The sequence below is a fragment of the Eublepharis macularius genome, chromosome 4 (genome assembly GCF_028583425.1).
Source record: "Eublepharis macularius isolate TG4126 chromosome 4, MPM_Emac_v1.0, whole genome shotgun sequence".
Taxonomy (NCBI): domain Eukaryota; kingdom Metazoa; phylum Chordata; class Lepidosauria; order Squamata; family Eublepharidae; genus Eublepharis; species Eublepharis macularius.
Window position 1 is genome coordinate 159,602,126 of NC_072793.1, and position 143,394 is coordinate 159,745,519.

General features: G+C 45.7%; 4 protein-coding genes and 1 long non-coding RNA gene across 5 annotated transcripts; 2 read left to right on the top strand and 3 right to left on the bottom strand.

Annotated features, from left to right (window-relative positions):
• Positions 1–5,935: 5,935 nt before the first annotated feature.
• CCHCR1 (coiled-coil alpha-helical rod protein 1) lies at positions 5,936–34,323 on the top strand. The gene is made up of 18 exons (XM_054977326.1): positions 5,936–6,218; positions 6,724–6,810; positions 8,941–9,154; positions 9,573–10,083; positions 10,223–10,365; positions 10,467–10,587; positions 10,671–10,781; positions 12,137–12,286; positions 12,514–12,624; positions 13,169–13,275; positions 14,118–14,230; positions 23,383–23,464; positions 24,010–24,140; positions 24,562–24,771; positions 26,178–26,279; positions 33,472–33,623; positions 33,776–33,887; positions 34,135–34,323. The coding sequence occupies exons 2-18, from the start codon at positions 6,741–6,743 to the stop codon at positions 34,245–34,247; spliced, it is 2,553 nt and encodes an 850-aa protein (XP_054833301.1). The 5' UTR covers positions 5,936–6,218; positions 6,724–6,740; the 3' UTR covers positions 34,248–34,323.
• A 3,359-nt stretch (positions 34,324–37,682) lies between these two features.
• TCF19 (transcription factor 19) lies at positions 37,683–43,707 on the top strand. The gene is made up of 3 exons (XM_054978801.1): positions 37,683–37,956; positions 40,655–41,288; positions 43,411–43,707. Exons 1-3 carry the CDS (start codon positions 37,683–37,685, stop codon positions 43,643–43,645), a joined length of 1,143 nt encoding a protein of 380 aa, XP_054834776.1. The 3' UTR covers positions 43,646–43,707.
• A 4,805-nt stretch (positions 43,708–48,512) lies between these two features.
• On the bottom strand, positions 48,513–66,864 carry POU5F1 (POU class 5 homeobox 1). Its single transcript, XM_054977025.1, has 5 exons — positions 66,250–66,864; positions 52,919–53,030; positions 51,549–51,679; positions 50,930–51,091; positions 48,513–48,809 (listed from the first exon to the last, which is right to left on the bottom strand). The coding sequence occupies exons 1-5, from the start codon at positions 66,862–66,864 to the stop codon at positions 48,513–48,515; spliced, it is 1,317 nt and encodes a 438-aa protein (XP_054833000.1).
• Positions 66,865–87,398: 20,534 nt separating this feature from the next.
• LOC129327044 (neural proliferation differentiation and control protein 1-like) lies at positions 87,399–98,118 on the bottom strand. The gene is made up of 9 exons (XM_054975467.1): positions 98,046–98,118; positions 95,112–95,264; positions 94,175–94,288; positions 93,450–93,665; positions 93,250–93,316; positions 92,070–92,154; positions 91,896–91,972; positions 89,322–89,415; positions 87,399–87,464 (listed from the first exon to the last, which is right to left on the bottom strand). Exons 1-9 carry the CDS (start codon positions 98,116–98,118, stop codon positions 87,399–87,401), a joined length of 945 nt encoding a protein of 314 aa, XP_054831442.1.
• A 5,309-nt stretch (positions 98,119–103,427) lies between these two features.
• LOC129328878 (uncharacterized) lies at positions 103,428–109,148 on the bottom strand. Its single transcript, XR_008596903.1, has 3 exons — positions 109,043–109,148; positions 106,223–106,331; positions 103,428–103,614 (listed from the first exon to the last, which is right to left on the bottom strand). It is a non-coding gene; the product is annotated as an uncharacterized LOC129328878 (long non-coding RNA).
• Positions 109,149–143,394: the final 34,246 nt, after the last annotated feature.

Here is a 143,394-nt window from a genome sequence, read left to right on the forward strand (position 1 = left end):
TTCCCACCATTTTTCTGCAGCAGAGCTGAAGCTGGAATCCCGCTTGCTAATGGTTGATCCTGAGTTGGAGGCCCTGGTTGCTGTGAAGAAACTTTTGCAAGATGAACTTCAGGAGAAGGAAGTGAACTTGGCTGACTTGAGGAGCCGGATCACTGCTCTTAAGGAAGCCGAGCAGAAGTCTCAGGAAATGCTGCTAGCGGCTGAACTGCATCTACAAAAATCGAGGGAACAGCTGAGAATGGCTCTTGAAGCAGTGGCAAAGAACCAAGCAGGAAGAGAAATTGGCATCCAGTTGATGATTCTGCCTGGTCTTGGGTCACTCGTTGGTAGGTTATTTTCTGTACTGGCAAGGCCTGATTCACAAGTTATGTCTATTAGAAAACAGAACACAACAGCAGTGGACTTTAACTCATAGGTCAGGACCCTCGAATGGGTCACAGAGCCTTGCTGGCCAATTTGTGAGCCCTTTTAGAGTTTTACAGTGACCACAATGCTATTAAGTTCAGCATTCACATCAATGGAAAGTTACCTCTAATGTCCAAAACAGTAACATCTGATTTCAGAAAAGGGAACCTTATTAAAATGAGAGGAACGGTTAAAAGGAAGCTGAAAGGGAAACACAGAAGTCAAATCCCTAGGAGACACTTGGAAGGCACTTCCACACTAAAACAGGAGCTTAGCCTGTTCTTTGCTACAGGTTGTCTGTCCCCTGGCTGTCTTGGTCCAATGCCCACAGTCCTAGTTTTGATGACAATATGGTCACATTCTGCTGTTCCTCTTGTGGTCACACAATTCTGATGTCATATGACTTCCTATCATATGACTAATAACAACTTCCTGTCATGTGCTTGCAGCTCAGTGGGTCCCATGCTACAGCCTGCACATTAAAAAATTAGTCCCAATTTCGGAAAGTTTGCAAATCATAGCACTACAGAGCACATTACTGCCCTCCCACACTTCATTCTCTCAATAAGATTAATTCATCACTTCATCTGCCTTTGCTTGCAGGAGCCGGCATGGTTGTTGGTTACCAAGCAGCCCTGAGCTCAGCTGAGAATCTAGTAACTGAAGCCCAAAAGGCAGTGGATTTGTGCATAGCAGAAATGGCTGGCTGCAGTGGGGAAATTGCACACATCTCCAAACAAGAGGAGGAGATGCAAGCCGGCATCAACACTCTGGAACAGAGGATCCCCCAGATCCAAGCCCAGTGTAGTGAATTTCTCATTCTTCAAAGGGAAGTAACGACACTGCAGTCCCGGATCAGAAAATGCCTTTCGCTGTTGGATCTGGCGGCAGGCAAGATTCATGCGGTTGCAGTCCTGGCTAGCCATGCCTGTGTTATCGAATCTGTGGTGGATGTCATAGAAGAAGTTGCAGACATGCTGGGAGGAAAAGACGGGTTTAAATTCCATGGGGATAAAGAAATCCAGGCTTTGGCTCTGGAAATAAACAAAGCAGTGCAGTCTCTGAGAGCGGGAGAGAAAAGCATACTCATTGAGTAACAATTTCTCCACAGATCCAGAGGAGTTAGCCGTGTTAGTCTGTAGTAGCAAAATCAAAGAGTCCAGTAGCACCTTTAAGACTAACCAATTTTATTGTAGCATAAGCTGTCGATGCATCTGGCGGGGAGGACTGTAGTTATCGAAGGCTTGTGCTGCAATGGAATTGGATAGTCTAGGTGCTGCTGCTGAACTCTTTTTTGATTTTGCTACTACAGACTAACATGGCAAACTCCTTTGAACCTTTACACAAGCAAACTGATCCCCACACCAAAAGGAGCTGTCTGCATCTCCATATCAAAGGAGTTGTTTACATCCCCCCTCTTCTCCTCCCCCCTCCCCCCTCTCCTCCTCTATATTTGACCAGTTTCCTTCTGCCCTCCATGCATCTGACGAAGAGAACGTGATTCTCGAAAGCTTACGCTACAATAAAATTCGTTAGTCTTAAAGGTGCTACTGGACTCTTTTTAATTTCTCCACAGCTTCTCCGACCAAACTGTGCTAAATGATACATTATGGGGGAGATCTATGACTAGATCGGGCAATGTATCCTGCTTCTACAGCAGAAATTAGTTCACCTGAGCTGGTATTATCTCTGGTAGGGGCTAATATGGGTGCCTGTATTTTTCTCCCTTAACAGGGATAATGGTAATTGGGAGACACAGTTTCTGTAAGAAAAAGTGCTGGGGGGGAGGGGGCTTGTGTTGCCACCTCAGCTCAAATTACTCACATTCAGCGTCTTAGGAGATTGTTACAAATCTTCCACCTAATGTATAGTTTAGCTGTGCTGCTGTTATTCTTTTTCTCATGTACATGGTATATTTTGAATGTGGACCTATATACTACAGCTTATCTGACCATGCTGTTTTGAAAAGCGGCTCTCAGAACTGCACTGCCGTACTGTACTTTGGAATCTGGAACGTTCAGAATTTTTCAGAATATCAATAGACAAGGGTGCCACGTCTGAGCATTACTTTTGTAACTACCTAAATTGTAAAGTATGTGTAGGTTCAAAACATTGTCTCATTCTTTTCATCCTGTTCATATTATAAAGAGCCACATCTTTTTCATTCCTTTCATTTATTCTTGAGACTTATATCTCGCCCTCTCCACAAGAAGGCTCAGGGCGGGTCACAACAACACTAAAAATACAGATGTAATTTACATCAAAACAATATATATTAAACAATATAACTGTCAATATCAACCGTCACAAAATAAAGATGTGTTTAAGGCTTCTATATACAGGATTATGATCCAGAGTTACCAGATCACTGAAGGGGGGTTTATTTTTGAAAGCTGTAACACACACACACACATGCATGCTTGAGTTGAAAAAAGAACCCATGTGTGTGTGGGGGGGGTTCAGTCGTCTAGTGATAGCAGTTGGCCTGGCTTACATTACCTTAAGCAGAAAAGGCTTGAGTCTGCAAAATCTCATGCTGCAATAACATGTAGTTTAGTTGAGGTAGGGTTCTTGTTATCGTTGACACAGATTTAACATGGCTATCCCACTGAAACCCATTACTCAGGCCCTGTTTTCCATTCCGTTGAATCAAATAGTTTTTATTAAACAAAACAGTCAATGGGCATGATTGCTTTACAGAGCACAAGAAGGCACGTCTCTGCCCCAAGGAGCTTACAATCTAAAATCTGAGACAAGGAAGGAGACAACCCAAACTGAGCTTTTCCCTTGCTTGACTAGACTTGTGTAATCTGTACGCAGGTCTGCCCAGAAATGAGTTATGTACCTGTTTTCTCCCCTGATATGGAGCAAATCGTAATAGTTGTAGCCAATGTTGTTCAATAAAGGGTAATACCCTACTTATAATGATTTTTGCCTAGCTGGGAAAAATGTCTTCTTTTGCAGTTGATGACTTGATTGCCAGTGCAATTCTAAGCAGGTTTCCTCAGAAGCCTATTAAAGCCTACTTATCTGGCCTTATTCCCAGGAAAGCAGTTTTAGGATTACACCGTTAGCTATGAATTTGTAACTTCAGAACTATAGAGCTTGAGTCGTGTGGATAATTTTGAGGAGAGTCAGAAATGGATTAGAATGCTGTTTTATACTTCCTTTGATATCCCTGGAACTTTGTTGTTATGTTGTTGCTGAAATAAATCTTACTTTGGGTAACAAAAGAGCAACATCCTTGCCATCCATGATGATGCACCTAAGCACTACACCTCATGTTAAAAGAACATTTAGCAAAAACCACCAGCAACTATAAACAGCTAGAAAGGTCTGCAGAGACACCTATCTGCAAATCCCTGACTGGCTTATCCATTTTGGCTGCACAAAAAGAGGACGGATGGTGGCAGTGGCCAAATATGGACCTCGTAGTCCAATCTGGTTGACGTAGAGTGCAAACCTATGCTCATTTACTGCACTCTCTTCTTGACGGCCTTGTGACATTCTACAAGGTTCCCAAATACACATCAAGCATCAAGAGATATAAGAGACTTTGCAGGTCTACTGCTTGCCCTTCTTTATGTTTATGAACTTATGGTAAAGGAGGAGTTCAGAGAAACAACTTAATTTGTTTTGCAGAGCAGTTTCAGATATGGGGGGGCTTGGTCTTTGGATACTGGCTGTAACATAGATTTAACAATAGAAGCAACGTCTGGGTAAGGTAAATCTAATTAGGCCCAGACAACCTGAAGGACTGCCGCATCCCCAAAATTTACTGTCCACAGTCTTGAGGTTGTCAAAGAATTCTGTGTTACAGGAATCCATAATGGCATGGCTAATTTTGGTTGATAACCACTTGCAGGCCTTCTCAGCTGCCACAACTCAGTTTAGAATCCCCACCCTGCCATAGAAGCTCACTAGGTGGCCTTGCCCTGACCTGGATGGCCCAAGCTAGCCTGATCTTGTCAGATCTCCTAAGTCTAAGCAGGGTTGGATAGCATTTGGATGGGATACCATCAAGGAAGTCCAGGGTTGCTACAGAGGCAGTCAATGGCAAGCCACCTCTGTTAGTCTCGTGGGTCACCATAAGTCAGCCATGACTTGATGTCACTTTACACAGAGATGACTATGTACTACCATCACCCTCAGACTAATCTACCTCACAAGGTGGTTGTGAGGACAAGACAAGCTATGATGGGGAGAAAAGCAAGGTATAAATATCTAAATTTTAAAAGCTCTGCTTCCCCCCCCTTTTTATTATTGAAGGGTTTTTACAATTAAATTCCTACCTTGATTTTAAATGATTGGATGTTACTAATATAACCAGTGCTCAGTTTCTTTATTTTTATGGTCTTGGTGTTACAGCTGTGTTCTGCACCAAGTATAAGCTGCCTTGAATGGCAGCATGTGAATAGCTTAAATAAATAACTTGGAGGGGGGGGGGGGGGAATGGTCATATTATTACCAAGATCACCTAGTGAACTTCAATGACCAAGCAGGATTTGAACTCAGGTCTCTTCAGCACTTTAACCACCACTCCACATCATGGTCATATATGCCACCAGATAATTGCAAACAAAACTTGTTGAAACTACAGGAGTATAAGGAACCCATTTCTGATGAGTGACCCAAACATGGATTTGGAACAAGACATATTCAGAAGACCCCCCCCCCCCCATATCTTTTGACAGCGGCATTACAAAGTAGACAATCTGGACTTTTCGCAGCCCAGAAATAAAACAAAATGAAATAAGCTTCGCCTGACGTTTTTAACTATTGAAAGCACAGGAAAAAAATTAAGAGCCCTAATCCAAAACGATAGCAGGAAGAGATTCCAAGATTTGATTAGGATACATTCCCTGAAGAGGTTTCCCCACTTCTACAGGGTTGCCAAAAAAATGAACATCCTTCGGTCGAAGGTCAGTAAAAGGGAGAGGCAGAAAACTGGCCAACCCCGAGATTGCGACATTCTCTTTAAAGACACAAAAGGGCTTCGCCTGAGAAAGAAAAACCGCATCACGCGAGTGTTCTCTACCAATGCCTGATTCGCTACTTTCGAAAAGCGCGCCCTTATAACCCATCTTTCCTATCCGGGCTATTAGCCGTATCGTTGGAAACGGCGAGGAGCGTCTCGCGTCACTTGGGGAAGCTATCCGATTGGTTGAGGGGCGGACCGCGCCGCTTTCCTTTCTCTCCAGATATCTTAATCGATGCAGTTTAAGTTCCTCCTCAATGCTATTCGGATTTGTCCAGTGTTCCAATGTAGGCGTTACCGTTTCCTCAAAGACTCGGTAAACTTGGGGGGGGGGGGTCATGGTATGCGCATGAGCAGTGTGACAGATCGGTTGATGGAAGGTTAGCAGCCGTTAGTAGGAGGTGGGGGGCTGTAAGCCGGCGGTAGTCTACAGTGATAGCCAATGAGGGCAAGGCGGGTTTCAGAAGGCAACCAATGAGAAGAAAGGGGCAGAGGAAACTGGGGAGCAGCTAATGGGGGGAAATGGAGACCTAGTAGGCAACCAATGAAGTGAAAGCTGAGATCTGGGGAGCAGTTTATGACGAGGAAGCAGACGTTATACTGAGAAATTGGAAGAGCGGGATTGTCAGCTTCTTTTCTTGTCAGGGCTCCTGTGCATTTACCAACTGTGTGAAAATCAGATATTTCTCTCATGACCGCAGCCGCATGCTGGGAACGGATTAAAACTTTCATCTGTCAAGTAGCTGTTAAAAGGCAAAGGAGCTGCTTACCATGGCATTGACTAGTGAGGAGCTAGGGTTGCTGGTGAATGGCAAATGAGAAAGGAGATTCTGAGGTAAAAAAGAATAGAGTGATCCACAGAAGGCAATATATATGTTATTGAACGGGTTGTTCAATAATAAGAAGGGAGAGTTAAAAGAACAATGGATATTTCAAGGCAGTCTGTTGGAAATGCATGAGGCCTTCCAGGATTTGCCCATGTGGAAGCTTGAATGATCAAATAATGTACTTTACTTCCTGCATTTTGCCTGGTGCAGAAAATGGAACTATTCCTTGGACCAGCCACAGCCGCTAGAGGAGGAGTGAGCCACATCTTGACAATCAGTATATGAATGGCTTCTAGAAGAACGTGATTCTGTGAAGTAACCAAAAGTGTAGTGTATGCACTTTCTCCCATTTCTCAAAAGCTGTTTCACATACTGGCATATTTCCCTGCAGTGCAGTGTAGTGCAGTGCAGTGCTGTTTTTACAATGACTTGCGCCTTGTATTTCAAAACAAAGTGATATGAACTTGTGTGTATATGGCTCAATTATACAAGTTTTTCCTGTGTCTTTCTCAGAACTGGCACTTGTAACCATGGATGGAAGAAAAGATTTGGCTAAACAGCTGGAGCCTCCTGCTACCTTCGGAGCTTCAAGACCCACTGGTAAAAGAACAAGTTTGTTATTTCCATGTATAGTGATTTGTTCATATTTATAGCCTTCTCTGCTCAGAGTGCTTAAAGGGTATGTTGCATGAATATGAACATTTATTTATTTATTTAATGTAATTTATGGCCTGCCTTTCTCACTGAGACTCAAGCCGGATTACACAGTGTGAGATTAGTACAATAAGTATCAAGGACAATTTCATAAACAATGCCATAGGGTATATAAACATAAATTTACAAAGATATAGCATTAACAAGAATCCAATACAGAGTTGAAGAAATGCTGAAACAGAACAGGCCTGAGGGACATCTGGCTGGCCTCCACCAGGGCCAGGGCTTTTTCTGCCCTGACCCCAGCCTGGTGGAACACACTCCCGCTGGAGATCCGGGCCCTGCGGGACCTATTACAGTTCTGCAGGGCTTGCAAAATGGAGATGTTCCGCCAGGTCTTTGGCTGAGGACCAGCGGGTGGCCCCTGTTATCCTATCTAAGATCGCTACCTCTTCTATGACTGCCCGCGGCTATGCGTTTTACCCACAGCTATGACCTATGCAGCTCTTTTATTAGTATCCAAAGTAGCCTATATATAAGGGCACCAGAGTATTTTAATATAAGTTTTTAAATCTGTTTTTAAAGTTGACTATTAATTTATGTGTTTTAATTATGATGTGAGCTGCCCTGAGCCCATTCGTGGGGAGTGTGGGATATAAGTCAAATAAAATAAGTCAAATAAAATAAAAAAAATAAATAATAAGCAATTCTAGGGCTGACACAGGAGCACATATTTAAAGCAACATATAGTATGTAAGCCAACATAGTGATGAAGTTTATGGTCCCTAACTCATTAGTGGAGCATCTAAGACCCCCTTCCTACAATACAAAAGCCTTTTTGAATAATTTGGTTTTGCATTGTTTGCGGAATGCTAGGAGAATGGGTGCTTTTCCTAACCTCAGGTAGGCTGTTTCACAGGGTAGGGGCTACCACAAAGAAAGCCTGTGTACAGGCTGCTGTTGATTTCTCCCATGTGCAAGATGGCACCTGCAGGAGACCCTGTTCAGATGGTGAAGTTGCCACAGAGGAACATAGGGAGGGAGGTGGTCCCGTAGGTATGCCGGACCAAGGCCATGAAGAGCTTTGTATGTGATAACCAATACCTTGAACTGAGCACAGTAACTGATAGGTAGTCAATGGAGTGACTGAAAAATGGGGGTGATGTTCATGCTCCTGCTTGCGCCCCATGTCCTTCAAGACTCTGCATGGGATTATTTAGCCATTAAGTACTAGTGAAACTTGTTAGTTACTTTTATCGTGAACAGTCCTTTCACTGATTAAATTTTAAGCAATTACATTTCACTGCATTGTGTGGCCTTTTGATCCTGCTGTTTATATTTTTCTCTTCCTAAGCATATATATGTTGCCTAATGAGAACCTACTACATACATTTGACAAAGTCAGCTGTAGTCCATGAAAGTTGATGCTGGAATAAAATCCAATCTTTTAAAATAATAACAACAACATTTGATTTATATACTGCCCTTCAGGACAACTTAATATCCACTCAGAGTGGTTTACAAAGTATGTTATTATTATCTCCACAACAATAATCACCCTGTGAGGTGGGTGGAGTGAGAGCTCATAGAAGCTGTGACTGACGCAAGGTCACCCAGCTGGCTTCAAGTGGAGGAGTGGGGAATCAAACCCGGTTCTCCAGATTAGAGTCTCGTGCTCTTAACCACTACACCAAACTGGCATTACACCAAGATGCCACAAGACTCCTGTACATTTTTGCACCAACAGACTTGACATGGCTAACCTTCTGGAATGATTGCTTTGTTTGGATTCTAAAGAATTAGTTGGGGTTTATTAACTTTTACTACAGTAATGCTGACTTTCTGACATCAGTCTTGCACCTGTCTTCTGAACGAGTTCTCACCCATAATAGTGTGAATGCCACTTATCTGTAGCAGCTCCCTTCTCTTCATCCACTGGGAAGAAACCTCTCAAATCAGAAACAGAGATCTTACATATATGTGGTTTTCATACTGTCGTGCATTCCAGTTTTCCATATTTCCTGTACTTATGTGCCATGCCGTGTGTCTAGTTACCTGTTTATGCTTTTCTTACAGGTCTCAAGGGACTGATCCCACCATCGCATTTCCAGAGCAGGTCAGCACCTCCCCTAATGGGGAGTGCTACTGCTTTACCTAATTGGGAGGCAGTGGAACTCAGGCGAGAAAACCAGCGACTAAAGGATGAACTTCATAGATGGGCTGCAACAGAAGATGTGGCCAGCGGGGGCAGGGTGACAGACAAAACAGAAGATGCAGGAACAAGAACCAGGTGAAAAGCCCTGTGTCTCATTTATTGTTGCGTGATCTGGTGGATCCTGAATTAGAACGTGACATAGAATTTTTTAAAGTCTATAGCTGATGCACTACTCTGAACTTCTGATTCTCAGATGAAAGCTGCCATTTGGAAAGATACAGTTCAGCGTAGCTAGGGAGAGCTGTTCTAGCTCTACCATCTCAGTGGCTTTCATCTGTGTTTGCCTAGTGATCACCCAGGATATGGTAAAATTCAGTTGATGACCATCTTGAAGCATTGAAGCTTCTCTGATGTGTGAATCTTCAGTCAGGGGCCTTTAAGGGGGGAAATACATTGAAATCTATTTCCTGTACTCCCAGACTAGTAGGTTCTAGAAAGATGCCCCCTGGGGGAGGGAGGACTTTCTGACATGCTTTTCTTCCCTACCTCACAGATCCCTCGATAGAGAAGCTGATCCCTCAAGTATGCGTCACACTCTGGCCATGTCCCAACAGGCGGAGATCATTTCTCACCAACTTCACGAGATCCAGAGGCTGGAGGCTGAACTTGCTGCCCTGCGAGTTGCATCAGCCCGGCAGGAGGCAACAGCTGCCAGTCGGGAAAATACTCTCGCTCACCTCCAGGGGGAGCTGGCAGATCTCAGAAGCCAGAGCCAGGTGGAGTCAACTGCCTTGAAGGCAGAACTGGAGGAAATCAAGGGGAGTAGGAAACGGGAGCTTGAGACTGTGAAGGAAGAACTAGAGCAACTGAGGAGCCAGGCTTGCCTGGAAGCAGATTGCTTGAGAGAGGAACTCAAGTCAGCCAAGGAAAGACACAGCTGTGAAATTGGATTGGCACAGGAAGCGCTGCAGAGGGCGCTTGAAGAGGCAGAAGCTGAACGGAAAAGGCAGGAGGAGAGAGCACAAGAGCGCCTACAGGCTGCACTCAGGGAGCACCAGGCTGAGGTATGTGCTGAGAGAAGAGCATTTTGGGAGATGAGAATGGTGCCAAGTGAAAACAGCCTGCGATAGGGCTTGTGTGGTTCATTATACAGGAACTGGAGAGGCTGAGTGTCAGGATTCTAGAGTCTCTTTCTTCCCACAGATTTCTAGACTCTCTGAAGCCCACAGAGCTGAAGTTTCTTCCTTGAAGCATCAAGCACAAGTCCTCCAAAAGGATCTGGAAGCTCAGCAAAAGGAAGCTGCCCAACTGCAGGAAGAGAGGGATGTTGTCCGGAATCAGCTCCGGTATGATCTGTTCCTCTAGACTACTGTTATCCTCCCCTCGGGGCACACCCGGGTTTCTCATCAGGTTGTCTTGAAGGCAACTTCATGTTTTTCTCCTCCAGAGCAGCTGAGGCAGAGCTGACTTCCCAGAATGCTTTGCTGATGCAGCTGAAGACATACGTTGGAGAGCAGGAGTCAAGACAGCCCAGTTTGGAGCAAGAACAGCTGATCAGTAGAGTGCAGGTTAGTTCTCAAAAAGGATGCCCACGTGCTTCAAAGGACAGAGCTCGTGCTCTTCACTTGACACCCTTTCTCTCTTGCCTCAGCACCTGGAAGAGGAAAAGGATGCCTTGAAGACAACAGTCGAGCTCCTGCAGGTTCGTTTGACTTCGCTCAGTGATATCCTGACCCTACAGGAGATGGAGCTCGCCAGGAAGGTAGTTATATGCGGGCACACTGAAGGGCACTGTTCCTTTCCATGCAAATTAATGGGAAGTAGTTGATCTGACTGTTCACAGAGGTTAGGGGGAAATCCTGCCTCCCCCCCCAATTCAAGTATTTTTCTTTGGTTCAGTCTATGCTGTAGTTCTATGACTAGCGAAGTCTTTTGACTTTAAATGTGTCTGGGGAGGGGTGAGAACAGGGGTGGGGGAAAGGATTGGTTATTTATCCCACCCACTGCCTCCATGATCAAACATGTACCCCACTCCTGTTTTAAGATCCAGCAGAGAGAACACAATATGGGTTGGTGTCTTTTTTCCCCCTACCAGAGACTGGTAGGGAAACAACATGGTAAAGGAGTTGGGCCTGAATAACTTTCAAAAAGTTCCAGTCATCGAACTCCAGTACTGCATGTATGTTGTCTCTTAGTAAATGTAAGGACTACTAAGTAGGAGTAAATCTTACTCAGTTCAATGAGATTTACTCCCAGGTAAGTGTGCATAAGATTGCAGCCGCGGTCTCCCTGTCACTCTGCTCATTTTTAAGCTTGTTGCAGTACGGCAGTGTACGTCCAGCAGTTTCCGAACTGTATTTGGGAGGTTAATTCCAGTATTTAACAATGACAAGAAGCTTCTTTTTTGCAGTTCCTATACTGTGAGAACTGGAGCAGACAGTGGATCCAAGGATGTGACTATACTACAAACCAGAACATTTTTTAACCCCCGTGTCTTTCCTTGTCGTCAGGGCCCTTTAACAGAACTACAATTCCCAGAGCATTATGGGGTATAGCAATGTCCGTTCCAACAGGTGTAACATTGTGTTTTATTCTGGGGCCTCATTCTCAGGAATAACAGATGAGGTAGTAAATCTGTGTCTGGACTGTACCACTTCAGAACAAGCTCTCATGATAGATCGAACCTTTAGCAATTAAATCTTTCATGCATACAGAACTATGTCGGTGGAGGAGGGGAAGGTTGCATGCCTAGGCTTGTCCTGACATGCTATTTTTCTGTGTATTTTTTTTTAATTTGCTGTTGGTGGGAGAGATAAGGCATCCAGTTGCACCTTCGCACTAGCCTATGGGAGCCCCTTCCCAGCCAGTTTTTCACAGGGAGCCCCGAAATTACATTTCCAGAGAGCCCAAAGGAGCATCTTCAGCACCCCTTATGTAGAACTCGGGAATCTTGATTTTCAACTCCGCTCTCTGTCCACAGATCCCCTACTGTGTTCAGAAAAAATAGATACTTGTATTCTGAAATGGGAACAGTTTGGATAAGGTTTAAAGCTCCAGCTTAATGTTTTTAAGAGTGCTAGGCATCATGATGAAATTGTTGTGTTTGTGAACCCTCAGGTCCACCTCAAAGATCCTCTCCAGTCGGAGTCATCTCAGAAACTTCAATGCCTGCTGAGCCGGTGGCGGGAGAAAGTCTTTTCTCTTTTGGTGCAGCTGAAATCTCAGGAGCTTTGCCATATGGACACCACTAAACTGCTGCAGAGGAAGGTAATGTGGACTGATAGAAAGATGGAGCTCTTAAAACACATTGAAAGCTGCAGACTTGGTTTTTCTTAAGACCGAGTGAGAGTTGTTGGGAACCAGAAGTCCTGAGTTGTATAGGAAGGAGGCTGAAGCAGCTTTTGGGAAATTGGCGATTCCCATGAAAGGTTGGATGAGAAGGGCCGTGGGCACAGGTAAGACTGGAAATCAGTATTTCACCTCCATTTCTATAGGTAAAAGAACTTGAAGAAGAAGTCGAGTCCAAAGACCAGAAGGTGACAGTGTTGCTTCACAGCCTTGAGGACAAGACGGCAGAAGCTGATATGGAAAGAGTGAGGAACAAGGTAATGTTCTCTTAAGTGCCTAACCGTGCGACCTGGAGTCCTATCATGGAGTTGAAGCTAAGCCTTGTGATATGGGGCTGGAGAGTGCCTCACCACCACCACTTCAATCGTTGCACATCCAGAAATCCTCCAGTTTAAACGTACAGCTAGACTAAGAAGGCCCTGGCCTGGATGGCCCAGGCTAGCTTGATCTCATCAGAAGCTAAGTAAGGTCAGCCCTGGTTAGTATTTGGATGGGAGACCACCAGTGAAGTCCAGGGTTGCTACACAGAAGCAGGCAATGGAAAACTACCTCTGAAGTCGCTTTCTTTGAAAATCCTACAGGGTCACCATAAACTGCCTGTAACTTGATGGTGCTTTTACATACACAGACTAAGAAGAGGTGCTTCATGCCTGCTGCTTAAAATGGGCTTTTGCTGTGGAAAAAAGAGCCCTTATGTGATATTTGACTCTGAAAAGTGGGCTGAACCACTGGCAAGTGTGTTTAGGCTCCATCTCATTCAGGAAGTCACATTGCTCCTTACCACTTTATCCTTTCTTTCAGACTCTTAAGATGGAAGTGTCACACTCTAAAGAATTGGCACAGAAACTCCACCAGAGGGTAGAGGCTGGTGAAAATGCCCTTCAGGGACTTGTGGAGTCAGTCAGCAGGTAATGAGGAGGGAGAAAGCAAGAAAGGTGGGACCCGCAGAATCACCTTTTCATTCCGTAATTCATTAATCATCATTACATTGGTCACATTGGCCTTTGGTCATAACATTCTGATATACAGGGCAGCTTTTTTAAAAAGGTCTCACAAACCATTTTTTCTTCAAAAGAGCTAGTACTGTACAGTGGTTAGATCAGACTAGGATCTGGGAGACCCAGGTTCAAATCCCACTTCGGCTTCAGAAGTTTGCTGGATGACCTTGGGCCAGTCCCAAACACCTACCTCACAGGGTCATTGTGAATAAAAAGTGGTGGAGAGGAGAATGATGTAAGCGGCTTTGGGTCCCCAGTGGGGAGAAAGATGGAGTATAAATGAAGCAGATAGATAAAATCTTTGTCACAAATCACCGTAGCTTCACTTTTCAGAGTAATCCTAAACAGAGTCACTCCAGTCTAAGCCGATTGAAATCAATGGGCTCAAACTGGCGGAACTCTATTTAGGATTGCACGGATCTTTTTTTTCTTTCACTGTAAAAGTCAGTTCTTCAAGGCTGACTTACTGCAAGTATTGCCTTGAAGAATGTGGGGTGATTTCTAAATGGCAAGCTGGGGGCGCATTTCAGCCTGCTATGTCTGACTTTTTTCCCCTGAAAATTACTGAATAATGTGGAGAGTTGGTGGGATGGGGGAGAACCTTGTAATGGTCTGGGTCTTTATCCCAATTTATTTTAATCTTTGCGTCCCCTGGCTTTTTAATTAGCCTTTTTCTTGTTTGGCCCTCATGTAGAGTTCTTTGACTGTCCATTTTAATGTTCCACTGAGACACTGTGTTTTTGGCTACACAGGCTACACCACCAACTGATGGACCAGGAAGAGACGTGGAAAGCGGCGTTGTCACGCCTGTTGGGACTGGGAAACAGAATTTCCTTTGCAACCAAGAGAGTTGACACCGTCCAAGGTGACAGAGTGCGGTAATGCAATCCTAAGGAGAGTTAAATCCTTCTAAGACTGTTGAAATTGGTGATAAGCTTAGAACAGTGTTGTAACTGCTTAGGATGGTACTGTTAGGCTGGGATTTTTTCCATCATACTCACATAACACTCCTACCTGGCATTTCTTATCCCAAACCAGATGCATTTCCTCTATGTCATGACTTAAATTAATTTCTGCAGTGTTAACGGTATATTGGCTCTTAGTGCAGTGTTTTGCTCTCAACGTGTGAATGTATGCTGGCATTGCCAATCAACAGTTGTAAAGTCTAGGGATTCTAGCTTTCTTTCATTTATATACAAATTACATATAGAATTTTACAGTTACACTGCACATGTAGTATATTTAGACATTTGAAAACAACTTGGTCCGCTTCACATTCCCAGTAAGGTTAGGATTTTGACAACAGTTAAAAACAAATTCCTTTTCACGACCACAAAATGTTCTCTTCAGCATAGCAGGCATTCTTCAGATTATTCCTAGAATTCTACAGACCGACCCCACCTCTTGGAGGACATATCTTTATCACGAACTAATGTACAAAACCTGTCTGTATTCAGTGGGCTTGTTTCTAAGTAAGCACGCGTAGGACTGATATTTTTCCCTATCATGCTGCTTGCGGTCCTGTGCTTATGGGAGAAATCCCCATGGAACTGGGTAGGGCTCAGAGTAAACACGCCTAGTATTGGGCTGTTAAGCCACTTCAAAACAGTTATGTTCTTTCTCCCCTGGGATCTATAATCCCGTGAAAAATCCTAGGGATCTCTAACAGAGTTCTTATCCACTTTAGCAAACTAAAAAGTCCCAGGAAACTTGGAGGGAAGCCATGTTATTTATTATTTATTTTTATTTTATTTATTATTTATTCAAGGCAGATTACAAAATGTATTCAAAACAATAAGACAACAGATAAGCAAAGTATTAGGACTAGATGGTTGTTGTGGGTTTTCCGGGCTGTATTGCCGTGGTCTTGGCATAGGAACTACAATGCCAAGACCACGGCAATACAGCCCGGAAAACCCGCAACAACCATCGTTCTCCGGCCGTGAAAGCCTTCGACAATATTAGGACTAGGATTACAGAAATGTGAAGCAAGGCATAAGTGTTAGACATGGTATGTTAACAATGCCCAAAAATGGAATAGTAGAAAACTAAGGTAATACATATGGCAAACAGTATATACAAGGGGGGAAGCATTTCATTTTCCTCCCACCCACCCCCACCCCACTATTTTTCCCTTCCCTGAAAACCCCTATAGCCTCTTCTCTTTCTTCCTTCTCTCCTTCCCACCAATCAGCCTATATCTACCCTCCCCCCCTCTCCCTGGTAGCTCTTTCCTTGGGAAACCTCTGGCCAAATTGTGCAGTTCCAGCTGAATTGGCCCTACTTGTGTGGTGGGGAGCCTGCAAAGACTTGCAGAGGGTACCCCGCTTTTTATCCCCCTGTCCACACTATTTCCTCTTTCTTTCCTCTTGGCAGCCCCCATAGTATCACCCCTTTCCTGGTTTCCTTCTCTCCTTCACACCCACACACCAACCTACCTTTTACATGCCTCCTCATCTTCAGCTATATTATTTACTTACTTTATTTATAACCTGCCTTTCTCCACAATTAAGACCCAAAGCAGCTTCCATCATTCTGCTCCCCTTTATTTTATCCTCACCCGGGAGGATAAGTTAGGCTAAGTATGTGCAATTGGCTCAGAAGTCATCTAGTGAGCTTCCGCAGCAGAGTGGCGGTTCAAACCTGGGTCTCCCAGATCATAATCTGAAACTGTAACCACTACACCACACTGTCTATGGTGCTGAACAGTGGCAAGCAGCTGGACCCGGGTGGGTGATGGAAGTTGCGTGGTAGTAAGTCACTTGGAGGTTGCTGCTGAGTGACCCCCGTGATTCTTCTGTTAAAGGCCAAAACAGCCCCGGAAAGGGCCCTGGCTCCTCAGCTTGCCTTTCCCTGTCAGAAACTGAAAATTGAAGGCTAGCAATAGTGTCATGGTTGCTTAGAAATTATCACAATGACCTGTGAGAAGGCATTCCTCAGCTACAGGCACTGCATCTATTATTTTAGAGTTTTTAACACACACACCCATGTATGTGTTTTGTTTTTAAATTTCTGATTTGTCTGCAAGCCTGGTGCTTTTTTTACAGGTTTGTATACAGACTCGTGTCTGTTCATGGCGCCAGTCTCTGGATTTAGGCATCAACAGATTTATCCACATTGAGAATTAGATACATTGGTTCATCTTCGTTCTTCTGTGCCTCCACACATGGGGACTGCGCAGGCGCAGGCCAGCCGCCGGAGAATTTTCTAGAGCTTCCATGGCTCCGAAGGGGCCGTTTGTCGCGCGCCTCAGCGACCGTTTTCCCGCCCAAACGGTCACGTGATCCTCCAGCGACCAACGGCCCCTTCCCTCAGTTCTCTTCTTGCCGCCGCTTGGAGAGAACGTGAGCTTCGTTGCTCTGTGTTTTTTGTGCTTCGTGCTTTATTCTGACTGATTGCTTGGCTTTTGACTTCGGACTTCGTGACCTCGACTATTCTTCGGATCTCGTTTTGGACGTTGTTGTGGACTCGGTAATTTGACTCGGACTGTTTTTGACCTTCCTTTCGCGTGCCCCTGAAGATGGCCTCAAAGGCTCTCTTCAAGCATTGCCTCCAATGCCACACGAAAATGGCCAAAACCGATGGCCATGAACTGTGCCTGTTCTGTTTGGGGGAGACCCATAATGTGACGGCCTGTAAAATTTGCCAGGGCTTCACCAGCAAGGCCCGACAGGAGCGCAAGGCCCGACTGAATTCCTCCCTGTGGCAGAAGGTCATGTCCGGAGGCGCTCCGTTGCCCTCCTCCAAGGCCGGCCCAAGCCCCTCTGCCGAACGGCATTCCAGAGCTGGCTCAGTGGCCTCCGCGAGGTCGGGGTCGAAACCGCATCCCCCGAGTGCCTCGGCGTCGAGAGCGGCCTCTCCAGCGCAGGGACCGGTGCGGCCGCCCCGTAGCGCGTCATCTACCAGGTCGGATCCGAGACCAGCTTCGGAACCGAGGATCCTGGTACCGAGTCCCCGGTCGGAACCGACGGTCGGATCGGTTCCGATGAAGTCTAAGAGGTCGAAGCCGAGGTCCCCTTCGAAGGCGAGGAGCGCGTCGGTTCCGAGGTCTTCTTCGGAACCAGCGAAGAAGAAAAAGAAGACCAAGCATCATCGGTCGCCGCGTCCCGCTCCTCAGGAGGAGGTCATTGTGCTTCCTCACACGCCTTCCCCTCATCTGGGCTCCCCGGAGCCAGAAGACATCTCCGTGCCGGTGCCGGATCCGATGGCCTTCGAGACGGTGCCCGCAGAATTCTCTTCGGGACCGGAGCCGAGCCCGCACCGTCGGAGCCGACCATCGCTTGCCCTTCGGTCGCCGAGGCTGGAACCGAGCCCGTCTCCTCGTCGGAGCCGTCCGTCGCCTGTCCGTCCGTCTCCACCTCTGGTCGGTCGTGAGCGGCATGGTTCCGGGAATAGTGTCCGATCAGTCCGGTCCACTGCGTCCCGGCATCGGCAGGCTTCCTACCTCCCCTCGCCATACCGTTGCCAATGGGAGGGGGCACCTGCGGGCTTCTCCGTGTCGGAACCGAGGCCTTCGACATCGAGGTCGGCGTGGGCTCCCCCTCCGCTCCAGGTTCCGGAATCCCAGCTCGGTTCCGATGAGGAGGATGGGGAGAGCTTTGGCGGCTACCAGTCGGAGTCCTGGTCCGAACCATCGCCAGCTGAGGAACTAGTGCCATCTGCGGACTCGCCATTCGAGGACCTCCGCATCTACGCCGATCAGATGGCAAGGATGGCCAAGGCTCTCGAGATGGACATCTCTTCGGCACTTCCCCAGACCAAGGACAAGCTCCTCAAACGTATCTATGGAGATAATCCTGCGTACGTTGGCTTTCCCATGCTCGAGGGCATTGAGGAGATTGTGGAGAAGGTGTGGCAGGTGCCCTGTGATCAACCTCCAACGTCCAAGCGCATCGAGCAGCTTTACAAGATCAAGCAGGGCACCTGGCCGGCGTTGGTGAAACACCCTCCACCTTCCTCCTTGGTCACAGAGGAATTCAACCCTCGACGATCGGGTCACTCCTCGGTGCCTGCCGATAAAGAAGGCAAGAAGCTTGATGCCATGGGCAGGCGCCAGTACATCGTCGCTTCGCTGGGTCTGAGGATTGCCAACTACCAGACCATCATGGCAGGGTACCAACTGTACCTCTGGGAGAAGTTGGCATCCTATACCCGGGACCTCCCACCTGAGCAGAAGGCTGTGGTGTCCCTGCTGCAAACAGAGGCTGTCCGGCTGTCTAAACAGCAAATGAACGCTGGGAGCCACGCTGCTGACACTGCTGCTAGGGGGATGGCGTCGGCGGTGGTCCTCAGGCGCCACTCCTGGTTGCGGTCTACGGCCCTGTCCCAGGAGGTGCGTTCCAGGGTGGAGAGCATGCCCTTTGAAGGGGACTCGCTGTTCTCCAAATCGACCGACGAGACCCTGAAAAAGAAAAAAGAGGACAGGCAGACGGCGCGGTCCTTGGGTCTGGCTCCAGCGGACAAGCCCTCCTCCAGGTCACGGTACACTCCCCGGTCCGGCCCTTACCACTACCAGGGCAGATACCAACAGCAGCGGCCGGGCTACCATCAGTATCCTGCTTACCAGCAGCGGCCCTACCCTCCCGCACAACAGCAGAGGAGGCGTCGGCCCTTCAAGCCTCGTCAGGCACAGCAACTGGCCCAGCAGAAAGACCAGCAGGGCGCCGGGAGGCAGTACTGACGGGTCGCGCCAGCCGTACCCCCGAACTTTTCGGACAGACTTAGTCCACTCCTCTCTGAGTGGGAGTCAATAACATCTGACTCATGGGTCTTAACTATTGTTGAACTGGGGTACGGGCTGGAGTTTGTTGAGCTGCCTAGATGCAGTTCACCCCTGACAGCTGTCAATAACACTATGGCCGAGCTGGATGCGGAGATCGTGTCGCTCTTAGCCAAGGGTGCTGTGGAAGAATTGCCTTATGAGGACTCTGTAAAGGGTTTCTTCTCTAGGTTCTTCCTGGTCCCTAAGAAGGATGGGGGCTTACGTCCCATCTTAGATCTGAGGGGCCTTAATGCCTTCCTCAAGGTGACCAAGTTCAAAATGGTAACGTTGGCGGCTGTGATCGCCTTGCTGAGGCAAGGGGATTGGTTTGCGGTTCTTGACTTAAAGGACGCATACTTTCACGTGGGCATACGGAAGGAGCACAGGAAGTACCTGAGTTTTGTTTACTGGCAAAGGGTTTTCCGGTATAAGGTGCTCCCCTTTGGCCTGTCCACTGCCCCACGAGTGTTCACTAAATGTGTGGCCCCTGTGGTTTCCTTCCTACGGGAAGAAGGCTGTACCATCTTTCCGTACCTCGATGACTGGCTCATCGTGGCTGAATCGGAGTCTAGGCTGGTGCAGGACATTGGCTTGGTACTTAGTACTTGCCAACGCCTGGGGCTCCTGGTGAACTTGGAGAAATCCAAACTGGTGCCCAACTGCAAGGTGTCCTACATTGGTGCACTTTTGGACTCTGTAGAGGGTAAGGCCCTGCTCCCCTTGGAGAGGGCTCGGTCCCTAAGGGGTCTAGTGTCCATGTTTAAAAGGAACCGGTTCCAGTCTGTGCGCACTATCCAGTGCTTACTAGGGCATATGGCAGCGGCCACCTCTGTGGTGCCTTTCGCAAGGCTGCGTATGCGCCCTCTCCAGAACTGGTTTGTGCGGAGGTACGATGCTCTACTGCACCCTCCGTCCCTCAAATTCTCTATCCCGAGGGTCATCCTCTCCTCCTTGGACTGGTGGCTGTCTGATGACAACTTGTTAAGAGGGACCCCTTTTGGGTATCAACACCATGACATCACGGTTACCACTGATGCCTCTCTGTTGGGATGGGGGGCTTACTGTGGTGATGTGTCTGTGCAAGATGTCTGGTCTGACAGGGAAAAGACCCTCCATATTAATGTGCTTGAACTAAGGGCCATTCGTTTCGCACTTGTGTCTCTTACAGCACTGCTGAGAAATCGTCAGGTGTTGGTGCAGACGGACAACACGACTGCCATGTACTACGTGAATCAGCAGGGGGGCACAGTGTCCATGGCCCTGTGCCGGGAAGCCACACTCACTTGGCAGTGGGCTATCAAGAACGGCGTGTCGCTCCGTGCTATACACGTGGCTGGGTCAGACAATGCCCGGGCAGATGCCCTCAGCAGGGTCCCTTTACTGGAACACGAGTGGGAACTGAACGTAGAGTGCGTTGGGCCGATCTTCCAGATGTGGGGTCATCCAGTGATAGACGTGTTCGCCACTGCGGCGACCACCAAGGCCCACACGTTCTGTTCCAGGGCAGGGAGCGACCCCCTCTCTATTGGGGATGCCTTCCAGTTTACGTGGACGCAGGGCTTGCACTACATGTTTCCTCCGTTCCCCTTGATACCCAGGGTCCTGTGCAAGATAGAGGAGGACGGGACGGACTGCATCCTAGTGGCCTCCTTCTGGCCACGGCAGGTTTGGTTCCCGAAGCTCCTGCGGATGTCCCAACGGACGTATGTGAGTCTGCCCCCTCGGCAAGACCTTCTCCTAAACAGGAGCCTAGTCCACCACGATCCCAAGAAGCTGCACCTAACGGCTTGGCGGATCGTTCCTCCCCGATAGGCTTTACTGATGAGGTGCAGAGGGTCCTCCTGAATGCTCGTCGGCCATCTACTAGGCGCGCTTATGCGGCCAAGTGGCGCAGGTTTGAGCTCTGGGCACTTGCCAGAGGGGTGGTGCCTGACAGCAGTCCCTTGGGGGTTGTGTTCGAGTATTTATGCCACTTGCGTGGCCTGGGCTTGAAGGTGTCCTCCCTCAAGGTCCACCTGGCAGCGATATCAGCTGCTCACACCCGAGTTGAGGGTGCTACGGTGTTTTCTCACCCACAATCCCGCCAGTTCCTTAAGGGCATGTACAATCTTTACCCACCTGTGTCTGCGCCAGTGCCTCAGTGGTCACTGTCCTTGGTGCTCTCACGTCTCATGTTGCCTCCATTTGAACCTATGGCTTCATGCCCCTTGGATATGCTATCCTACAAGGTAGCATTCTTGGTGGCCGTCACGTCGGCCAGAAGGGTCAGTGAACTGTCTGCACTGCGGTCTGACCCCCCCTTTCTTGTGTTTCATCCCAACAAGGTGGTCCTGCGTCCCTGCCTCGGGTTCCTGCCCAAGGTGGTGTCCGCCTTCCACCTCTCGCAGGATATCTCACTGCCTGCATTCTTTCCTCAACCTTCCTCTAAAGGCGAAAAGGCCCTTCATTCCCTAGACTTGAAGAGGGCCCTAGCCTATTACCTGGATAGGACGAAGGGATTCCGCTCCAGTCCTCACCTGTTTGTATGCTTTGGGTCCAAGGACAAGGGTAACAGGGCTTCCTCACAGACCCTGTCTAGGTGGATTGTGACGGCCATTAGCAAGGCCTATTCGCTGGCAGGGGTGGCTTGCCCGCTTCATGTCAGAGCCCACTCCACGCGGTCCCAAGCATCCTCTTCGGCACTCCTCAAGGGGGTGCCCCTGGTTAACATTTGTAAAGCAGCCACATGGTCCTCTGCAGACACCTTTGTCAGGCATTACGCCGTTGATGTCAATGCGGAGCAGGATGTATCTGTGGCCAAGGCTGTCTTACACTCCCTTTTTTCCTAAGGGAGTTTTTGGAATCACTTTCTTGGCGTACCTGCTGGGTACCCTTGAGTGAAAGTGTGTATATATGTACCTGGGGGTGTGTATATATGTAAATATTGAGTTATTTATGTGTCCTTACACAGTTTTTTACATAGATATATATATGCATATCTATTTGTTGTTGTTCTTGTTTGTTCAATAAAATTGTGTTGGACTTCACCCCCGCCTTCCTTATTGTGTGAAGCTTGGTACACTCCCATGTGTGGAGGCACAGAAGAACGAAGATGAAAACAGGGTTAACATACCTGTAACTTATGTTCATCGAGTTCTTCTGTGCTGACACACAACCCTCCCTCCTACCCCGCTGTGAACTCCAATACACAATACTGTGATGGCTGTAACGGATATTGGTGTTTTTAAGGTGTTATGGCTGAAGTGTGTTGGTCAAGCGGCGGCAAGGGAGAACTGAGGGAAGGGGCCGTTGGTCGCTGGAGGATCACGTGACCGTTTGGGCGGGAAAACGGTCGCTGAGGCGCGCGACAAACGGCCCCTTCGGAGCCATGGAAGCTCTAGAAAATTCTCCGGCGGCTGGCCTGCGCCTGCGCAGTCCCCATGTGTGTCAGCACAGAAGAACTCGATGAACATAAGTTACAGGTATGTTAACCCTGTTTTATACACAATGGTATAGTCCACAGTCCCGTTTCCTTTATTAAAGGACTTTCTTGAACCATTGCATTATAATGCAGCCCTTTGAGTTGCCTTTGAGTTGTGTAGGTTGGTTGTATGTGCATAAGAATGCATGCAGGGTCATATTTTTGAGTCGGGTGGGCTGGGTTACCTGGGCCCTTCTCCTTCCTAAGGTACATCAGTAGTACCAAATTTAAGCTTGCTTGAATCAGCTTTTTCTGCCCCAACTTTTTTCATAGAAGAAGTGTAGTTTTCTGTTAGCGTTCTCTTTTTAGAGCATGTTCTTTTACTCCCTTTACAGAACTACAAAAAATTAACTGTGAGCCCTTTGCAAAGTTTTTTGCCAATAAAATAGCACAAATACATTCTGATCTGAATGCGAGCTATAATACTGAGAAGAAGAAAGAAATGCTTAATATCCTGTCTGGCTCATTATGGACTACTGTAAGAGATGCTTCACTAAAGAGATGGGGACCCTAGACTTCACTACTATGTGCTACTATCTGTTGCTTTAAGGATGTGCTACTATGTGCTAACTGTTGCTTTAAGGATGATCCTATTGGGTAGTTCTCTGTTGTTTAATATGTTACTCTTACAATTGCTTATGCTCTGTTTCTTCCAACTTGAGCTTGCTTGAGCAGTTGTCAACATTTAAGTCTTTGTGGCAGCAGGGAACATCTTTGTATAAACAGTCAACACCCAAAGTGAGTTATGTCTGTGCTAAGAGAGTAGCACTAGATAACTGGAAAATCTTTCTTGTAGGGCTGGTATGCCAGAAAATAGCACTAGCTAAGCTTCAGCGAGAGGAGAAACCTGGCTCTGCTCAATCACACCAGGAGAGGAGGTAAGTTTGAACCCTCACCCCAAAGCAGAATAGAAGGCAGAACTGTCAAGATATTGTTCACGAGTGACATTTCCTCCTTAATGGGCAAAATGCCTTGCATTCAACTAATACGTCTTCACAGTGATAATGAGAGGCATGGTTACTTGTATTTCCATCTTACAGAAAGGAATTGGGATTGAAAGACTTCCAACTGCCTCAGGTCATCCAATGACTCCATGGCTGAGCTGGCATTTGAGCCAGAGTCCAAATGTGGTGCTTGATTCTTTTGGCACCTCTGGTTTCAGTTCAGAATTCTCTAAAAAGAGAATATAGTGCTCAGTGGGTTAGATCATGGGAATTAAAGGCTCTGGGTTCTTGGGAAAAATCTTTGGGTTTTGTGGGTAAGACTGAGAACCAGGATTCTTGGGCTTCTTTGACCCGGGAAGGGGGAGATAAGTGTCAGGTCGTTGAGACAAATCTTTCACAGTCGGAAAACTGTACTACCAAAACAGTGTTTACAGGGTTACTGCTGGATTTCTGACCTCTTGTGGTGGCTTTTTCCTCAGACTTCATCCACCTTATGAAGATCTGCAAGCTGAGTTACAGATGCTGCATGAAGAACGGGACCAACTCTCTGTGGAGCTTAAACGGGGGGCGCAACTAATAGAGAAAAAAGTGGCTGAAGTGCGAGAAAAAGGTGACTAGCATGGGCCTCATTCTCACTGAGGTAAACTTATGTCCAGGCTGAACAGCTTCAGGCTGCGGAAGGGGGAATGATGTGACTGAGTGTTACTCTGTTTTTTGAAAAGTACAGGCACTTGGGAATCTCATATGGCAGAGAAAAGGGTTTTGGGTCCACTTTGGGTTCTGTTTTTCAGGGAAAAGGGTGAACTGAAAGTATTTAAATGAATAGCTTAGCCTTCTGCCATGCATTTTCTTTGCCTAGAGAAGCATTCAGCTGTGTGAGTTCCTGCTTGTGGTTTGAAGCAGTACAGCCCAGATGCAGTTTAATGAGAATCTCTCTGTGCCTCCCACTTGGGCGGGGTGGGTGGGATTGAGAGGGCTTTTTTCTTTTAGCACCGTCTCTGTGTCTTTACTGGTCCCTTTCCATTCTACAGCAGAGACTGATCTCAAGGAAATGAGGGAGACAGCTCAGTGCCTGCAGGGCGCACTGGAGGCAAAGGTGGCGATGGAGCAGGCCCTGAGGCAACAGCAGGAGGCCACGGAGAGGCAGCTGGAGGAAGCGCACACAAACCTCCGGGAGACTGAGGAAGCTGCAGAGAGCTTGAGGCAGGAGCTGGGGCAGTTACGAGAGGAATACGAGAAAAGTAGGCATGTTCTGTCACTGAAACTTTTAAAACTGAGAGCATGATCAGTTCTCCTTTTGGGTTCAAGAAGAGTTAACCTCAGGGTTAGGCATGAGAAATAAATGGTTAAACAAGCATTGGTTCATCGTTTTCCTATAGTTTCCAGTAGGTGGCCATGTTAGACTGTAGTAGTAGAACACAATTCAAGTCCATTAGCACCTTAGGGACCAACAAAATTTTCTAGAGTATAAGCTTTTGTGAGCCACGGATCACTTTAGCTAATACAAAAGGGTGAAATATGTAATTGTTAGAGCACTAGTCTGATGTTTGGTTCTGTGCCTATTCTTTCCTGGCCAGGTGAGGAGAAGGCAGGTCTGGATTACAGAGGATTTTTAGAAATGTTTATTGTACTGACTGAACAAAGGATAGTGGGCAGCAAAGGAAGACAGATCTGGGTATAAGCAAGTCACCACTTCATGCAGGGAACTCCTTGCATTCTGTGTGTCCATGAAGATCCTTGTGTGGGCAGCTGCTTTTATTTTCTGCCGCCTCCCTTCAATGACACTGGGGTACATTTTTTGCTACTTTCAGGGGACAGGATTTGGTGGTCTCTTCTGCCTCTGTTATTTAATAATAACAACATTCGATTTATATACCGTCCTTCAGGACAACTTAATGCCCACTCAGAGCGGTTTACAAAGTATGCCATTATTATCCCCACAACAAAACACCTGTGAGGTGGGTGGGGCTGAGAGAGCTCCAGAGAGCCGTGACTAGCCCAAGGTCACCCAGCTGGCTTCAAGCGGAGGAGTGGGGAATCAAACCCAGTTCTCCAGATTAGAGTCCCACACTCTTGACCACTACACCAAACTGGCTCTCCACTACAGATTTACACTACAGATGCAACTGTTTTGTCTTTTATAGAGGTTTCCAGTGCCACTTTCTTGTTTTAGGCATTGTAGTTTTAGCGTTTCTGCACGTGTCATTAAAAAATGACCCCTCCGACCTGTTGTTGACCCTGGCACAGTTTGAAACACAGTGAGCTGACTGTGGCCTGCCAGCACCGTTCTCCCTGTTTCTGCAATCTCAGAAAAAGAGAAAAATCAGGGGATCTGCTGAGCATACAGTGGGCTACTTATGGTTCGGTGGGCCACAAATTGTGAAGACTTGATATTATTTGTGTAAAAATATAAGGAGAGATGGCAATGATTAGATGAGCATGAAGAGTAGACCGCACTGGGAACAGCCACCCTGAGGGGCTGGAAAGTGAGAGGTGAAGAAACAGCCGTGTCAAGGGTCATAAGGGCAGGTATGGCATCTGGCTCACTGCTGTTGCACCATGTTCAGCAAATTGTAAGAACATGTGCATGCACATAGGGGGGTGGAATCTTTTTTCCTTAGCAATGACTAGAGCTCTCTTCTCTCAGCCCTGCAGGAGAAGGTGACAGAAGTGGAAACGCAGCTGCACAAGGATCTGTCAGAAATGGGGAAAAGGCTCAATGAGGCAAGGAGGGAGCATACAAAGGCAGGTGAGCGGGCGAGAGATGGCCCAAAACAGTTTTTTGTTACTTGAGGCTGAAAGTTCGCACAGCGCTCTCTCCGCTGTGGCTAAAAGACAATAAATGATGAGCATGGCCCAAGGCATGCTGTCTGGAGCATTTGCCCCCCTCCACCTGATGGTAGGGTCACCTCTGGGAGCCATAGCACAGTGGTGAGGCATATATTGGATCTCCAGTTGAGTGTTAACACTTCCAAATAACGGATCTCAAACAGCAGACAGAAGTGTAAGATTTCTGAAAATTTTGAAACCATGGGGAGAAAATCAGAAACGTTGGGGAAAACTGAAATTTCATCTTCGTTCTTCTGTGCCTCCACACATGGGGACTGCGCAGGCGCAGGCCAGCCGCCGGAGAATTTTCTAGAGCTTCCATGGCTCCGAAGGGGCCGTTTGTCGCGCGCCTCAGCGACCGTTTTCCCGCCCAAACGGTCACGTGATCCTCCAGCGACCAACGGCCCCTTCCCTCAGTTCTCTTCTTGCCGCCGCTTGGAGAGAACGTGAGCTTCGTTGCTCTGTGCTTTTTTGTGCTTCGTGCTTTATTCTGACTGATTGCTTGGCTTTTGACTTCGGACTTCGTGACCTCGACTATTCTTCGGATCTCGTTTTGGACTTTGTTGTGGACTCGGTAATTTGACTCGGACTGTTTTTGACCTTCCTTTCGCGTGCCCCTGAAGATGGCCTCAAAGGCTCTCTTCAAGCATTGTCTCCAATGCCACACGAAAATGGCCAAGACCGATGGCCATGAACTGTGCCTGTTCTGTTTGGGGGAGACCCATAATGTGACGGCCTGTAAGATCTGCCAGGGCTTCACCAACAAGGCCCGGCAGGAGCGCAAGGCCCGACTGAACTCCTCCCTGTGGCAGAAGGTCATGTCCGGAGGCGCTCCGTTGCCCTCCTCCAAGGCCGGCCCAAGCCCCTCTGCCGAACGGCATTCCAGAGCTGGCTCAGTGGCCTCCGCGAGGTCGGGGTCGAAACCGCGTCCCCCGAGTACCTCGGCGTCGAGAGCGGCCTCTCCAGCGCAGGGACCGGTGCGGCCGCCCCGTAGCGCGTCATCTACCAGGTCGGATCCGAGACCAGCTTCGGAACCGAGGATCCTGGTACCGAGTCCCCGGTCGGAACCGACGGCCGGATCGGTTCCGATGAAGCCTAAGAGGTCGAAGCCGAGGTCCCCTTCGAAGGCGAGGAGCGCGTCGGTTCCGAGGTCTTCTTCGGAACCGGCAAAGAAGAAGAAGAAGACCAAGCATCATCGGTCGCCGCGTCCCGCTCCTCAGGAGGAGGTCATCGTGCTTCCTCACACGCCTTCCCCTCACCTGGGCTCCCCGGAGCCAGAAGACATCTCCGTGCAGGTGCCGGATCCGATGGCCTTCGAGACGGTGCCCGCGGAATTCTCGTCGGGGCCGGAGCCGAGCCCGCACCGTCGGAGCCGACCATCGCTTGCCCTTCGGTCGCCGAGGCTGGAACCGAGCCCGTCTCCTCGTCGGAGCCGTCCGTCGCCTGTCCGTCCGTCTCCACCTCTGGTCGGTCGTGAGCGGCATGGTTCCGGGGACAGTGTCCGATCAGTCCGGTCCGCTGCGTCCCGGCATCGACAGGCTTCCTACCTCCCCTCGCCATACCGTTGCCAATGGGAGGGGGCACCTGCGGGCTTCTCCGTGTCGGAACCGAGGCCTTCGACATCGAGGTCGGCGTGGGCTCCCCCTCCGCTCCAGGTTCCGGAATCCCAGCTCGGTTCCGATGAGGAGGAAGTGGGGAGCTTTGGCGGCTACCAGTCGGAGTCCTGGTCCGAACCATCGCCGGCTGAGGAGCTAGTGCCATCGGCGGACTCGCCATTCGAGGACCTCCGCATCTACGCCGACCAGATGGCTAGGATGGCCAAGGCTCTCGAGATGGACATCTCTTCGGCAGTCCCCCAGACCAAGGACAAGCTCCTCAAACGTATTTACGGGGACAATCCGGCGTACGTTGGCTTCCCCATGCTCGAGGGTATTGAGGAGATTGTGGAGAAGGTGTGGCAGGTGCCCTGTGATCAACCTCCAACATCCAAGCGCATCGAGCAGCTTTACAAGATCAAGCAGGGCACCTGGCCGGCGTTGGTGAAGCACCCTCCACCTTCCTCCTTGGTCACAGAGGAGTTCAACCCCCGACGATCGGGTCACTCCTCGGTGCCTGCCGATAAGGAGGGCAAGAAGCTGGATGCCATGGGCAGGCGCCAGTACATTGTCTCTTCACTGGGTCTGAGGATTGCCAACTACCAGACCATCATGGCAGGGTACCAACTGTACCTCTGGGAGAAGTTGGCATCCTATACCTGGGACCTCCCTCCTGAGCAGAAGGCTGTGGTGTCCCTGCTGCAAACAGAGGCTGTCCGGCTGTCTAAACAGCAAATGAACGCTGGGAGCCACGCTGCTGACACTGCTGCTAGGGGGATGGCGTCGGCGGTGGTCCTCAGGCGCCACTCCTGGTTGCGGTCTACGGCCCTGTCCCAGGAGGTGCGTTCCAGGGTGGAGAGCATGCCCTTTGAAGGGGACTCGCTGTTCTCCAAATCGACCGACGAGACCCTGAAAAAGAAAAAAGAGGACAGGCAGACGGCGCGGTCCTTGGGTCTGGCTCCAGCGGACAAGCCCTCCTCCAGGTCACGGTACGCTCCCCGGTCCGGCCCTTACCACTACCAGGGCAGATACCAACAGCAGCGGCCGGGCTACCATCAGTATCCTGCTTACCAGCAGCGGCCTTACCCTCCCGCACAACAGCAGAGGAGGCGTCGGCCCTTCAAGCCTCGTCAGGCACAGCAACCGGCCCAGCAGAAAGACCAGCAGGGCGCCGGGAGGCAGTACTGACGGGTCGCGCCAGCCGTATCCCCGAACTTTTCGGACAGACTTAGTCCACTCCTCTCTGAGTGGGAGTCAATAACATCTGACTCATGGGTCTTAACTATTGTTGAACTGGGGTACGGGCTGGAGTTTGTTGAGCTGCCTAGATGCAGTTCACCCCTGACAGCTGTCAATAACACTATGGCCGAGCTGGATGCGGAGATCGTGTCGCTCTTGGCCAAGGGTGCTGTGGAAGAATTGCCCTATGAGGACTCTGTAAAGGGATTCTTCTCTAGGTTCTTCCTGGTCCCTAAGAAGGATGGGGGCTTACGTCCCATCTTAGATCTGAGGGGCCTTAATGCCTTCCTCAAGGTGACCAAATTCAAAATGGTAACGTTGGCGGCTGTGATCGCCTTGCTGAAACAGGGAGATTGGTTTGCGGTTCTTGACTTAAAAGACGCATACTTTCACGTGAGGATACGGAAGGAGCACAGGAAATACCTGAGCTTTGTTTACCGGCAAAGGGTTTTCCAGTATAAGGTGCTCCCCTTTGGCCTTTCCACTGCCCCACGAGTGTTCACAAAATGTGTGGCCCCTGTGGTTTCCTTCCTACGGGAAGAAGGCTGTACCATCTTTCCGTACCTCGATGACTGGCTCATCGTGGCTGAATCGGAGTCTAGGCTGGTGCAGGACATTGGCTTGGTACTTAGCACTTGCCAACGCCTGGGGCTCCTGGTGAACTTTGAAAAGTCCAAACTGGTGCCCAGCTGCAAGGTGTCCTACATTGGTGCACTGTTAGACTCTGTGGAGGGTAAGGCCCTGCTCCCCTTGGAGAGGGCTCGGTCCCTAAGGGGTCTAGTGTCCATGTTTAAAAGAAACCGATTCCAGTCTGTGCGCACTATCCAGTGCTTACTAGGGCATATGGCAGCGGCCACCTCTGTGGTGCCTTTTGCTAGGCTGCGTATGCGCCCGCTCCAGAACTGGTTTGTGCGGAGGTACGATGCTCTGCTGCACCCTCCGTCCCTCAAATTCTCTATCCCGAGGGTCATCCTCTCCTCCTTGGACTGGTGGCTGTCTGATGACAACTTGTTTAAGGGAATCCCCTTTGGGTATCAACACCATGACATCACGGTTACCACTGATGCCTCTCTGTTGGGATGGGGGGCTTACTGTGGTGATGTGTCTGTGCAGGATGTCTGGTCTGACAGGGAAAAGACCCTCCATATCAATGTGCTTGAACTAAGGGCCATTCGTTTCGCACTTGTGTCTCTTACAGCACTACTGAGAGATCGTCAGGTCTTGGTGCAGACGGACAACACGACTGCCATGTACTACGTGAATCAGCAGGGGGGCACAGTGTCCATGGCCCTGTGCCGGGAAGCCACACTCACTTGGCAGTGGGCTATCAAGAACGGCGTGTCGCTCCGTGCTATACACGTGGCTGGGTCAGACAATGCCCGGGCAGATGCCCTCAGCAGGGTCCCTTTGCTGGACCACGAGTGGGAACTGAACGTAGAGTGCATTGGGCCGATCTTCCAGATGTGGGGTCATCCAGTGATAGACGTGTTCGCCACTGCGGCGACCACCAAGGCCCACACGTTCTGTTCCAGGGCAGGGAGCGACCCCCTCTCTATTGGGGATGCCTTCCAGTTTACGTGGACGCAGGGCTTGCACTACATGTTTCCTCCATTCCCCTTGATTCCCAGGGTCCTGTGCAAGATAGAGGAGGACGGGACGGACTGCATCCTGGTGGCCCCCTTCTGGCCACGGCAGGTTTGGTTCCCGAAGCTCCTGCAGATGTCCCAACGGACGTATGTGAGTCTGCCCCCTCGGCAAGACCTTCTCCTAAACGGGAGCCTGGTCCACCACGATCCCAGGAAGCTGCACCTAACGGCTTGGCGGATCGTTCCTCCCCGGTAGGCTTTACTGACGAGGTGCAGAGAGTCCTCCTGAACGCTCGTCGGCCATCCACTAGGCGCGCTTATGCGGCCAAGTGGCGCAGGTTTGAACTTTGGGCACTTGCTAAAGGAGTGGTGCCTGACAGCAGTCCCTTGGGGGTTGTATTCGAGTATTTGTGCCACTTGCGTGGCCTGGGCTTGAAGGTGTCCTCCCTCAAGGTCCACCTGGCAGCGATATCAGCTGCTCACACCCGAGTTGAGGGGGCTACGGTGTTTTCTCACCCGCAATCCCGCCAGTTCCTTAAGGGCATGTACAATCTTTACCCACCTGTGTCGGCGCCAGTGCCTCAGTGGTCACTATCCTTGGTGCTCTCACGTCTCATGTTGTCTCCATTTGAGCCTATGGCTACATGCCCCTTGGATGTGCTATCCTACAAGGTAGCATTCTTGGTGGCCGTCACATCAGCCAGAAGGGTCAGTGAGCTGTCTGCACTGCGGTCTGACCCTCCCTTTCTTGTGTTTCATCCCAACAAGGTGGTCCTGCGTCCCTGCCTCGGGTTCCTGCCCAAGGTGGTGTCCGCCTTCCACCTCTCGCAGGATATCTCACTACCTGCATTCTTTCCTCAACCTTCCTCTAAGGGGGAAAAGGCCCTTCATTCCCTAGACTTGAAGAGGGCCCTAGCCTATTACCTGGATAGGACGAAGGGATTCCGCTCCTGTCCTCACCTGTTTGTATGTTTTGGGGCCAAGGACAAGGGTAGCAGGGCTTCCTCACAGACCCTGTCTAGGTGGATTGTGGCGGCCATTAGCAAGGCCTATTCCCTGGCAGGGGTGGCTTGCCCGCTTCATGTCAGAGCCCACTCCACGCGGTCCCAAGCATCCTCTTCGGCACTCCTCAGGGGGGTGCCCCTGGTTAACATTTGTAAGGCAGCCACATGGTCCTCTGCGGACACCTTTGTCAGGCATTACGCCGTTGATGTCAATGCGGAGCAGGATGTATCTGTGGCCAAGGCTGTTTTACACTCCCTCTTTTCCTGAGGGAGTTTCTGGTATGACTTTCTTGGCGTACCTGCTGGGTACCCTTGAGTGAAAGTGTGTATATATGTACCTGGGGGTGTGTATATATGTAAATATTGGGTATTTATGTGTCCTTACACAGTATCTTTACATAGATGTATATATGCATATCTATTTATTGTTGTTCTTGTTTGCTTAATAAAATTGTGTTGGACTTCACCCCCGCCTTCCTTATTGTGTGAAGCTTGGTACACTCCCATGTGTGGAGGCACAGAAGAACGAAGATGAAAACAGGGTTAACATACCTGTAACTTATGTTCATCGAGTTCTTCTGTGCTGACACACAACCCTCCCTCCTACCCCGCTGTGAACTCCAATGCACAATAATGTGATGGCTGTAACGGAAATTGGTGTTTTTAAGGTGTTATGGCTGAGGTGTGTTGGTCAAGCGGCGGCAAGGGAGAACTGAGGGAAGGGGCCGTTGGTCGCTGGAGGATCACGTGACCGTTTGGGCGGGAAAACGGTCGCTGAGGCGCGCGACAAACGGCCCCTTCGGAGCCATGGAAGCTCTAGAAAATTCTCCGGCGGCTGGCCTGCGCCTGCGCAGTCCCCATGTGTGGAGGCACAGAAGAACTCGATGAACATAAGTTACAGGTATGTTAACCCTGTTATATGCAGTACGTTCTTACGAATACGAAACTTATTTTACTTTTTTAACAACTCAAAATGCATAATGTATATTTAAGTTAACATATAACATTGTACTGTCTGGCATATTTATGGCATCTAAAAATATAAATACTTTACAGGTGCTATCCGGCAACCACTTTCTTGGGAGTAAGCATTATGGAATAAATGGGACTTACTTCCAAGTAGGCATGCTCAGGATTACTCTCTTAGTTTTCTACAAGCAAAACTGCAAATATAAGCAGTACTCGAGAGGGAGCTGCAAACTGCTGCACTCTATGCTACCTTAGCCCACGTATCCTAGTTTTTGCCATCAGAGGTGAGGGGGGGGGGAATGAAAATGGAGCACACAAATGTCATATTGTACAAAAATGTATGCTTTGGATGGAAATAGTTGCAGTGAGACTTATAATACTTATCATTTTTATAGTTTATCTTCATACACATTACAGCATATTTATTGTGGATAAAATTAGTCTCCTTTAAGTACATCCTTAAAAATATGGTTTTCTCTCTACTATAAACACTGGAATTAATCATTCTCTAGTGGCGTAGACATGAAAATCTTCATATTACACATGAGTGGCTTGAAAGCTTGTCTTGAAAAGCAAGACAAGCTGGATGTACCAAGGGTCTAACCTTAGATGGCAGCTTCCACCTTAGTGCAGGGCAGCAGGCGTCCTTTGGTCCCAGTTCTGCTCTTTGTTCTGCTACAATTCCCCTAGCATATTCTGTCCTCTATGTTTCTCTGTAGTGGTTGCCCTACACCAGGCTGAGCGGCAGGCAGCAAGGGACAAAGCTCACAGCGAAGAGCTGGCCAAGCTGCAAGAGACTGCCGCACAACAGGAAACAGGGCGCCTTGAAGCACGTCTGCAGGAGCTCGAGAGGGACAAGAACCTGCTGATGGTATGGTAACAGTGTGGAGGTATTTTGTCCCTGTGGCCACTGTTTGTATCAAGGGCTGTCTCGTTCCTTGCACAGGCCACCTTACAAGTGTAGGGGTACAGCTTCCCCTGTGGCCACTGTTTGTATCAAGGGCTGTCTCGTTCCTTGCACAGGCCACCTTACGACAAGAAGGGATGTTGGCCCAGTATCGGCAGAATCGACTGGCAGCAGTCCAAGCCCCAGTAGAATTGATCAAGAAGGGTGCAACTCAAACTCCATCAAAAGGTATGACACCACCTTCTCAGAAATCTCTCCTGCTGGCTGTAATATGCTCCTTTTGCTTTCTCCTATAGTTGACAGATATGCTGTCTTACTATTATGTTGTATGCTTGTATTCTGCCTTCCCAGATTCTTCACTGAAGCCTTTCTCACCTCACGCCCCAGTCTCCAAGCTGAAAACCTGTTTTATTTTTAACCTCTTGCATCTTCTTCACTCCTTACCTTAGACTGGTTTCTCTCCTTTCTCTCCCAGAGTCCCTCTCTGCTGTGCTGAGTGATCTACAGGTCCTAAGTGCTGCCATCCTGCATGAAGAGGAGGCAGAAGAAAAGCCTGATGAAGACGGAGGCACCGAATCAGACACCTAAGAGCAGCTCTCAATGAAAGTGAATTTTCTGGAGGAGGAGGGAATGAGCATTATGGATGTGGGTGTGAATAGAAAACTGAAATAAATATAATTTTAATAGGTCCATGGGCCATTTATTTGGAGGGCCCTGCTTTTTATATCACTGAGCTTTGATTCTCTTAAGGATGCAGTTTTTACCTACCAACAGTTTGCTCCTCTTTTGTGTAGTGTTAAGTCAAAGCTCCTCTCTCAAAATCAGAAACCCTGCAAATGTGGACATGATCTCAAGCCCTGGTTTAACTAATTAACTTCCAGTACTATCCTAAGCAGAGGTACACCCTCCTAAGCCAGTAGCTTGGATCCTATGAACATGTTCCGTCCAGGCTAGATAGTTTCTGCCATCCAGCGTGGAACCTGAGTCTCCCAGACCCTAATCCTACACTCTAACCACTATAACTTCCTGCATCAGAGTTTCAGTTGGGCCTCATACTGTTCCTGGGGTCCACCTGGGGTAGCAGTCTTTCTCTAGTGCAACATCACTTGTGCTCTTAGATTCTAGCCTTTGGGCCTAGTTTGCTCTCTTTTGTAGGACTGTGGAATTGGTCTGCTTTAATAATTTACACACAAGTGTTTCTAGGCCTACACAGAAAGTTGTTCCATTGTTCTGTTGTAAGTCCTCCAAAGCAGAGTGTGGAAGTCCTCCAAGCTAACCCACTATCTGAGGGTAGTGCTAAGAAGATGTATTCCTTTTAAACTGTACAGCAGGCGCATGGAATATTTAAAAATATAGCATACCTTAGCCTCAGAGTGATTTCTTTTCATTTAGTTTTCTCACATAATGCTAGCTTCAGTGGCCTGTTTGTGAAGTACGTGAGAACTTCATGTGCTTCATTAAAAACCATGTGGTATTTAGAAGTGTATATAAAAACTCATGTCCTGTTTCGGGTATCCTCCCACCTCCTAGGCTGCCCCTTAAGGTAACAATGCTCTCTTTAGTGAGCATATTTCTATTAGAACCTGAACGAGTTTCCTTTGGTGATGGGAGACTGTTGTGCATACTGACACACACACACACACCCAGGAGTGTGTTGCTTTGTCTGACCTGTCTGGAAACATCCTTGTAGCAGCAGTGACCATATTTAAGAAATTATGTGCTTTCCCCCTATTGTACTGAGTAATCACCCGAGCAGTATGTGCTGCTGATTCTAGAGTTAAGGACAATCAACTGAGTGAGGGCCTCTCCCCCATAAAATCGAAAAGAGTCCAGTAGCACCTTTAAGACTAACCAACTTTATTGTAGCATAAGCTTTCGAGAATCACAGTTCTCTTCGTCAGATGCATCTGACAAAGAGAACTGTGATTCTCGAAAGCTTATGCTACAGTAAAGTTGGTTAGTCTTAAAGGTGCTACTGGACTCTTTGATTTTGCTACTACAGACTAACACGGCTAACTCCTCTGGATCTATCCCCCATAAAAAGCAATCTTATGTAGCTTCCTAAGGCCTATTTGGAAGCAAGCCCCATTTTATTCAATAGGGCTTATTCCCTGGAGTGTTCTTAGGGTTCTAGCCTATGATTTTATTAGTTTTCTGCAGTGCGACTGTACTTCAAAAATCCATGTTCAAGCAGACAATTTATACTTGCACGAGTATTTAAAAAAAACCTTGGCTTTGACAGCATGGCCAAGTTATGATCCTGTAAATTGGAGGTGGGGTGTTTGTAGGAATTACAGGATTTATACCTAAAGCCTGATCACATGCTTGTTTACTGAAAAGTACGCTCTGCTGAAGTTACAATTGTGCATAGAAGTGTGGCCATGCACCCCTGGTGGAATGCTGGAAAAATTATTCCAGGGTAAACATGCATAGGCTTCCAGCTAAACAGTTACAATAAAAGTATTGCACTATGGCAGTAGATCGTTTTATTCGAGTATTCCAGTTAGTCTCCGAACAAATCTGATCAAGCTTCAGGCAGAACGGTGCGATCTGCTCTATTCGTCCTCTGTGCTTCTTGGTTCCGCCTTCAAGGCGCGACACAAAGGGACCCATCCCGCCATATCAAAACAAGACGCAGAACTCGCTCTTCCTGCAGGTCGCTTCTCCCGCGCATGCGTCACTGCTATAGTCCTCCATCCCTCGCTCAGCATCCGCCCAGAAGTGGCTGTCAGACACCCACCAATCGGAAACTTTGTCCACTAAGCCCTGCCTCTCTCGCGCGCGCTCATGCTCCCCAACCTCTCCTTCCTATTTCAACCAATGAGAAAGGGTGCTTTTTCGCCATCTGGCCAATGAAAAGCTTTCGCTGCGACCTTCCTCCTTTCTCTCGCCTACACTGGACCAATCAAGGAGCAGCGCGCGCCGCTCAGAGCCCGGGCAGCTGCTACAGGTAGCGGCGCCTGTGCAAACTACCGGCTCCGGTAGCCGGGCGGCGTCACCCGCAAGGAACAGGACCAGAGGACTTGATGAACTGTGTTGCCCAGGAGACGGGTCCGGATTCTGCCCCCGTTACCAAGAGGACGCCGGAGTTCTAGAATCTCGTCGTCCCGGGATTAGCAGGTTCTGGAGCCGCGTTGCTAGGGAGCCTGGGGGTTCTGCGTAGCTTCAGGAGAGCGGCGACCTCGTTGCTGGGGAAGCGCGCAGGGTTCTAGAACTGACCAACTAACCCGTTAACTGGACGTGAGTCTAGAACAGAATCCCCAGAGTATTCTGTTCTAAAGCGGCGTTGCAAAGGAAAGCGGCTTTCCGGTTCGTGAATTGTATTGCTTCCCTGTCAAGGGCTAGGGAACGACGTGCACTGCTGTAGGCTCTGGAAGTTTTCCTTGGAGGAGCTTCTGGGGCATCGCTGCACTAGCTGCAGAACTTCTCGAGGCAACTTGTCAAAGGGCGTCAGTAGCCACCGACATATTTTTATTCAGTTTGCACTAGAAAGGAACGCGTATAGCATGTGAGAACGTCTAAGCCGCTTTTGTAAGAAGCGAGTCCAGGTTTGCTGCGACAAATCGGTTGCGTGACTGGAAGAAACCTTTGATTTTCAGTATGTTTTTGTGCAATGTGTCAGCTCAGGGTGGTGGCTAACTTAAGTGGTTTGGTTGCGTTAGTGAAACATTCCTTTCCTGCTTGTTTCACCTTATGGTAAATTGACATTGTGTTATACAGTATCCATTTAACCAGTCCTTATCTGTAGTAAGCCCGATTTGCACTGGTAGCTGCTGTGTTTTTTGCACCAAGTGTTGCTATATTTTCAGTCGGTGAACCGTGAAGAACTTGAGACCAAAAACACAGCTGTTCTTGTTACTGAAGACAGGTTTACTGACCTCCTGTGAAAACCTGTGAATTCTTCTGCCGCCCCAATAGCCCATCATCACCACCACAGGACTCTTCGAAGCTTGCTCACTCCTAAGCCAACTCAGGAACCCTGCCAGGCATCCTTCTTGGGCTTCTGGAAACAAGGAGCCGGAGATGCTCTCTGAGGCTTTGCCCTGCTTCCAGCTACTCCGGATGGGCCCCGCTTCACCTGGGGACTCGCCCAATCGGGACCTCTACACCTTCCGGCCCGCCAGAGCCAGTTGTACCTATCGGCTGGGCCGCCATGCTGAGGTCTGTGATGTCACTCTGGTGTCAGAGCACAACCCGGCCTTGATCTCACGGATCCATGCAGAGATACATGCAGAGAGGGATGCCGACAGCACAGCTGGGGAGTGGAGAGTGGGTCTGGTGGACTACAGCACTCATGGTGAGTTCTTGGAGTGTTCCAGTTTGGTGTGGAGAGCCAGTTTGGTGTAGTGGTTAAGAGCACGGGACTCTAATCTGGAGAGCCGGGTTTGATTCCCCACTCCTCCACTTGAAGCCAGCTGGGTGACCTTGGGCTAGTCACAGTTCTCTGGAACTCTCTCAGCCCCACCCACCTCACAGGGTGTTTGTTGTTGTGGGGATAATAGCATACTTTGTAAACTGCTCTGAGTCAGTGTTAAGTCATCCTGAAGGGTGGTATATAAATTGAATGTTATTATTATTATTCCTCCAACAATGGTGTAGGTCTCAATTCAGGCCTTACAGTGACTCTTGCAGTCTGGCTCCTAAGACTGAAGGTGGTTGTGCGAGAGTGAACTGAAGCTAGATGATAGCATTTCTGTCAAAGAGCAGAGAGGATCCAAAGGGGCTTGGCACTCAACATAAAGCTATGCCAGCTTCATTAAAAACCTACATCCTATAGAGGACCCTGCCCTCCTTTACAAAAACATCCTGCATTCTGGTCACTGTTCCTAGATGGGTTGTGTAAAGTTATCCTTATGTAAATGTGGCTCATTAAGTAAGAGGGTGGGGGAAGCCACCAAATCTTTGAAGGGAAAATCAGCTTGAGAACAAAAAAGGGGGCTTCGGTTGAGTTTATTTGCATTCAGTTAAGGTCGTCACAAGTCAGTAAAGTTTAAATGATTGCAGTTTTTTCACATGTAGAACACTTGATCGTTCTTGCAAGTTTTCCTGGGAACTGAAGTCCGAGTGTCCTTCCCCTCTCTGTTAGAATCGCTGCCTGAAGAGCCAGAGAAAGCCGGCTGCAGCAGCAGCTTTTGTAAATCATTCCTCCACTCACAAGCCTGCTCTCAACGATCTTTGGGGGCGAGCAGCTGCAGCTTTCTCCCTGGGCGTCTTGCTCCCAGGGAGATGCTCTGGATTTGCAAAAGCTGCTGCTGCAGCCGGCTTTCTCTGGCTCTTCAGGCAGCGATTCTAACAGAGAGGGGAAGGACACTCGGACTTCAGTTCCCAGGAAAACTTGCAAAAACGATCAAGTGTTCTACACGTGAAAAAAGTCACTTGTAGCTTGGCTCTTGGAGTGGAAGGGGTGGTGGTGCAGAAGAGAGACTTGAGACCCTGCCTTGGTTTAGAGCATTTACTTACTACTGACTGCTAATGCGTTTGTTCTACATGGACTGTGGAGAAAGTTTTGTTCCATCACAATAATCTAAACTGGGAGAGAACTTGAAGGGCACATGCTTCACAAACATTTATTTGACCTTCCTTCTCATCGAACACTTTCTGGCACCTATAAAACACCAATGGAGGAATTCCAGTGATGTGTACCAGAATCTATAACAAGTCTGCAAACTTATGACCCACCAAGCCAAAAGCATCCCACTGGACAGGAATTGTGGCCCTGCAGATAGTGTTTCTGCAATTCCAGGCAGAGCAAGCAAGTTTATTGACTTCAGTGTTGCTTGATGGTTCATAATTGGTGCAGGCCTGGTCATGAATGATGGTTGGAGATCTCAAGTATCTTGACTGTGTGTTGCTGGATAATTGGAGAACAAGCATAGTGTAGTGGTTAAGACTGTTGGACTGGGATCCAGGAGACCCGGGTTTGAATCCCACTTTCTCTGGTCCTAAATGATGCTTGGAAATCTCAAGTATCTTGACTGTGGGATCCGGGAGACCTGTCTTTGAATCCCCACTCTGCCATAGAAGTTTGCTGGGTGACCTTGGCCCATTTGCTCTCTCAGCCTAACCTACCTCACAGGGTGATGGTGGGGTGAGGATAAAATAAAGAAGAGAAGAATGATGTAATCAATTTTAGGTCCCCACTGGAGAGAACAGCAGGATAAATAAATGCACAATGCCTTTCTTTTTTGGGGTGTTGGATTAAGGAACAATTAATGAGCTTGCCATGGGGTTATGCTTTGTGCAGGATAAAGTTTCAATATAAAGTTAGCTGCCAACATTCTCACTTGGACAAGGAGGGCATCCTTGACTGACTGGGCACGAAGGCTGTCCATTCATCCAAATTTGAATCAGATTTTTTTTTTTACCATAAATACACAATGTACAAGCTTGGGACCATGTACAAGCTGGGCTTTGTCTGTGCTTCATATTGCACATTTATCTTATCTAACATGATCGGCCTGCCGCGCAACCCCCTTGACAGCTATAGATAAACAGAGACTATCTTTACATACACCACTGATATATCCAAATAGATAAATCCAGCATTACAGTCTCTCAGGCTATAACATGTCCAAGAAACAGTTTCCAGGACAGGGTTATGCCAGTGCAGGGGTGGGGCCATGAAGATACACCCAAGCTTCATTCTCAATAGGTGAGTCTCCTGGGCAGAGGCCAGGTATAGATCATGCCCCGTGGACGCCTCTGAATGCTCCTATTTTCATTCACTCCTGTGCGGAAAACGAAAGCACTACTACTAAGAGACACTGTTGTGGTGGTGACGATGAAACTTGCCCTTGCCCTTGGGTGATTAGTTTTTTATGGATAGGGTCCTGCAGACAGTTATATTGTATATAGAACATGATGGAATGCATTGTGCATTGCACCCCGCTGCCTTCAATGTACAAGGCTTCCACACGCTCTGAGCCATTGCAGTGATGAACATTTTCCTAGCAGATAAAACACCAGTCTTTTCTCTTGTCCACTGATTCCTCCAGGTACTTACGTCAATGCCATCCGCATACCCCATGGCCAACGGACAGATCTGAACGATGGAGATCTTCTGACCTTCGGCCATCCCAACCCGGTCCCTGAGGGCTGCGCCCTGCCACCCCCACACGGCAACTCTGAGTTCTACTTCCTCTTCCAGAAAGTCCACGTACGACCCCAGGACTTTGCTGCTATCACAGAACCAAAAGCTCCTGGGGATTTCTCCTGTGGCTTCCGACCGATGCTGCCTTCTGGCAACCACCGCATCCGCCCTCTGCCCCGTCTTTCGCCCACTTCTTTCTCTTGCCGCTCCAAAGCCACCCTTATCCTTAGCTCCATCGGCAGCCTCAGCAAACTCAAGCCTCAGCCATTCACGTTTTCCCTGGGCCGGAGCCGGAGCATGGAGCCACCCACCCAGCCGAGAACCTCTCGGAATCGCCGCAAGTCAGCTCACACGCTACTGCCAGAATTGGAGGATGAAATCACACGGCTTGAAGAGGAACAGCCAACACTGAAGAAAGAGCAGGGATTGGGTGGTTACATGCATTGCCACAACTCCTTGCGGCTCCAGCAGAGGGTGCCAGAGAGAAGCAAGAGCCTGCAAGAGGACGTAGGCCCAAAACTTCACATCACACCCAGCGGGTAAGTCCTGTTCTTCTTGGGAGAAGGTGCTAGGTGTTCAGTCTCTGCTACTTCCAGTTAAAGGAACTCAGGTAGCCACTACTAAACAGAAGACATTATACTGAGCTGGGTAGACAAATGATTTGACCCGTCTGCTGCAGCATTTTGCTATTACTGTTTTCTTCATATCGTGGGGCTTTTTTCCCTGCCACTTTCAGTTTTGTTACTGCTATTTGAATCATTTGAACATTTTAACGTTGTTAGGGCTAGGGGATTTTGTTTTACCTAAATGCTGTAAGCCTCCCTCAGAGCCTGTTCAGCTGCAAGAATAGGATACAATCTAAATAAATGTCACCGCCACTCCCTCCCACTCAGTACGTCCTTCCTTCATGTTACTAAGCACAGAACGTTGTGGTGTTTCCCGAGAAGAGATGGTGATTCACACAATGACAACATAAAATTGCCATAGAGAGGCTTTTTAAAACATTGAAGTTTGTGTGAGAATTTTGTTTGAAATATGACCGCGTTTATAAGGGATTTAGTAAATTAATATTTCAGTGCCATTCTAAGCAGAGTTATATCCTTCTAAGCTCATAGACTTCAGTTCTCTTAGGTACAAAGTCTGCTTTGGATTAGGGCTTGTTCTGCCGTGGTATGATCATAGACTCACTACCTGCCTTCTGTTGACATACCATCATCATCATCTTATATACCAATAACCAAGTGGCTGTGATCTGTGGGTACTTACAGCTGGAGATTGGCGCCATGAATGGACAAGACAGATCGTCCTACATACCTGAAAAATGCTCCAGGTTTGCAGAAAAACCTGAAATCTAAAAAAATGTACCGGGGGGGTTAAAAAACCCAAAATCATAAAAGGAGCACCTGTAGCTTTAACCAGATGCCCCCCCAGTGGTTGTTGCTAGGCAACCATAACAGTTTAACCAGTATTCCAGGCTTGGTTTCTGTCAATAAAAAGGCAGGGGGTAGGGGCAGGGCCCTCTGTGGGGCTGTTTTGGCCTTTGAGGGAAGACTTACTGGGGCCGGGGCCAGGGCCAGCAGCAACCACCAGGTGACTTAACGCCTAACTTTCATTCACTCACCCAGGCCTAGCTACTTGCCACTGTAGCCAACAGCAGCTGATGTGGTGTAGCAGTTACAGCTTCAGGCCAGGATCTGGGAAACCAAAATTCTAATTTCCACTCTGCTGTTGAAGCTCACTAGGTAACCTTGGGTCAGTTACACATTTCCAGCCTAATTTATGTCACAGGGTTGTTGGGACAAAATGGAGAGGAGACAGGTAGAAGCTGCTTTGGGTCTCTATTGTGAAGGAAGATGGGGCGTAAATGAAGTAAACAATAGTTCAAGATGGAAGGCAGCTAAAAGGTAGGTTGGCTGGTGGATGGGAGGGAGAGAAGGAAGCAGGAAAAGGAGATAAAACGGAGAACAGTGTAAGCCACTTCGGTCCCCATTGAGGAGAAATGCGGGGTATAAATTAAGTAAATAAATTTCCAAATCTGATTATTTCCTAGTTCAAATCTTATACTTTTGTTACAGGCTAATAGATTTTTTAAAAAATCATCAGATGGTAAAACTAAGGTATATTTCAATTGCATAAGGCCGTGTTTCCCAACCAGTGAGTCCTGGCCCAAAAATAGGCTGTGAAGCCTGTGAAAGTGTGTCCCTGGCTTTTGCAGCTTTATTGGTTTAAGCATGCACTGGTTTTTGAAAGGGGTGCCAATACCAAGTAAATTAGGACCCAAACTGTTAAGGGACACTGGCATAGGGACCGGCTGTTTGCCTCACTCGCTCTAAACTTGGGTATATTTGCAATTTTATGTGAAGAAAAGCATTTCTATTTTTCATACACGTCCAGTTGAACAATTTTGTATGCCCGAGTTATTGATACATTTTGCTATTAAAGCATGAAAATAAGTTTAGGTTTGGTAAGTAATTCTTTTCTGTGTTTTCCACCACCACCACCACCACCCCATGTCTTCAAAATGTAGAAAATTTCCACTGCTAATTTTAACAGAACTGCATTATAAGGATGTGGTATGGAACCAATGTATAAAAAATGCACATGGTGCTTAGAAAATGTGTTGAGGTGAGTGACAACATTCTTTTCTGATCCTCTTTGCAGGAAACGTCGTGGTCGGCCACGGAAAAACCCTCTGGGGGGCACCTGCCAAGTTTTCTCCCAGACTCTGTCTGTATCAGAGCCGTGTGCCGCTCCCCGCTGCCGCCTTCCCCAGGACGAGACGGTGGAGTGGGTCCAGTGTGACGGCTGCGATGCCTGGTTCCACGTGGCCTGCGTGGGCTGCAGCTACAGTGCTGTGCAAGAGGCAGATTTCCGCTGTGCTACCTGCCGCTCTTAATATATGTGGGCTGTGGGGAGTAGTCCCCCCCACCTCATGGGAGAGGTAACAGCAGTGAACCCAAACACAACATGTGCGTGTGCGCGCCTGCTAGAATTTTTCATAAACTGCCAAGTGGGGACGCAGACTAGTGAAAATTTTGCACAAGGAAAAATTAGCATGATGAGTGCTATGCACATAGAAAGGGTAGGTGAAAGCTGAAACAATTACAGGAGCCTGGACTGTCTTAGCAGGAAGTGTAGGAAGACTTTGCCGAGTCCAGTCCCACTGACTCCTTTTCCTGGGTAAAGGGCACTGTTGACTTACCAGCTCCATCTCTCTAAAAACCAAGCAGGCCTCAAACCCGTGTACTAAACAGCTATTCGTATTCATGTGAAGTTAGTGGATGGGCTCAAGTGGCAGGAGCCGCCAGGATTTGCAGCAAAGGGGACCAAGGCATGTGACTGAAGGAGGCTCATTTGGACACAAAAATCAGCCCAAATCTACAATGCCCCCTCTGTCAGTAAGGGTGCTCATTCTCCAAAGCAAAGGCAGTAGGCTGTGCTGTGCTGCCTGAAGTCAATAACAAAGCCTTAAAAAATATAAACACATACCCATCAGCTGGGGGAAGTACAACTGTGCACATTTTCCAGTTGCATTAAGTGCTTTGTGCAAATGCTCATGAGCTGCACCTTCTTGTTGTTACACTGGAGCCACAGCACTGGTGGGGACCCGGGAGAACATCAGCCTCCTGTCTTTCTGGGGTCAGCCGGGTGGAGGGTCATGATCATATACTGTGTGCCTCCAGGAAGAACCAGGCTGCTGTGAGGACCATTTGGCCACTGTCTCTCGACACTGCTCTCCAAACGTCAACACGGTATCAGGAAGAAAGATTTGAGAACAGTTGCCCAAGAGTGAGTAGCAGAGATTAGATAATTTGGAAAACAGCCTTGCCCTCTTCATAGAGAGCATTACCATGTGAAGGGGAAGAAACTAAGAAAAAAACTTCAAAAGGTGCTCTGAGTCCACAGAAGTAGCCCTCTTAAGGTTAAAATAGATGAGGGGGGTGGGGGCAGCCTCTTTATTTGCATATGGTGTGTTCAGGGATAAAGCAATGGAGTGGAAGGTTTGTTGTGAACACCAAAGGAGTGCAGACAAGTGGAACTCAGCCCCCCCCCCCACACACACACACATTTTTTGATTCATCCTGGCTCACCTCTGGTGCATGAAGAGTGCCTGATGTGAAAGAACAGAGGGAAAAGTCAGCCCCCCCTCACCCCTTCTTTATGTAAAAAGCATCCTTCTCCTTACATGTGTATCTGGCAAATGCATGAATAATAATCAGTTCCTGTAAAACAGAATATTACAGGCTAGTATATTTATTGTGGTATTAGTTTTTGTGGACCAGAGTTTTTTTACAAAATGTTCTCTGGTATACAGATGGTAGGGTCAACAAGCCATGAAATTGACTCTGTCTGTGTGCCATTTTTCAGCCGAGCCCAAAAACATCCAAGTTGCAAGAGAGTGACTCATCTACTGTTGCCATAACTGCTGCTCACTTCCTAAAGAAGTTTTAAAAAAAACAAAACATGGGCACTTCATGCGTGAATGCTTATGGCCCCAAGTAATCTGCTGGTGCATTTTCGCTCGACATATTCTTGGCAGAAGGTAGAACTTTTTTAGCCTGTGGTTGTAGGTGATCACGTACAAATATGTAGGAGCTTACCCATCCTCCCCCTTCCAGTCACACTTCCCCCTTAAGCAAGGAACAAAAAAAAAAACTGTGACCAAGGCAAGGTCTCTTGCCAAGGCTGCCAAAGTTCTAATTTAAACAGCTGAGAAACCCACCCCTCTACACTACAACAACATATCGCCTTCAAAGGAAGGGCTCATCTATCTCTCTGGTTAGTCATATACATGCTGGCCTTTTCTCCTATAGGGAACTTGTCCCCTCCTCGTAGGATCAAGGACTTCACTTGAAAAATGTACGGTGGCCCATAGCATTAGGCCAAGCAGAATAAGGAACGCGCAGTAGGCACGAGGACAGTAGTTGGCCCACATGTTTGTCTGGCCCCCTGCATATTCCAAAGCAGTACAAAATATGTATTCAAATCCTGCTTCAAAATGCTGGTCTAGTGTGGGGTGGCGGGGGAGCTCTTTAACAGCCAAGAGATACTCATCTGCTTTTGCAACCAGAGACTAAAATGACACTTGCTGGGAAATTTGCTTTTCTGAAATCAAAAATAAGCTATCTGTGTAGTTCTGCAGCAAGAAGAAAGAGGAACTTAATAACCAAAGACTCCTATTGTTAAGGTGAAAATAGGGTTTGTTGCTGCAAGTATGTTGTGTCACGTTGCTTTATCTTCGGGAGGGAAGGACGGTTTTCCCTTTGCTACGGCATCTCTTGCTTTGTAGCAGGCATTGGTGAAACGAAATAAACCTTAAACTGCAAATTCATTGTCTCTCATGAATGTCTCCTTATAAAAATCACGGATTCCCAACTTGTCTTTCTTTTCCTGGCCTGCTACACCACTGCTGGGCATCAGCAGCTCAATTGTGTAATGCCCACGTATTTACAGAGGCTTTCAGACTGTGCTGTAGGAAATCCGGGGATTCATCAGCAAGATCATCAATGGTAGATGAGCAGTTCTCACACTACTGCTGACCCCTTTCTACCATGTGATCCATGTACTCTGGCGCTCTTTATGTGTTTGAAACTTAAACATGACTTTAAAGAGCTTAGCACTGCCCAGGGCTTCTTCAGTAGAGAGATCTACATAGGGAGTGCTCCCTGAAGGGAGAAAGTGCTTGAATCCATCAACTAATCAGAACTATAATAAAAGAGATGCTCATAAAAGCCCAAGGTAGCATGCAGCAAGTGTTCAGTACACAATTATGATACACTGGTGAGGCACCCTCTAAAGGATGAGAATGCTTGTTCAAGTGTGGCTGTAACAGGACTTCAGGTCTGAGCCTCCCCCCTTCCCTGCACCCTTCATATCTATCCCCCCTTTCTTAAATTCCAGTTAGGATTTTAGCCACTAGCAGGCAGCTGCTCACCTCTGCACACCTCTTGTCCCCTTTGCTTTGAAGCATGTTAAGCACAGCAAGACTTCTCGTGATGGGAAGTTTGACGCTTTGCTGTCCATGCAAATAGGTTTGAGATGAAGAATGGGGACTAGGGTACTGGATGATACCACCAAAAAGTTCCTGGCGCCACTCTCAAGAAAGAGGAAGCCATTCCTTAAGTAAGGGGCATTAGAAAGAATAAAAGTGCAAGCTCCCCAATCGCGTCTCCCTTTTTTCATCGGAACAGCGTCCCATCTGTTACAGCAAGGCAGCGCAGACAGAAACGGCAAAGAGGTTTGCAGAACTGTAGGATGCTATTAAATGAGTTTTGCACCGAGATAAAAGCCTGCTGTCACAGGGAAGCCGATCCAGGGTAGGGGATGCACCAACTGCACAACGTCAACCGGTCCCCAGTTTGCTAGACAACTGCCACACAACACAAGGTTAGCAATTTTTAATTAGGGGGCTCTTATGAGAAAAGTATACATAAAGCAGAGCACCAAAAACAAATTTAAATTTTGTAAACAATCACAAGGCAAAACATCAACACAGATTTTAGTTTTAAAAGACTACCTCCCCACATACAAACTGGAGGCAACAATACATATCAAAGAGGTAAAAAGGGTTGGGGAAGGAAGTGAGGAGATCCTAAACACTTCCTACTGGATTAAGATCGTTGCAGAAAATTTAAGGTACTTGTGAACCGGGCAAGGTAGATGAGACATTCCATTCAAAACCCATGGAGGAATGCGCTCCTTTAAAATATCTTGACATTACACATTTTAGAGGCGATGTGGATATTCTACAGCTTGAAGGAGCATCCTGGATTTTTTGAAACCCCAGCCAGTGAGTTTCAAATGGACATCACGCTTTTCCAAAGACAATCAACAAACACTAGCTTCAAAACTAGTTTTGTCTCTTTCTCCATATAGATTGAGAGTCGAGAACAGTGGTGGGACAGGAGAACTGAAAAGGAATCTTTCTAGAGGCAATACTAATGATTCTTTGAAATCAATGACGTTCTTCTGATCACTGCAAACTCTAGAGCTTCTTAAAGACAAACTCCTAGTCAAAATTGACATGATCCAAATATAAAACTTAGACTGGACTATACCGTTTCAGAATACCCTTCCAATAGGGGAAAAAAGCATCCATGCGTGTAAAGGCTTAAATGTCAGGAGGGATAAACATTTAGTTTTCTCTGTGTAAGGATTTCCCCACGCATGGGGAGCAATTCAGCCATGAAATCTCTACCTGCAATTTACAGTGGGACAGTCCAGGAACAGTTTTGACATCTATGCTTGATATGGCTATATTTTAACTCACAATTTGGTGGCAGAATGTTACATAAATGTCATTCACTTTAGCCTGATAATGCCTAATATCCTTAGAATTGTAGATTCTTTATTCTAAAGGGCAGAGGGAGTAAAATATTCCTGAATCTCAAAGGGCAGATACCGACGGCGCGAAGACTCTAGAACACCTTTTTGAAAAGCCCTGTCGGGAGGTAAACACCCTGTAGCTTGGGGGTGTTATAAGAAACCAATCTAGAACCACAATTACAGTTGAAATGAGATACCACGTCACCTTGCATTCTGGGTGGTGGTGATAGGAAGTCTTACCCATGTTTCCTCGACAACTAATAACAAGAAGTCCTGCATCCCTGGTTTAAAAGACAAAAGCAAGACAAAAAAAATACCCTAGGCCTCTCCCCTTCCCAAGTATCCCCCTGGTTAAAAATTTAAAGGTGGCAGGATAACACTTTTCCTGTGATTTAATTTTTTTAAAAATCGGAAGGAGAGGTTTGTCAGAGGACTTTTCAGCTTGAATGCATTGGGTGGCCCATAACGGGGGTGCCAGATGTGGGGGGGACAAAGGGGTCTCCTTCATGGAACTGTGGGAGGTAAAGGGCAGCGAAGGCAGCTGTGTTATAGCCCTGGGGATGGGGAGGAGGGGCTAGCTGGTGGTGGGTGGGGCTGAGCCCAGGGGGCTGAGCTTGAAGTGGGCCATGAGGGAAAGGCGGCTGCAGAGCAGGACCGTCAAATTCATCCCGAGAGCCAGCTCCTAAGTTGCGCTTGCCCTTCTGGCGGCGATTGCAGAACCAAACCCGGACGACCTACAGAGGCAAGGTAAGGGAAGGAGGGAGACACATAAAGATTACTGCCAAAGCAATCCCCCACCCCCATCCTCAGGCTGCACACATGCCGTGTTATGCCCACCCTCCCATTTCCTCCATCTTGCAAACTGATCCTCAGAGTTGTACCACCCGCCTCCTTTGGATATTATACCGTCATCCGTGCTTCTGGAATCCCCACTTCTGGTGAAGCCTTGGGAAAGCATGCCCTCTTAGCCTTTGTTTCTCCATCTATGCTTGACAGTGTCCTTTTCCTCAAGACTATCTATCAGCTTAACTCACCTCCTTTAGAATCGCATGGATGGAAGAATGAGTGCCTCACTAATGCCACCCTGAGGTCTGGGGAACCATCGACTATCAAGTTTGTTGCTAAAAGCGATCTCGATAACGGTGTGAAACAGGGCCACTCACAGACAAGAAAGGAGGTTCTGCGTATTTGGGTCTCCCGGGACATATGAAAAGTACTATACTGTTTTTAAAAACCCCAAATGGTCAAATCAGGACTGAACATGCTTATTGACCACTAGGGTGCCAGAATATTGAAAACAGCTTGGTATCATGAAAAACCAAGTAGAGGGGGGAACTGGTCTGCTCAAGCTCCTAAAAGCTTATAGTATCTTGGGACAGGAAGTTTGGGATAGGACACCATTTCCAAGTGATTTAAACACGCACACAATCTTTCACCGGCCCCCAATATATACATAAGCTAATACTACTAATTGAGAACGAGCATTAGCAGACTGAACGAAATGAGTTCACCTGATTCCACATTCAGAAACGTAACCTTGTTCTAACTCAAATGTGTCCTATGAGCTTCTCAGGCCCGGCTGCGGCTATCTTGGAAAGATCTTGAGGCCGCAGTGAAAAGCTCACTGAGAACAGGTGTTTTGTGGCAATGAAAGAGGCAAATTTAAAGGGACTGACATTAAGAACCAAGTCTGGAGAGAGACTCGGGTTCAAACCCTGCCTTAGCCCTGATGGTGGGTGACCTTGGGTCAGTCATTCTTCTCAGTCTAACCTACCACATGAAGGCAAAGGATTGTTATGAATGGGAGGGGGAAGGAAGCCCCGTACGCTGCCCTGAGTTCTTTAAAGAAAGTCAGGGATAAAAACCCTAATGGAAGCACCAAACACCATCATACTGTTATCTAATTCTACAGAGTAGCCAGTGTACTGTTGTAATTGCTTTATCTGAAAGATGATGCTGGAGCAGCGAATGGTACAGGAAAAGGCAACTAAAATGATAAAGGGGTTGGAGCACTTTCCCTTTAAGAAGAGGCTAACACATTGGTTCCTTTTTTTAACATTTAAGGCACAGGTGGGTGAATGTTTTTCCAAGAGCCATATCTGGATCTCTACCTGCTTTTGAGGGGGGGGGGGGTGTTCCATATATTGGCTCTTCTGGACCCATGTAAGCAGTCGCTCCCCCCCCCCCCCCAAAATGCCAATAACAAAAAACATCAACTTGGCTTTGAACACTAAGCTTGGATCCCATACTCTTCTGCTTTTGAAGATGGAAAGTCTTCTCTCTGGCTACTGCAACTTTGCCCTTTCTCACCATGCTGTTTGACCCTAGAGGATAAAATTTCAGGATTGTAGCAGAAGGCGGCAAGGGGAGGTACTTCCCCTTTATCTAGGGCAGCCCTTCTGAAACTACGGAAGAGCTAAGCCTAAGAAGTCAGTCCAACAGTGGGCCATCTTCAGGCGGCTTGCAGCCCTATGGAAACCTGCAGCATTTGGCCACATACTGCAACTCTAAAGGTGCAAATAGCACACCACCCCCACAAAAAGACATGACATGGTAAGATTAATCTGGAATGACAAAAAGTCAAGATTTGCCTCTTTGGGGTATGGAAAAAAATTAATCAGTGTTTTCCCCTTTTATCCAGCCCTTCCTCCAAGAGCTTAAAGCAGCATACATGATTCTCGCTGTAATTTTTACACTCACAACTACACTTGTGAGGTCGGTTAGGCTGAGAGAGAATGACTAGAGCAAAGTGAGTTTTATAGCCAAGTGGGGATTTGAACCCAGGCCTTGTCCAACATTCTAGCCACTACACCAATCTGGATCTTTTCTCAGGAGCAGCAAGGCAGTCACTCACATCCTTCTCCAAGTGGAGGTCATCAGCAATCTGTGAGATCTCCTGCAAGTTCGGCTTGGGGCAGCGCAGAAAGTAAGTCTCAAGCGAGCCCCGCACGGTGGTCTCAATGCTGGTACGTTTGCGTTTCCGAGCCTGGATCATGGCCGACTCCGAGGAGCATAACTGGGAGACAGAGGAGCAAAGCGGTGGTTGGTGATGCTGCTTAGATATATTGTGAGCACCACCCACAAACAGCTGAACAAGCCCTTCCACCCCCCCTGGTGCTCTCTCTCATAGTACCCATAAGGACACTATACCCAGGTCCTTCAAAGGATTCCTGAGCCACTAAAACATGAAGTTGCCTTATACCAGATCAGATCATTGATCCATCCAAGTCAGTACTGTCTACTCAGACCTAGCAGAGGCTCTCCAAGCTTTCAAGGTCAAGGTTTTGCACACCACTTACTAATTGATCCTTTTAATGGGAGATGCCAGGGATTGAACCGGGTACCTTCCGCATGCCAAGCAGGTGTTCTATCACTGAGGCACTGCCTGCCCCCCTGTCAAACACGGACTCCAAAATCATATCCTGAGCAAAGATCTAGAGCCTGTGCTGCCTCTTCCCACCTTGGTAGCTCACCTGCTGTAAGTTTTCATTGCTGTCTGCCTCGTGCAACCAGCGCTGAAGAAGCGGCTTCAGTTTGCACATGTTCTTGAAGCTGAGCTGCAGGGCCTCAAAGCGGCAGATGGTAGTCTGGCTGAACATCTTCCCTGCAGGAGAGCAGAGAGGGAGGAATCAGGAACATTGGCAACAAACACCCATGGGAACAACAACCCCACCTTGGAAAGTTCACAAGACCCGCATGTTATTATGTAAAAGATGTTGTTTCCTGGCAATAACATCTCTAGTTCTTTTGCATGATCATCATACCCATCGAAAGTGGAAAGTCCAAAAAACATTTAAGACAAGCAGCCTTAGCAAAAGTTATTCTCTCTCAACTGCTTTCTTAAATAGAGGGGCTTTTTGCAGCATTTCCCAAATACTGATAGAGTCTCGCTTCCTCAGGCAAGCCATTCCAGAGGATCAGGGCTCCTGCCAAAACTACAGAAGAGCGAAGCCTAAGAAGTCAGTCCAACAGTTGGCCATCTTCAGGCAGCTCGCAGCCCTATGGAAACCTGCAGCATTTGGCCACGTACTGCAACTCTGAAGGTGCAAATAGCACACCACTCATTGATCAGTTGAGGACAATCTAGTTGTCCTGGGTAATGAAACAAAAAATAACAATTGGGAGGATCAAAGCTGCTGCACAAGTGCATGCCAATTGAGATTTTTTTAAAAAAATACACCGGTCACAGATTGAGATGGGCTTTAAAGGTAAAAGCTAATTCCTAGAACTGCAACTAAAAACAAACATGCAGCCATGTGCAATGTGCTCAGGTTAAAAAAAAAAGGCAGCTACAAAAGTTTCTGGATTATCTTCAAGGGTGGAGCCATATAGAGCACAGTATAGTAACCGAGCCTAGAAGTTACAGAAAAATCTTGAAAAATATCGGACACTTCAGAAGAAGGTATTCAATAGCACCCCAGTGTTTATTATGGTGTTGCATAAATACAAAATCTGTGTAAACTTTATAAATCAAGGTTCCGATTTCCAAAAAAAGAGACTTGCGTTTAAAAACTCCATTTGGAGAGCTACTTAAAAACAAGAGCAAACCTTGAGATTAACAGGCCTTTGCAACATTTTTGTTACGGAGGAAGAAGTGAAGCAGATCTGTAATAGAATTGCTAATATTTTTAACTCTCCAATCCCAAAGTTTTATACCCTGGTTTTCAGATAAACCCCACATTTAAACCCATTATCTGTTGTAAAGCGATTAAAAGAAGAAAATGTAACTTTGTGGCTTTCTCTATTATTCTTTTTCTACTACTCAGGACCAGTTTGGCCCATCAAAGTCCCTTTTCAAAGAAATCAAATTTCTTCACACCCAACACTTTCTAGGGGTACCCACCGTACAGCACTCCCAGGGCAAGTCCCACATCTGCCTGAGTGAAGCCCAAAGTGATTCTTTTGTGTTTCAGTTCCTTGGCAAACTGTTCCAGTTCTTCTGAGGTGGGAATCTCCTAAGGAACAACACATAAAGGGGGGAAAGTCTTCATTTAAAAAAATTAATAAAACCACTACTCCCCCCACACACACCCTACTCCACACATAGCTTTTAGTATTGCCAATTAATTAGCATTTTACAGGTCTGACCAGTAAGGCAGTGTTCTACCAGGTAAACACTGCTAGTTTACTACTGATTGTGTCAGGTTCCTATTTCCTCAGTGGCTCTGCTGAAAGGCCAGTATTTTTTAAAAACAAGCAAACAAACATCAAGTGTTGGTTACCCTGTAACAGCTTTGTTCCAAAGCGTCCCAATCACTCAACGTCAAATTACTTCAGCTTTCGATGCTAGCTAATCTCCAAGACGTTTCTTGGCATCAAGGATAGCAAAAGCCACACTGCCATACAGAAACATCCCTTAGTAGGTGACACATGAAGCTGCCTTTCACTGAACCAGGCCCTTGTTTTATCATGTTCAGTTCTGCTCTCCAGAGTCTCCACAAGAGGTCTTTCATATCACCTACTACCAAATCCTTTTAACTTTTAACTGGGGAAACTAGGGAATCGAACCTGGAACTTTATGCATGGAAAGCAGATGCATTACTACTGAGCCATGGCTTCTCTCCTAAAACTGGAACAGCTTTTCAAAGATAGTCATGCTTGAAACTTGTTTTAAAAAAGAAAAATCTACAGTGCACCACAATAACGACGCAAAGCGAGTTCCTAAGGACTAAGGCCGCAAATAGTAGACAAGAGCAAGAGTCCAGTAGCACCTATAAGACTAACAAAATGTGTGGTTGGGTATGAGCTTTAGTGAGTCAAAAAAGTTCAAACCCTACCACAAATTTTGTTAGTCTTATAGGTGGTACTGAACTCTTGCTCTTTTCTACTGCTACAGACAGACTAACACGGCTACCCATCTTGATCTAAGACCTCAAGGTTTAAGTGACTATGGTGTGTGATTACCCAAAACACTGGTATTTTTTAAAAAAGCTCTACCTTCAGGGAACCTTTTCTCTACTGTTGTACCTGCCACAGAGAATTTACATATTATAGTGAATGCCAGAGCGTGGGTCAGGTTTGTTGGGCATTGTAATTCACAGAAACTGAGCGTTAATCATATCTCCTCGATTTTTTTTAAAAGAGTTGAAAGTGCAGGAGAGGGGGGAGAGGGAGGGCAACAAAATAGGTCAGGTAAGAGGTATGCAGGGGCCGAGGGCAGTTTTTTAACCCTGCTCTCCAGTTTCCCAGATCTAACACACACACACACACACACACTCACTCTACTATTTGCCTCACAGCAGAAAATATATAGTGCTCCCACACATCCCCTCCCCCCGAGTCAGCTTCAGCACTGGGAAGAGGTTGATCTCTCCCCTGCTGCCACAGTGCTGCACCCACCCTCTGTTCTAACTTTTTTCCTAAAAAAATCCCAGATCGGAGATCTTCCTCAGTTGTCTGGCATGGCCTTGCATGTGCGCTCAGTCATTCCCACACGGCATGCATCTGCACACTGCAGAAAAAGACTGGTAGTAGCAAACAAAGTATCTGAGGGAAGAACATCCACCATCATTGTTTTTCTTGTTTAGACATCCAAAGAAGCTTGCCTGAAGAGATGAAACTCCAACTCAAGAAGATAGGCCAAGGCTATGTCAAACTGTCTACCAATCATAACCCAAACATCCACAAACAATGCTTTTTTATTTAAATACGTTATTTTTAAATAGTTCTATAGTTTTTCTGTTAACCTAACACAAGTATAAATAAATTCCCTAGATAACAACTAATTAGGGCTGGGTCTACCCTTTACAGTAACTAACTAAGTAGGGCAGGCTTGTCAAAGGCCCACCCTGAAGTGATTGAGCTAAATTCTTCTACAAAAGATTAAGTATGGCCCCAGCACTTGGTAAAAACAGCAAGAAGTTGTGAGACTTGAGGCTCACTCGGGCTGCCAAGATCCTCTCTCTCCCTAAAATCTATTCAGAATTTGATGAGACAGATAATTTGTCCTCCCACACTGTATCCAGAAGTGTAACTTCTCCCCTAGAGATAAATAAGAGCCAAGCTACAAGGGACGCCTGACACAGGTTGGACACTTTTCAGCTTCCCTCAAGTTTTGATGGGAAATGTAGGCGTCCTGGTTTTACAGCTTGGCTCTCCATTACAGCTGCAAGACCAGGATGCCTACATTTCCCATCAAAACTTGAGGGAAGCTGACAAGAGTCCAACCTGTGTCAGGCATCACTTGTAGCTTGGCTCTCAGGCTTTCCTTTTAAGGGTATGGGCTGCTTCACACATAACAGGTTCAAACATAAGACTCTTGTATGTATACAGGCAAGACCTCATCACATGCAACAATCGTGCGTGGTTTTCTTTAAGTGCATTTGCTCTTGAAAACCAGTCAAGCATAGTGTTGCCAGCAACAATACAGTCAAGTGTACACACAGCCATTTCCCCTGCCCCCAAGGGCCAATTCTCATATTAGGAAGTCCTCATGGTCACCAGATGTGTTTCTGTCAGGTGTGTACCGGGAATAACTACTGGAAACTCAACTCCCAAGTCTGTGAGGGCCCAATTTAGATCACAGCAAGAAGTGAGAAGGATCTTAAATCCGTGCCATTTTCCTAACCTAAAGTGACCTCAAGTAACCCAGGAACCAGTATTTTCCCTAATAGGAAAACTTTCAAGTAACTATCAGTACACCTTGCTGGATCCCTACACACCTGAGAATTGAGTTCCCGAGAGGGGAACTCCAGGTGTACATCTGACAGAAAGTCCTCATTGCAGCCACAAGGGCCTCATAAGGTATCAATCACCCAAAGTTTGCAAATCTCACAGAAAGTCCACGTGCTTACCCCAATGACCCAGTTTCCTAGACAGGAGGTACATTTATGTGTTTTTGCATCATGTAAAGCAGCTCTAAGTAGCTGGTGCAGACAATACTCAGGTGAATTTAGATCATCAGCACCAACAGGCCTTCACTTGGTTTGCTTTTGAAGCTATTTTAACCCCAATGCATTAACGTTGCGGGGAACGTTTCATATTACCACTGTTTGTTATGGTTAAAAATATATATTGAGTGCTAGCCTTCAAAAAAACATAACATCTCATATCTGAGAAACTGAAACGTGAAACGAACAGATGAACTTACGGCTCTCTCAGAGGGCTCAGGAACCAAGGCTTTACCTCCCCCTCCCATCTCTTCTAATTGACTAGACCCTCCTTAGTCTGGCGGAGTGAAGCAAATACACACAATCCCCAGCCTCTGTTTCTACAGCAAGGGAAGTAAACAAGTGCCAGGCGGAAATACCTGGGAGATCCAAGAGGATATCTTTTTATTTTACAGTCGTTCTTTTTCAGCCTAGGGCCAAGCCATCAGCAATGAATGAATGGTTACCTAGGAATCTGGTTACCCAACTCCTTGGCATCATCAGCATGGAGTGATGGCTTCTGTCTGACCCTGATGGCCCATCAAAATGTCTTTCCCAGATATTTGGGTATTTTTATCTGAGCCACTGCCCCCTCCCCGACAGAAAGCCAAAACAAAAAAACCACATGGATAAGACAAAAGATTCCCCCTTCTCAATCTCCTCACATTCCCAAAGCTTCGCTTACAGGGAATGCTTTATGCAGACAGGAAATCATACCAACCCTCACCCTTCCATTATACAAGTTTAAACATTAATACATTTTCATGCTTCAAATGCCATCTCTGCTATGTTCTGGTGATGCAGAGGGCCCGTGACCAGGACGAAATGTGTTTTGCAGGATCGGATCAGACCAACAGCCAGCACAGTGTAGAGGTTAGGTCTGAAACCCCACTCCTGCCAGGGAAGCTTGCTGGGCCAGTCACACATGCTAAGCCTAACCTACTGATGTGGTTATTGTGAGCATAAAATGAAGGAGGCAAGGATGTTGTAACACGTTTTGAGTCCCCATGAAGTAAACAAAGCTGCTCCTGTGCACTCTCCAACAGCAGAGATACACCCTGAGGAAGATAATCAAAGTATGACAATTTTTTAAACACAGACCTTTTCCTCATTTATCCCTAACATCGCTGATATACTGCCTGCGAACATGGAAGTTCGATTAAGCCATCGCGGGTAATGGTTTTCTTAATTTGCCTATTTTTTTTCTAAAAGAGACATAAGCATATTGTATAGCTATGCATTCCCCAGGACAATCTGGATGGAGACTTAATAACCAGCACCCAAATACAATTGCAAAATCTCATCTGTTTGAGAAAATACGAAAGGAAGAGTCCAGCAGAGAGAGAGAGAGAGACAGCATCTCTCAACAGCTATACTCACCATCTATTAGCAGAGAGAAGTGTCAATTCCCATGTAGCAACAGGCATAGAGCGGTACATCTCTCCCATTTACTGTCTTAATTTCCCAAGGCAGACTAGTGTGCTCCAGTACACAGTTTGGGAACTGCTGCTCTTGTCCATTTAGAGCATGTTCCCATGGGATAGCTCGGGAGTTGGATCCATGTTGCAAATGGATGCAGCAAATCTCAAGACTGACCGGAACTATATCAGCACGAGGCGCTCCTGTACTACTTGTTTCTTGCTTCCATAGACAGTTTTCCTCACACTGGTGGCTGGAAAGCCAGACTTTAAAAAGCCAATTTAAATCCAACAGCTATCACCCAAATGCTGTATGGCCTTGGCCAAGCCACCTTCTCTCAGCCCAAGTTAACTGCAAAAGCCATTTAATATTAGACTAAGACTCAGGAGGAGAGCTGCCAACTCAAGATCGGAAAGTTCCTGGAAATTTGGGGGTAGAGCCTGGAGCGGCCACAGTTCACTGTTCACAGCGGAAATTTCCTCCAGGGGAACCAATCTATGTAATCTAGAGGTAAATTGTAATTTAGAGAGATCTCCGGGCCCCACTTGGAGGTTGGCAAACATACTTTGGAGACATCAAACCCCTCCCAGTCATGGAGCTCACAGGTTAACCATTGGCCAGACATTCTTTGGCATCCTAACCTACCTCACAGGCAGGATAAAATGGAAGAGGAAAGCCATGTATACCGCCTTGAGAGAGAAGCAGTGTGGAATAAGTGTAACTGACCACTTGAAAATCAACACAGAATGTGAACTTGCACAAAATGGAGGAAAGAAGGGCCCATCTTGCATACAGGCATGTTGTCAACGTGGAAACACTCTGTACTTCTCACTGACAGACAAGAGGTGTGTTTGTGTGGGGAGAAGAAGATACGAAAATTAGCCTTGAGTATGACACTAGAATAAGTAGTATCTAAAGTTACTCTAAGGACACAAAATGTGATCCAGGACTTCACAGGCCTGCCCAGCGCTGTGCAATAAATAGTGTAAGTTCTAGAGCAAGCCTCAGGATCCTCCAACATGTAGGGTTTCTGCAGCAGGTACTCACAGGATTGGGGAAAGGCCCCTGAAACAGTGACAGTTCTCCACTGGAGCAACACTGTTCCCTCAGGGCTGCTAACAGCTAGGGAACGGAGTAAATTCATCCTTCAGGGCAGAAAGCCTTTGTCAAGGCAGAACCTTGCATCTGCCCCGACTTATTGCAAGGAGTTCTAGGCCAGCTACTACTTTTCCTTTCCACTTGTTTACTCCTCTTCCAAGCTGAAGGGTGGACAGTGCAGAAGAGAAGTACACATGACTGCTGAAGTTACTGCTCTCCGAGGAGCAACCTCACCTTAAGTGGGCACTACAGGTTGCTTGTAAGAAAAAGAATCCAAGATCTGTAAAACTTTTGTAGAAAGTAGCGCATAATTGTTAGAGCTAATCATCAATGTTCCCCTTTCAGCATGAGCAAGGGTGGGTGTGAAGGGTCTTGTGTGAGAAGGGGGGAGGTGGTTCTGGTTAAAGGCTTCATTGTTGGGTGAGGCTGGGTTTCTGATATCTCAGAGTCCGTTGATAAGATCTCTTGCACCCATGTAAGGAATGGAGGTTTCTCAACACCCCACAAAACCCCAAACACATCTGTTATCTTCTCTTTTGTGAATGATTCTTGGGATGGGCCGGCTCAGTTAACAGCTGCAAAGAAGCAGGTGGAGAATGTTTTGGATAAAGGAAGGTAGATCAGTCTGAGATTACAAGAGGGAGAGTTTAGCCTGACAAGAGGGAGCCTTAACTCTCAAAAACTTATATTCTGGAAATCTTGCTGGTTCTTAAGGTGCACTGGACTCAAATCTTAGCCTTCAATGTAATACTTTGAATGGAAGCCATGGAGGATTGCCATCTTACATTCCTGGCACTGCTCCTGTGCCAGAACAGATGTTAAACATATCTGAGACCCAGATGAAGGGACTGGAAATGCATCTGCTGCTTGGCCTCTGCATGCCGGGCTGCTGCGACACACAGAGTCAGAATCAAAGGCAGGAACTCAAAGAGGGCCAACCCAGGTTTCCACAGTCACGGCAGGATTCAAAGCTGTATCTCCCAGGGACCACTTTCAAATATTTACACAGGCTCACAACACACAAAGCCAGACAACAGACAAGATTACATAGCAGTGGTTAGAATGCCCCACTAGGATCTGGGAGACCCAGGTTCAAATCTCCGCTCTGCCATAGAAGTTTGCTGGGTGACTTTGGGCTAGTCTCTCTTTCAGTCTAACCTACCTCACAGGGTGGTTGTTGTATGGATAAAATGGAGGGAGGGAGAACAATGTGATAAGCCACATAAGCAGGGTATAAATATCTAAAATAAAAAAATACGTAATAAAGTACTTGTTCCCTAGGTATCCAACATAGTAGACCACAAGCCAAGATATCCTGGCTTTACTTCACCACCGCATCCAGTTTCCTGGCTCTACTTTCCAATGCTAGAAAAGTCTAGAGGGTGGCTTGAGCACATTCTGCAAAAGCAATAGGAGAGGAGCCACAAGTGAGGCATGCACACAATTTAGCCCTTTCTATTCTGCCCCAGAAAAGTGGGTGGGGGGAATCCCACAGCTAACACCAGGCTTCCCCACCCCAACACACACGCAGCGTTCCAAGCCTTGCTTTCAAGCCCAAAGCACCAGTTCCTGAAATAATAAGCACAAGACTCCTTTGTGCTAGGAGATGAGAGTTGTTTTTATATCATCATCATCATCATCATCATCTACTTCCTAGCAGCACTGATTTTTCTAATTTGGTTGTTTGGAAGATATTGTTTGCCCAACCAAATCTTCTGGGATTAGACATGCTAAAAACATACTGTAATCAGTTAACAAGTGCCTTGAAGCATGTACAGAGTTTCTTTCATCACCATGCAATCACTGCCAGCCCCCTCTACATAGTTTCACAGCTGCTACTCTGTAGCTACCCCACCACCTTCCTAAAAAAAAAAGAAAAAAAGAGCCTTCACCAATTTTGATCACCACCCACAAGAATATAATTTTACTGTGAAAAATCTGGTGCTTCATCTCCATCTTCATCTGCTACGAGCATCTGTCTCATGACATGATGCTGGAGAAGGAGAGACTGCTGGAGAACAGGGAAAGGGAGGCTTCTCTCTCGATTGCAAGGAAAGAACAGAGTTGGGATGCCCCAGATGTGAAAGTTTCCAGGAGTTTCTCAGGCTCTGTTAGCATAAAACTTGTTTGTAAGAATCCCTTTCCATTACGGAATGCGCCCCTTTGACAAACCCCATGTCGACAGCTTCTTCTGTCGCTAAGTCTGTTTGCCCATTGATGTTCTGTTACCAAAGCCCTTCTTTTGTGCTGGGAAACATGTGGCTACCCCCCACATTCCTTTGCATTTGAAAAGGCCACTCTAGCCAGTTCTTGGTGGTCAAGAGGGCAGAAACTTGGATTCAGAATCCCACAGATGAAACCCACGGCCCTATCTTCTAGCAGAGTTTTTTTTTTAAAAAAAAAAAATCAGATTCAAGTTTTGGTGTTTTTTAAATCAGATTCAACTGAGAAGAATTCCAAGTCAGAAAGCATAATAAGTAGCAAGAACAAGGGGTCACAAATTCAGGTCTCTGGAATTACAGGATGGAGGAGTAGAGAATTACTGGAGTCTTCTCCAGCTACCACCTGTGCCCTCATCTGGAATCACTAATAAGGGATTCCACGTATCACTCTTTACCACAGGGTGGCCCTTTTTAACACACACTAATCAAATTCAAAATGGCAGCAGATACACAGCAGTGGGGAACAGCAGCTGGCTCAACCTGGATCTCCAAACCTGCTTTACAAGTAGAGATCTAGAATTCTCAGAACCCTCATAAAAGTCTGCATTCTTGCTGTCGTTTGGGTGGGGCAGGGAAGAAAAAGACAGAAAGGTGGTCCCACGTTCTCCCAGGCATTGAAATCGTTATGATCGGCAAACCAGATACAATTAATACCAATTTTAAAAATTAGTTTAAGGCTAGAGCAAGACTGTATGGTAGCTCCTTTAAGGCCCTGTTTGTTTCTGAAGAAAGCTGATCCACAAAAATTTTATTCTTACAGATCTAATATTATTGACAATCTTCTGACTACCTGGAATAAGAGTCAACATAAATTAATCCCACACGTTTGTATGTTGGTCTCAGCAGTAATACAGCTGGCCTCTGCAGCAGACTGGTCCAAAACAGAGTGTAAAAATACAGGAGTTAACTGATAAATCATAGTGCTAGGATACGAAGTAATTTAATGCAAAAAACAGTAGCATCATTTCAAATATCTCCAAACGAGAAGTTTGCTAAGCTTCATAAAGGTGAAATCATGTATAAAATAAGTACATTTGAAGAGTATTGGCTGGAAAAGAATAATTGTACTTTGTCTAAATTCTACAGAGTCCTATTGGAATTATTTTGTGGCTCAATTCCAAAATATATTAAGTGGAAGAAGGCATTGGGGTCGTGAACTAAAATGTTTTGTCTTTATTCTCGAAAGGTTCCTTGTTTTCTGGGAGCTTCCTTTTCAGAAAAAAAAGTTGTAAAACATTGCATCAGTTCCCCAAAAATGCCATATCATCATACTTTGCTTTATAACAACTGTGAGACTCACCTTTCTTAAAGGATGGAAGTTGAAAGAATCCCTGCAAAAAAAGACTGGATTCTAAGAACGAGAGGAATATTGGTTCTGATGAAATGTACAGCCCCACAACACGGTCAAGATGTCCAGGCATTAGAACAGCAACGGACAATAATTTCCTAAAGAACAGAGGCACAATGATCTGACCCATAAACCTGTGAAAGAACTGCATACTTTCCTACATGGTTCAGTTTTAGGTAGATTCTGTCTTTTTATTCTAACAAAAGTAAAAACACAGAGAGGCTTCAATGGAATGTAGTGGAGATGTTCCCTTAACTGCATGGGTTTTCAAAACATGGGAGAGATACTGCAAAACTTCTGTAAAGGGGGAGATAATGACCTTGGGATTGCTGGGAGGGACCATTGCCTTTCCTCCCAAATAAATTCTGTAACAGCAACCCACCTGGAGACGGAGCTGGGTTTTTGAACAAGCTAATGGTCTCAAATACAATAAAAGGCTCTAAATTCAATAAAAATAAAGATTACTAAATTACTATTTTGGAAAGGATAATGCTCTTAAACTTGACATAGCTTAATGCCTAAACTGGCCTGGCTTGGAGAAGTTTTTTCTCATGTCCTTAGATCAAACAAACAGCCAGACAGGCCTCCAGCAAAACTTTGTAGGAGTGAGTAAAAGAGTTGAACAGAAAGGGTAGCAGAACTGCACAGATAATTTTCAGCATTTGTACAACGAAGCCATAGAGTCTCACACATTGAAACAGAATGAGCAAGTCAATGTCCACACAAGTACCATGAAGCTATGGACTCTATTGTCTCTGGTACGCACCTCGCATTCAGAGAATACAGCATCCCATGGGCCACATTAACTTCTTATTTGAACTAGATTACTTTTACATTCTCACCAGGAGGGGCAGGGGATGGGGAGAGAGCCCAATCGTGATGGGTTTGATACTGCTGGACGAACAGAGAGGCTTGGTGAAACAGATTGGAATGCACCATCCAAACATTTCCCCTGCCCCAAGTCTTTAAGGCTTCAATAACAACCTCATCAGATACTAATATTTTCAATAACCAGGAATATAGTGACAACTTAAAGACTAAAACAATTGTATTCTAGCATATGTTTAGATGGCCTACTTTGTCAAAAAAAATTAAACTAGAGTTAAGAAACGCTTAGAATCATCAGTCTAAATTCACAAAGAAACTTCAAGGCAACCTTGAAACCAGAGTTTAATGAAGAACGCTAAAGAAATCCAAAGGAGCACTGCTTAGTCCAGTCAATCTCCCATTCATAACAACAGGAAAAGAAAGGGGTACAGCCGGCTCATGGTAAGAGAGTGTTAAAGATCTCCAAAGGATGTAAGATGGTGGACCTGAGCAGTTCTTGATGAAAGCTATAAAACCTTCCGATGGAACTTTGACTCTTGAAAGCTAATACCTTGAAAATCTTGTTGGCCTTTGAAGTGCAACTGGACTAAAATCCTGCTGTTCTACTGTAGACTAACACAGCTACCTACCTGAAACTATAAAATCCCAGGTTCTACGATAAGCTAGCCTAGGATCTCAAGACCAGTATATTAAGACAGCTGCCCAATATCTTGAAACTCACTCATGAGCTCCTAGGAATCAAATCAGTTTTAGGAGTATCACGTGCCAGACAGGTATTCCCCAGGGTTTCCTCAGTCCATAAAACATTAACAACTTGTCTTCAGTCAGCTTCAATCCCCTCCTCCATTACTCCAGGCACTTCCCCCAATCTCTTCCATCCCACAACAACTTGGACATCCAGTTACTCCTTTCCTGCTGCTACTTCCTTCCCAGTCTTCAGAGATACTATATCAGAATCCCACAAATTGTGCGGCCGCAGCATCTTTTTAGAATCAGATTGAGGGGAGGAGGAAGAAAAAAAACAGAAACTAATTCCCTAGAGCAGAGATCAGGAAATGTTAGCTTCCTTGCTTTTGCTCTTTCCTATACTGTAAAAATAACACACTCGCATTGCAATCCTAAACACTTTCCTAAACACACTGATGTCACTGTTCGTTGCAAGAGGGATTGGAGCACATTCCTTACAAGTATTTTAGCGGGGTGAGGTGGGGAATCACGATATAGAATTGTGAACTATGTGAGAAAAGTGGGCTCTCAGGATTTCCCAGCAAAGCAGACTCAGAACTGATTGCATTATTTGTCCACACAGCGCAGATTTTGGAATCAGCCAACGTAAGACGCAGCACCGGCTTTAAAAAGATTTTTAACAAATTCATGAAAGATAGGACTGTTCGCCGTGATGGCTTGGTAGAACATCCACATCAAGAAGGCAGTGCACCTTCAAATACCAGCTGCTGAGGGTAAAATACAGGAAAGAGCTACTGCTTTTGTCCTGTTTATAGGCTTCTCGGAAGCATTTGGATGGCCACTGTTGGAAAAGGATGATTAACTAGATGGACTTTGGTCGGATCCAACAGAGCGCTTCCTATCTAGTAACACCTGGTAGCAATGGGAACAGTTAGCTTAATTTCTAAACAGTGGCGACTCAAGCCTGTCTCGAAACAAAACTCTGATCTGGAGATACAGGAGAGACTATCATGCAATATATACTATTCTGGTCACCGTGACTCAAAAAAGAAAAGGAAAGGATCGACAACAGTATATAGCCTCTGAGTTTTAGACTCAACATCGGTTGAGCAATCAGTTAAAAGATGGCCTTGAGCAAACTATTCCCTCACAATCTCCCTTCACCCCCCAGTGAAAACACTGAACAACCACCCTTGCAGGGTTGTTTGGAGGCATTACCATAAGGCACTCTGCACCTTAACATTAAAAAAACAACAACAAGCGCATCTTTCTTCATATGAAGCATTAGAACAAAATATTCACCTCAACCTGCCATGCTTTCCCACTGCCCCACCATAAATTCCATGGTGCAGAGTCCTGTCTTTTTTAAAAAATATTTTCTTTTTTTTTAATTTCTACCCCTCCTTTCTTCCCAGAACAACTCACATCTTTCTCTCCTCCATTTATCCTCACAGCAACCCTTTGAGGTAGGTTAGGCTGAGAGGTCACCCCAGCAAGCTTCCTTGGCAGAGTGAGGAATTCAAACCTGGCCCTCCTAGCCGACACTCTAACCACTTTATACCAGCTAATAAATAATAATTAAAATAATTAGAAGAAGCAACTAAACTGCATAGTGAAACAAACTCAGTGTACTGGTACCCCTTCGTCCCATGCCCTGACTTTGGGGACTCACTGCCATTTTAGTTATTTCTTTAGCTCTTTTCAAGGTTCTCTTTTCAGCAGCTGTCATCCACTCTCACAGCCAACCATCATAGTAAATCATAATAATCCCATTTCCTGAAGGGGAAAACTGAGTCTGAGAGAATGACTTTCCCAACAGGATTAGAATTCCAACAGGATTCTAGACTCCAACAGGGCTCTGGAACTCTCAGTTTCACTAGGTGCAGATTCAATGGGAAAACTGCACCAGATGAATTTCTGCCTTCTACACATTTCTTAGCTGGTACGACACTACTGGAACTCCAAACAGGTAGAAGCTATCCACCATCCAGGATGTTGGATCTCTGCTTTACATCAACAGGTTAGTTCTGAATACTCTCACGGGGTTCCTGTCATTTTGTTTGTAAAATATATCTATTTAACATTTCTATTGTATCTTTCCCTGTGGCTCAAGGCATACAAACAATAAACCCCAAATTCCTCCCCCCCACGCCACACCCTAATAAGTCCTAATACAGGTTTATCCTCATGAAACCATGAGCGATGGCAAGTTACCTAAAAACCTTCCTGATTTAAACAGAGATTTGGGCTCAAGGCTTCTGGGTATAGGTCTAGCATTCTACCCAGTAATCCTCTCAACAGATTTAATAACCAAGCCAAGATCTGACGGACCTAGAAGCAACTTCAAGCCAGTCTGTGAACAAAGCCTCGAGAACTAGGTTCTGTTGCAACACCGAAATGTTAGTAAATACCATTTAAATGGTGCACTTATTGCCTAAAACAAGCGGTCACACAGAACAGGAAAACAAACAGACTGCACATGTGGTTACAGATCATTATTAGCACAGACATATAACCTCTTTACGAAGTTGCTGAAGGAAAGCCTTGACTGACAAAAGATATAGAAAGTCTCAATTCAATGCCTCTGGAGATGTGGGCTACTCCACACCCAGAATGGCTAGTGTTCCAAGGAGGGCCTCAAAACAATTATGAAGTTCAAAGAGATCTTTTGAGGTCCTCAGAATTTTCACCACAACTTCCTTACCTCATCTCCACTGCCTGCTTCTTCTTTGACTTCTCCAGGGGCCATGGGCTCCTCCGGACTTCTGCTGCCATCACTTCGAGGGCTGCTGTCAGCACTGCCTACCTCCTCATGCTGGCTCACAGGGCTGCTGGGAGGCTGGAGATCATAGGCAGGTGACAGAGCCTCTTGGCTGTTGCCAGGTGCTGTACGGGCTAAGGTGGGAGGCACAAGACAGCCTCCCGCCCAAGGGTGCCCGTAGTAGGGCCCTGGTTGGTCACAGTCAGGTTCTACCTTGATGTCAGGCTTTGGCCCTGGGCAGGCCTCGTCAGCCTGAGTGACCCCATAAGGCCCCATCACCACCCCCGGATGGTGACCCCAGGCATCCCCACCAGTGGGAAACGGGTACCACACTCTAGGAACATCTCCTCCACCAGGGAGGGACTCCATTATCCCTCCCTGTGGCCCATAGTCAGGTTTAAAACTATAGCCCTGTCCAGGAGTCGCCCCATTGAAGGCTTCAGGCAAGAAGCCCCCAGCAGTTTCATGATGAGGGACGGCAGGAAGGTTGTTAAGATGGAGGCCTTGGACAGGGAAGGGGTACGAACGCCCCAGTTCTCGACCCAAGTGCCCTGCCATGGTGACCGAGAGAGGGATGCAGCCCAGGCACCCAGAAAGTAGAGTTCACACCTGAAGTGAAGACAGAAAGGAAGAAACCAAGGGGACCCCAAAACCTGTTGCAGAAAGTAGCAGAAAATCAACAGGGACCCTAGGCACCCAACCCCCCAAAGCAGTCCCCCGTGCCTCTCCTCCTTCCCCCCTCATCCAAAGCTTCAGTCAACAAACCCGACAATCTACCCTGCTTCTGCTGCCTTACCACTATCAAGGAATCCAGACACCCAAGTAATATTCAAGCCAGAGCACTCCTTGAGACCGTAAACTGAAAGTAGGTGGTGATAAGAAGTTGTGACCAGCACAGCTTCAGTCAAGTGGGGGAGAGAAGATACAGGAGGTTAAATAGCTGGAGGGGGGGGGGGGGGAGAACAAAGCTTGAAAGCGGGATCCAGCTGTCGATTTAAAAATAATTACAAAACCTGCCCTCTCCAGCTCCTGTAGCCTTCTTCCAAAAGGAACCCGGGAATCCTAGAGACTGGGGAGGAAGAGAGAAAACCCACAAGAAACTGAACTGGGAAGGGGGTAAAGAAAAGGAACCCAAAGGGACTGAAGCTCCTAAAGGTAACAGGAGCCAGTCAAGAAGAGAAGAGCCAGGTGGGAAGGAAAGACCCCAAACACCTAGAAGAAGCAGAGAGAGAAGAAAAGGGAAGGAGCCTGTCCCCTGACAAGAAACCAGCATGTCTGAAGGAAATAGGTCTGGGAAATCTTAATGCTCGCCATCCTAAACTCACCTCTGGCCTAATAAACCCTCCCAGGCCACGCCCCTTTTCCAGGTATCGGCCAAAGGAAAGTGATGGCTGGGGGGGATTCGCACCCGCCCTCCCCACCTCTGGAGCATGCATGAGTCAACTCCCCGCCAGCCCTCCCCGGGAGGAGCTTCAAAAGGCAAGTCAAGGTTGAGTCCCAACATCTCCTCTTCCCTCCCTTCCCCCCACCAAAGCCATGGCCCTTCTGCCCAGCAGGCTCAAGGGCCAGCCATTCCCCAGCCCAGAAGGCCCATTCAGGCCTAGACAATAGACCCTTGGACCCACCCCGGGGGGAGGCTGAAGATTGCTGCGTGTGATGGCTGAGTGGGAGGGGAAAGGGTTTGGGAAAAGCGATAGAGTGCTTCAAAGCCGAAGGGGAAATGAGGGAGGAGACCCGAAGCCTCAGAAGAGGGCCCACGGAGGGGCCCAGGCGGACTCCTGGGGGCCAGTTTAAGATGCCCACAGGCCCCCGGGGGGTTCCGCGGGAACAAGGAGAGAAGATTAAAGGAAGCGTGGGTGATTCTGTGAGGGGAGAAATGAAAAGTCTTTTTATTAGAAATAGATTTATGATTAATTAGTCTGAGAGCCCCTCATGTTGCCTCAACAATGCCCCTATTCTGGTTAAAAACAGGGCCACTTTTTCAGGTAAGGTTCCCCTGGCAGGCACTCCAGAAAAAGCTTTCCCTTTAGCCTCACACGCACTGAGTTTTGAGATGGCTGAGATAGTCAGCTGTTGATTAATAAACCTGGTGGATTTCTGCCTGTCATTAAAGGGAGAGAAGCCCTACCAAGGAAAGAGAGCAAGTGGAGGTGGGAGGGTAGTGTGGCCAGGGGAGGGGGGCTGGGTTCTTTGGAAAGGAATTGGTGTCTATTGGCAATGATAGGAGTGGGGAGGGTAGAGAATGGAGGTGAGGAGCCGGACTGGGCTTCCATATCAATTTTAAGAGGCTCTTGGGGACCTGGCAACCCTATGTATAGGTGAGTTACAGCCACAGCTATGCAAAGATGGACATGCCTGAGGCCATTTAGCCACCTAAAGATCCGCATAGCATTGAGATGCTCTACTCCCACTGTTCAGGGATCTACCATCTTTGTTCAAGTAAAGAGTTAATTTGGTTTAATAAACTCCTTACAGCCCCTCCTAAACAGATTTATTCAGATTTCAGTCCCATTGGTTGCAATCCTAAGGATGATTTACAGGGGGTAGGCCCCACTGGATAACCAAGGGTTACTTCTGAGTAAAGTCTGATTGCCTCAATGGGCTAGGATTGCTTACTCGGGAGTAAATCTTAGATCAGTCAAAATTACTTCTGAATAAACATGCAAATGAATATATGGTATGGGTAAGGTTGCAATTTTATGCAATTCCTGTTTCCAGGGAGTAAGCACTGCTGAACTGGGGTACTTACTGCCAAGTAAACCTGCATAAGATGTACAACCTATTCGTGGGACTTATTTCTGTGTAAACAAGCTTAAAATCATAAACTAAGCATCTACTTCTCTGAATGCTTATTAAGAAATAAATCCCATTGAGTTTACTGTACTATGCAGCTTGGTTTTTTGCAAGTTCTTTTAGAACTTGCAAAAGTTCTTTGCACCACTGTTCAGTTCCCAGAAAACTGGGACTGCAACCTTATTCCCCAGCATATATGTTTACCGTTTATATGAATGCTTAGGCATTCCCAGCCCTATGATGTCACCAGAAATAAATCCTACTGGGTTCAATGGTACTTACTCCTCAAAGGAAACAGGAGTACCATGTTAAAGATGAGTAAAATGTATTCCAGAAGAAGCTTTTGTGAGACAAAGTTCACTTCAATAAAGCTGATGCTAGAATAAATTTTGTTAGTCTTTAAGGTGCTGTCGGATGCCTGTTTTATTTTACTGCACAAGCAGATAATGCTAGAGGTACTAACTCCCAAGAAAGTGTGTATAGTACTGCAGCCTTCCAGCATGATCCTGTGTGTGTTTACTCAGCAGCAAGTCTCATTGTTCCTTAATGCCAACTCCCAGGTAAACGGGCGTAATCTTTCAGCGTATTTTGATTCCAGCTGTGTTTTATTGGGGAAGAAACACAAGTTACACACTCTCCTTCTGCATCCGGTTGTACATAGCTAGTAATCCCACTATAATGAACAAAGTTAAGCCAAGAATAAACTCAGTATTGGATTAGACCCAAAGAAAAGATAGAGCATATTCCCCTTTAAACAGTTTTGCTGTTAATGTCAACGTTATCAGTGTAAGGCTTGCCCCGCATATTCTGTTAAGGTCCATAGCCAAGAGAAGTACTGTTTGTTTTCCTCAAGAGCAGAGGTGGAGTTGGATATAGCTTCAGGGAATATGATTGTCTTGAAGATGGTAAGATCAGACCAAAGGTCCATCTACTCTAGTATCCTGCTTCTTTCAGTGGCCAAACCTGTATCCCTATGCAGAAAATGCAGTAATAGCCCTCTCCCTCCCCCGCCCACAGTTTTCTTCTCTAGCTGAAAACTCCTTTCAACCCTTCTAAACAGATTTGTTCAGATTTCAGTCCCATTGGCTGCAATCCTAATGATTCCCTAAACAGATTTCAGGTTTCAGTCTAAAAGAACATTTCTGTAACTGCATCTTTCAGCTGTGTCTCCAGACATTCTCCTTGAAATAGGGGAAGGGGAGGTGGAAAAGTAGATGTGAAACCTTCCTTTTCAAGACAGGCTTTTAATCTATAACTAGAACAACATAGATTGTTTTGTGGTAGGCATTTTAAATGGAATTGTTGCATCTGATTGGTAACGATGTTTTTGCTGTAAATACTACTTGGTTGTTTGCATGGTTTTAACTGTCAGACTTTAACAGTTTGGGGATTTATTGTTCAGGATAGGAGAGGTGGGCATTGCAGAACAGGAAACATATGATACAAAATCATTATAAATAAATAAATGGCTATGTGAGTGGAGTGGTGCATATGCGAAGCCCTTGCAGAGAAAAATTAAAGTATCTGTTTTCTTTTGCTTTTTTGAGCACCACCTGAAATTTAGACAAAATCAGGACATATCTTTGTGTCTGTATTTTCCATAGCGTTTGGGTGACAGTCTGTCCAAATGTTTTCATGTGGAATTTTTCTCCAGAATTTTATTTTATGTTATTTATAGTCTGCCTTTCTCACTGAGTCTCAAATTTTGAAAGCTTTTTTTTAAAAAAGTCATTTCTGTTATAGTAAAATTGGCGTTTGGATGAATACAAGACTGAAAGTTTATTAACAGAACGGAAAACCAGCTCCGCCTACACAGAGAGATCCATTAGGTCTCAGAACCAGGGTTCACTACAAAATAGGTCTGATCTTAACATCTATTTACCTTAGCTTTTAATATTATGTTTATTGTAGAGAGTCGATGTGGTATAATGGTTAGAACACGGACTAGGATTTGGGAGACTAGGGGTTTGCCAACTGGCAAGAAGGAAAATGTCCTGTCCCTTAAACAGAGGCCTAATGTGTAGAAATGGGGAGTGGAAGTTTTTCATAGCATGGAGATAAATATAATATCACCTGGTATTTGCAGCTGATTAAACAGACAGCTAGAGGGACCAAATTAAAAATTGGCAATCCAAGGGGAAACCAACTTGAAATCTCCACTCTGCCAGTCACATTCAGTCAGTCTAACCTACCTCATAAGGTTGTTGTGGGGGTAAAATGCTGTGCCTGTTACTTTATCCTCCTTGGGGGTAGGGTGGCAGATAAAAAGAAAACGTAACAATTGTGATAATATTGTAATTTATTTTCGTTAGTTAATAAATAAATAAAAAATTTTCAGGACCAGGCACGGTTGTAGTTATTGCCGATAATAACCCAAGAGAAATATAACACTTGTGACCCATTAAAAATTCATCACAAAATACATCCATGGAATAATCTCATGAGGCTAATCTTGGTCCAGTCACCTACCTCACAGGGTTGTTGTGGAGCTAAAATGGAGAAGAGAATCATGCATTGCCATTATTGGAGGAGAGCTACGATAAAAACCCAATACTGAGCTCACGTTAAAGCATTATGGTTTCACTGTGCAAACAATATCTGTAAATCCACTCATAATAGTAATCTGTTGGAATGGCTTTCCCACCAGCAGACAATAAAAATTCCTACAAAATTCCAGGCGCCATCCTTCTTTTAGAGAGCTCAATTATTCTGGTTCTAACCACTAATAAGCACTGCCCCTCAAACTTTTCAGTACTGGTTGCTTGACATTTAGTACTCATCAAGGACTATAAAGTGATCAAATCTCAACTGATAGTTGACATATAAAGCCACAGGAGTCAAGTTCTCTCCCTTCTCTCTCTCTCTCTCTCTGTACCCCTCCCTCCCCTAGAGGTGTCAAAGCTCTGCCACCAGGACAATGTATCAAAGGGGCTTCAGTCCCCATTCTCTTGCTAAACGAGCTGTCAATTTATCAATGGCTCTTGCCAAGGCCTTGATGGGTTTCCCGTGGGGTTGGTTTCCTGCACTCCTATTCTCTCTGGCCAACAGGGGTTGTGGCCCCCCCACTGCCTATCTCCAAAAGGTCCCATCAGCTTCCCTCAACAATGAGGCATTCACACCTCTCTAGTCTTTGCCAGTGCTCCCTCCCCAAATGTATCCACTTTGGTTGTAAACAACCTCTTCCACTCCCCTGTAAGGTGGAAATCAAGGTCATTTGCTCCCCCCAGAAGAGCACCCCCTCTAACTGCACCTCCTTAATAAGAACCATATCCCTTCTCACCTGAAGATGCTGCATAACTGGACAATGAAAAGACAAGGGGAAAAGACTAGAGTGACGGTGAAGAAGGACTCAAGGACAGGATGGATGGATCCCGTGCTAGAGCTCCTTTTAAAGCCTACTCTCTGACAGTGATGGTGGTAAAGAAACAATATTTCTCTGCTGCCATTACATCCTCACAGGTGGTCAAGGGCCTATTTATTTATTTTTATTGGTTTACATTATTTATAGTCTGCTTGTCTCAGAGAGACTCAAGGTGGATGACATAGTGTAAGTCAATATTAACTACTGCTGCAACATCCAATAATATTTATTTGTTTATGTCATTTATAGTTCACCTTTCTGACTCAAGGTAGATTACACAGTGTGAGATTAGGATAGTTGATGCCAAGGACATTTCCATAAACAATGCCATAGGGAAATAAACATAATTTTACAAAGACAGAGCATTAGCAAGAATCCAATACAGAGTTGAAGAAATGCTGAAACAGAACATATGCAATTCTGGGACTGATATTAGACCACATGAAGCACAAGCAGCTCATAGGAGCACATATTTAAGACAACAGGTAGTATGTAAGGCAACATAGTGGTAAAGTCTATAGTACTTAACTCATTAGTGGAGCATCTGAGAGCCCCTCCCTACAATACAAAAGCCTTTTTGAATAATTCAGTTTTGCATCCTTTGCGGAAAGCCAGGAGAGTATGGGCTCTCCTGATCTCCTCAGGCAGGCCGTTCCACATGGTAGGGGCCACCACAGAGAAAGCCTGGTATGGCTTTCTCTGGAGACCCAGGTTCGAATCCCTGCTCCACCATGGAAGCCCGCTGACTAACCATGGGCCAGCCACATCCTCTCAGCCCAATCCACCTCTAGGAATCTGTAATTTCTCATTTTAAGCCTTTCCTTCACTGAAAATTTTTATTTTATTTTACTCCATTTATACTCCACCGTCGTCCTTGTTGGGGACCCAAAGCAGCTTACATCATTCCCAGCTCCTCCATTTCCCCTCACAACAAACCTGTGAGGTAAGTTAGGCCGAGAGTATGCGACTGGCCCAAGGTCACTCAGCAAGCCTCCATGGCAGAGCGGGGACTCGAACCTGGGTCTTCCAGATCATAGTCTTATTTGAAGGGGCACAGAGGGAATGTTTGATGCATTAGGTTTCCATTTGTAGGTGAATTCTTCTAGAAGTGGCAGCAAAATTGCATTCATTCCTTCCCCCAAATTAGCCATTCCTTGGAGATGTTGGGCCCTGACCTGGATAGACCAGGTGAGCCTGATCTCGTCAGATCTCAGATGCTAAGCAGGGTTGACTTTGGTTAGTAATTGGATGGGAGACCTCCAATGAAGACCAGAGGTGCAGAGACAGGCAATGGCAAACCACTTCTGTTAGTCGCTTGCCATGAAAACCCCACCAGGGGTTGCCATAAGTCAACTCTGACTTGAGGGCACTCTCCACCAGGAGGGGTTGACCGGTGAAGAAAGCTGACAGAAAGAAAACTCATTCATTTGAAATGTGGTGCTGGAGGAGAATGTTGCGGATATCATGGATGGCCAAAGGGACAAGCGGGTTCTAGAGCACATCAAGGTTGAATTTTCCCTAGAAGCTAAAATGACAAAATTGAGGCTATCGTACTGTGGTCACATCATGAGAAGACGAGTCTCTGGAAAAGTCAATAATGCTTGGAAAAGTGGAAGGCAGTTGGAAAAGAGGAAGACCTAAAACGAGATGGCTGGATTCAATAAAAGAAGACACATCCTCCAGTTTGCAGGATATGAGCAAGTCTGTTAATGACAGGACATTTGGTGTGACGAATGCATCAAACAATGCCAATAGGTTACAACAACAGTCAGTATGCAGCAGTATAGTCTGCAGTCCCTATTCCTTTTCCAAAGCATCTTTCTAGACTGTTTCGGTACAGTTCAGTCCTCCTACCTGCATAAAAAAGCCCTTCTGGATTATTCATTTTGTATATTTAGTGGAAAATGAGGAGATTGGAAGACTTCTTAACCTCATCAGGCAGGCCATTCCACAAGGAGGGGGCACAACAGAAAATGCATGCAGTTGTTTTTGCCCATTTGCAGAGTGGTACCCGCAGAGGGCTTTGTTCTGGGCATCATACTGAATCCAGTGCTGCTGCTAAAGAAGTAAATTAATCCGACTGCAAAAAAGACCTTCCAGGATGAGTCTAGCCCAGAACATGGTCAATCTGGCCACCTGGATCAACATCACAATAACATTGAGAAATGGCTACTGTAATGCACTCTATATAGGTTTCTCCTCAAAGTCAACTCAGAGACTCCAGTTAGTGCAAAATGGTGCAGCTCAGTTATTATCAGGAGCTGGGCAGAGCATGCATATCACTCCCATTCTGCAGTCACTCCATTGGCTACCCATCAGTTACCGGGCTCAGTTCAGGGTTTTGCCTACATACAAAGCCCTTCGTGGCCTTGGCCCCTCATATCTATAGGGCTGCCTCTCTCCCAATGCTTCACCACAGCAGCTTCACTCCTCTTAACAGGGCTTCAAGGAGGATATGGCTTGCTCTTAAGCCAGCTGTGGTCATTTTGCTAAACGCTTTACAGAAAAAATCTCTTGCATCCACTCTGATTTGGACTCTAAATGAACCGTGACAGAATCAGATGGTCCCAAGGTGCCAATTTGTCCAGTTGCAAGGATAACTTTCAGTTTGAGGATGTGAACAGGAGTTTTGGAAGATTTGAGACGTACCACCTGCTTATATGACCCTTGCCCCTCCTTGCTGTTTAAATGGGGGGGGGACTATCAATGCCTCCCAGAGAGAGGGGGGTGTCTGCCTGTGTCTCAAAGTGGGCAGCACTGCATCCCCTTCTAAAGAAATCTATTCTGGACCCAGCACAGTTGAATAACTCCTGTCCAGTCTCAGATATACCAAGGTGATTGAACAAGCGGTGGCTAGGCAACTTCAGGGATTTCTGAATGAAACAGATTGTTTGGATCCACTCCAGTCTGGTTTCAGCTCTAGTTATGAGACTGAAACGGCCTTGGCCACCCTAGTGGAGGAACTGCGCTGGAAGATAGGCAGGGGAAGTATGACTCTGTTAATTCTCCCAGACCTCTCGGCAGCTTTTGATGCCACTGACCATGGTATCCTTCTGGACTGCCGTCAGGATTGGAACTGGGAGGTGCTTTTCTACAGTGGTTTCAGTCCTCCCGTGAAGGTAGATTTCAAGGTGTGCTGGGGGATTGCTGTTCCACCCCTTGTCTTCTGGCATGTAGGGTCCCGCAAAGTTCTGTCTTGTCCCCCAAGTTTTTCAAAATCTATGTAAAGCTGCTGGGAGAGGTCATCCAGAGATTTGGGCTGAGTTTCACCAATACGCGGATTACACTCTGCTCTAACTCTCTGCTCTAACTCGTGCTTCCTGCAGATCCCAGGGAGGCTGAGGAAACCATGAACAGGTGGCCTGGAGGCAGTTTTGGATGAGGGCTAACAAACTGAAACTTAATCCCAACAAAATGGAGTTGGTACTGTTAGGAGGAAGGTTTGAGCTGAGAGTGGGGATATCTCCTGGAAGGGGGTTGCACTCCCCATAAAGGAAAAGGTTAGGGGTGTTGCTGTCCCCGAGCTTCCTGTTGGATAAGTAAGTGGCAACGGTGGCTAGGGGTACTTGTCAAGGTAGGGGTACTTGTCACCAGCTCTGGGCTGGATACATTTGTGCTGGATGCATTTGGAGAAATCGTATTCCGGTGTTTCCATTTGTGCTATACAACTATAACCGGATAATTGCCTTATTTAATCCAAAGGAAGCATGGTCCCACTGTTAGCAATATATAAAGAAGAAACTTCTCCAAAATGAGGGGATTAGTTAAAAGTAGCTTGAAGGAGATGGTCAAGGGGATCAAATCTCTTCAGGATGCTTGGAAGTGATTTAAAACCACAATGATAGAAGCTGGGCTATAATGAAGACCACAGAGCAAAGGTTCAAACAACTCTAAGAGCATGTCAGAATGCATAACTAGCAGAGTCAAGGAAGCTATATGGGCAGTAGAAGGCTGCAAGGAGAAACTGCAATCCCCTGCTATACTGGGACATTCATAAATTGTACGGAATTCAAAATGAGTAGCAAGGTGGCCAGGTGATTCAGGACAGTAAATGCTGAAGTAGATTACCGAGAGATCCGAAAGGATCCCTCCAAACCATGTAAATGGGCAATTGAATTTTAATGTCAATAAGCGGAAAGCAATCAACCTTGGACCCCCCCCCCACTTTGCAGGCACGCAGGCACACCCACGCACACACACACACACACACACACACACTATGCTTATGACGGACAGGTCTGAACAAGTAATGACTAGCCAGAAAAAGAATAGGGGCAGGTCCAAGGAAGGGCTGGTTGAGAAGGAAAGTCTTGCTTACATTTCCAAGAATCAGGATTCGGGGAAGGAAGATTTGTAGGTTGTCACTCTGTTACTCTCCCCCCCAAACACACTCCGAATTCAAAACAGGCTACCTTTACTACTGAATGATGAACAAAAATTCAATAGGTACTGTTCTAAGAGCATAGAAGGAAGCCCTCCAGGAGAGAGGGGAGCATTGGAAAAGAGCGTGGCCAGCAGTTGAAGGCTGAGAGCCAAGCTACAAGTGACGCCTTACACAGGTTGGACACTTGTCAGCTTCCCTCAAGTTTGGATGGGAAATGTAGGCGTCCTGGTTTTACAGCTTGGCTCTCCATTACAGTTGCAAGACCAGGACGCCTACATTTCCCATCCAAACTTGAGGGAAGCTGACAAGTGTCCAACCTGTGTCAGGCATCACTTGTAGCTTGGCTCTGAGAACGTCCCCGGGAAGAGCCATCCAGCCCTAGACAATGACCCATCATCCATTTCATTGTCATGTATTGTTTTAGGTGGAGGACCTGACCATATCGCAAAGCCTTGGGGGACAAGATCTATTTTGGTTGGTCGCAGATGAATTGACCTTCCAAGAGGGAATCTGTTCCCCATGCCCAATGTAGGGGTAGTGTACAGAGAGCTCCCAGAAGGCATAGACCATTCCGGTTGCTATATTGGATGCCTTCAGATACGGGCAGACTGGTTAGGCTAGTTCAGAATCCACTGACCGCCTTGAGTGAGGTGCTGTGACTCACTGGTAAAGCATGTGTTTTGTATGCAGAAGGGCTCCAGTTCAGTCCCCGCCCTCTGCTGTTAAAAGCATGTAAGGTCATAGGTAGGGCCCTTCTGTGCCTGACCGTCCCCCCCCCCCAATAAGAGCCACTGCCAGCCAGAGGAGATAGTGCTGAGGTATGTAGATCAATAGCCTGAGTGGCTATTAGGTAGCTTAATGAAATGGCCAGTAGGGCATGCCCCCCCTCCCCGGCCCCACATATTGGAACAGTCCACAGACTGTGATTAACCCACATAATCCAGATCCTCCAAGTGTGGTGCAAGCAGATAAAGGGGGTTGCCCTAGCCAAGTGCAGGCAGGAGAATGAGGTAGCAAGAAAGTAGGTTGGCCCTAAAATGATAGGACGAACTGGGCTGCTTGAGACTACAGGTTCCAGCTTTCAGCATTTCGTTGTAGCTGACTTGCTTGTAGGGGTTACAGTGTTGGTTTAGGATCTGGGAGACCCAGGTTTGAATCCCCATTCTGTCACGGAAGCCCTGGGGCTGTTCAGTTTCCTTCAAACTCACCTGCCTCACAGGGTTGTTGTGGAGATCAAACAGGAGGGGAGAATAATGCTATAAACTGATCGAAGTCCCTATTGGGGAAAAGCAGGATATAAGTATCTAAAAAAATAAGTAAAACCCTGGAGTGCGCTTTATCAGAAGCAATGCTCTGTGTGGCACCATTTGGGATTTAACTGCAGCAGTGGCTAAGAGCTTTGTATGAGTGTTATGTGCCATCCAGTCACTTTCAACTTGTGACTGTATGAATGAAAGACTTCCAAAACGTTTTTATCTTTTACAGCCCTGCTCAGATCTTGCAAACCGGAGGATGTGGCTTCCTTTATTGAGTCAATCCGTCTCATGTTGGGTCTTCCTCTTTTCCAACTGCCTTCCACTTTTCCTAGCATTTCTATCTTTTCCAGTGAGTTTTGTCTCCTCGTGATGTGACCAAAGTACGACAGTCTCAGTTTTGTCGGTTTAGCTTCTAGGGAGGATTCAGGCTGGATTTGATCTAGAACTAGGGTTGCCAGATCTGACAGGAGATTGCGGGATGGGGGGGGGCACAGGAGGTGCAGTACTTACCTTGGTAATCCTCGTGTGTGTGCGCCTCCATGCCCCACTGTGATGACATCACTCCTGGAAGTGATGTCATCATGGCAGGGTGCTGAGGCATGCGTGCCCATTTGCCTTGGCTGCCTGCCAGTGGCAGGTGATTGACTGGTGGCTTGCCTCCTCCCACAAGCCACCAGAGATTAGTGAGTAGAGGGGCAAATCTCTGGGATTTTGCTTGCCACCAGTGGGCACCTGACAACCCTATCTAGAACTCACTTATCTGTCTTCTTTGCCATCCATAGTATCCATAATATTCTCCTCCACCACCGCATTTCAAATGAATTAACTTTCTTCCTGTCATCTTTCTTCACTACCCAACTTTCACATTTATACATAGAAATGGAGGATACCATGGTGTGGGTTATCTTGATCTTGGTCCCCAGCCACACATTCTTGTCCTTGAGGATCTTTTCTAGTTCCTTCTTGTCTGCTCTCCCAAGTCTCCGTCTCCTTCTGATTTCTTGGTTGCACTCTCCCTTTTGGTTGATGACTGATCCAAAGAATAGAAATGACCAACCACTTTAAGCAGGTGGCTAATTGCTTGATGCAGATGAAAATGCTTGCTTGTATGCCTTGAAGAGCTTCCTCGTTGGTGCTTGCACACATCTAACTTTTAAAGGCAGCTTACTTGGTAATCGAGCCATGCAGCTGAGATGGGATCAAACAACCATCACACCCTCCCAGCCCTTGTCCATTGACAAAATCAGAACGACACACAAACAGGCAGGCGTCTATTATTGCATTTCTCTTTTGTTTCCAGTCATTTATTCAAAATCTATAGGGAACAAGATCAAATTTTCAGCAGCTGAGACACGCTGGGAAAGAGCAGTGCAAGGGAAAGGCCCGGACAGGTGCTACTGAGGAAGTAGAACAATGGGGCTTCAAAGACACATTGGGTGGCGGAACTCTAGAGCCTTTAATAGCTGCAGTTAAGGGGAAATGATGGCCAGTTAGCAACAAGTGTTAGTCATCTTTTCTTGTCTCCCTTCTGCCCCCTAGTGGAAGTAGTAAGGAGGACATTCAGTCTATTCTCAATCAGTTTTGTTCCATGCGGTGCTCTGGTTTGCGGCTAGAGTATTCAGGGACAGTGATCTGCAGAGGCTTTTGAGGCAAACATGTGAGCGCCTTTGCTAAAAGAGATGGCTGGCAGCAGAGAGATTCATGAAACATGCAAAGGGCCTCGAGTACAATGTGTAAGAGGCCTGATATATGAGAGGGCAGATGCTCTAGCAATTACCAAGCAGCAGGGTTGGTGCATAGCGATACGTGGGCAAGGCCATTCGTATTTATTATGGCATGAATAAGGGTGTGGATGGGTGATAGGATTCTTTTGGAGAAGATTGACCCGAGGCCACTATTGCCAGTAGGCCCACCCCATCTAAAGAAAGAGCTATTCCAATTCATTTCAGCACACGTGTGCGTCAATGTAACTTTTGCCTACATTGACTCGTAAGACTGAAATTGCAGCAGACATTTTTTGGCCAGCAGAAATACCCAGATCGTAATTCTAAATCTGTCAATGCAAGACCAGCTTTTGGTGCATGTATATATATATATGCAATCTATGTACAACATCGAAAAGCAGATGGCAGTGGCGGGGGGGGGGGGGGCTCCTGTATGCTCATCAGCAAAGCATATATTTGATAACATGCAACCTTTAGATTTCATTTAACACCACAGAAAAACTTACATATGTTAATTCTTCCATGCACACATGGGAGAGAAGAGGGCTGGTTTGCAGCACACCTGTAACATGTCAATGGCATGCTGCCACAGTGGCCCTGTCAAGGCTCAGCATTTGTGAGACAACGGACCCCCCTTTGGTCCCAATGTACATGAAGTCCCATGTGTATTACAGGAAATACGAACCTCTCAGCGTCTGTAAATGTTGCAGACTGCTGAGGTTCATACATACATAAATTCTAGAATTTATGCGCACACTGTAACTCAGAAACATGCAATATGCAGGTGACATATGAAGCACAGATCCTAGCATACACAGACCCCTGATCTGGAGCTCTTACACTTTGCACAAGTTGAAGTTACAGAGCCTACCAGGAGCTCCCCCACGAGCAACACCTTTCCTCTTTGGGTCCGTGCTCAAGCAGTCCAGAGCTTGCCTTCTGCCTGCTGCTGACATTGAATGGGGAGGCTCGCTAATAGGGAACCTCCGTACGTACCTACACTGCAGTGCCATGAGAAATGAAAACAGCTTGTAGCATATTAAGAACACTGCAGTTTTGACGGATCCATGTATTATTGGGCCTTTCTACAGGACGCTGTTAAAAGAGTACCCCAGAATTCTTAGAATGCGCCCGCTATATTTCCCCATGGATGAACATTGTGGAGGACGATTAGTGACGTTCTCATTGAAGAGCTCCGGCTAAGTGCTCTAAGAACCCCTGGAAGACAGTTTAAAAGTCACTCTCTCCACTCATTTTACACTGGCCTGCCTTTAAAATGATATTCAACATTTGGTCAAGCCAGGATACCAGAAGACCTTGACTCTAGGCCGATTCGTTTTAGGTCATTTGCTGGTTTGGTAGCTTAAAGAGCACAAGTGCAGAAGAAGGGCCAGGGAATACTTTGAGCCAGGGCTTTCTTTCTGGGGAAAGAGGTGGTGGAGCTCAGTGGGTTGCCCTCGGAGAAAATGGTCACATGGCTGGTGGCCCCGCCCCCTGATCTCCAGAGAGAGGGGAGTTTAGATTGCCCTCCGCGCCGCTCAGCGGCACGGAGGGCAATCTAAACTCCCCTCTCTCTGGAGATCAGGGGGCGGGGCCACCAGCCATGTGACCATTTTCAAGAAGTTCCGGAACTCCGTTCCCCTGCGTTCCCCCTGAAAAAAAGCCCTGCTTTGAGCTATATGGATCCAGAGAAGACACAAGAAAAAGTGTGTCCTGATTCGGGAGCCTGAAAATCCCTTGTTCAAACCCAACCTCACCAAGAACTCACGGCGCGCCCTTGTACCAGCCACTCCCTCAGCGGGTCTGGTTCACACACGTGAGAGAACGGACAGCATCACTTCGGGCACCAGACAGCGGGCTCCAGCTAGGAATGTGCCTCCACATGGAACGTCCTGCAAACAAGACAGGCACTGCAAGAAGCAACGTTCTGCTTCGCTTTCCCTGCTCGCTGTGTAGGTGTATCTATTTGCAGGGAGGTATTCACAAGACAGAAGGTTCCAAAAATGTGATCCTGCATCGCATCACCTCCGCTCTCTGCTACCTTGTTCTCCTTCATGTCTGAACCAGACCTTGGCCTCCAGAAGCCGTCTCTGTAATACGTGAATATCAATGATAGATTCCACTGAAAGCATGTAGAAAGGATCGCAAAAATGATGTTGCTTTACATAAGACAAAAAATTACACATCTTTTGTGTAGGGCCTGCTTCGAGACTAGCATTTCTGTGGGCACATGGATTTCCCCCTGCAGAACACGACTGCCCTGCCTCCTTACTGCAGCAGCTGATAATCACCTCTGAAATCCTTTCCCAGGGGGTCAGGAGGCTCCCCCCCCCCAAATAAACAGGATTTCAGAGGAGCATTTGGGGCTGTAACAATAGGGGAAAACACAGGCCTTAGGCAAGTAATGCACATATTTTGGTAGTCTGGACCTAAACCAATGCCTCCCCCTCCCCCTGAAACACGGTGCCTGGTGCCTAAACAATCCAGGTGTCAGCCTAATCTTCATTTCTTGGGAAGGTAATTCTGCATTAACATTCCCGAATGGTTTATTCTACTATTGCTGAATAGGTCTTATAACTGGGAAGGCTCCCCCACTATTGTTTTATTTTTAGAGCATATTAACAACCCATTCTAGGGAACCAATATACTTGTAGGGTGGAGCAGGTGAATATGTACCCCTTTTATTCCATCTATGAGCTAATGTCTGAGGCGAGTCCCGAATACATTCAAAGGCTTCATTGGAGCAATCTTTCCCTCTTTAAAAAAGGGGGGAGGGGTTGTAGGAACTGGGTCTACATGCTGACATAAGGACTCCTATGCTAGGTCAGACTGGTCACCCATCTAATCCCGCATCCAGTCATTCTGGACAGTGAGAAACCCCCAAACGCCTACAGGCAGGATATGGAGGCCAAAACCTGCCCCATGTTGCTGCCCCCCAGCCAGCAGTGTTATTCAGAAGGCTACTGTCTCTGAACTATCTCTGAACATGAATGATTTTTTTAGACTTTGGAGTTTAATAGCCCCTCAACTAGCTTTCATTTCATTTTCAATTTCAATTGAAATTTACGTACATATCTGGAATTTTGAAAGGAATTTGCGATAGAATCCGCACCCACCTATGACATAATTATTTTCAGATATTGTCTATATCATTTCTGCATTTGTGGCTAAAAATGCTGTATGCTTCTGAGCCATCTTTAGCTACTGGACTTTTGTGATGTCACAGACTGTTCACGAACATTCAGACTGCTCAGATTAAGCTGCAGAGGGTGCAAATTTGGTGCGGGGGGGTGGCAAAAGAATCAGTTTGCTCAGGAAAAACTATACATAGGGACTGGGGTAGGGGGAATGACCCAGCAAGTGGGAAGTTGAAATACAGACATGGGAAAATCAAAAAGAGTCCAGTAGCACCTTTAAGACTAACCAACTTTATTGTAGCATAAGCTTTCGAGAATCACAGTTCTCTTCGTCAGATGCATGTCCTGCATCTGACGTCCTGCATCTGACGAAGAAAACTGTGATTCTCGAAAGCTTATGCTACAATAAAGTTGGTTAGTCTTAAAGGTGCTACTGGACTCTTTTTGATTTTGCTCCTACAGACTAACACGGCTAACTCCTCTGCATCTGTGAGACATGGGAAAGGAAGGGTGTCTTTTTCCTTCTCACTGGAGAATTTGGAGCTTCCCCCCCACACACACACACACCTGGTGAAAAGCCATTCCTGAAAGTGGGCAGAATCTCAGGAATGACATGGAATTGTAGGACAGCAGATAGCAGCGGGAAGGTGTGGAACTTCCTTCCCCTTGGGCAAGATTTTGTGCCACTCCCACAACCTGTGAGTGTGGAATTTCTGTCGATTCTTCCCTTCCGGCAGCAGCCCCCTGGACTGTACCCCACACTGTTCTTGAAGTCTTACTATCCTTTGGGGTGTTGTCCAAGGAGTTACTCTGGGAAGCAAAGGACAACAAAGATCCTTTCCACGCCCTCCATTCTACTGTCACGTACAAAGGGCCATATAGTGGTTAGTGTTCGAATAAGAACTAAGAGGTTAAAATCCTCACTGTGCCATGGAAGTTCACTGAGAGCCAAGCTACAAGTGACGCCTGACACAGGTTGGACACTTGTCAGCTTCCCTCAAGTTTTGATGGGAAATGTAGGCGTCCTGGTCTTGTAGCTGTAATGGAGAGCCAAGCTGTAAAACCAGGACGCCTACGTTTCCCATCAAAACTTGAGGGAAGCTGACAAGTGTCCAACCTGTGTCAGGAGTCACTTGTAGCTTGTCTCTGAGTGACTTTAAACCATTCATACACTCTCCCTGCCTAACTTATCCCACAAGGTTTTTGTTATAAGGGAAACCATTGGTCCCCTTATACCCCTTTGTTATAAGGGGACCAATGTAGGTTGCTCCTGCGCTCCTTCGAGAAAAGTCAGGATTAAACTGTACTAAAGAAATAAATACATGTTGATTACTCATAGGATCCAAGCAATTTGAAGTAATCTGCCACGTATTTGATAGTTGTCTTGATTAGGCCTTAGGGATACAGAGTAGAGCAGTACTATGAGAAGGATTACCATGATGCTCTTAACAAAATCATTGGATGTATAGGTCTATACCAGGGGTGGCCAAACTTGCTTAATGAAGAGCCACATAGAATAAATGTCAGATGTTTGAGAGCCGAAAGACACGATGCATTGAAGTGACTTCAGATGAGAAGGTGGGTGTGGGGAAGTGTCTTGAAAGTGACATCACAGAAAGGGGTGGGGTTTGGTGCAGTATGCTGGAAGTGACATAATTGGAAGGGGTGGAGCTTAGGGAGAGCCATCACCTGACCTTTGACTTCGAAGTGACATCACAAAAGTGACATCACATCCTTGCTTGGCTTCACCCCCAAAGTCCCCAGATATTTTCTGAGTCAGACCTGGCAACCCCTACATTTTTATTGAAAATATGAAAGTCATGGAAAGAAAGAAGGAAAAAAGGAAAAGGGAGGAAAGACATGGAAAGAAAGGAGGGAAGGGAGGGAAATTAACTAGACTAAAATAAAATGTATGGCCATGGCGATACTCAGAGACCTCCGGGAGCCGCACAATATGTCTAGAAGAGCCACATTTGGCTCCTGAGCCGCCGTTTGGCCACCCCTGGTCTATACTAAGGTCAACAAACCTGTTCTCTCTGCTTCAGTCCCCTGTCCCTTAACTAGTGCAATCCAGATCACTATACCACAAAACAAACAGCAGACGGGCAGAAGCAATATCTTATGAAGATGCCCAGAGCACAGTATCAATCAGGTAAAGTATGCACAAAACATCCAATTAAGACACATGTACAACGCTTGTAATATACAATGTGTACATTTCAACCAACCTGTGGTTCCCCGTGCATACACAGAGACCAGATTTGAATGGGGCAAAAATGCAAGCTGCAGCATGAAGGAAATGTGTGGGAAATGGATTGATGGAGTGGGTCTGTCAAGCTTCATACTTGCCCAGATTCCACACCACACAGACATGGATGGAATTACGTAGTTGTACCAACATGAAGACATGTGTATGCATACATGTGCAAAGGCAATGGGGACTAAGGAACTCTCATCTCTGAGGGTTATCATGAAGGGAACATCGACAGATGCTCAAAGAAGGGCCCACCTCAGCCACAACCTCTTTCTCGAGGTGAGGCCTCTGTATAGTTTTTGCTGCCAAATGAAGACATTTCTCTGGCTAGGCATAGTGACTTAGATGCTGTTTTGCTTTATGGTTGTGGGTATCAATTATATTTTACAATGCTACAATTTTTGTTGCCCTGACCTAGATAGCCCAGGCAAGCCCAATCTCAACAGATCGTAGAAGCTAAGCAGGGCCGTTTCCACACTACTCACCTTCATCCAGAACGGGGCGCAACATTGTGAAAAAAACGCAGAAGATAGTGTCTTCTCACGCGAGTTTTGCACAACATCGTGCAAAACTTGCACAAAAAGATGCTATCTTCTGCAGTTTTTTCGTGATGTTGTGCCCCGTTCCAGATGAAGGTGAGTAGTGTGGAAACGGCCCTGCTTAGCTTCTACGATCTGTTGAGATTGGACTTGCCTGGGCTATCTAGGTCAGGGCAACAAAAATTGTAGCCCTGTAGCAACATCACGAAAAAACCACAGAAGATAGCATCTTTTTGTGCAAGTTTTGCACGATGTTGTGCAAAACTCACGTGAGAAGACGCTATCTTCTGCGTTTTTTCCGCAACATTGCGCCCCGTTCCGGATGAAGGTGAGTAGTGTGGAAACGGCCCTGGTTCACCTGGGTTAGTAATTGGATGGGAGACCTCCAAAGAAGACCACAGTTGCGGAGGCAGGCAATGCCAAAGCCACCTCTGCTAGTCTCTTGCCTTGAAACCCCCAGCAGGGGTCGCCCTAAGTCAGATATGACTTGATAGCACTTTCTACCACCACCACAATTTTTGTTATGTTACATTGATCAGATGTATTGATTAAAGAGTTGGATCAGCTAAAAATTACTATAGACGACATACATTGTCTGAAATGAGGGATTGCTTCCTGTGCTGGAGAGAAACACAGTGATGTACCATCATCTGCAAACAAAGTAGGAGGTTTGGGGTTTTTTTAAAACAAAGTAAAGCTTGCAGAAAGTGAGGGATTATGAGACCAAACTACCGATCAGGCAGCTACTTAGGGGGTTCAAACTATATGTATGTGAAACACTGATTTCCTGAAAGCACTCTACACATACTAAATATTATTCTAGAACTATTGTTTAATCTCCTATGCAAATTTAATTAACCAACGGTGATTCATAATAATCAGTTTAATGGGGTGACAGCCCTCGTTTTAATCGTGTATGCTGCTTTGAGCTGAGAAGAGAAAGTGGTTCAATAAATAAATAGATAAATAAAAGCTACAGCCCCCCCATCCTGTGGGTCAATAGCCCAACATAAGAACTGGTGGCCTTGGAAGGGGATGCCACCCCCTTCGTATCAGAAGGTGCGTCCAGCCAGTTGAAACAAGGCCAAGATGAGTTTGGCAGTGCCAATGAGTGTATGCATCGGTATCAGCCGAAGCCGTACATGCATAAGTATGATGTCCACATTAGCAGTAAGGCTTAAGAAGAGTTAGGCCCTTCTAAATCCAATGAAGTTGATGGACTTAGAAGAGTGTAACTGCTTAGGGTGCTACTGCTAATCTCCCTTGCTGGATCAAAGGGAAACCCCAAAAGTCAGAAAATTAATGGTGTCCGGACGTCCTGAAGAGGATCTCAGTCCTCTCTTGGTAGGAACTCTACGAGTGTTGGCCAATTGACATGGGGATGTTGACTCGAAGCAGATCTACAATAAGAATCTCCTAATAGCTCCTCCTGAGAAATCCTATTTCCATAGGATAGGAGGGTTAGGGTTGTTAATATAGAGATGCTGTTATCCCTGAAGGAGCAGGATATATACACACACACACAGCATTTTCCCCCTAAGGGGCAGGGGAGGCTTTTGCAAGTCTGAATCGTCCCCACATTAATCCAGATGTACAGGGTACGTAAAACAAAAGGGAGGGGGGAGAAAGAGAGATGGTGGGCATTTAGGGAGGGCATCGGCGTAGGGTGGAGGTGTCAAAGAGCGGGTTGTGAATCTCCATCTCTCCACTCTGTGGAAGGAAGAGAGGAGAAGAGGTTACCCTTGGCATTCTTCGGAAGGGAAAAAAACATTTCCCAAAGCCACCCATACTGAAGAATCCCATGCTGCAGAATTAGTAGCAAAAAGCAAGAGTCCAGCAACACCTATAAGACTAACAAAATTTGTGGTAGGGTATGAAGCTTTCATGAGTCACACAGCTCACTTCTTCGGATACTCACAAAAGCTCATACTCTACCATAAATGTTGTTAGTCTTATAGGTGCTACTGGACTATTGCTCTTTTCTGCTGCTACAGACAGACTAGCATGGCTACCCATCTTGCGGAATTAGGATTTTTTTTCTCCCCACCTCGCCTGTACCAGTTCAGAACTCTGGTGTTGTGGGGGTTCATGTTTGACTGTATCTGTGTATGAAAAAAAAAAAATGCATGGAAATTTGGCAATTCAAGAGGAAAATTTTAAGGAAGACTTCTCCCTGGCTTGCTACTTTTCTTTGTGCAGGAAAGTTTATTTTCCATAAAAAAGCATTAATGCCTGCATTTTCTCCTTCACCTGCAATCTGAATGGGACAGTCCAGGTTGGGGGGGGGGAATCTTTTACCATGAGATTCTGCTGCTCGTCTAGAGAAACGGTTACTCCGGTTTGCCTCCGTTCTCACTTTCTGCTCTGGAGTGACTCCAGGTACAACGTGGGGTCAGGATCAGGAATGGATTAAAGGGGGGTGGGGGGTTTCAGGAGGACTAAAGCTGCTCAATCTAGACCAGTGTCTCTGCCTTTAAGAGCACTGGGGTGTCTTGAGAGGGTATCTCCACTTAGTGCTCCAACAGCTATGTAGAGAGGGGCGTGTGCACGAAGGGCTGGTTAGCAGGTCCCTCAAGCAGTGGGGGGGGGGGGAGAGGGCCTGCAGTGTGCACTCTCTCTCTCTGCTATGGATGGAACTGTCAAAAGTTCCAGCAGAAAAGAAGTTCTCCTGCACCTTCCTTATTCATGGGAAGCAGAGTGGTAAAGAACTGTGGCTTAGAGCCAAGCTACAAGTGACGCCTGACACAGGTTGGACACTTGTCAGCTTCCCTCAAGTTTGGATGGGAAATGTAGGCGTCCTGGTTTTACAGCTTGGCTCTCCATTACAGCTGCAAGACCAGGATGCCTACATTTCCCATCCAAACTTGAGGGAAGCTGACAAGTGTCCAACCTGTGCCAGGCGTCACGTGTAGCTTGGCTCTTAGTCGCTGAGTATCTGCTTGGTATATAGGAAGTTCCAGGTTTAAGTCTCAGCATCTCCAGTCAATAATGGATCAGGATTGTGAATGGCCTCCAGCTGAAACTCTGGAGAGTTACTTCCAGTCTGAATAGGCAAAAATGACCAAGGGCTTTCCTGCACAGGGTTTTTTCATCCCTTTTGATTGTATACTGCTTTGGTTTCCCCCCTGATTTCAGCACATATTTTGGTGCCTTTAGTTTTGGTTTTCATTATGGTTTTTTGTTTTCGTTTTCCCGTTTTTGCTCCTGGTTCTTTTGAGACCACTTTTACCCCGATCTTTTTTTCTGGAAGCCAATTTTGAGTTGATTTTTAGCCCCTCCTGCATAATTTTGTTTTGTTTTTTGTCTGCCCTGCTACTCCCACCCATCTCCAATTCACTTTTGATGATTTGCTTATCATCATCAATCAACTGCCTCTCCTCCCCGCCCCGCCCCCAAAGATCGGTGGTTTAATTTCTGATCTTTTAAAAAAAAGATTCAACTCTTTTATAGTGATTATACATAGTGGCATAAACATGCAGAGAAAGAGCCTGGAGTAGCCCTGAGGAGGGAAGCCTTCATCTCCATGGCTGAAGTGATGAAGCCACCTGGCTCCAAGGGGATACGTACCGGGGCCAATCCAGGGCATTCATATACAGTGTAATCCCCATTTTCTGTCTCTGACTCTGTGGAGAGCTGCTCTACTGCTTTTGGAGGATCTTTGCTGGAGGGAGGGAAAAAAGAGACAATGGCATGAGACGACAGACCTCAGGAGATGGACCCCAATAAAAAACACAGGTGCCCTGGTGTTGGGATTTTTGCAAGTGTCCTACATTCAGTCATGGAAGAGTTAAATTGTTATTCTGTCAGCTACTTAGCATAGAACCACTTAGGCCTCAAGTAAAAGTTCCCACCATAGAAAGGGGAGTCTTTTAGTCTTAATGAAGGAATCTAGGATCATCTATTGGATGAGCCAGTTTATTGGCGGGGGGGGGGGGGCACAATTAGCTAGCAACATATACTAAGGTTTTATTGCTCTTTGTTCACTCTCAGTGCTCTCAGCTCTGTTTGTGTGTTCAATGTTTAGTCTAGCCATCAAGATGTAGATAGTTAGATATTTTTTAATTTTTTTTACCAATTGTACCCTTTTCCCTTGTTACGTAGTAAAGTATTTTTATAGAGCTAAAACCACAGAAGTCTGCCTACTTATTTCCAATGTGTTAATATCAAACTCTGCTACTTTTTATCTCTTTTTAATCTCTACCACCAACACCTGGCAAGTCCTCATTCCTCCATTCATTCTTAAACTAACAATCTCCACTCTCCCTAAAAGGCACATTATGTTCTGCTTCATCCCTCCCGGGTATACACGAAGTTCCCAAATGCAGAGAGACTCTTGTAGATGATCTTCTGTCCTAAACTGCACTACTTCAAACCACCGAGGAAAAATAAAAATGAAACAGGAGTCCAGTTGTCCCTTAAAGGCTAAGAAAATTTATTCCAGTCTGAGCTTTCATGAGTCAAGCTCACTTCATCACATGCACTGAAGAGTTTATCCATTGGGTAGAAACATTTCTACTAAAAACTGCAAACAACAGAAAGGCAACAGAGGGTAACATAGAGAGGCAAATTGAGAGGCACTGAAGGGTGATAAACTCATCAGCGGAAGACTGTGAGCCAAGCTACAAGTGACGCCTGACACAGGTTGGACACTTGTCAGCTCCCCTCAAGTTTTGCTGGGAAATGTAGGCATCCTGGTCTTGCAGCTGTAATGGAGAGCCAAGCTGTAAAACCAGGACGCCTACATTTCCCATCAAAACTTGAGGGAAGCCGACTAGTGTCCAACCTGTGTAAGGCGTCACTTGTAGTTTGGATCTGCATTGCCGCCACCCCCAAGAGCCCAAGAAGGGAAAGCTAGGCAAAACAGCTATAGCTAGAAAGGCAAGATCCTTTCCTCTGTCTGTTTTTCTACCTTTCTGAAGTTAACACACACACAACGTTTGCCACTTACTGAAGTCTGAGGTGGTACAGCCCATTAACAAATTTTTCCATGTGATGTGTGTGTCTAAATCAATGGTCTGTTTAGCCAAGTAGCGTTTCCTCTGAGTGGATATTAAGGAAAATTTCTTCATGTTAAGAGTAATTCAGCAGTGGATGTTGTGGGTTCCCCCTCACTGGCAGTCTTTAAGGAGCGGCTGGACAAATACTTGTTGGGAGAAGCTTTAGGCTGATCCTGCAGTGGGCCGGAGGTTGGACTGGCTGGTCTGTAAGGCCTCTTCCAACTCTATGATTCTTAGGCAAAAGTCTTTCCTGAGGTTGCTACCTAAGACGGGTTGGATACTGCAATCTGTCAGCAGAAAGTGTGATGACCACTGACCTTTCCCAAATTCTTCTCCCCACAACAGCCCTTTTTCATCCCAGGAAAGTTCATTCCAGGGTGTGTGCGCTCATGTATGGTTTAGACCATGCAGATTGGGAGGCTGCAATGGGGAGGGGGAAGAGGGCAAAATTTCTCTTTCTGCTTCTTTGGCAACTCTGCTGATGGAAAAGACGGTGATAGCACTTCCTCGTAACTAGGGTTGCCGACTCCAGTCTGGGAGATTCCTGGAGATTTGTGGGGTAGATGCTAGAAAGGACAGGGTTTGGGGAGATGAAGGACCTCAGTAGGGTATAATGCCATAGAGTCCACCCTCCAAAGGAGCCATTTTCTTCAGGGGACTATCTACGGATCCCAGGTCCTCTGGTGGGAGCAGGAGATTCCCTGCTCTCACCCTCCTCCCCCTGCCACCACTCACCTAGCTGATGGGGGGGATGGGAAAACAGGTGCACTCCCAGGGTGCACTCCCAGGGCAGTGAGACAACATCACTCCTGGAAGTGACATCATCGCATCGTCCCAGGAGTGCTCCCGCACTTCACAGTGGGCCGATTTGCACCCAAATGGGCCAAATCAGTAGCCTTCCAGTCCATGCAGGCCCTGCAGTCCTAAGAATAAAGTTTCCCTACAGTCAGAAAGGACTGTTGGGAGGAGGGGAAAGGAAAGATCCAGGAAAGATCAGCAATCCTTGGGTCTGCGAGATTCCACCCTTCGGCTAGAGCTGCTGTGGGTGTTCCTGCACGGAGGTTAAAGCCCTTACCCACCTGGTGGTTGCTGTGCCACAATCATACACCCCCTCCCATGGAACTATCAGGAAAGGATCACTTACTCCTCGCTGGTGAGAAGCTTCTTCTGATGCTGATAGTGGTGAACTTGGCAGGACTGAGCTAGTCTGGAGTCCATATACTGAGGAGAATCAGAGACAAAATGGTCATGGGGAGAGGGGAGACTCCATCACCTTCTCCATAACTCTGTGCAGCAACCAATGGCTAAAATCACTTACTGCACTGGGCTGATGGTAGCGGTACTGGTTTCCCCGTGTGGCTGTGTAGGCCATCTTCTGAGCCAAGCGTACCTCTTGCTGTAGCCTGGAGAAGATTAATAATAAATTTACACTCTACCGAAAATTGCTATGTGGATTTTGTGCATGCCTATGAGGGCATCCTGAACGCTCGCTGGTTATTGCAACTATAGAATTTTAGGGTTTGTTTTTAGATTGGAGGTGTGGCCACACTCCAATGTACGGATGATCTTCCTTTTGCAGCACTGGTATTACCAGAGTTTTTCAGGAGCAGATCAACAAAATCAGAAAAGGGATGCTGGTGAATCTAGTGAACACATGCATGGAAGAACTTCCGAAAGAGCTGACAGGTGTGCAAACTCTGTCTTTTCATGCTCTATGTATACAGTCTGGGACTCTGCAGAAAGCAGATGATCTGTCCATTTTCAAATTGTGTGTGCTGAACATATGGTTGGCACACACATACAAACTTCTGAATGCATGTAGGGAAAGGATAAGGCCGACGGATCGGATCTCACTGCCCTACATTCCCCGTACACTTCCTATGCTGGAGCGAAGTGCTTTCGAGGCATGTGGAGTGTCTGTGTGGGTGCAGATACGAATTAGGACTGGGGCAAGCACACGGGGGGTGCTCCAGTCTTCTCTCTCATGTTTCTTCCTGACCTGAAACAACTCTGGAGAGCTGCTGTTTCCACTGTTGGAGAAACACATGTGCGTGCATCCCCAAAACAGCAAGCAATAGCTCTCTGGGGACATTCCAGGAGAAATTGCACCATCCCAATTCAGCCTACCCCCCACCCCATGCAATTGGGAACAGAGTTCTGTGTTTAAAACTGACAATGCACAACTGATTAAAAGGTTTTTGGTGGAAGCAGCCATTTCTCAAGGGCTTTTAAAGGCATAGTTACACTTGCCTTTGTCGGCCTCTGGTGAATTTTAGACTGGGCGTGAAAATCTGTCTTTTTGTTCATGTGATGATATTTAAAAAATGTCTGCCACTGTATAAACCATGCCAGGGAGCCATTTAATGTGGAAGCGTTATATACACTATGTATTATGTAATATGCTTTGAGTCTCAGTGAGAAATGATGATGACGATGATGATGATGATGACGATGATGATGTATTTCTTTAGTAAATCAGAGGTGAGTGCGGTTCCTACCTGTACCAGCAGATGGCAGCGACCACCAGCCCAGAGACCCCTGTGACTGTGCACATCACTACCAGAGCTGTAAAGGACCACAGTTAACTCTTTGAATGCCAAATATGAAAAGACAGAACTGGCCACTATTTTCCCGGCAACACCCCCGCCTCTCCCCATACCACCATTGCCCCATCCTCCCTGGAGTCACTCCTACTCACTGAGGGACACAGCTTTGTTCAGACTAGGAGCCGGGGGCCGAGACCTTTGCTTAAAATCCACTTTCACACGCCTTGGGGGCGTGGTGGCCGAGACCGGGGTGTCTTCGTATGACTCAGAGGACGCTGGAGTGCTGCTCACAACATAGGAGGCATTTGTAGGAAAAGAGGTTGGGAAGGTGGTGGGGGCAATTGGTGGTTCATACAACGCTGTGTCACCTGAAAAAGAAAAGTACATTGTCAGTTTTGTGGCCCACTGTGGTATGGAGGACTCTGGACAGCCAGTGGCCCTATCCTCTTACCACAGAAGCAGCTTCTTTTGGGGGAGGGGCTTGGTTATTCTGAGGCTATTATAAATAGCTCAGAAAAGAAAAAGGAAAGAATTGCCTGCACTTACCTAACATACGCAGAACTAAATACTTGAGGGGAGGCATGATTAGAATTCCTCAGCCCAAAGTAAGAGACGTATGGCCTCCTCGACCAATGGACAGATTTCTTAGTAGCTTACAACATCACTGCCCCCTATTCCATTTTATTCTTACAACAGCCACCTTGTGAGGTAAACTGGGCTGAGAAGAATCACCAGCGCAGGGTCACCCAGCAATCTTCCATGGCAGTTTGAGAATTTGAACCTGAGTCACCCAGAGCCTGATCAGACCCTCTAACCATTACACCATTCAGCCCTGTTATATTATACAAGGGGAAAGTTGACAGATCAGTTTGAATACCAGGAAGCGTAATCTCCATGCTTGGGGGTCGCAAGCCTTTCTCATGCTTGGCCAGGAGGGAGCGGATGAGGCCTGGCAAGTCTTTGGGCCTCTTCTGGGTCTTCGTTTTGCTTTCTAAAAGAAAAATGATCAAAAGTTTAAAATGACATATTTTAACTACACTTCACAAACCTTTTCTTCCTCCTTTCTATGCTATACCATTCACATAGTCCTATTCCAGAAGTACAGCACCTGTTTTCTATCCCTCAAGTACATTTTTAACCTGGCTTCCCTCTCTCTCTGAAGTTCAGAGCGGCATACATTTTTACAACAACCCTGTGAGGAAGACTAGGCTGAGAAAGTGCAACCAGCCCAGAGTTCATAGTAGAGTGAGGAACCAAATCTGCGTTTCCAGGATCCTCGCCAGACACTCTCACCCCTGTATCACATCAGGCAGGAGGCTATCTGTTCTCATGATATGAATCCACTGGTTTGGCATATGTTGAATCTCAACAAGGTTGCCAACAGACCGGGAGAAAATGTTCTGCCCCTTCAATGAACCCTTAATGTGTGGAAATGGCTGGTGCTTTTCATGGCATGGAGGGAAATACCACCTGGTAAATATCCCATTAAGCCTCTGTTAAAGGGACTGGAGGACACTTTTCTCCAGGCCTGTGGGCAACCCTAAATCCAAAACCATAATGTCATTTAAATAAGAGGTAGCCCCTGACTTCGGTACTTGGGAAAATTCAATGCTTGTTCTTCACATTCATTACTGTTACATTCTACCAGATCTAAGACAACTTCTAGAGTCTACACAGAGTCCCTCAGAACAAATATCACTTGAACTCCTCAGTCCAAGGGCACTTAATCCCCTTCCTTATGCATTTTTGGAAAGCATATTTATTTTAGCAGTGAACTTTGCTTCTACTGGTCTTTCGACATCCACAGTCCTTACCATGCTTAGAGGTTTTTTTCGGCACACAGTTGCCCTCTGCGTCCTCCTCATAATTATGGAAACAAGCACCACAGGTCGGTGCACCTTCAGGCCCGCAGCCCAGCCGTCGGCGAAGGAGGCAGTTGAGCTTGTATCTGGCAGGGCAGAGGGGGTCTGCAAAGGAAAAACCCAAAACTCCCTGCTGAAATCCCCTCGTAACCATCTTGTGCCCCCCCCAACCCATCCCTCCAGAAGCTTTTCACCTAAGTGAGTGCATCGTTTAAAATCTGCAACATTTCAGAGTGCATGTGCGGCTTCTGCACTTGTTGTACACTTAGCCATATGCATCACCTTGGAGAGAATGTAGTGACTCAGAATATAGCGGCTCCAGCTAGAGTGGCCGGGGGCGGGGGCGCAGCAGAAGAACACACAAAAGTATCCCCATTCCATTTTAGAACAGTCTGTAAAAAGGTGATCGGCTTCAGGAGTCAGGCAGGCAAAGTGGTTACGGCTGGAATCCGAGAGGCGAGAAATCACATAACTTGAACACATGAAACTGCTTTATACTGAATCGGACCTTAGGGCCCATCGGTGTCTGCCTACTCAGACTGGCAGCACCCCTGCAGGGCAGTCTTTCTCATCACCTTCTACCTGGTCCTTTCCACTGGAGATGCTGAGGACTGAAACTGGTACCTTCTGCTTGCAAACCAGATGCTCTACTGCTGAACCGCAACTGCTCTCTACAACTTCCCGCAGATCTGGCATAATCAAGGCTACCAACCAACACAGCTCCTTTATAAGCCTTTTTCCTATGGGGAACGTTAGGCAGCTGGAGGAGGTAGACAGCAGCAGGAAAGCGACAACTGCTCAAGCGCAAAACCTTTGAAATACAGTTGAAAACACTTTGCGTGCTTAATGAAAAACAAACAACTTTCTTCAGCCATTCAAAGGTGCTGCCTGTCATCTGCCAAGTGACTCCACATTGCTAATTATGATTGGTTTTTCTTTGTAAAGCACTTGGGATGCTCTAAAGTACTATATCAAGGCTAAGTTTTGTGCTTAGGGGCTGGTTGCTCTTGTACAACCCAGCCTAATTTTAAAAATATTTGTAGACAACAGCACTGCTTCCCTTATCCTCTCCAACCCCATCATATTACTACTAGCTGTGGATCAGAGCATGCTGGAGCATTGCAAGAAGTATGCAAATTGACTTAGCAGCTGACCTCTTGCAAAGCTCATCCTTACGCAGACTGCAGAGGCATACTTTACCATCCACTGGAGGTTTTCATTATCTAAGAAACTTATCTAGTTTATCATAATTCACTTGTAAAGGGAAACAAACTTCTTTCAAGGAATTTGAGCCCTGAGTTCACCTCTTTTGCTCAGCTCTTGCAAAATCTTCCCACTAGATTTGCTAGCTTTCCCCCCTTCTGGGCCTCTAAAAGACTGCAGAAATCAAACTAGTGAAGTTTTGATTTGTTGTGTACATTTTTAATTCTGTCTTTCCTCCAAAGAGCTTCGAGTGGCATATATCTTTCTCCCCTCCTCCATTTTATCCACACAACAAACCTGTGAGGTAGGTTAAGCTGAGACAGAGTAACTAGCCCAAGATCACCTTTCATGAGGCGGAGATTTGAAGCCAGGTATCCTAGATCCAATTTATTTTCTGCCTGTCAAATTAAAGGTATAGGAGCAGGTCGAGAACAAAAGTTGGCAACTTTAGCTGCCTCTAGAACCCCCAAAGAAACCAGAATCTATCATCTTTACCCTTCATTTTCCTATTCTCATTCTTTTTCTAGCTCCCACTCTAGACTTCATGTATTCTCCTCCAGCTGTTCAGGTTTAACCTGTCTTCTGCTGCTGAGTCTTAGTTTAATTGTTCCACTAAAATTAGGACCTAATGCCTTGATGAAGCAAGAACCAATGAACCAATAAGCAGTAACCAGTTAACTCAGATCCAACTAGTTTTGTTGATGCCCATAGCTTTATCAGCCTCCTGATCAAAGACAGCTTATCTTTCAGCAACTGCATTATTGTTCTTATCATTATAGCTTTTAATAAGGGCATACACTGAGATGGACAGGCCATTTCCCCTCTTTGTGATTACATTTCTGAACAGGAGGCAGGGGCTGGAAGCAGGAGAGCCACCTTGCGTTTTCACAGAACCCCTGTGTGCCTTCAACAACTGCAGAACAAGCAAAAAGAGCCCGGAGTTTCCTGTATGGAGAGGAGTTGCCTGTTGAACTCCTGTCTGCCACAATATTGTCAAAAGCACCGGAATCCTGCAGGGAAAAAAAAGAGATGGACTGGGCAACCCTAGTATTTTCAAAGGGTGGATTTAGGAAGTTGTGGTTTCCCGGGCAGTGAGGGAAGTGGTATGTAAGCAGGTTTCGCATTAATTAATTCACCAGGATCCCTGAATTCTCTGAAAAGACAAAGAGATCTAGCGATTTAGATCCAGGGGACTGGGAAGACCGAACTTTGTGACGGCAGAAGCCAAGAATTCGTCTGAGCCAAGATTCTGGGACAGATGTTCAAGACATGAAGGAAAGGTGGTCTCTGAGCACGTACAGAGTATTCCTCTCAACCTCACCTTAATCCAGCCCGTGCTATATTCGGGATTCGGTGGAAAGGATCTCCTCTAAAAGGGGACGGATTCTGAGCACGCTGAAGCACCTAAGAGTGGGCTCTAATAAGTTAAGAGCAAAGGGAGCCTTGATCACGGAGGGGGTTGGTGCCCACCCCCTTGGATTCCCCAACATCTACATTACATTTCCCCCTCCATCCTCTCCCTTTATCCCTCCACCCGGAAACGTCTATTATTCCTTTATTGTTTCTTTTGCTCTGAGCCGCTCCGTCGACCGAGAATTCCCCTCCCGGTCTCTCCCCTTTCCTTTCCCTCTCGCCCCCCGGGGCAGCTCTCCCGAAGCTCCGATTCCGCATCTCCCCCCTCACCTGCTTCCCAGTTGGCCCCCGTGGCTATCAGGACTGCGAAGAAGCCCAGGCATCGTAGCGCTCTGCCCGACATCTCCTTTCAGAGGATGGATGGATCAGGTGTGTGTGTGGGAGGGGGGGATCCGTGTGTGTAGGGGGTGGCAAGCAGTGCCCCCTCCCAGCCGTACCGGGGGCCGTCCACTTTGCGGCTGCTGGCACCCAGCCCGGTGCGTGAGAAGTCCTGGCGCGGGCGGGGGATGGGGGGGGGGGAGGGACTGCGGATCTTTATGAATGAACCAAAGATGGGAGGGGGGACCGGGGTGGGGGTGGGGAGGAGAGCAGGGCTGGAGAAAGAGAGCGGCGGAGAAGACAAATGTGCAGCCGTACCTGGAGTGCCTGGCAGGGAGGGGGCGATGGACCCAGTGACTGATAGATGACTGGAGAGAGACTGACAGGTTAATTAGAAGGAGAGAGGGAGGCTTGCCAAGCCCGGGAGGGTGGTTATGATGACCAAATGCATGCATCTGGTTACTATCAGGGCTGGAGCGCGTGTTTTGCACCCTGGCATTTTTGCACAGACAAGCCCTGTGGGGAAAAAATCAACACTTTCCAGGTTCCTCCGTTTTTTCAAGAGTAGACATGCTTTGTTCATAAAGTCTAGGCTGTTTCTTGATGTGCATATTTTATTGAATTTGTAATAAAGGATAATAAACTTTTTGCCGTAACTTCTGAAGCGTGAACACAGTCTCCCCCTTGTTTATGGGTGTAGTAAATGCCATTCTGACCTCAAAATTTACTTCGTATTCCTAGAATAAGCGCTCAAGCTATGCTCAAAGCAATCTTAAGCAGGTCTACTCAAAATCCTGCACAGGTCTATTCATTGGGGCTTGCTTCCAGGAAAGAATTGCACTGGGTGTGTGTCTTCTTCCAAGTAGCTACTGCTCCCAAGAAGTGGCTAAATCTGAATTCTGGGGCAATAGAAGTCTATGTACAAGAAACTATTCCAGATATTTTGTTATTGACATACTGGAAAATAATGATGTCAGATTGTAGGACAATCACATGAAGCTGCCAAGGTCAGTATTGTCTATTCTCAACTGGCAGTGGCTATTCAGGGTCTCCGATAGATGCTGGAGATTGGACTGAGGACCTTTTGCATGTAAATATTTTTGTTTATTAAAATATGTATACCCCACCATTCCCCCATGGCCCAAGACAGCTTACAATTCCAAAATTAAAAATGTACAAAGTACAATAAAACCCCATGAACTACCCCTCCCAAATGCCTGCAGCTTAAGCCCTATTAAAACCCCTTCAGAAATTAACTAAAAGCCTTTCAGAACTTCCTAAACACTTCCGAAGAATGTGTCATCGACATGTCTGCATACTGCCTTTTCCACTAGTTAGCAGCAACTGTAAAAAAAGGAACAAGCTGTAATAGATGTCAAGCGAGCCTCCTTAAGTGGGGGGAACAATGAGAAGGTAGCAACCAGAAGACTATAACTGGTGCACAGGGACATGTAGAGAGAGAGGGACCAGATATGTGGTCTCTAGGCTCTGAAGGGCTTTAAAGCTCCTTGACCTGAACTTGAAAACAACCAATGTAGCTGATTTAAAATAGGCAAAATGCATTTCTGTCAGCTATACCCTAACAGTAATTGGGCTGCTGCATTCTGAACCAATTGCAACTCCCGGGTTGTTTTCAAGGGCAGCCCAACGTACAGGGCATTGCAGTAGCTCAGCAGCAAGGTTACAAAAGCGTGGATTAGCATCATGGGGTCAGCTGAATCTAAGAAAGGAGAGAGTTGGCAAACCAAATGCAGGTGAGAGAAGGAAGGTAATCACTGAGCCATCGTTCTTCCAACAAAATCCACTTGTAACTTATTACCTGAGAGTCACAAACACACACCTGTGTTCACACTACATACCACAAATGAGCTGTGAACTTATCATAGGAGGCATCTAAGATTTCAAATCGCTTCCCTCCCCAAACTACACACATCTGGTTTTTTTTCTGTTTTTCTGACAGGTTAAAGCCCACCTGGTGTGGGCAATAAGGCTTCATATGTCTCCTGCCTTTATGGAGACACATTCACCTACGGTGCAGTTAAAGACACTTCCTAGCTGTGACCTTGTTTTCCTGGGGAAAAAGCCACTGGGCTCCTGACCTCATCTCTAAATCTAGGGAAGTCCTCTTAGGAACCCTACTAGTCCCATTGCTTCTTTTCTCCCAGATCTCTATGCTTTTAACAATGGTGGGACAGGTAGAAATCCAACAGGTGCTCCTCATTCCGCTACAGAGTTCCAGCCATAAGAAAAGCTTTGCCTGTTGAATTTCTGGCTGTTGTGTGGTACAGGATTCCTGACAGCAGGGGAAGCAAGTGTGCCATCAACTCTAAACCCCTCCCCAGTTCATGAGGCCTGGGACCTAGCTCCCTGCTACTTCCATGCCAGTTGTTGCTATAGCAACCGTCTCTCCTGGTTGCCATACCGTAAATTCCTGTAGCTTGGACCCTACTGTTGCCATAGCAATGGAATGGGGGAGGGAGGGGAATCAGGCTATATCCTCCCGATGTCGTTGGCGAGTGATGCAATTCTGATGGATTGATAGAGAAGCCACAAGCAGGGATATTAGAAGGGTAAGGGTATGTCAGGGACGGTGGTATAATCTGGGGTTTTTAGATATTTAATATTAGCAACATGTTCAATATATCATAGTGGTTCAAAGTTTAATTTTAATTGCTCTGGAATTCCTGATATTTAGCCTCAGGAGATGCCAGAGAAGTATGGATGTGGTAAATATGAGGAGAGATTAATAAAGGGGAATGAAACGATCTTTTAACAGAGAGTGCAAAGGGAGAGGCAATCTTGCTCAAAGCAAGGAGCTGGAAAAGTAATGAACTTTTTCCTGACGTGGAGGTGAAAAAGGACCTTTTAGTGGTGCTTGCCACACTCTTTTTGCCTTTGTACTGATTCAAGGGCAAGGTGAATTCAATGTTGTACCACTGGCTGTCCAGAAGGTTTACTATAAAGCGGAGGTGGAGGGCTAACCTGTGTGGGACATAGCACAATCTGTGATCAGATCTCCTCCTGTATTTTGTGATCTTGAAAAAGCAACTGGGGGGATTGAATTGGAGCCACAGCATTAAAGTCATGTAATTCAGCTGGAGAACTGGAAGAACAGTTACCTGATTTTCCTAGTCTTTCCCCCGTACAGAGGTCAATTGAGATTAAGGTTGCCAACTGCCTGGATAAAACATGTCCTGTCCCTTTAATAGAAGCTGAACATGTTATGAGTTAGGTCTTGTTATTTACGTCCCTGCCACAAAAAGCTTCCTTTGTACACATTAAGGTAAAGGTGCAAGCACCAAGTCATTACTGACCCATGGGGGGACGTCGCATCACGACTTTTTCTACGGGGTAGTTTGCCATTGCCTTCCCCAGTCATCTACACTTTACCCCCAGGAAACTGGGTACTCATTTTACCAACCTCGGAAGGATGGAAGGCTGAGTCAACCTTGAGCCGGCTACCTGAACCCAGCTCCCGCCAGGATCAAACTGAGGTCGTGAGCAGAGCTTGGGCTGCAGTACTGCCGCTTACCACTCTGCGCCACCCACGGGGCTCTATTTACACATTAAGCCTCTACTAAAGGGACAGGACATTTTTTATCCAAGCATTAAGCCACATTAAGCCTCTATTAAAGGGACAGGACATTTTTAATCCATTCTGTGAATGGCATAATGAGCAGGACAAGGGCACAGGTTATAAGGAGTACCCTAAAGCTTCTCCTTACCCCCAATTCCTAGCAAGACAATGGTGTCCATTTTGGTCCTGGAGACCTCACATACTTCCTGAAGCTGGTGCCCAGTTTTGGAATTCCTAGCTTCATTTTCTTATGAGTTATTTCTACCACACAAAAAAATGTATCTTGGCTTCCTTTGCAAATAGCACGGGGGTGTGGGGGTTCTCAAGATAATGTGGGCTGGGACATTCTTGTTCCCTTCAGGTTTGGGACTGCATCGCCGACCGCCACTCTGAAGCTGGTGGCCAGTTTTTAAAGACCTGCCTTTATTTTCTGATGAGTTATGCCTGCCAGAGATAGCCATAGCTCCCAATGCAAAAAGCAGGGGGGGAGGTGTCTCCCACCATCATCCATTCCTGACACATAGGGGGCCAATGTTGAGAGATTCCTAGCTTCATTTTCTGATTAATTATGCTTGCCATAGATGGATCCTTTTTATTATATAAGTTATCTTTCTTTCCTACTACCTCACTTTACAAATCTCTACCTATTTCATCTGCCCCTTCCTGGATAACCCAGGTGAGCCTGATCTCATTAGCTCTTGGAAGCTAAGCAGGGTCGGCCTTGGTTAGTTATTGGATGGGATACTTCCAAGGAAGTCCATGGTTGCAGAGGCAGGCAGTAACAAACCACCTCTGTTAGTCTCTTGCCATAAGTCAGATCTGACTTGACAGCAATCTCCAGCATCACCACCCATCTTGTCTAGCCTTTCTTAATCCAAATCGCTTACCCTGATCTCCTTTTCTCTTCTCAGCTTCTCTAATCTATATCCCCTCCTGTGTGGAGCCTGTACCCTGTTTCTCACCCCCCTACTCTGTCCTGATCAACAAAGTCCATCATCCTATACTGAATGTTTCATGTACTGAAGTTTTTTAACAAAATTTACCCCTTGGAGTGTTACAGTATTTGGCTGTCATTTTTCTATGTTGTCCCTTTTTAAAATTTCCACATCTACAGCCTAGATCACATCTTTTTCTTGATTTAAACAGAGGGATCCTTCTTTCTTACAGCTTTCCTCTTTTCTTCGCCTTCTGCTTTTGATGCATTCTCGCCTCACAGTTTTCTTGTTAAAACACCAAGGGGGGGATTCTCTTTGCTTGCTGCTGCTATTCTGAATTCCTCCACTTCTTTGATGCAGGTGAAGCAGGTTGGTGACAGATGCAAGTTTTTTGCTCCAGTCTGTCATTTCCCCAATCTTAATCACATCGTGTATTGTAATTTCTTTATTTTTAATGTAATTTTAATTGGTTGCTATATATATAAACTGCCTTAGTAGGAGTGATTGCAGAATCTGTCTCTCTGTTTGTAATTCTGACGTATCTTTAAAAAAAAAAAAAAGGACCGTCATCCCCATTACTCAAATTTGCACATTATGTGTATTTTACCATTTATCTCCATTCCAAGAACAGTTTCATCTGCTACATTTTTGCGTATCCAGCTCCTGTTAAAGGCACAGGGACAGCCCATAAAAAAACCTCTGGTAACTATATCAAATTACTTTCTTGAGACATTAAACTCATCTTTCCAAACCAGTTCACTGTTTCTCTTTTTTGAAAAGGTACCAGCCTGATTCATTTATGAAAGAAGCCAGACAAGGAAGTTTAGATCTAAACAAGCTTTATTCTCCTTTGGAATTTTGTATTAATATAACAAAAAAACCCTCTTGATAATGGGATGTCCACGTATGTTGCCAGTGTGGGAAGAGAAGCTGTGGTGGAGTCCATTGTAGAACAAAAGGAACAGATGTCATTCTCGCTTAGGTGGCTCAAAGGGGTGATTGTACAGTTCTGAAAATAGAAATGGTTGAAGCCAAGAAAGAAAATTGTTTATTTATTGGATAGGAGCTGTGGAGTACCTGGAAATCCAAGGACTCCTGGATTTTCTGAGGGAAAGATGGCTGCCGTTAGGTTGAGGAAGTGCTCATGTCTAAGCCTATTGTGTCTGTGTGTGCGCACGCCATCAAGTTGCCTCCAACTTATGGTGACTCTAGGAATACTCTCTGAATACTCTCTGGAAAATAGTGGCAGGGCAGGCAAGTCCAACAGGCAGCAAGGGGTAGCTCTAAGGTCTACTTCCAAGGCCCCAATACTTTTTCTTCCACATATTTATAGATGAACCTCTTCTTTCCTGTCCTTCTCACACTCCATGCCTACCACATTCCAGTCATACTCCCTGCCACAGAATCTTAATATAGACAGATGAAATGGACCTAGGATTAAACCTTTTCTCTAAATGACAGTCATGTTTAGAAATTATAGAGTTGCATCTGGGTGTTCAATTTGTTCCACACAGTCTTGGAAATCCTTAACCTGTAAGTAGGGTTGGGAAATTCCTGGAGATTTGGGGGGGAGGGGAGGGGAGCTAGCAAGGGCAGTGTTTGGGGAGGGGAACAAGGTATACTGCCATAGAGTCCATCCTCCAAAGCAGCTATTTTCTCCAGGGGAACTGATCTCTATAAGGAGATCAGTTGTAACTCCAGGCCCACCAAGAGATTGGCAGTTCTACCGGTAAGATGGGACGATTCAGCCTTGTTGTGCCACTGGTTGCATTGGGAATGTTGAGAACATTGAAGAGGTTTCACCACAAAATGGGTGCCATAGAAGGAGAAGCCAACCACAAAATGGGTCCATGGGGTCTGGGACCAATTTTTTTTTAATGTGAGATTCCAAGCCAAGCACCCTTCTATGATGCAGGCAGCTGTTTCTGAATGGGTATTCCCTACAAACAAAGGCGATGTATCTTGGGCTCTTCTGAAGCCCCTCGGGCTCCAGTGAAATGGAGAAAAGCCTGGACTGGCTTTCTGCTTTGAGGAAGAAGCTCCATGTTAAGGATCCCTGCTCTAAGGTAAGCCATTATTTGCACACTGCAGACAGGGAAAGTATCTTACACAAGCTTACAGCACCACAGAAATTCTCACATCACATTTCCCATATGTCTTCAGTCCTATGCCTCTTTGGAGGTTAATACTTCCAACTAAAACTCATTGATTTCAACTCAACTTTCTTCAAAGATAGCATTTTTATGACATAAAGCCAGTAATATTATACTCATGCTGCTGAATGGTATGTATGCATATGTGAGGGAGGGAGATGCTGAGGTAAAAAGATGGTGGCTTTCTTTCAGCTTGCCAGTGACCTCATGGCTGAAGTGAGAAGATATCAAGCAGGCAGTCTTCGCACACACTCAACCAGTGTGGAGTAGACAGAGGGCCAAACTCGATGTGATCCAAGGTAACCACCACCAATTTAAAAATACAGTGAAGACCTGATCCTGATTGGGCCCACAGCACATTGGGCTGAGGTGTTGTTGTTCCCCTGTTCAGCCTACTGTGCTGTAGGCCCAATCAGAACCAGGCCCTCACAGCATTTTAAAATCACTTTTGGCCCCAGAATGTTGTATTAGGTAGGGGAGACTCAGGTTCAAGTTTTTTATCCTATCCTTTCTCCAAGAAGCTCCGAGTAGCAGACATTGACCTCCCTTCCTCCATTTTATCTTCACAACAACCATCCTGTGAATTTGGTTAAGCTGAGAGAGAACGAATAGCCCAAAGCCATCCAAGTGACCTTCTAGGGCAGAGTGAGGATTTCAATATGGTTCTTCTCCATTCTAGTCTATAACCACTACACATCACTATCTTTCAGAGGAACATCCTTCACACATCGCATACTGAGCCGTGGATCCGATTGTGACCCAGTCATTGTCTCCCAGCTCAACATACTGTGCAGTGTTGTAATGAGAACAAGACTGGCAAGTTGGGAGGAACCATGACCCTGAGCTCCATGGAAGAGAAGTAAGAAGATAAACATTGAATTAATTTTTTAAAAAACAGGCCTTTGCCCAGATTAAAGCAAAATATCTTATACAGACAACCTCCCCAGCAAAACTGATCCCATTTGTGTTAGGGTGACTATGCTTGCTGATCAAAGACCATCCTGTCTAGCGACATATGTAGACCATCAAAGCAGTTGGGATTAATTTCTGCCAGAACTTGCCAAGGTTCATTTCTAGCATCTATTTTCAATTCTAGGGTTTAGCCCAGAAATGTATGAAGAGGAAGAAGCACCTTTAAGTAACTGAAGAGTGTATATGCCTTTCAAACTTGAGAGCATACAAAGGGTTCCCATACTTCACAGATAATATGAAAGAATTTCCAAGATATTGCTTCCAGAGAGCCTTCTTTCTTGAAACTGAGCACTGATACACAAAGGCACATCTGGGTATGTACTGCAGTGCTCCTCTAGGCCCATTGAATGGGCCAGATATCTTTTTTGACAGATACGTCAATGTGCATCCCTAGCTGGTGACTGTGTGCAACTAGATGCTGATGGCTACAAGTATATCAAAACTGTCACTATACATTTGTTAACGTCCCATCCATCAGCCCGGTCCACTTACCCTTTGACTTGTCAAAGATGCGCTTAACCACATGCAATACGGACCGTACCAAATTGAAAAGGCAATCCATACTACACATTTTGGCACTCTGTTGTGGGCTCGCCTTCACCTGTGTATAGAAATTGGGATTAAAATATGTGAAATTGGATCTAGCAATCACTCATACAGCTATCCCTTCGCCAGCTCCAGGTTTGGGAGGCTCTGAGCTAGATGCTCTCCAATGACTACCCCCCCCCACATACACACTAACACAATGTACAGTGTCTAGTCCTTCATACACACACAAGGTTGCCAACTAGGTTACATCCTAGAGAAGGTGGAGTTTGGGGAGGGACCTCAGCAGGGTATAATGCCGTAGAGTCTATTCCCAAAGCAGCTATTGTCTCCAAGGGAACTGATCTCTGTCGGCTGGAGATCATTGTAATTCCAGAGTGTTTCCAGCCCCCACCTGGAGGCTGGCGACCCTCCTTGACACACACATCCTTTTGGAGGAAGAAGTAGAGTATAATTCTTTCATGTACTCTGGAGCCCTGTTGGCGCCAGCAAGGCAACTCAATTTCCTTTCCTACCATGAAATGGGAGATTGCCCAGAGGCTCTTGTGACATTGGGTCAATTTACCATTCTTGGCATCTCTGGCTGGCAGTGGGCCTCCCTTCCACCAGGTTGTGGTTCTCTGCAAAGGCCTCACCATACTGACACTTGACACCACTCCTTTCACTTCATATTGATTTGCCAGTAGATATGCAGAGAGCAGAAAAATCACACCTGCTAAATGTTACCTTAATCTAGAATTTATAAAGGGCCAGAAGCCCCCTTTCAGATTGACCATGGTCACTCTATGCTTAGGAAGAAAATGTTCATGTCACCCCCGCATGCATTCACACTCACTCACACACACACCTGTCACCTTTCCTTCCTTTCCCTGAGCAAAGTATACATAGTCCCCATCCCCCCGGACTCTATGGCATTGTATTCCTATGAGATCCTTCCCCTCCCCAAACTCCTTCCTCCCCAGGCTCTACTCCAAAATCTCCAGGAAATCCCAACCTGTAGCTGGCAACCCTGGCAGATCCACAGAGTCTGGCACACCATTGCAGTCTGTGGCCACGGCCTCCAGGATCATATAGGTCAGGTGTCCCATTGCTCAGTCAGGATTGTGGGCAGGCACCAGACCAACTATATGAACTGGTACTAACTCACAAACAGTTGGAACATGGGAGGTTAGTTGGGATTTGCACTTCTGTTAGTGAAGCTGCAGTAATTATGCAGATTGTGGCATCTACATGCATAGCCTCCATGGGGAAATTTCAGTTTCCACAGTCCATGATCACAAGACCACTGGCACAGTATCCATGCCTGGGGGTGGGGGGTGGGGGGTGGTTCCCAGCCATTTGAATCAGCTCTACATAATTCCAGCAGAGTAATCATATTAGTATGTTGCAGCAAAACTAGAGACTTGTGTGGCCCCTCAAGGACATAGGGTTGAATCCAACCAGCATACTGGCAAAGAAGGAAAGAGGGGAGGGAATCCACTGTGATTACCCAAAAAGGCTATGATTGGGATCCTGTGACCTGCATGCAAAAAGCCATGCAGGATGGGGCCGACGGGAAGGAGGGGTAACGGGTGAGAATAACTGGGAAAAAATTGATTGGCCCCAACCTAAGTTTTTATTGTAGCATAAGTGTTCATCAGACGCATGTCAGATAGTGGGACCTAGTTCCCCAAAGGTTATGCTAGAATAAAATCTTGTTAGTCTTTAAGATGCTGCAAGACTCTTGTTTTACCTTTGTTAAAAACCACTTGGATTGACATAGATCCAGAGGAGTTAGCTGTGTTAATCTGTAGTAGCAAAATCAAAAAGAGTCCAGTCGCACCTTTAAGACTAACCAACTTTACTGTAGCATAAGCTTTCGAGAATCACAGTTCTCTTCGTCAGATGCGCGACACTTGGATTGACACTCCTCAAAAAAATGGTGTCACATTTGTGCAATCCTCAATTACATTTGCCATTTCTCAGCAGTGGCAGGTTGCAGGATCATCTCTTGCGTTTGATCTGCCACAAAACTCCAGTATACTTCATGCACTGCCCTTTCCCATATCACCTGCATCATCATGAGGTTTCATGATACTAACTAGCCCCAGCATCTGATATCCATTCTCAGGCACTCTTGCCAAATATTCTGAAGCTAAACAAGTCCACACCCATTTCTTTTAAGGCTCAGTCCAATAGTAGCTAGGGGGTGATATGCATTTGAGGGCTTGGCTCACCCTATGAGAGCACTGAGAATTCTGAATGCAGCCTACCAATAGGCAGAGAAAGCCGGAAGGAATTGCAATCACACACAGCGTACAAGAGCGGCCCCGGTGATCTCCCCTTAGCACCTCCCAGCACCTAGAATAAATAAGCCCCTCACAGCACAATCCTAAATAGAATTCCATTATTCTAAATCCATTGTCTATGTGATTCTGGTTAGGATTGCACTTCCACACACACATATATAAATAAAATTACATGACTGAGTGTCACATATCATTTGAGCTTCAGCCTGCAGAACAAAAGCCCCACAGAGAGATGCCAGTAGATCTCATGGCTCAAACAAATAAGCCAATCCATCCTTTGCGAGAAAGACGAAATCATCCGAAGGCAATAAGCCAGCTGATTTGGGAAGAATCTACTTTGCACGCCATTCCTCTTTCTTAGTATATTTTATTTCCCTGCCTCTCTTTGATTAGTTGACATCTGTCTTAAATGCGTATCCGCTCTGAAGCTAAATCTGCCTCCATCATTCTACTAGTAACTGAAGAGTCCCAGACTTACAAGACAGGGCTGTTTTCTCCTGTTCTGGATGCCTTCTCCTGATGGTGTCCAAGTCCTCCACGCATCTCAGCTGGCTTATGTACCCAGATCCCAGGTCCTTCCGGCCCTGATTGGGTAACTGACCTCTAATGAGGCTATGGGTGGCGTTAGTCATATAGGCTTAACTTTCACAATCATCTTGAAGTTACTGTGTGCCGGTCAAACTGTTGTGTGGGTGAGTAAATGTTTCATTAGGCACCACCAGCTACCGGCACTTGATCGGAATGTGCTTCTGTCCCATTTGGCTCTACGTAAACTTACCATTTATTTAAGACTTGTTTTGATCAAGAGCAGGAAATGTGTATTCGTAATACCAGTGAAGAATTCTCTGTCTTGCATGTGTCATTAATTTATGTTGTGTTTTGCATAAAGGACAGACTTGGAAAGATAAGACCACGTGGGTATTGTAAAACTCATTCTGAGCTTCAGGCTTGTTCCATAAAGCAAATGTATTGCTGTCAGGAATAGCCTTTGTCAACATGGAGATATCTTCAAAAGACAGGAACTGATTGTAGCATATAAGTCTCTAGGCAGTTATCTAAATGATGTTCAACTAACCTGGGCTGATAGGGTCATCCAGTATAGGCCTAACTTACATCAGCACAAAATGGGCATCAACAATCATATAATGTGTTAACAGTTGTTAAAATTATATTAACGTTATATGTAGCATTCTCTTAATCTGAGGCTCAGTGAGGGCAGCAGGCCAAGCGTTGTTTTTAATGGAATGTGCATTCAAATGCGTATCCCCCAACCTCATTCTCATGCACGCGAAACGTTGTTAATGTGTGGTACCTGGATCTGAGCAACCCAACAAAGACAATGATTTCAACTGTAACTTGTATTAGATCTAGTGCAATGTCAGAATTAAAAGACTGTTCTGGGAATTAGGATATTCCTGGTTCAGTTTTCAGATTTGCCTTAGGCAAACCACTTTCATACTCTTGAATTGTCCTAGTTTGCTGACCCCTGTCCTATCTCATTCACTGTCCCCATTTTTCAGTTTTAGGGATGTTGTTTTTAAAATGTTAGTATTAGTTATCGTCACTGAACTATTGACAACATATTAGGGGACAACACATGTTGCTTTAATCAAAGAACAAACACCCTTAGCTTTTAAATTAGCATTGGATTGGCTATTGCGAAGTAAACAATTAGCGTATACTGCAGGTATGTGATACTACGTGGGGTGAGGGACTCAGGCAATGATCCCTGGCATGAAGATTAGGGTGTTGCAAGCATGTCCCTATTCATCATCGGAGAAATATTGGAGATTTGTGCACTCTTTCTCTCAGGCAGCTTCCACATGGATGTTTAGCACTGCTTTACCTTGTAAACTACAGTGGTTTGTGTTGCTTTGAGTTTCTACATGACATGCAATTGCCCACCCTCTGAGTTTTCCCCTGAGTCACTGTGTTTTTTCCCCAAACCCACTTTGGTACAGAAGATCCTTCTCAAAGTGGACACCCCACTGTTACTGTGACAGTCCTGCATTTGCAGCAGCAATGGCTACACAATGGAGAATCATCTTTAAGCCTTAACCTACTCTGCATTTGGGATATGGGGATAAAATAGGGGTTGCCGGTTCTAGGTTGGGAAATTCCTGGAAATCTGGGGACAGTAGAGTTCAGCAGGGATGTGATGCTGAAGAGTCCACCTTCCAAAGCTGCCAGTTTCTCCAGAGCTGAGGTCTGGAGATTGGTGTTCTTCCCAGAACTCACCCACCTGGAGGATGGCAACCCGAGGACAATAGCATCTTACTGTAGTCATTTTACAGAGTATTGAGATAATATAAGTGATACACTGTCGACCCTCTAAGCTAACGGCTAAGTATTATTTATTGGATCTGCTAATATATCACAAAAGGCACCCAATTTCAATAAAAGACCTCCCTCCCTCTTTCAGTTATGTACAACATGCCATTTAGTCAGGGCTGTTGAGAACCACAACAGCTCCCCAGGCCAAGATTCTCTCTAGGTCCCCCTCAGACCAGCTAGAACCACCCACACATCATGTGAAAGCAAGTCGCTTTACTTGCCTACCTCCATGGAATGTTGGCTTGACTGGGTCCCCTGGAATTTTTCCCCATTTTTTGCCAATCCCACCCCCTTTCTTAGGTGACTAATCCTAGGCAAGATTAAAATCTATATATTTCTCAACCCTTCATAGAAAAGCTACCCTGCCTGTTATCCAGTATTTTGTGATATGGGGCATTCTCTGTTTGTCTGAATGCTTGTTTGTAACATGATTATCTCTCTTGAACGGTGCAGCGCTGGAATGCAGGACGCAATTCTGCGTTTCAAAGTGGAATGTTAGCTTTGAGGTTTTCAAAAAGGGGAAGAAAATGCAGATGCATAATATATTGTGATCTGACAAATGTCCTGAAGACTAATGGAAGCTGTTGTGGGCATGTGCCAGACATAATTCTACCGTTCAAGTCTGAATACCAACTCACCCCCATATCTGTTTTAAAGAGGGGAGGGGAGGGGAGGGGAGGGATTAAAAAATGTAATGCAGAATCTGAAGCTGAGGCCTCTTGAATACGGTGCTTAATTAATCAAAGAATATCCTTGGCCTCTCCTGCCCTGTTTATCTGCCCTCTAGGGCAGTTGGTTGGCTTCTGTGTGAATCCCGGACTAGGGGGACCACTGGTCTGATCCAGCCAGTGTTCTTATGTTCTTAAATTTAGCAGCTGCTACTGACTGCAATATATATATTTTTTCCCTGAGGCAATCAAACACAAGTAAAGCATCCTCCTCCATAGAATTACAGCAGCGTTCAGCACAGGCTGAAAAAAAACCACCATCTTTTAGTTTCCTCAGATACCGTATTGTTCAGTCATCTCACTGTTTCTATCATTAATATTCATCACATCCAAAAACACCTCCCAGACGAAGCAACCTTGTGATCTACTTCCCCCGATCTTGACACACCCATTAATGACACGTCCCTCAGAAGACTCTTGCTATCAACAGGCTTGCCCCAAAGTGACTCATTCCTTCAAGTAGTGACAGCGCAATACCTTACCTGACCAGCAACGACTATTGTCCCATAGGCCCTACTAAACCTGCTTTTTAAGCTTTTGCTTTTCCTACACAACAGGCCTCACTCTCTCCCCAAACTCAGTCATCTCCAGACATGATTTAAATGACCTAACCGCCAAAGATACTCTTTAGCACACTTCTGTTGTTCTCAGTCTTTCCCACACCACCCACTAAGCTTTTGTTGAAGTTTCGCTACACAGTACACAGCAGTACATTTATTCACCGCTAATGGTACAATCTGGGCTCACCCCACTCTCATAGAAGGGGCATATAAAGAAACAGAACAACTCTCAGCAATAATTTTCACCCATGACTTATTGCACAACTCTTCAAGCTATAGGACACAATCAACCTCCCTTTTGCCATTTTGGACTGTAGATACTTTCTTCACAGAAATGGAATTATACCAAACTGCTTACTGGTCTCTGTGAACCAGTCTATCCTACATGACAAAAGGAAGACTAATGCTCTTAATGGCTATAAATTTCTCCTTTAGGGGCCTTGAATGTCAGGGAAAGTTTTTTGCTCTTGTTCATCAGGATTTGCAAAAGGTGAATTTCCCACCTAGCTGGAGGGAGCAAATGGGTGGCAGATAGCTGCTGCTTCCAAATGGTTGCAGCACTTGGGTGGGATCTCTTTCTGTTTGGGGAATCCAATGTGGGGAAATGGATTTGCTGCCTCATAGGATTAACTCATTGCCTCTACTGGTGCTCCATTTGTACATTAAAACAGCTATTACAAAAAATGCCACTGGTGTTCTCCTCCAAAACAAACAAATTCCGGCCTGGTCTTGGAAATTCCGAGTGGTGGGGGAAGAGGGGTGTGTGCATAGCAACACAATTGCCTCAAGACAGTCATGTATGACTGGCAGGGATATGATATGACAAACATATTGCATCTCAATTCAGTCTAGAAGATGGCCTCCTGCTTTGAAATGGCCCATCTGGCCACCTGGATACATGGCAGGGTAACATCTAGACTCGCCCACTGTAATGCACTTTACGTAGGTGTCCCCTCAATGTTGACTCAGAGATCCCCAACTGAGGCAGAATGCTGCTGCTCAATTATTATCAGGAGCTAGGCGGAGCATGCTTATCACTCCCATTTTGCAGTCACCCCACTGGTTACTGGAGATGGGCACGAATCCAATTATGACCCAAAAAAACACACGAACCAGGCTGGTTCGTGGTTCGCGAACCATGGTTCACGGAAGCTCCTTTCTACGAAGTTCCACAAACTGGTTACTGGTTCAGGTTCGTTTGGGTCGTATTGGGAAAGGGACAGTTTAAATGGCCATTTCCCTGAGGAAATAGCCATTTAAACTTTTCCCAGCAGTTTGCAAGCGGCAGGTCCCTTTAAACTATCAGCTGTCAGGCGGCAGGGGGGGAAGCCGCCACAGCCATTTGAGGGGCGAGAAGGCCGTTTTCGGGCTCCTCCACCACCCTGCGGGCCCGCAGAGGAATGGAGAAGGCCAAAAACGGCCTTCCTGCCCCTCACGGGAGGAGAGGGAGGACACTGTGTGCCACAGGGGAAGGTAAGTGTGGGGCTGGGGCTGGGGCTGGGGTTTGGGCAGTTTAAATGGACCTGCCACTTGCAAGGCAGGAAAGGGCCCTTTAAACTGTTAAATGCCTCTTTCCCTGCCACTGCTAAGCGGCCGGAAAGGGGTATTTAAACCCCACGAACCACGAACTGGTTCATAACTGGCCCCAGTTCTCTGCCAGTTCGTGGTTCCTGGTTTGTGAAAATCCATGAACCACGAACCTCATGGTTTGGGGTTTTTTTGGTTCGTGCTCATGTCTACTGGTTACCCATTGGTTACCAGGCTCAATTCAAGGTTTGGGCTATCACATACAGAGGCCTCCATGGCCTTGGTCCCTCATATCTGTGGGACTGCCTCTCTCTCTATGCTCTACTACAGCATCTTCTCTTATTGAAACAGGGCCTTCTGCAGGTGCCATGCAGCATATGGGCAAAATCAACAGCTACCCATATATGCACATTCTCTGTTAAGGCCCCCACCATACAGAACAGCCTACCTGAAGAGGTTAGGATAGCCTCCACTCTGCTGGCTTTGCACAAACTATGCAAAACTGAATTATTCAGGAGGGCTTTCTTACACAGGTAATAGGGCTGTACTGTAAGGAAATGGTTCTGAGAGATGTCTTGGTACAGGGTCAGGGTCTGTGATAGGGTCTATAGACCATACTACTGTAAGTATGCTCATACTGGATAGTTCAGCTTTTGTTTAATATGTCATATCAATTGGTTCATGTTGTGTTTCAACATTGCTTTTTTCAGCATTGTATTGGATTTCTGCTTCTTTTCTTTCAGCTGTTGATCGTATTGACTTATTTTATGTAATTTGCATTGAGTCTCAGTGAGAAAAGTGGACTACAAATAACGTAAATAAATATGAAAGTGTTGCAGAACCTAAGTAGGTATGTGTTTGGTCTGTTCTTGGATTCTGGGACGGGTTCTTGGACAGGAGAGTTCCCAAGAGCCCTATGTTTGCCACATTGATGGGGGAAGAAAAGCAGGATATATAACATATATTGCAAACTTTACAATCCTGAACTTTTTTGGTCTTCCTGGTATGTCAGGGGAAAGATAAAGCTTCCAAATATTTTAATTAATTAACAATATTGCATATTTGAAAACACATTATCTTAGCCCCAATTGTTGACACAATGAAACAGAACAACTAAGGCACATTATGAGGAATATTTTTTAATGGTAAAAAGCAGCCAAGAAGGAGAAGAGGGGGTTGAATGGGGACATCAGTGCTGAGGACAGGCTACACCATTTTCCTGACGGAAATTCTTGCCCCCTTTCCCTGGGCCTCTATTGAACTCATCTTGAAGCTTCCTTCTCCTGAGTCAACCCATTGGTCTATCAAGATCTACTCTGATTGTCAGAGACTCTGGCCTGGGTTTTTGACTTTGCCTCCTACCTGATCCTTTTAAATGGAGGTTCTTGGGTACTAAACCTGGGACCTTCTGCATGGTAGATATTCTAGCACTGAGCTCCTCCCCTAAATGCTATTATTTCTTTTAGAGGAAAAGAGAGGTACAGTATGGATGACTGCTTTTACTTCTCACTAAGGCTAATAACAGCTGTGGGAGAGGAGAGGATAATGGGGCAATTTCTACTGGGGGTGGAACCCCAATCCCAATATCTTTTGTAATATGAAAAAAAATCCAGTTAGTGGATCTCCCATGTAACTGAGCTCCCATGCAACTGAGCTCTCTGGCTTCTATTTATTTTGCCCCCTAGCAGGCTACTACTATTAATTAGTATTTAATGAAGTGGGCTCTGGCTCACAAACACTTCCTACACAATACATTCATTAGCCCGTCAGGTGCCAGAGAAGACGCTTTGTTATTATTACTGTTCATTACTGGCCTTATTTTAACATCCTAGCAGGCCGTAGCTAATTGCTGTTTTCTCCTTCAACAACCACAAATAACATCATGCTGCAATAACATTGCCCCACCTTAGCCAACAGAAGTCTTACTGAATCACCAGGAGCCAATAACCATTCATTGCCAGAAGAACCCACAACAGCCACCAGTTTAGATGGTTTTAAAAAGGGGGCTGAGGCAAATCCAAGGAGGACAGATGCATTGAGATGAAAACCAAATCCCAGTTGTTCCGGGGAAACAGGAACGGAAAAGCTCTCTTGCCATCGCGCCCTGCTCGTGCGCTTCTTGGATGCATCTGACTGACTAGAGTTAAACACAAGATGAATCTTCAACCTGGGTTGCCAACAAGCCTGGAGGAAAATGTCATGCCCTTTTAATAGATGTTTGATGGGTGGAAATGGGAAGTTGAAGCTTTTCATGGCATGGAAGTAGATAACATCACCTTGCAGATAAAATCCCATTAAGTTTATACTAAAAGGATAGACATTTCCCCCCAAGCCTGTTGGCAACGCTAACAGCAGGGCTTTTCTTAAGTTCTTATCAGGCTATGAACAGTGTGTTTATTTACTATCTATTGAATTTTATCTACTTCTTCTTGTTTATGTGGAGTATGGCAACTAGGGTTGCCAGCTGTGAATGGTGCTGGGAGAAAAATAAAATTTTAAATAAATGGCTGTCAGGCTGATGGCATGGTGTTACTTCTGGAGAAAACCAGAAGAGTTGTAATGCCTGTTTAGTGTTATTGATTTACCATTAAGTTTCTACCCTATGTTTTCCTTTTGGGAAAACCTGGAAATGACATCACAACATAATCAATGTTGCTTGCCCCCCCCACATTTCCCCATCCCCAGCTAGGGGATCTCAGCCCCCCTGCTCCCACCCTCCACCCCCCCCCACCACTCACCTGGCTGGCTGGCAGGGGGAAAAGTTGGGGAACAGGCTTCCTGCATGCTCCCGGGATGGCACAACAATGTCACTTCCAGGAAAAACATCATTGCGCCACCCCAGGAGCGCTCCCATGCTTTGTAGTGGGCTGATTTGGGCCCCAAATGGGCCAAATTGGGCCTGTTTGGAACCCAAATTGACCCACTGCAAAGCACAGGAATGCTCTCAGTCCTTGTGTGGTGACATCCTTTCCTGGAAATGATGTTGCCGTAACGCTTCGGGAGCGCGCACATGTGCAAAGACATCTGGAAAGGTGACTGCCAGGTCTCCCCTCCCACTGGGAGGCTAAAGGAACCTGGCAACCTTACCCCGAACCCTGTCTCCAGTTGCCACGTGTAGCCTGGGAACCCTAGTTGAAAGCCAGAACTTGAATGGCTGGTTTGGGGATTCTTGGCAAGGAAGGAGAGAACTCTGCATGTGATGTCTGGTGGGAGTTTTAAGAGGTGGGGAGATCACTCAAATTGATATTGCAGCAATGATGCGATGTCATTTCCATCACAAACCCAGAAGTGACATCAGAGTGTTGCACTAATGCACTGATATCACTTCCGGGCTTATGCCAGAAGTGACATCACAAAATTGCCATTACAACTTCCCCACTGTTTTTCTCCTACTTTTTGTACCAGGAAGCAGTAGGCGGCCAAAACAGCGGGGCAAGAGGTCTCCTGCTGTGACTTTGCCATGGAAAGATAGCTATTTGACATGCCCCTACCACTGGAGTCATCACTGACTGAAGGTCACCTAGTGAGGTTGATGGTTCAGAGGAGATTTGAACTGAGGTTTCCCCAGTTCTATCCCAATACTCGAACCATGGGAAAACACTAACTCTTGTCTAGTTATATTTTAGCTTATATAGGTGGCGGTAATGGCTAAAAACCCATGTAGAAGAGCCAACAGCTGAATCTAAAGACTATGGCATTGTCCTGATTACTTTAATACTCACCCTTTAATAAAAATCTTCTTCCACCACTTCATAATTTGTGTTATTTAAAAGCATTGCCATGACAAACTGTATTCGTCTCTGGCAAACAGACATCAAATCCCTAATTGCCTATTCTGCTGTAATCTCCAAGGGCCTCATAATCACAGCCTCCTTTCTACAGACCCCACGAAATCCCATAGGAGTTTTATAATTACTCACAGTAACATCCCACATACTTTTCTACTTGGCTGATACTAATTATATACGTACCCACAGCTGAACATACCTCTTAACCCAAAAACTCCAATTAAATTTACCACTACTAACAGCCTGGTGATTCTTAGTCAAGTTCACAAACACAGTCCTTTCCCCACAATTAATTTAATGGGTGAACGTACAATTAGCACTATGTATTTAACTGATGCACAGTAACCATTTTAATAGGTCTAGGGATCTCACTTGCTGCTACTTATTCCCTATTTGTACTCCTGATGTCCCATTGAAGCAAACTACCAACACACCTCATTGTAATTTCACTGGTGCATGCGTGCGTGTGCCCCCACACACATACAGAACTTTCAAGCCTTCCACCTAATTACCATTGCATTGCCCAAATAGCACTTACCAGGAGCTTAACCAAAGCATAGCTTAACTAAAACTCAAAATTTAAACATTTTTGCTAGTCCAGGTCACAACAAATCTCCACTGCCAATTGTCCCATTTTGTCTGGCAAATTTAGTTTCCTCCTCAGGCTTGTGGGAGCCAGGATGGATGAGATATTTTTAGCACATATCAGAATTCTTCCCTCTGAAAATAATGGGGCATCTTGATTGTGGCACCAAAACTCAGGAACTCTTTGTCCGGGAAAACTCATTTTCCTTCTTCTGGTGCTATCTTCTGCCAGCAGGTGAAGACTTTTTTTGTTTTGTCTGGCGTTCCCTCAGTGATCTGTCCTTTCTGCCCTATGTTTTAATTGTGATTTTTATATTTTCATACAAGAGCCCCGTGGCGCAGAGTGGTAAGCTGTAGTACTACAGCCCAAGCTCTGCTCATGACCTGAGTTCGATCCCGGCGGAAGCCAGGTTCAGATAGCCGGCTCAAGGTTGACTCAGCCTTCCATCCTTCCGAGGTCGGTAAAATGAGTATCCAGTTTCCTGGGGGTAAAGTGTAGATGAATGGGGAAGGCAATAGCAAACCACCCTGTAAAAAGTCTGCCAAGAAAACATCGTGGTGCTACGTCCCCCCATGGGTCAGTAATGACTCGGTGCTTGCACAGGGTCCCCCCATGGGTCAGTAATGACTCGGTGCTTACACCTTTACCTTTATGTATATTTTAGCTAGGGATCCTAGAGGCCTGCCAGTTGAGGGCAATCTTCCAGCAGTTTAACTGCTTACCCGCCAGTCGCTGGCCTGGGTTTTTAATTGTGTTCTTATTTGGTTTTAATGGTTTTTAAGACATGTTTTTATTATGTATGGTTTTAATCTGTTAGTGGATCCTGGTGGCCTTGATGAAAACAGAATGATGGGGTACAAATTTTCAAATAAATAAATAAATAAAGCGGCTGATCAAGGAACCACAATCACAATGGAGCACTCTGATGGAAAACTTGCAAGCAAACATCAGGTCCTGCATCACAGGGCCAATTGCTAGGCCAAACTGGGAACCAGTGGAGGGTTGAGGTGTGGACATTGGGGGTGTGTGTGTGACATTGGCAGTGTCGACGATGTCACTTCAAGCCTTCAGGATGAAAGTTGGTTGCTGACAGGATTTTAGGAGAGTGTGTGTGAGATTCTGACAGGGAAGGTCAGATAGATTCTCCACAGGAGAGAGGGAAAACAAATCTTTTGCCCTAACTATAACATCATTGTTTTGAGAGGGAATTCTAGTTAAGAATTCTAAGTATAAAAGCCAACACAAGCTGAGGCCCGTTTACACAGCCAAAATAGAACTGGGTGTGTGTTTTTGGCAAAGAGTGATTGGGTAGTAAGTAGAGACTCCCATTCAAGCCAAGTGAAGAAGGATTATATCTTCTTAGGTGAAGAATTCCTGCCCAGGATCTAAAGGGGGTTTGGCTCTGAGGAGGACACTTGATTTGTTTGAAAGGAAAAACAGTTTTGAAAGTCAGGAAACCAGAGTTGTAAATGGGAAATCTGTGAAGAAACATTGTTACTGTAACCAAAGTATTAAACAAAACACCTTTCACTATTAAGGATTAAGAACATAAAACTAAGCTTCAAGAACACTATTTTGCTTGTTACTTTAAAAGTATTCTGCTCTACCAACAAATTTTACCTCAGCTGTTTCATTCCCTGACTGTCCTTATTCCATCCCTGCCTGTTCAATAAAGTTGTTTATTTTGAATGTTATACAGTCTCCAGTGCCATTTCCCACACATAAGCTCCTCCCCCCCCCCATCAAGTTTCTGAACTGGGCTAAAAAGCCAAAATTTATAACTGTTTATTAGGGTGGGACACAAAAGAACTTTCAAACAATGAATAGAGACATGATACTTGGGGCTGCTCAGCCAAAGCAAGGAAACTTGGATTTTGGTGGGAAAATCTGCCTCAAAGTGGGGGAGTAAAGGGGGGTCCATCCTAGAGACAATTGTTGGGAAATTGCTGGCCGTAACTGGGCACAGAGTAAGCCTACTGATTCACCTGCGGACTTTCAATCAGATGTGCTTAAGCCTCCCCTCCCACTCCTCCCCAGGTGCCATTTTCCTGACCTTAAACAGCCCTGGAAAACCACTGTTTCCCCACTGGGGAAAATTACATGGAGCCTGGGAATCATAGAATTCCCCAAACACATTGCAGTTTACACAATTGCTAATTAGGGTTGCCAGCACAAGGCTTGTAACCAGAGGGAGACTCACCAAAGCAGTGGGGGCTTTTGCCGGAGATATGCTGATGTTACTTTCTGTGCAACTGCAAGTGACATCAATGTCTTCACATGGGTGCTCTAGCATTCAGGCAAAACTCTGTGGTTTAAATGTAGAGTTTTTCCCGAATGTCAAAGTGTCCCAGCCAGTTCACTGATGTGTCTTCCAGTGGCCCAGGAATTGAAATCGGTGCAGTGGGACACAGGTGTCAGCCTCCAGGTTTTCTCCTTTATTTTTCTCCTACCACCCAACTGAGTGGTTGTGAAAAGGGCCCATCCTACCCATCCTGAGTAGGAGTTTGGGAAATCTAGAGTGAATACATGAGCAAGACTGAAAAAATTGTCGAAGATAGCGCATATATTGCAAGCTTTTATGTGGGTAGATGTGTTGGTCTGCAGTATAATATCAGGATTTGAATCCAGTGGCACCCTAGAGAGGGACAAGATTTTCAGAGTGTAAGCTTTCAAGCGTCAGAGTTCCATTCTTTGGACACACGTAGGACTAGGACTTGTGTCTGAAGAAAGGAGCTCTGACTTTTGAAAGCTTACACTTTGAAAATCTTGTCGATCTCTAGGGTGCCACTGGACACAAAACCTACTGCAGGCTTATATATGACTGACTTGGATTCATCTTATAAACAGCTTCACTGTAATGTGATGCTGGATATTTCAGGGGGCCAGAAGTTTAAACCTTCAGGTCTTAAGGATGTGTTTGAACTTCAGAGTGAAAAACAAGCCACCTGTGACAGCTGCTACCCAACTGAGTGACAGAGTTGACTTTTCTACACCTGGTTTACCCTGTATATTACAAAGGTAATTCATGTGCCTTCATACAATACAGATCTTTCTATGGGAGATTTATTTTGGGGGGGGCATGATGGCGACATAACTTTGCTGGTGGTGCACTGACATCACTCCCTGTGTGTCCAGAAGTGACATCAACGGGTTATCAGGTATGCTCTCACATTTGGGCAAAATTCAGAGTTTGGGGCAAACACTAGAGCATCCCTGGAAACACGCTGATGTCACTTTTGGGTGCATGGGGAATGACATCATCAGGTCCTGATGCTGCCCGTCACCCCTTCCCATTTTCCTACCATCTTCCTCCCTCCACACAGCTGAGCACTGGGAAGTACCCACAGGTGTCAGAAGACCCCCTGCCACCAATGGGAATGTGGCAAGCTTGATTACAAGGGTCAAGCTAAAACCATAAAATATATTTTCCCCCTCTCCTCTCTCCTTTTCCCCTTTTCTCCCCCTCCCTCCTTTGGGAGCAGAATTTCATACCACATGGGAGATATTGCATCATCCTTTCATTCTATTATGTAGCTGAACTTATTACAGGACAGATGTGCCATTTGACTTCAATTACAGGTTGATGATACACACATCCAGAAATATTGGAAACTTAATACCAGGTTTGTTTGAAGATTTGAATGTTTTTAGGTTTAAATGTTTACTTATGTAAAATCCAGTGCATATGTAAATTTTGGCTTTATAGAACACAACACCAATGAAGAGCTTTGTGTGAGTGCAGTTATCATGTGAAGGGATCCATGGCCTGATGTAATAAGTTACGTCATACCACAAAGTATAGGAGGTAAAATTGACCTTGTTTTTTTTCAAAAAAAAAGATTCTTTCTACAGTATAATTATGTTCATTCTCATTATAACAAATTTAAGTTTTTGTCCTCTTTTGTTTTCATTTCCAGATAATAACATCAGGACAGAACTGATATATATTGGTCTCTGGATCTGTGGGTCTGTTTATTGCTAAAGTGTGTATTATTGATCACTGTGGAAGGCCCTTGGGCTGAAACACGTATGTTCTTGTGTTGATCATTTGACATATTTATCAACTGTGTTTAAAGAATGTTACAGCTTATCTAAATCTTTCCTATGTAGCCTACATTAAGGAGAGAGAATCCCCCAATGCTAGAACACAAAACAAGGAGCAGGAACCCACAATTGAGGAAAACATGTAACAACAATTTCAATATGTAGCGTTAGTATCAAATCTATTATTACATAATGTAAACATCAGCAAACCAGTGTGCTGAAGTAACTCAGTGCTTATATAAATATTATGAAGATCTGATAAACTCTAAACAGCATTCTGGATATATTCAATCTCTTTACACTTAAAGATAATATAACTTAATATAGCAACAGTGTCTAGAATGTCGGCCATTAGTTCTCAGACAGTATCTATACAAAATATACTGAGTGTAGTACAGTCTCTTTCTCCTCTTTACAGATATTCAGAAAATGATGCGATCTCTTTCTTTTCTTTTTTCTTTCAGGTGCGCAAAAGAAGAATGTTCCCAAGGAGCATCCATACAGCAGGTAAGTCTCAATAGTAGAAAGGCAGTCTTTGGGTCCCCATTGAGGAGAAAAGCAGAGTAAAAATATCTTAATAAACATTATACTAGAAAGGCCAAAACACACGCGTGAACTCTAATGGACCAGTCCAACTCTATTCCCAATCTTGAATAATGCTCAGCAGTAGAATAAGCAAAAGCTGCCAACATCCCTCTCTAAGGTTGCCAGCCTCCAGGTGGTGGCTGGAGGTTTCCCGAAATAACAACTGATCTCCAGGCAACAGAGATCAGCTCCCCTGGAGAAAATGGCTGCTTTGAAGGGTGAACTCTATGGAATTATACCCCACGGAGGCCCCTCCCCTCCCCAAACTCCACCCTCTTCAGGCCCAACCCCCAAATCTCCAGGTATTTCCCAGCCTGGACCTGACAACCCTACTCCACAGCAGCGGAGACACAAACTAAACCCCCAGCCCAGTCCCAAACCCCATATTCTATGGCAGCTGCAAGCACTGAACAGGCCGTGCCGTAAGAAGCCACAGCCACCAAGCCCCTGAACAATTTTAAATAAAATCTCAATAAACTATAATTTTCAATCTGATCAAGTGGAATGATCCCCAAACCCATCACTGTTATTCAACTACTACCTCCCTGTTACAAAAACGTACAGCAGTCCCACCCTGTCCAAACAAGGCATTTATCGACCTAACCGACATTTCAGACTGAGGAAATTTTTCTTCCTTTCTGTGATACACATTCTAATTACCTTATTTTTAGAAACACACAATACACAAGTGATGTCTCTAATGCATTTTTATCCACCCACGTTTGCCGAAATGTACAGCATGGATGATTAATCAGAAATGTACAAGCTAATAGAGCATCTTTCTTTTTTCATCTGTTTTCTATGTACACAGGGATAAGGCCTATATGATACAACCCTGTCTGCCATTCGAGATTGACTTCAAAAGAGGCCCTTCTCCAGATGCAGCGAGGTGGGTGGATGTGCCCACCAGAGATAAGGCCTTTTCTGAGGTTACGACCACCTATTGAATTTCCTCCTGGGACGTGTTCATCTGATACCATTTAGGCTGAAGGCTGGACTGTTTATAGAATATTTTTGTCGTCCAAATTTGAAGTTAAGTGTAATGCTACAATTTTGTAATCCTGTTGGTTTTAATTCTGCTGTTTGTATGGTTGTGGTAAAGACGGAGTTATGTTGTTTTAAATTGATTTCATCCCCCCCCCCCCCGCCCTGTATTTCAGTATCTTACAGGACAGAAAGGCAGTGCTTAAATCTTTTCAATAAATAAATAAACTATGATGCTGACCTCTATAAATATGTCTGAAACACTGGCATAATCCATTTACTCCAGATGGTTTCAGGCGGTATATTCAGAAGAATCCAAGTGGTTCGTGGATAGCATGCCCTACTGGTTTGCATGGTTCAATATCCCCAAATAGAACATCTGAACAGGGCTACAACTTATGGCTATTTATGGCTACTTATGGCTACTTATGATATATACTTGAATGAGGCCAAATATTCATCTGATGCTATAGACATTACTAATCTATTCTTGTTATTCCATATGTATGAATGCTATGTGCTGAATGAATTTCTTGTTTTCATTTATTATCACTGGATCCATCATGAAATAGGTTCAAAACAAACCACAGGATTCTTCCAAAACAGATAAGATCTCATTCTACCTCAATTTTTCTTACAAAGGACTTCTCAGCTCTCTTTTAATTCCTGTACAAATCTGTGAGGAATCCCAGAAAACCTTTCCTCAGCCAACTTTCTCCTCCACCCCCGCCACCACACACACACATTAAACCAGAATATTTTTCTCTTTGCCTGTGCAATTCTTTGCTCAATGCCAAACTGGGAGGCATTCTATCCTAATTATTCTTATATGCCTCCCACATCTTCATACATTGAAGCAAAATTTTCTGCTCCTTGTCACAAGCATTATTTTGATTACTCATTGCAGACATTCTTATCCTTGCATGAACTGGTGGGAAACCAGCAGAACGCTCACCTATTATCGTTAACCAACTGCAGTGTATTTCTACAGTGTACTAATGCCCACCCTAAGCCAAACTTCTAAACTCATAAGCTATAGTTACCTCACTTGACAAAAGCACAGGTTTAGAAGTCAAATATAGGGAGGGACTCAACACACCAAAAAGTAGGGATTTAAAGCCACATAATAAGCCCCCTCCTCAAAGAGCGTTTCATTTGCTTTAAACTGGTTTGTGAGGCAACAAATATTTATCCTCACGCTGTACCTATGTAGTCTACTTTGCTGATGCTAATTTTCCTATTCCCCTCCCATCAGGCCACACTAAGGTCAGTGGGTTGTAGAGTTGCCAGGCGCATGCTTACAATCCCTGGGAGCCAATGAGAGGCAGAGCCTGGGAGAGGAAAGCAGTGCTGATACCGTGACATCATTTCCAGTCATCACCCAGAAGTGACATCACAGCACTAGCAATGTTATTCCCCCCATTTTTCTCCCACTGTTTAATGGATTGAGTGCAGGCAATGGGACAGGAGTGGGAGATCACTTGCCACAGGCAGGCAACTTTAGTGGGTTGCATCTTATTCAGCTTAGAGTGGAGCTTTCCTTTGGTGTGAGGAGCCTTCTTCTGGAGGAAGATCCTCTTCCTCTGGAGGATCCAAAGCAGTAGGCCCCATTGCCCTCTAATAACTAGCAACATTTTAGCACATGAGCAGTTTGGGGTGGGGGACTGTTGCAGGCCTGTTCAGCAGGCATTTTGAGTTGTTTGGCGCCAAACTGAACAGACCTGGTGATTGACTTATGCCTGATTGTCACAGCTGAACAAGGAAAGTTTAACTGTCAAACATATTTGACATGAAATTTGTGGCATCCCTAGACTGGAAAATTCTGCATAGAATTGCACATATTATCTTTTGGTCTGGGCATGCATCGAAGGCACATGATGCAGCCAGTTTCTTGATATAAGCAGATCTTGGCCTGAACAGCGCCTAGGGAGATTTCCTAGGAACCCTTTTGCCTTTTTACTTCCATGATGGAAGAAAAGTAGGATAGCCATACACATTGTCAGTATACTTGTGTTGGGTTTACAGAATGAAGCATGGGGAAGATACAGGGTTGGATCCAAAATACATCCGTAGAAGGCATTGACAATCATGGACTTTCCTGGCTTCCCCTCCCTGGAAACCATTTCTGACCCTAAGATCATAGGGCCTGTGTGGAGCAATAGCCATGTGGGTCGGGATATCTACAGTGGGAAAGGAGGAGGGAAGGAAATTACCTTTCAGCCTCTTGTGTGAGCAACGTTTATGGGAGAAAGGGAGGTAAGGAAGAACCTGCAATCCTTGCTGTGCCTAATGTTGAGCTGTGATGTCTCTAAGATCATTAATTGTCAGTATCTTTTCTATTGCTAAATTCAGGCTATGCCCAGGGAAGTTCAAGTTTCCTTGTTCCTAATTTTAGCATTTTTTCTATAATGGGGGTCCCCAACATTCTTGAGTCTGCAGGCAGCTTGGAATGGGCACCATCATTAAATGGTGGCCACGGTGGCTGTGGCCACTGACAAAATGTTGCAAAGTTCTGGGTCAAATGCCATCCAATGAAGAAGGCAGCTGTTTCCAAATGGGCGCTCCTTTCAGGTGGTATCTTCTGAGCTCTTCTGAAGCACCTCCTGCTCCATTGAGGTAAAGGAAAACCAAGACTGGCTCTTTAGTTTGGTGCTTTGTGGAAGCAGGAAGTGGGCACAATGGTACCCATGGACACCACTCCGGGGCGGGGGTCAAGTGTCTATAGGGAACAGCTCAGTAAGTTTCGAGGAGGCAAAGAACACCGCTGGAATTTTTGGATGGTGTGCCTTGATGCTCTATTCGCTGTTGGGTTTTTTTAAACTTGTCTGGCATCCAGCCTATGCATATCACCACTAAATTATCTCACTTGGCTAATCTTTCCTGTTTCTCAGCTGTTAGGGAAGATCAGCTGAGTGAGATAACAAGATAAAACACCATCAGGAAGCAGCGACTCTCACCCTCTCGAGATGACTTTCTATATGAATCTAGATGAATTCACTTTTGATGGCCACGAGGGTAGATGGTATTAAAAGGGGGCTAGACAGATTCATGGAGAATAGGTCTATCAGTGGCTACTAGCCGTGAAGGGAACCTGCATAGCCAGAGGCAGCAGACCTCAGAATACCCAAGTTTGGAGGCAGCATCAGGGAATGCCGTGTTTGTTTTCCCTCCAGGGCAACTAGTTGGCCACTGAGTGGAAGAAGATGCTGGAACAGATGAATCCAGGGCTTTTTTTCAGTGGGAACGTGGGGGAACGGAGTTCCGGAACCTCTTGAAAATGGTCACATGGCTGGTGGCCCCGCCCCCTGATCTCCAGACAGAGGGGAGTTTAGATTGCCCTCCGCGCTGACATGTGCCATATGACCATTTTCTCCAAGGGCAACCCACCACCTCTTTTCTCCGAAAAAAAGCCCTGAATGAATCTAATCCAGCAGGGCTCTTTATGTACTTATGGCAACCCTTTCCAGTTTTACCTGACTGCTGTAAAGAATCTATTCAGAATTCTTAACACTCATGAATGTTTCTCACATCAAGAGGGCAATGGCTTTAAAGATACCTTTAAAAATTATTTCAAACGCATAGTCTATCCATGATTATTGATAGCCAAATAGAACCACAATGAACAAAAGCAATGTATCTTTGAATACCGGGCATTGGAAAAAGGGAAGCCGGGGTGTCCAGCACTGCTGTGCCCAGCTTAGAGCTTTCCAGAATCATTGCCTCTACAGAATATAGTGCAAGATGGATCTCTTCTCTGATCCACTTTCTTATGTGGTTGCAGCTTTCAGCGATGTCAACGCCTGCGATGGCTGCTGACCAATTTGCACAGGCGAATGATGCTGTAAATTATGGCTGAGTCATTGTGCAGAACTCATCATTTCAGTGCATTTGACTCATTCCCAAAGAGGTAAACAGGCTGACAAAGATTAGGAATCGATTAGAAAGAATAAGTCTGCACATACAGAAGAACAAGGTAGGAGGAGGGCCATGCCACTTCTGACTACAGGTGGGACATATCATTTTTGAATGCTTCCCCATATTACATAAAATGGGAGAACAGAGGAACTTTATTTTTATTCCCTGCTTTTCTCCCCATTGGGGATCCACAGTAGCCCTCTATACACAACTCCTCCACTCGTTGACTAAACACATGGAGAGAGAGAGAGAGCAGGCACAAGCACCATGGCCCATCTCCCTGCTGTTGCGTGATCATCATCAGCTCATGATCATGGTGTCTGTGAGCAGAGGAAGTGTTTGCACATACTGGGGTTGCATCACCAGGTCTCCCAAGCTCTCTGGCAGGAGACTTACCTGCTGCTGGGAGGGAGATCATTGTTGATATCGTGTCGCCACCAGTGATGTGCTGGCATCACTCCCGTATGTCAAAAAGTAATGTCCGTGCATTGCTGGAGACACACTGATTTCCCCCAAAACTCTATGGTCTTACCATAGAGTTTTGAGAAATTGCAATGTCCTTGCCGCTTTCAGTTACACCAGAAGTGGCTCTGGCACACCAGGCGTTTCCCATTTCCCAATTTCTCCCACTGATGCCGAATGCATCAGAGGGCAACAGAGAAAATTGGCTGGAGATTGCGCACTGTAAGTGGGAACCTGGAAACCCTAGCACATATGCTCCCTTTCTTTGATTGGCAATATTCAGAAAGAAGCGTCCCCAGTCATGTGGAGGGAGCATACTGTCATGTCTGTGCCCCATCCATGCCACTAATTAATGCTGACCTGTTGTTTGCTGACCTGTTGTTCCTGAACCAGTGCTGACCTGTTGTTTCTGAACCAATGTTTCATGCTATAACTTGATGTCATATTGCCAATGCCATAACTGTTTCCTTTCACTGTTTCCTTTTTGAAGCTGCAGGTGCCTTATCTAACAGACTGTAAAACTCTCAGTGCTTCTGACCTTGTATACTGCTCACTCCCATGCACTGCTATGTCTCAGCTTTGATCTCTTGCTTTCTCAGTATCTCGACTTGATAGTACAAATATGTGAGACGATCTCAGGACGAGTCTGCGCCAAAAGTCCTGTTTTACTGTTGGGAGGGGGAAGGAGCAAACGTGTGTGTTAAGAGGAAGGATTTTCCCACCGGTTACCATTCCTGTCAACCTGTTCTTACTGCTTAGATGCTTACCTTGCTTCTGAGTAATTCTGTGGACATATCTGTGGAAATGATCTGATTTCTGAATGAAGCCATTTAACCAAGAGCCTGGATTTCTTGCTGCAATGGTACAGAGATCTATCTGCCATAGGCTGTCATGCAGATGAAGTGCAGAGGCAGGGGATGGGGCCAGCACACTTGTGCCTGCTCTCCCTCCTTGCACATACAGTCAACACATGGAGGAGTTGTGGACAGAGGGCCGATGGCTTATATCAATCTTGCCTCTTCCATTTCATCCTTACAAAAGCCTTGCTCAGCAACTTCTATATTCTTGGTTCAGCTTTTCTTCCTGCATTATCTCAAGTGCTTAGGCCAAGTGACAGAGGCTTGGGTCTGGGAATGTGAGTTTCTCACCTTCCCCCATCCCAAATGCCCCCCTCCTGTTGCTCATTGGGGTCCCTGCCCCCGCATTTTAGGGGGCATTTGGGTCTGAAGCAAAAGGGGAGGCTGGAAATTCAATTTTCCATAGGTGGAAATGCTTCCATCCATAGATGCTCTCTGGATAGGAGCTTGAACTGATCAATGCTTTCACACCAAGTATGCTTGAAACTGAACTACTGAATGTTTGAATTAAATCCACTTTAGTCTGTTTGCTTCAAAACCATTAAATAGCAATAATCCCTTCTCTATATAATTAACTGCACAGTCCTAAACAGAGTTAGATCATTCTAAATCCATTGAAATGAATGGGTTTGGAAGGGTGAAACTCTCCTTAGGAGAGGACTGCTCTGTTAGTTACTCGCAAACAGGACCTTAATGAGCAAAGCTATAATCGGGTGCTTATCACACTATTACAATAGTGGAGAAGCTCTGGTTCGGTTCTGGGGTGTAACAGCGTTCCCAAACTTAATCCGCTTGGTTAGGAGGAAGAAATAGCTAGAAGGACAAATGGTGGTGGGAGCATTCAAGTTGCTCCCTAGAAGGTCAGGTTGGGGACCTATGCCCAGCCAGTGAAACACTATAATATTTTCATTTTGGCCCATCAATCACTGATAAACTTGGTGGAAAATAGACATGCTAGTAGGGATATTTTCAGACTTTAAGCAAAACAGTTAAAACCACATACCTCTTCTGCTCAAGTCTGTATGAATAAGCAGGTTGGAGCCAGTTTGGTGTAGCGATTAAGAGTGCGGGACTCTAATCTGAAGAGCTGGGTTTGATTCCCCACTCCTCCACTTGAAGCCAGCTGGGTGACCTTGGGCTAGACACAGCTCTCTGGAGCTCTCGCAGCCCCACCCACCTCACAGGGTGTTTTGTTGTGGGGATAATAATGACATGCTTTGTAAACTGCTCTGAGTGGGCATTAAGTTGTCCTGAAGGGCAGTATATAAATCAAATGTTGTTGTTGTTGTTGTTGTTATAGAAAAATAACTTCCTTTCAGGAATTTGCTAACTAAAGTGGACTGATTTATGGGGGTTGTTTTAGGCCTAAATTAGGCTGCTAAATGTTTTTTTTACAATTTTTAAGCTCTGGCTGGGTTTTTAATAGTGTGGTAAGTTGTAACATTAATTATTGTTTTGCTTTTTGTTATTTTATTTTATTTTGTGAGCCATCTGAAGACTTGGTACATCTTCTAAATAATAATGACAGAAAACTCAGACAAATGTTCCCAACCAACCACATCTAAGGGAGTTATCCTTGTCTTTCAGACTGATTTCCACCGTCCTCCCAGAAAGACAGTCAAACCAGATGCTACACTGTCCACAGGTCTGCCCGTGGCCATGGACACCATTTTATAGCTGAACTCAGCCATTTAAAAATGCTGTGAGGGTCCAATCCTGGCAGCTGACAGGAGTCTGGGGCTGGGGATTGGACATAGGGGAGGATAAACACCAGCATGTTGTTACTTCCGGAGGAAACCCAGAATGTCACATCTCTTTATAAATTGGTAGTGATGTCACACCTCTCTATAAATCACTGGAAACTTTACGGTGAAACCACAGAGTTTCCAGTGATTCCTAGAGCAGACAGGTGTCACTTCTGGGTTTTCCCTGGAAATGATGTCCTGCTATTGCAGGATATTATTTTTCTCCCACTGAGTGCAGGAGCAGGAAATCAGGAGGTAAGGCATCCCCTCCCACTGACAGGAAAATGGCAGCACTAGTTGCAAGGCTAAAATGGGAAAGGAGAGACATGTACATTACTATGAGTTCCTTGGAGGATAAAATCCTTCTCCTTGGCAGAATAAACTAAGCACTAGATAGAAAGATAGGTTATTGGAATGCAGAGGTATGTGTGTTATTTGGTGAGTGGCTCTTGTTAGGAGAAGGGTCTCCTAACGTAAGCCTTTAGTGTTAAGGCTTCATGGAGACACAGAGGATCAGGCAAGAAGAGATTATGAACATATGAAGTTGCCTTATACAGTCTCACTATTGGTCTGTCAACATCAGCATTGTCTACTTTAACTGGCAACGTCTCTCCAGCATCTCAGCGCTTTCACATCACCCCCTTATTTTTACAGGAGGTTCCAGGGATCAAACCTGAGATGCTCTACCAGTGAGCCACTGTTCCTCCCTGAACAAAGAAGAGTCCTTTCAAAAGTCTATATAGTTTAGCATCCTCTTTGTCCTCCAAGCGGCCACCCAGATTCCACACAGGCAGGGAGATACCTTGTTCCTATGAATGAAGTTTCACTGAGAGTTGATAATTCTCATCAGAAGGAAGAATTGAGGAGTACAATTTATTGTATTTATATCTTGGCATAGTAATGGCAAAATGATTGTATTTCTGTCTGGGCAGAGCGCCACGACTTTCTGCTGCACGTGCCAAAACATGTGCCTCTGTCAAAGCAGGAATTGAACAGGTGTCTCTGTTGAAACAGATAAGAGAATCTCCTTCTCTGGAGAACAGGACATATTGTCACGTGGGCAGCTCAGGGCGCAACAAAACTCATTCATCATGGCATTATCTGAAAATTTCATCTCTGAAAACTAAGCACTCAGCTGTTCTTTTTTTTCCCCTGGCAGACACTTTTCCAGGAACATTCCTTGGGGGTCTCGTTTGCTAAAACACGTCAAGTTTTTCCTGTTATGTTAACACTTGGTGTTGAGTTAACGCAGCAAAATCGTATCGGCTATGGGCTACACTTTACAAATAGAATCCCTTGTAGGGATACTGTGTGGGCAGTTGGGCAGGTCTGGAAAAACAGACGTGATACTGAATGGTATATCTCTAATCGTAATGTGTTGCAAGAACGGATGTCATTTTCATAGGTATGATAATGGGGATGTATTAATTCTTGCTTATGTCTCTGACATTTTAGGAGACATATGAGGACTGAAGGGCTCCAGTTCTAAAATAACACTGAGGTCTGGGTTTGGCAAAGGGGGAGGAAAATGTTATGAGAGCCAGTGTGGCATAGTGGTTGTCGAATTAGGACTGCAGAGTACATTGTTTGCCTTCAGAGGAGGCTTCCCTTTGCATCTCTGTATGAGTTGATGCTCGCATAGTTTGGATCTCAGCTATCAGAACTCAGGAAAACTTTGGTATGATGATATATGTGAGCTTGTTTGAGAAGATATGTTATGTAGTGGTTGGACTGGGGGGACCTGAGTTCAAATTCTTGCACTTAGCCATTATGATCACTGGGTGACCTTGGGCCAGTTACCCTCTCTTGGTCCAACAGGCAACACAAGCACATCAAATGAGGAGGGGAGAACAGGTATGCTGCCCTGAGTTCCTTTTGGAAGGACAGGACAAAAATGAGACCAGCCACTGACTTCATTAAATAGTGGGAAGTTATCTATGGATCTGATTCTTTTTACCCATTAAAAATATTTTTGATGCACAGTGATATTCTAATTTCAGTATCCTAAAGACATATACTTTTATCATGAGGTCCAGTCTGGTGTCATGTTTGCAGATAATGCACTTTCCGATCATGGCCGTCTAATGCAGGAATTCTTGTCTTCGATGCAGGTAATTAAAGGCTCCTCTGAACCCAAAGCTTTCTTCTACAGAGGAGGCTTTCTGTTGTGTCTCTTCACGATTTACTGCTCTGGCCTTGTCTCCTTCTATCCAGCCTTTATTGAGGCTATGTTCATTCTACTTCATCTCTGCACACACCAAGTATGACCGGAACAGAAGAATGTTCTGTCCTCAAAGGAGGTTGCCCGTTGCATCTCTTGTACTGCATGTCTAATTTGTCCTTCAGCTGCCAGAACCTTGGAAAACACGTGTGTAATAATACATAAAATATTAGTTGAGAAGCTATGTTGGGTAGTGGTTGCAGTGTTAGCTTAGAGAGACCTGAGTTCAGATCTGGGCTCATCCATGTCTGGGTGATTTTGGGTCAGTCATTTTTTCTCTTCCTTCACAGAGTTGTTGTGAAGAGAAAAATGACAGAAGGGAGAACTAAATACCCTGCCTTAAGCTCCTTAGAGGAAGGGCACAATAAAAATATGATAGAAAGAAGAAAAATGTGATAGTTGAGTGGTGACTCAGTTTTGTGCCTTCAATATTTCCAGCTGAGAGATTTTGTCAATTGTATTGTGAGAAATGCTAACAGAATTAGATGTTATTTAACAAAGTTTATAAATTGATGAGGCTGTTAGCAAGACATTGTCATGTTTGTTTGTTTTTAATGGGGAGCTGGCAATACACAGAGAAGGGTCTTGACACAAGTATGGACACAAGTAATGAGCTGTCCAAATCTTCATGCAGAAAAGAAACAAAGGGAACAGAACGCCACAGACATGCGCAGAATAAACTGACTTTTTAACTCCAGAGAATTTATCTTCTTGTTCTTTTAAAAGGGTGATGAAGGGAACTCAGCCAAGAGATTTATTATATACTTTATTTATTTATGTCATTCATAGTCCACTTTTCTCATTGAGACTCAAGGTGGATTACATAGTGTGAGATTAGTGCATGGAGTGAGATTAGTAGAATTACTAGCAAGGGCGGGAGGGGTGGGAGGAAGTATATAGCTGCTTGATTTCCTCACAGTTCCATAAATCTGGCTAAAAGAACGTATGCAGGAAATCTGACAGCTTCATAAGGGTCCCCAACTAGTACTCTTTTTTTAAAAAAAAGGTTAAAAGGCCAATGGTGGTGGGAAAATGGCAGTTGTGGGGGTCTGACAGTTGTGAAATGGTGGCAATGTGGGTGGGAAGGTTCCAAAGATTGGAACCTTTCAGTCCATACTGTAACCAAACCTGAAATCTTTAAAAAAAGATCATAGGAAAACAGGATTGGAAAACAACGGGATAAAGCAGAAGGGAAGTCCCAGAAAGTAGGCGATTGGAGGATGATGTCATGTGGGACCTCCAGAAAAAAAATTATGCTCTGGTCTGAAAGTTGAAGTGGCATAAAACAGCTGTATGGAAGCAGCCCTCATATAACAAGGGTGGTTTTACATGTGCCATCTGAGTTAATTCACACATAGTCAACTGCAAGGGAGTATGTATAGTCATCGGGGCCCTCCCTGATCATATCAAGCCTGGTTTAAACCTGATGCTTTGAAAAATTGCTTCATGGATGCGACTTAAATATCAACTGCTGCTGCTACTGGGTGTGATTTAAACACTGAATGCTGCTATTAGAAATATTAATTGAAATTTTTTGCTGCTGTTGGAAGTGATACCTGAAGTTTTGAATACGGTCTCCTGCTATTGGATGTGACTGGAATACAGAATTGTTGTCATTGGTAGATATTTTTGGAAATCGAATTTGCTATAGCAATAGATTTTTCCAAATATTTTAAAGGAGGTGGAGGGAAATTATTATATTATGTACAATATTACAGCAGCTGATTTTTGTCCACATCTTTTAAGTTGTCTGATTCATCTGATTAGAATATTGAGAGTTATAGCAGATCCCATTATAAGAGTGGAATGGTGGTAAAGTATTAATATTTATAATCTATACTTCTATGAAATCTTTAAGGTATATAAATTTCAAGAGATGGACTTGTTCATAAAATCTTGTAGCAGAACTCTACAATGGGAGCTTTCAAATGTCAGGCCCTGAAGATATTAGATGTTATCTGATGGAAGACATGAATACAAGATATATAAGATAGAGGAAATCAGGCACATTCTTGGTAGAAGAAGAAACAATATTGGACTTTAGCCATTTTGATAAATAATTACAGGACCCCAAGACAGTTATTACTAATAGAGTGGAAAGATGTTAGTCATGTTATTAGCAGAAAGGGATTTGAGAAATACATTTGTTAAAGTTATAATAGCCAGGGCTCATTTCGAGGGGGAACGCGCAGGAAAGCAGTTCCGGCAGTTCCCCAAAGAGGTCACATGTTAGGTGGCCCCACCCACCTGACTCTCGGCTATTTTGGGCCCGTTTCAGCCTGGATTGGGGCCCAAATGGCCCGGATCGGGCCTCTGACGGGTGGTGGATCACTCTCCTGCTCAGCAGTGGCCCAATTCTGACCACTGTGGGCCCCTTTTCAGCCCCTTTTTGCCATTTTGGGCCAATTTTGGCCCTGAATGGCCAGGATTGGGTCCAAAACAGCCAGGATAGGTGAGGTCAGGGTGTGTGACATGCAAATCAGTTATGCTAATGACACACTTCCGGCACTGGCAAGGGGCATGGCATATGCTAATGAGTTATGCTGATGAGTTCCTGCAGCTCTTTTTCTATGAAATGACCCCTGGGAAGGAAGCATTAGTTTTGCCCTCTCCCTCCTGTCCCCTCCCAACCCACTTGGATATTATTCTACACAGCTCAGGAATGGCTGCTGGGGATAGGGGAATACCAGAAAGAATACCAGAAAGATTTCCGGCACTGACAAGGGGCGTGGCATATGCTAATGAGTTATGCTAATGAGTTATGCTAATGAGTTCCTCCAGCTCTTTTTCTATGAAATGGCCCCTGAAAATAGCTATGGAAGAGATAACACAGATTGAAGTTCAGACAATAAGAGAATTTAAACTTAAAGAAATAATGAAATTTTAGGTAACATTTCAATATCAGATCTCTCACAAAAACATGAAGAAACTCTGGAGCAATTAGCCTCTAGAGGGAAAGTACAGGAAATCATCAAAGGGTTAAAAAAGGTAATTCTCCAGGACCAGATGAACTCATAAATGAATTTTATATGGTTTGCTCAGAAGTCCTGCCTCCACATTTTGAAAAATTGTTTGCATGTATGCAAAAGAAAGGTACTTCTTCTGAAACTTGGGCAGATGCTAATATTGTTTTACTATCCAAAGATGGAAAGGATCCTCAGGAACTAACTTCATATTGCCTCATATGACTCCTAAATAAAAGATACTAACAGTAATTTTGGCTAAGCATTTAAACTCTTTGTTATCTAGATATATTCATAGTGATCAGATAGGGTTTCTAAAGTTCAAAATTATGTCTTGGAACACCAGAAAATTAGTAAACCTAATAAGCTTAGTTAAGTTGGAACACACACCCAAATTGTTCTACTTGGTTGATGCGGAAAAAGCATTTGATAGAATTGATTTTTTTAAAGGGAAGGTTTGGTAGCATTTGGCATGGGGAAAATATTTTGTAAATGGATTGATATTATCTATCAGGCAGCAAGTGCTAAGATAGCTTGTAATGGCAGATGTTGGGATGAGAAGTAAGACAAGGTTGCTTCTTTTCCCCTTGCTATATAAACAATCAATTAAAATCTTAGCAATACCAGTTTGCCAGCAGTATATTGTTGGGATTAAACATCAGCAGAGTGTTATCAAATTGCTGCTATATACAGATGATATAGTTTTCACATTTCAAGAACCTGAAACATCTGCTAAGAACTTCAGAGCAAGATTTGGGGCCATGTCGGAATATAAAGTGAACAATATAAATCAGTTTTGATGGGGACAGACAGATCAGAAAAAGCTAAACAATTCAATGTTTAAAAGCTAAACAATTCAATTCAAACAGCTTTGGATCTCCATGGAAAAAGGATAATATTGGATACCTGGGCTTTTTTCTGACAATCCTAATTCTATGATGCAACAGAATTTGAACCTACTAATTTAAAAGGCAGCAAAAAATCTGGATAGTTGTATTAAATATAAAATATCTCAGCTAGGGTGAATAGAGGTGTTAAAGATGAAGGTCTTGCCAAAGATCCTTTTTGTAATATCAGCTCTCCAATTGACTGTCAACAAGGCACTCCTAAATAAAATCCACTCTCCATTTAATACATTTATATAGGGGGGAAAAACAAACTAGAATTAGGAGTAATGTGCTTTATCAGTCATGGGGAAATGGTGGATTAGGTGCCCCTAATTTCATGAGGTACCAAGATTAACAGCTCTCATGTATTGGTTATAATAACAATATAATAACATTCGATTTATATACCACCCTTCAGGATTACTTAATGCCCACTCAGAGTTGTTTACAAAGTGTGTGATTATTATCCTCACAACAACAGTCACCCCGTGAAGTGGGTGAGGCTGAGAGAGCTCCAAGAAGCTGTGACTGACCTAAGGTCACCCAGCTGACTTCAAGTGGAGGAGTGGGGAAATCAAACCCGGTTCTCCAGATTACAGTCCTGCTGCTCTTAACCACTACAGCAAACTAGCTCCCAGGGAGATCGAACAAAAGAGGTCTGGGAAATAGAACAATTCAGACTAAGCTGTCCCTTAAATGACTGGATATAGAAAGATAAAAGACAATGCTTTGATCCTGACAACTGTTATTCAAACAGCTTTGACCAGAGGGTATCAATATATGAGTAAATCATGGGGTCCAAACTGGCGGAGACTGACCAAGAGAGAGACCTTGGAGTCGTAGTAGATAACTCATTGAAAATGTCGATACAGTGTGCGACGGCAATAAAAAAAGGCCAACGCTATGCTGGGGATTATTAGGAAGGGAACTGAAAACAAATCAGCCAGTATCATAATGCCCCTGTATAAATCAATGGTACTGCCTCATTTGGAATACTGTGTACAATTCTGGTCACCACACCTCAAAAAAGATATTATAGCACTGGAAAAAGTGCAGAAAAGGGCAACTAGAAAGATTAAAGGGATGGAACACTTCCCCTATGAAGAAAGGTTAAAGTGATTGGGGCGCTTTAGCTTGGAGAAATGATGACTGAGGGGTGACATGATAGAGGCTTACAAGATTATGCATGGGATAGAGAAGGTAGAGAGAGAAGTATTTTTCTCCCTTTCTCACAATACAAGAACTTGTGGGCACTCAATGAAATTGCCGAGCAGTTGGGTTAAAACGGATAAAAGGAAGTACTTCTTCACCCAAAGAGTGATTAACACATGGAATTCACTGCCACAGGAGGTGGTGGCAGCTTCAAGAGGGGATTGGATAAACATATGGAACAGAGGTCCATCAGTGGCTGTTAGCCACAAGGTATAGATGGGACTCTCTGTCTAGGGCAGTGATGCTCTGTATTCTTGGTGTTTGGGGGGGGCAATCAGGGGGAGGGCTTCTAGTGTCCCTTCCCCACTGGCAGACCTCCTGATGACACCTGTTTTTTTAGCCACTGTGTGACACAGAGTGTTGGACTGGATGGGCCATTGGCCTGATCCAACATGGCTTCTCTTATGTTCTTATGTAAACTGAGTCTGATCTTTTCCATGTATACTTGTCAATAAGACATGAAGAATTTAAAGAAGCCCAGATAGCTGAGGTGACCCTGATGTCAGATCTTAGGAGCTAAGAAGAGTTGGCCTTGGTCAATAAATGGGTGGGAGACCTCCAACGAAGACCAGGGTTGCAGAAGCAGGCAGTGGCAAACCACTTGTTAGTCTCTTGTCATGAAACCCCATCGGCATCACCACAAGTCAGCTATGACTTGAGGGCACTCTCCTTAGAGCTACTAATTTTGAAGTTTGGCCCAATCTAAGTTCAAATATCGGAAGAGTTCAAATATTGGTGTAGGGGAAGTTTATTAAAATTTGGCAGCCCTTTATTGAATATTGAAACAAGATTAATGAATATGTAAACAAGGACATTTTGAAATATACCTGAAGCCAGGTTATTGGTCGAATGGTTAAATAGGAGATAGCATTAGCTGAGAAGACAGAAAAAAAGATGAGATAGAGATGTGATAAGCTATAAAGTTATTTGTAGTAATGTATTTGTTATCTAGATTGGATAATTCCATGATGTATCAGTATTTTTTTTCCAGATCAGGAAAATGTAATTCAAGAATTTTGTGTTTTTAAATGTATTGTTAAATGAAAAAAGAAAAGAAAAGAAAAATTGCTTCAGCAACAACATAAGTAGTTCTATCACACCTGCGATCTGTGGCCTAGGAATATACCGTCCTGGCATGTCACACACCCAGGCATGGCAATCGTATTTAGTCACCAGCCACATGGAAGTTTGCATGGGTACATTTTTGTTCCACATGCCTGCATGGCATTTGTTGTAATCCTTAACCCCTTCAAGGAGACAGTGACCCTTTGCCCAGTGGCCTATACAAGCTGCCGAGGCAGGAGAGTGCTTCCAAACACCTTTACTTTGTCCGATATTCATCCACTGATGTGTGTGAGTCACCCCTTGTGGAAACTTCTTTTCGGAGGCTTGTAGCTCCAGATAGCTAAGTAAATCATTTCTGTGGACTCCCGTAACAATCAAATGCATGACGCATCCGACCACAAGCCCAGCCAACCATACAATCATACGCCTACTCTGTGTTCCAATCAACATCCCTTCAAAATTTCATTACACCTTTTATGCTGACACTGGAATGGAAGCGGCCACTTTCAGTGTTCCATGCTGGGTTCATAGCGAAAGGCTCTGTATGGGACAGAGCATGGGAAATTGAACATGGGGCGGCGGGGGGAGGGGGAACCAGCTCTATCGCACAATGTCTTAAGCCAAATGTTTGATTCCATATCTTTCCCTATCATTTTAATAACAACAATAACTTGGGGAGGTTCCACAAGAACTGTTGCGGGAGGCTGATGATGTTGGAGAGGCTATGGCTCAGTGACAAAGCATCTGCTTTGCGTGGCGAAGGTTCCAGTTTCAGTCTCTGGCACATCCAGTTAAAAGGATCGGGTAGGAGGCGATGTGAAAGATCTCCACCTGAGATTGCCTGGAGAGTTGCTGCCAGTCAGAGCAGGCAATTCTGACTTAGACCAATAGTCTGACTCAGTATGAAGCAGCTTGATGCTTTCTTGTGAGCTTCTCATTTCCTCCAAAACGATTGTTCAAAAAATGGAAGTAGTGATGGGAGGAGGTTGGCGGCTAGGGATGCTATGAACTGTGCGGTGACCTTGTTCAACAGTTGTGCTTACCATGTCCCACTGTGGCAATCATACCTGAACTGATCACTGCGCCTGTTCGTTTTCAGCACTGAATGACTCGACTGACGAACAGGGTTGTCTTCAGTTTTTGCAAACGAGTGCATGTGTGGAAAGGCTGCCGATCCAAAAGGATCAGCAGCCACTAACATTACTAAGGACTACCTAGATATATACACAAAGCTGCTATATACTTAATCAGGCCATCCATCAAAGTCAGTATTGTCTTCTCTGACCGGCAGCAGCTCTCCGGAGTCTCAGGAGGAGGTCTTCACATCTCCTACTGCTTGGTCCTTTTAACCAGAGATGCTGAGGATTGAACCTGGGTCCTTCTGAGAGCATAGTGGATGCCCTACCACCAAGCCACTGTCCTTCCCAATGAAAAATAGGGTTTTTAAAAAGCATATATTTATGACTGATTGATATTGTAACTGATTTACCTGCCTAAATAATTGCCTGCAGCAGCAGAGCAAGGCAGAAGCAGTAAATAGAGCTCTATTGGGCTTTATGAGGACATGCGTGTATAAAAGTAGATTGCCCTCTGCTATACGGTTGCTAAACAGCCTTTAATGGGTTGATGGGCAGATGAACAGCCTCTTGAAAACTCACCTCCTGGTGAACATGATGTGACCCGAAGCAGTGGGTGTTTGTGGTCAAGTGTCCCTAATGGTGGCGCTGGCCCTAAACCTGGTGGTCTGCGTGGGGAGAATTGGTTGACTCCATTCTTCACATTGAACTGCCAGCTCAAGTTGGTTACATTATGTGGGGTGTGTGTGTGTGTGTGTTAAATGCCATTCTAACATTGTTTCAGAAAGTTCAGAGTTGGCTGAACAGGGAGGAGGAACAGTCGTCTGGAATTTACGCACAGAAACACATACACTCAAGTCTTTTCTTCCAGGAGTCTTTTAGGGGCTTGAGCAGGCCAATTTTCCTATCTCCCTCTGTTTTCCCTCTGTTTTAATTGACTCTCAACCCCTACAACATCTCATGCTTCACGGGGCATGCTCAGTCTTTATCAGACCAGCATTTGGAGGTCTTCCCTTTTTTCCTTTTGGTCAATGAATAATAAGTTCATATTTCGTGCAACTATTGGGTGTCTCCAAAGTATGTTGAAACTTCTGCCTTGTCTGTGGGTGGCTAGTATTTGCTACTTTCATGACCGGCACAAGCCACTCACTTTACTATTATATATATATTAAAATAATGATACGTAACTTTTAGTAGAACCAGGGATTTTTTTCAGCAGTAACGCAGTGGAATGGAGTTCTGGAACCTCTTAAAAATGGTCACATGGCTGGTGGCCCCGCCCCCTGATCTCCAGACAGAGGGGAGTTGAGATTGCCCTCCGCGCCGCTCTTTTCTCCGAGGGCAACCCACTGAGCTCCACCACCTCTTTTCCCAGAAAAAAAGCCCTGAGTAGAACACATTTAAGATGTTCAAAGCACATATACCACATGGAGTCACTGAAAATGACTTCCCATGATTGGTTATCATCACCATGCACTGACAAATTTGGCCGTAGTTTACCAAAAAACAAAACAACACACCCCTCATTCCTTGGAATCTGAAGACAAACCTCCATACACGCCTCTGTAGTTGTCAGGAACGTGGAAGGGAAAGGCTCACACTATGGAGGCACTAGCCCACATACTAAATACCTAGAGGTTGTATGGGACAGATATCTTGCTATAGAGATAAGGTTGGGGGGTGAGAGGAGGCCTCAGGTGGCAGGGGAGGGGAGATACTTAGGCGCCTATTCATTACATCACCAGAGATGTAATGACATCACTTCTGGAAACTGTATCATCACATTGCCAGCCCGCCAGAACCTCTCTGGTTTGGAGGTGAAAAAAGGGTGGCAGGCTGCGAGGGGTCAGTCCCCACCCATAGCAGGGGGAGAGTGCCATCAAGTCATAGCTTTTGATGGCGACCACTAGAGGGGTTTTCAAGGCATGAGACTAACAGAGGTAGTTTGCCAGTGCCTGTCTCTGCAACCCTGGTCTTCCTTGCAAGTCTTCCATCCAATTACTAACCAAGGCCGACGCTGAGATCTGACGAAATCAGGCTCGCCTGGGCTATCCAGGTCAGGGTGCAAGCTTATTTAGAGGCACCATGTTGGAAAACATCTCTATAGCAACCAGATCAAATTAAATCATAGTGCTTGCCCTATACAGTAAGGCTGAAGCATCTGGGGTTTTGTTAATTTAAGAAAAAGTTGGCTAGGAGAGTAGAGTTGCCAACCTCCAGGTGAGGCCTGGAGATCTCCTGGAAATACAGCTGATCTCCAGGCAACAGAAATCAGTTCAAAGGGCTGCTTTTGAGTGTGAATTCTATGGAATCATATCCCACTGAAGCCCCTCCCTTCCCCAACCCCTCTCCCCAGGCATCACTCCCATTTATTCAAGAATTTACCAGCATGGGATTGGCAATCTGGGGGAATCACATAATACAGCCTACAAAATTATATATGGTAAAGTAAATAGACAGAGGGAAAGTTTTCTCCCTCTGTAGTATTAGGACTCGAGTTCACTTTATGCAACTGCCCGACAGTAGATTCAGGACAGACCAAAGCTCGACTGTTATCAGGAGGGAGCAGGAGCATGAACATCGCTCCCATCCTACAGTCGCTCCACTGGCTACCCATCAGTTACTGTGCTCAGTTCAAGGTATTAGTTATTACATACAAAGTTCTTTATGGTTTTGGTCTGACATACCCACGGGACCACCTCCCTATCTATGTTCCTCCACGGCAGCTTCGCTCATCTGAACAGGGTCTTCTGCAGGGGACAGACTGCACACAGGTGAAGTCAGCAGCAGCCCATACAAGGGCTTTCTCTGTGGTGGCCCCTGTCCTGTGGAATGACCTGCCTGAGGAAGTCCGAAGAGCCCCCACTCTCCTGGCTTTCCACAAATGATGCAAAACCAAACTGTTCAAAAAGACTTTTTATTCAAATGGGAGGGCTGTATTGTAGGGAGGGGGTCTCAATTGCTTCGCTAATGAGTTAGGGACTGTAGACTTCATCACTATATTGCCTTACATATTATCTGTTGCGTTAAATATGTACTCCCATGTACCACCTGTACTCCATGTTATCTAATGTCAGTCCTAGAGCTGATTATGTTCTGTTTCAGTATTTTTTCTACTTTATATTGGATTCTTGCTAATGCTATGTCTTTTAAACTTGTGCCTGTTTACCCTATGGCATTGTCTGTGGAAATGTCCTTGATACTGTATTGAAATGTACTTGATACTGATTGTACTAATCTCATACTGTGTAATCTGCCTTGAGTCTCAGTGAGAAAGGCAGACTATAAATG

What these genes read in the sequence shown, in the direction of transcription:
- TCF19 (XM_054978801.1), top strand. Translation starts at nt 37,683, where the DNA reads ATGCTCTCTGAGGCTTTGCCCTGCTTCCAGCTACTCCGGATGGGCCCC. An exon ending in GGTGGACTACAGCACTCATG is followed by an intron (nt 37,957 to 40,654) that starts GTGAGTTCTTGG and finishes TGATTCCTCCAG; the next exon opens with GTACTTACGTCAATGCCATC. An exon ending in CTTCACATCACACCCAGCGG is followed by an intron (nt 41,289 to 43,410) that starts GTAAGTCCTGTT and finishes TCCTCTTTGCAG; the next exon opens with GAAACGTCGTGGTCGGCCAC.
- POU5F1 (XM_054977025.1), bottom strand. Translation starts at nt 66,864, where the DNA reads ATGGCAGGGCACTTGGGTCGAGAACTGGGGCGTTCGTACCCCTTCCCT. An exon ending in TGCCCTGGGAGTGCTGTACG is followed by an intron (nt 51,680 to 52,918) that starts GTGGGTACCCCT and finishes GCTCTCCTGCAG; the next exon opens with GGAAGATGTTCAGCCAGACT. An exon ending in GCAATGAAAACTTACAGCAG is followed by an intron (nt 51,092 to 51,548) that starts GTGAGCTACCAA and finishes TCTGTCTCCCAG; the next exon opens with TTATGCTCCTCGGAGTCGGC.
- LOC129327044 (XM_054975467.1), bottom strand. Translation starts at nt 98,118, where the DNA reads ATGTCGGGCAGAGCGCTACGATGCCTGGGCTTCTTCGCAGTCCTGATA. An exon ending in GAAAAAAACCTCTAAGCATG is followed by an intron (nt 94,289 to 95,111) that starts GTAAGGACTGTG and finishes TTTTTCTTTTAG; the next exon opens with AAAGCAAAACGAAGACCCAG. An exon ending in GCTACCATCAGCCCAGTGCA is followed by an intron (nt 91,973 to 92,069) that starts GTAAGTGATTTT and finishes GATTCTCCTCAG; the next exon opens with TATATGGACTCCAGACTAGC.
- CCHCR1 (XM_054977326.1), top strand. Translation starts at nt 6,741, where the DNA reads ATGGATGGAAGAAAAGATTTGGCTAAACAGCTGGAGCCTCCTGCTACC. An exon ending in CTTGTGGAGTCAGTCAGCAG is followed by an intron (nt 13,276 to 14,117) that starts GTAATGAGGAGG and finishes TTGGCTACACAG; the next exon opens with GCTACACCACCAACTGATGG. An exon ending in AACTCAAACTCCATCAAAAG is followed by an intron (nt 33,888 to 34,134) that starts GTATGACACCAC and finishes TTTCTCTCCCAG; the next exon opens with AGTCCCTCTCTGCTGTGCTG.